The sequence below is a fragment of the Phyllostomus hastatus genome, unplaced genomic scaffold (genome assembly GCF_019186645.2).
Source record: "Phyllostomus hastatus isolate PE091 unplaced genomic scaffold, TTU_PhHast_1.1 phas_contig_159, whole genome shotgun sequence".
NCBI lineage: Eukaryota > Metazoa > Chordata > Mammalia > Chiroptera > Phyllostomidae > Phyllostomus > Phyllostomus hastatus.
The window spans coordinates 3,787,773-3,894,727 of NW_025333640.1; the positions used below are offsets into that span (position 1 = coordinate 3,787,773).

Sequence of the window (106,955 nt, forward strand, 5' to 3'; positions counted from 1 at the left end):
CAAACGTGCTGTGACTGAGGGATGGAACTCTCAATCTTGGTGCACTGGGTCAGCACTCTAACCAGCTCAGTTACCTGGCCAGGGCCAAAGCTGATAGAAATTTATTCTGCAAAAGAACTGGCTGGTGTGGCTCAGTAGATTGAGTGTCAGCCTGTGAACCTGAGGGTTGCTGGTTAGATTCCCAGTGCCTGGGTTGTGCCTGAGTTGCAGGCTGCGTCCCCAGTGGGGGTTGCATGAGAGGCAACCATACACTGATGTTTCTCTCCCTCTCTTTCTCCCTCCCTTCCCCTCTCTAAAAATAAATAAAATCTTTTTTTTTAAGAAATTTGCTCTGCAAAGTATGTCTAGTCCCTGCGCATCTCTGAATTCCTATGTGGAATGCAGTATATATTACTAGTACAATATTTATAAGTAATAAGTGTTTAATTTACATTAATATACATTATTAAAACTAAAAAAACTAACAATTATAGAGGTTGGACCAACCAAAGAATTTTCCCAGAGAAAGAACATTTAATCCGTGACATTGCCTAGGATCAGGGCTCGTAGGGAAAGCACAGAGCAAATGATTTTCGGTTAACTTTGTAATTGTTTTCAACTGTTCTACGGAGGCACACGTTTTTGTTGGAAGGGCTCACTTCCAACACCCTAGAGCACTTCTTAAGTATCCTTGTTATTTTTTTTTAAGATTTTATTTCTTTTTACAGAGAGGAAGGAAAGGAGAAAGACACTGATGTGCGAGAGAAACTTCAGTGGGTTTCCTCTCCTACAGCCCCAGCTGGGTACCTGGCCCACCACCCAGGTATGTGCCCTGACCGGGAGATTAAGCCGGTGACCTTTCAGTTCGCAGGCCGGTGCTCAGTCCACTGAGCCACACCAGCCAGGGCCATCATTATTTATTTGTAGGGTTAGTATCATTGTTATTATTTAGGCCTTGCATTGTTGAAGCTGGAAGAACCTCAGGGTTTCTAAATCTGTTTTCTTCTTCCTCTTGTAATTCTCCAGTATCTTACCCAGACACGCGATTCTGGGCCAAGAGTCCAGAATGGACCTGCCAATGGCTAGCCAGCGGTCACTGGGTCACACTGTGTTTACACCCCATGACTGAGGCCAGAAAGTGACCGAGATTACTGCTGACCCCCAGCACAGTGGACTGGTCCAGTGGGGTGTCTCCCAGATCACTTCACCTTCCAGGCCAGAATCTGGGAGATGAGATGCAGGCAAAACCAAGGCCTCTTCAGTTCTCTGGGAACGAGCAGAAACCTCAGAACCCAAGACTCAAGAGTTGGAGTGGGGAGGATTCTTTCTTCATTAGCAGGCCATGTGCTGTTTCTGGCCGAAGCAAGCTTTAATTTGCAATCATTGTGGGTGGAGAGGAGGAAAATATAGCCTCTTGGTTAAAAAAAAAAAGCAGGTTGCCAAAAAGCAAAGGTGGAAGGGAAAGGGGGCTTGTTTGGGGTCAGGGGAGGGCAGGTTGGGGAAAGTCACTGCGGGGATTTGGGGTGTCTGAGGGCTTCCAGCCTGGGCAGGGAGGTGAGGAGCAGTGTCATGTCACCCTTGTGGAGACAGTGGGCTCTGCTTCTGGGAGTATGGACTGACCAGGATAAAGGGTGCAATAGGTTGTCTGCTCTGCTCCCTGTGTGGCAGTGGTGGGGACACTGAGGTACCTGTCACCCCTAAGATTGTAAACACTGAAGCCAGACCAGACTCTCCTTCCAGATTTTGTCCAGCTCTGAAAGACTTGCCTGCTGTTGAGTCTGGGTTATTGAGCACGCAGCACTTAGTTGTTGAGGCAGAAATGAATTCCCACTATCCACATCGTGTCTGAATCACCCTCTGTGAAGACATCCTGGGCACAGTAGGGGTTAACAGCATCCCTGGCCCCACCCACTCAATAGCAGCAGCACAGCCACTTGTGACAGTCACAAATGTCCTCAGACATTACCCAGTGTCCCCACCCTAATGTCACTTTCTCTTTCTTCTGTCTGTGAGAGGGGGAACCACACTCAGCAGATGAGGGTGAATAAAGGGTCAAGGTCAGCACAGGTGCCTGGCCCTGGCTAACCTTGCTGGCAACTGAGAAAAATCAGACCACCTGTGGGGAATACTCTCCGCTAAGAGAGGAAAGTCTGTAATCAGGGACGGCTTCTTGGAGGTGGTGAGAGATGAGACGTTAGGAAGTGACAGCAGAGGTCCTGGGAAGGGCATGTCAAGGATGGAGGGTCCATGCCTGGGTCCAGCTGGTATCAGTGTGGCAAAGTTAGGCATCTGGACTTGTGAGTGGGTAGAGGAGGCCGGGGATCTCACTATGACTTTAACAAAATGATTCCCAGACTGTAGTAAACTGAATAATAGCCCCCAAAGATATCTCCCCCTAATTTGTGGGACTTGTGGACGTGTCACCTCATGTGGCAGAGGGACATTGCAGGTGGGATTAAGTCATGGCTCCTGAGATGGGGATGACCCTGGATTACCAGGGGCCCTGTGTCATCAGAGGTTCTCACAAGAGAGTGACAGGGGCTTCTGAGTCGGAGATGGAGCAGGCAGCTGTGTTGGTTGTGAAGATGGAGGGAGGGGCCATGAGCCAGGGATGTGGTGTCAGGAGAAGCTGGAAAAAACAGGAAATGGTTCTGCCCTGGAGCCTCTGGGAGGTCCAGCCCTGCCCACGTGTGGGTTAGCCCACGAGGCCCCCGTGTGGAATTCCTGACCCAGGACTTTGAAATGATAAATGGCCGTTATAAGCCACTAAATTCATGGTGATTTCTCACAGCAGCCACAGGACATTCATACATGGGGTGATGGAAGTATGTCCCTGGATGGGTGACATTTGGTGTGTGCATTTGACAAAACCCATCCGACAGTACAACTAAGACTTTATTTTTCATTCAATGTAAACTTCACACACAAAAAATAAATTTCACATAAACATGAAAGCCACAGGCATGTTCTGACTGATACCCAGCATACGGTGTGCGTGCCGAAGTGGTTCCATGCCTGCAACTGACTTCGAAATGTGACCGTGAAAGCGAGCTGGGCTGGTGAAGCCGTGGACAGGCAGAGGGGGCGGAACAGAACGAGCGAAGCAGAGGATGACCTGTGGCATCCAAGTGGTAGGCATGTGCGCCTTCGCTGTAAAACTCCCTCAGTCTTTCCGTACGCTTGAAAATTTTCATAATAAAATGCTAGAAAGTTAAAATAAAAAAGGATTAATTGGATCAACTTTCCCTGTGTTTATTGTTATTTTCAAGCCTTGCCTCTTCTCCTGACATTTTTCTCAGGAACAAAAACTCTTGAGCAAGCAGCAAGGAAAAAGGGAAGTAAACAGATATGACTAGTTTCAAGTTTTTGCCTATGTATTGATTTTTAGAGAGAGGGGAAGGGAGGTAGAATAAGAGGGAGAGAAACATCGATGTGAGAGGGAAACATCGACTGGTTGCCTCTCCCGTGCCCCGGTCCCAGGGAGAGCCCACAGCCCAAGCGTGCGCCCTGACTGGGAGTCCCAGCGGTGACCTTTCACTTTGCAGATGACACCCAACCAACCGAGCCACACTGGTCAGGGCCAGAACTGACTGGTTTAATATTCGTCGACAGACTGGAGAGAGGCAGGGCCGAGGAAGGCTTCAAACTGCCATGATTTGGCCACAAATCCACATACACACCCGCAGTAGGGGACAAGGTGTCTGCAGCGTTGCCACAGGTCGGCAAAAACACCCGCACCCTGCGGGCTACAGGACAGGCGCCAGGATTAGCAGGGCCTGTTTCAAACTGGTGCCTGGTTTTTTTTCTTCAATTCAATTTATGTATTTTTATGATCCTTAATACATTTTTCAACATTTTTCATTGCTATCTTCCAAATGCTTTTACAGAAGTTTCATTACAGAGAAAAGCGAAGCTCCGTAGGCTGAGCCCACGTACCTGCTCTGCCGCCGTCTGGTTCTTGCCCCACGTGGCCCAGGCCTTTCTTCTCACCTATCATCATTTCTGTGGAGCTTTAATTTCTTTTTTCACTTGAGGGAGAGTGAGAAACATCTATCGGTTGTTCCATGTACTCAGGCATGCATTCATTGCTTCTTATATGTGCCCCGACCAGGGATGGAGCCCGCAACCTCTGTGCATCAGGTGATGCTCTAACGAACGGAACTACCTGGACAGGGCCATTTCTAGAGAGTCTTTGTGTTTTTAAGATTTTATTTATTTATTTTTAGAGAGAGGGAACGGGAGGGAGAAAGGGAGAGAAACATCGATCGGTCGCCTCTTGTGTGTACACTGCATACGTGGTGTGTTGAGATGATGCTCTAACCAACGGAGCTGCCCAGCCAGAGCCAGATGCTGGCATACACTTTATTTCATTTTATTTATTTATTTTAGAGAGCTGGGAAGGGAGGGAGAAAGAGAGGGAGAGACATCAACCAGTTGCCTCTCTCATGCCCCTAACCGGGGACAGAGCCTGCAACCCAGTCATGTGGCCTGACTGGGCATCGAACCAGTGACTTTTTGGTTTGTAGGCCGGTGCTCAATCCACTGAGCCACACCAGCCAGAGCAGCTTGTATATTCTTAATATGAACACACTGCCCCTGAATGTTTAAACCGACAGATGTGATTCCAAATATTTCATATACTACATACTGCATAGGTCTCTTCATGTATAAATGCCAGCTATAATAGTTTCTGTTCTACTTGATTAAAAGTAGGTCTTAATCTAATTTTAACTGAACTAAAAAGTACAACAGTTCAAGAATCTACGATCATAAAGAAACCAAGAATGTACAAAGTACAACCATAAAAGCAAGGAACAATTACCACGATGCAAAATTTGTAATGGAAAACTACATAGAAGTGTAATTTAAAATTACAAACTCAAGCCCTGGCCAATGTGGCTCAGTTGGTTGGAGCCGTTATCCTGTAAACCGAAAGGTTTTGGGTTCAATTCCCATTCAGGGCACATGCCTAGGTTGTGGGTTTGGCATTTCTCTCTTATATCAATCTTTCTCTCTCCCCCTCCCTTTTCCTTTAAGCATGTCCTCTGGTGAGCATTAAAAAATAAAATGGCAAACCTAAATTTAGGTAACACTCAAGATGAAAAAGTCAGCAATAAATTCTACCAGCACAATGCCTGCAAGGATTTAGAAAAGGAAATACAATCTCTGCTGGTATAATGATATTAATCAGATCTTTGGGGTTTTTTTAAAGATTTTATTTATTTTGCCCTGGCTGGCGTAGCTCAGTGGATTGAGCGCAGGCTGCAAACCAAAGTGTCGCAGGTTCGATTCTCAGTCAGGGCACATGCCTGGGTTGCAGGCCACAGCCCCCCAGCAACCGCACACTGATGTTTCTCTCTCTCTCTCTTTCTCCCTCCCTTCCCTCTCTAAAAAATAAATAAATAAAATCTTTAAAAAAAGATTTTATTTATTTTTAGAGAGAGGGGAAGGGAGGGAGAAAGGGGGAGAGAAAGATTGATGTGTGAGAGAAACATCCATTCATTTTCTCTCGCACGCCTAAACTGGAGACCAGCCCACAGCCCAGGCATGTGCCCTGTCTGGGAATCGAACCAGTAACCTTTTGCTCCATGGGATGACACTCAACCGAGCCATGCCATTCAGGGCCATGAATCAGATCTTCAAATTCATGGAACAAGTCATCTGTCTCTGTCTTCCAGCTCAAGAAATTAGCATTGTAACAGTTGCTTTATGAAACCTTTTCTTTCAGTTAAATCATATGCAGGATAATTTTCAAATACCTTTTTGCAAATATGCTTCATTGTAATTTCCTCCAAGCTTGTACTGGCCAATAGTCTCTTTACTATTTCCTTAATTCTGTATATATATTTTAATATCTGTGCTTATACTTTACGTGTGTGTATAGCCAGACACAAAAGGCCACATGGTGTGTGATTCCATGTGTATGGAATGTCCAGAACAGGCAAGTCCACAGAGACAGGAAGGGGGTTAGTGGTTACCAGGGACTGGGGGAGATGGGGGTTTGTAAAGCTAATGCCAATGGGGACAGGGTTTCTTTCTGGGATGATGGAATGTTCTGGAATTATTGTAAATAGAGCTGATGGTGGCAGGACTGTACCAATGTACTAAACACCACTGAGTTTATACACATTCAAAGAGTGAACTGTATAGTGTGTGAATTCTATCTCAATAAAGCTGTTACTTTTTAAAAATGGCAAAATAACTTCCCATGTGGCTGGGCCAGGTGGGGTGGCAGCACGTTTGACGTGTGCACCGGAGACCAGGTGGCACGGTGCAGCCTACAGTTATCCAGTGGTTATTTCATGTGGAGTCATTCAGTTGCCCTCACTGCCCCCCCCTGGAATAAGTGACCCCACTTTCCACATGAGGAAACCGAGGCTTCTGAGCTGGTGCCTCGCCCGGGGCCAGCCAGCAGAGCCAGCCTCTGAGAAGCGCCCCCCCCCATGTCCCTGGGCTCTGTGGGGTGGCACACAGTTGGTACTTCATAAAGGCTTGCTGGCAGAATCCATGACAGAAGGCGAGGGGAACACCCTTTGTGGCACTCTCTCCCCTAGAACCCCTTGTCCTGATGCTCAGAGAGAAGAAGCTACATTCCCAGGGTCAACATGGCCAACCTGATGGTGACTGTATGCTGAAGTGGGGGTGGGTCACTCCCCGGCCAATGCCTCGCCCTCCTGTAAAGAGGTGGGGGAAGGCCCAGCTGGGCCCGGCCTTCCTACCCCTCCTGCTCTGGCCACAGAGCTGATTGGCCCATCCTGCTGCCTCTGGCCACCTGTTGCTGTCTTTCTTGGGGCCACCCTACACCCAGTCCACCAGTCCACCAGGCCCAGCGTGGCGGCTGTGGAGTAAGTGGGGAAGGGGGAGGCCTGTACAGAGATGAGGGTTTCCAGGGGCCTGGGGAGGGCATCTCTGAAGTCCATGGGGGTCCCCAACTTTTGTGGCTGTCCCCTACACACCTAGAGGTGCATACCCTGGCCCACTGGGCTCCCCAACTGCCTTGCTCCAGCCCCTGAGAAGGGTCACCTTTGTGCCCAGGGGTGGGACACATTAACTAACACAGGCAGCCAGAGGCATGGGGGACCCCCAAAAGCAGGGCTTCAGGAAGCCAGCAGACTTGGGTTGGACCTCGAGCTCTGTACCCGCTCTGGCCAATGCCTCTGTCCCCAGCCTCGGTTTCTTCCTCTGTCCTGTGGGAGCAGAGGCGGTGAGAACAGACAGGGACCCCAGTGTTGGGATGGAGAGGCCCCAGGGCCCCCTCACCCTTCCCCTGCCTGTTGTGACTGAAGTGAGGCTGGTCCTGGCAGCTGGAACTTGAGGTCCTAGATTTAGGGGACCAAGGGGGGGGCTGGGTGGCAGGTATGGCAGGTGAGGGTGGTCTAGAGGGGGAACTCATCGGCACGAATGCCTGAAAAGGGGATGGGCCTCATGCTGGTCCCATGGGCCTTGGGCACCGGATAAAAATAGGCCCTGGTCTCAGAGAACACGAGTCAACCCTGGGGCCCAGGGTTCTGGTCTGGGCTTCCTGTCATCTCTCTGTGACTTTGGGTGGGTCCCAGCCCTTTCTGGGCCTCGGCAGCCTCCGCTGTGTGCTCAGGGATGCTGGGTGATGGGGAGGGGCCCAAGGCAGGCCCGGGGAGCTCGGGGAGGGTGCCTAGGACACGCCCTGAGTGAATCTGAATTCTCCATGTGAAGCGGGCTCAAGCGCTGGGGGGAGGCTGAGGCTGGATGATACTTGTACTAAGAGCCCTACCCCCCAGGTCAGGCCCAGGCCCACAGCAGGGGCTCAGTAAATGCAAGATGTCTCTTCCCCATTCCCCCTGCCCCCACAGCTCAAGTCTGGACCTGCTGCTTCTCAGACATCTCCATGACAACCATGGCCTTGGAGGAGCCAGATGGAGGCCTGGGCAGTTGCCAAGCGGGTGAGGACCTCCCTGCACTGGCTGATGCCTGCCCAGGCAGGCCCTGGGAGAACAGGGCTGAGATACCCAAGACACCCTGGGGGGCGGTGCTGGCAGGATGAAGCCTAAGCCCCCATTCTCCGGGAGAGCAAGGGAGCTCACCTGCCGAGACCAGGACTTGGACTCTGACATTGGCTTAAACGGTGCTCCTGTTTCCCACCTCTGGCCCACTGGTTCCCCAGGTGTCTGTAGGGATTGTCCCCAAAAAGGGGCTGAACCACACAGGTCAGTGTTCCGATCTCAGCCTGCCAGGGAAGTGCTATATGCCTTTGAGTGAGGCTGCTTCTGATCCTGTCTGCTTTCCAGTCTGTAAAGTGGGAGCGACCTCCTGCCCCTTGCCTAGCAGAGCCCAGAGGAGGGTGGGATTAGCCTGGGGATCCCCATGACCTGAGTCTTTCTCTTTTCCCACTTAACAGTGCCACCCAGGCTGGCTGACTCCAGCAGCTGGCCCCATGTGAGTAGCCGGTACCCTTGAGTTTCAGCCCAAAACCTCCCTGGAGTCAGGGATACACTGGCCAAGAAGGGTGGTAAGGACTTGGGCTCCCTCAGAGGAAAGACAGGAAGGAAACACCCCGGTGACTGTGACTCCCCACAGAATTCTCAGGAGCCAGAGACTGAGGGGAGCCCTGCAGGCGGAGTGGATATCCAGCCCAAGAAGACAGAAAAGGAGCCTGTGGCCAAAGTGGCCCCAGGACTCAGCAAGGAGAGGCTGAAAGCAGGAGCAAGTCGGTTTGCAAGAGGCAGGAGTGAAGTGGGGGGGGGGGGTATGGACTGACACAGGGAGTAGGTCCTGGGCTGGGTCCTTGGATCTGGGGGTGGGGGGTGGGAGGGAGAGACAGGGTGTTGCAATGTGGGCTTCTGGCTAACTGGTGTCCAGGTGTCACAGGCATAACTAAAAGGTCTGGGAGCCTCTGCTAATTCATGATAACATCAGCTAAGGTGCTATTGCTACTAAGTTTCAGCTAATTATCTAGAATATTCTCAGGATCCCAGTGAAGCTGCCAAACTTAGTTCCCCTGCCCAGGGCCACACAGCCAGGCAGTAGTTTAGGGTGCAGCTCCATCCCTTGGAGCCACACCCAGCCCCACACTTGCTCCCAAAGCCCCGAGGAGCCCAGCACGAAAGAAGGCGCAGGCTGCGCCACCCCCGAAGCCGCTGCCACCTCCACCGGCTCTAAGCGAGGAGCTGCCGTGGGGAGACCTGACGCTCAACAAGTGCCTGGTGCTTGCCTCGCTGGTGGCGTTGCTGGGCTCAGCCTTCCAGCTGTGTCGCGGTGAGCCTGCATCCCCAGGGCAGGGGTCTTATACACCCCTCATGGACAGGCCCATGTCACTCCCCACTCCTGCCTTGCACACCCCTTTACCCCTAGCATGGATCTTGTGTGGGGTCCTCCTCTTCCTCCCCACCTTGTGCACATCCTGTTTAGGTACCACCCTGCACCTCCATGGTCCAGTCTGTGCCCCTCTCTCCAGAATGGCTTTTTAGTGCCCCCTTCCCGTCCTCCCACCCCACGGTGGACCTTGGTGCCCCTCCCTCCCCCGTGATCATACCATCCACCCGCTGTGCACCGGACCTGACACCCTTACAGGCCCAGGATGGGCGGCAGGCTCGCTCTCCCTGCCCAGCCCCACCCCCCTCCCCGCCATTCTGTGGTGCCAGCCTTCCTCCTGCACCAGGGCGCTCCTGCAGCCCGAGGAGAAACATGACCTGTCCCTTTTGTAAGCAGAATGAAGATTTTGAGGGAAGCGACACCCGCAGCAGCAGGGACCCCAAACGCTTTCCAAGAGTTCAGAGGGGTCCAGTCCAGCCTCCCAGTACCCAACAGAGTTGCTCATTCCCTTTGTCTTTCCCTGGGGAGAGGGAGTTTTAGCGGTGAGGGCTGGAGTGGACTGCGTGGTCCGGCTCCTGTCCAGGCTGACTCGCACCCCTCCCGTCCCCTCCAAGACGTCGTGGTTGGGGAGACGGCCGCCCCCGCACCTGTCCCTGAGCCATGGGTCCCGCCAAGCTCGCCACCAAAGAAGCCAGCGTCGCCCCCGGTAAGCGCTTCCTTCAACAACTGTGGGCGGTTGAACACTCATCCAGAGAAAGGGGCCTGGGCCTGTGGGTTTGCGCTGACCCTCTCACCCCGCACTCTGCCCTATGCCCGTTGCAGCTGAAGCCCGTGGCCTCGGCCCCGTCATTGGGACCCTCTGCACCCCAGGTGGAGGCAGAGGAGAAGACTGAGGTTCCCAGGAGAACGGAAGCTGCAGAAAAGGGAGAAGGGGAGTCTGGGGAGGCATCTGGGGAGGAGTGCGCACACCTCGCCCACGGAGGTCCCAAGGAGAGGCTGTGGAAAGAAAGACCACGAAAGGAGAGGCCACGGAAGGAGGAGAGGCCGCGGAAGGAGAGGCCGCGAAAGGAGAGGCCGCGAAAGCCGGAGAAGCCACGAGCCTCAGGGCATGCCCGGGAAGCCCTACCCCGAAGCTGGAAGACACGCGAAGGGGGCCATCGACGCTGGGTGTGGGACTCTGGAGACCCTGAGCACAGAAAAAGTCGGGCCTCGGCCTCCCCGCGGCGCCCCGACGCAGAGGACTGGCCTCTGGGCCGCCAGAAGCACCGCACCGGCAAGGGGCGAGACTGAGCCGGGCCTGGGTCCTGCAGCAGAATCCTGGGACCCCTTCTCTGAAGCCCTCGGTTCTAGCAAAATAAAGCGAGTGCTGCGGCCCCCACATTGCCTGCTTCTTTGCACCTCGACCACCAACAGCCCCAGGGCCTGAATGATGGGGATGGGAGCTTTAGATGGGGGTGGGGTAGTGAAAGGGGCAGGCAGCGGCAACCCGGATGACCCAGTCCTGTGCGCCAGAGAACTGGCGGAAGGAGGTCTCTCCTGCCACCAAACACGCACGGACACCCCAGCCATGTGCTTGTGGTCTTTATTGGGGTGATGCTTGGGGTCTGAATAAATATGGATAGAGGCGCCACTCAGGACGCGGCGCGGGGTTATCGGCAGCCGCACTCGGTTGCCACCATGTTGGGCACGTGGTGCGCGCTAATGCGCTCCTCCGACAGGGTGATGAGCAGCTTGCCCGCGTACGCTGTGGGCACGCAGCAGGGCGGGCGTGCCAGGGTAGCCCCACGGGCTTGCATCTTGAGCAGCAGGACCACGTGGTTACCGTAGTGCGGGTTGCGGTCTGACTGCGGCCAGCCGCAGGAGCCCTGGCAGTTGTTGGCTTGGTATGTCTCCGGGATGAGAACGGAACGCTCAGCACGAAGGTCCACACTCAGCTCTCGAAGTGCGCACGCCCCGTCTGCGGCCCGGGCCCCAGCGCTGCGCTGTGCCCTCGCCGGTCCACTCCACTCCCGCCCACGCCACTCTGTGCGCAGGCCCTGCAGCGCTTTTAGCAGTAGCAGCGCGCGCAGCGGGCCACCGGGACCGCCTGAGTCCCCCGGGTCCCCAGGGCACAGCTCGAGCAGTCGCGCCAACAGCGGTGGGGCGGTGGGCGGCAGCCCTGGGAGGCCGCGCAGCTCAGCGGCAGCTGCCTGCAGTTCTGAGGTCACACGGTGCGCCAGGTCCGCTGCCCAGGGCGAGGACACCGGGCCCTGCGGCGACATGGGGTCCCCGGCAGTGGCAGAGGCAGGCGATAGCAGCAACAGGGGCTCCTCGCCGTCAAGCAGGCGCTCCAGTGCCACGGGGTCCGACAGGTTGACCAGGCTCTGTGGGAAGCCTACCAGCGCGGCAGGGTCTAGGGCCAGGCTCCGCAGCGAGGCTCGGGCTGGGGGACCCCGCAGAGCACGTACCAGGCGCGTGAGGGTCTCCAGGAAGGGGTCGGCGCTGGGCTGTGGCTCCTTAAGCTCCAGGGTTGGACTGGAAGGCAAGGGGTCTGGGTGTGGGCTCAAGGTTAAGCGGTCCCCACCTCCCAGCGTCCCTGGCTGGGCCAGCACACACCTGGGTGAGGGGAAGGGCACAGTATCCTGACGACCCTGCGCAGGCATGGGCGTAGGTTCCGACCGAGGCAACAGGAGCAGGGCTGGGGTCATCCTCGTGAAGCAGCGCGGGTCGGTGCCAAATAGCAGCGCCTGCAGCTGGGCGGTGCTCAGGGAGGTACCTGAGGGGAAAGGCCCAGGCTGAGTCAGGGGCTGAGGCCCAGGGCACCCGGCCCTGCCCACTCCCTCTGGGTCCGGCCTACCGTTTCCACGGTGCTGCAGGGTTAGGACGAGTCCCCGGCCCTGCCAAGCCCCCTCGGGATGGTCCATAGCCAGCGCCAGGTAACTGGTGTCCCCGGATAGGCAGAGACTCTGAGGGAATAGGGGCTCAGCCTGGTTGGGCAGGGGCGTAGGTTGCCATGCCACCCCTGCTCTGCCCACTGCCCCTACCACCCCTTCCAGGTTCTACCAGGACACCTGGAGCCTTTCCCTGGAGCTAGATGGTAAAACAAACAGACAGACAGACCAACAAACAAACAAAAAACCCTCCTCCCTCTCCTGCAATGAGTGAAGGCTCCTGGGGCTGGGGAAGTACCCTATACAATCCTAGTACCTGGGTGCCCAGCAGCCCAGCCCCTGTTACAGTGACTTCTGGGCCAGGCCCCGGGTACAGCACCAGCAGCGCCAGCTCTGGGGGGCTTTCTCCAGGTGGAGGCTCCTGGAACCTCAGCGAGGGCATTGGCTCCCACGTCACTGCCAGCAGGACAACAGGAAAGGGAGACAGCTGAGCCCTGAGGCCTGAACCCTTTGCCCAAGCCTGTTCTGCAGGGAGGGAGAGCTCCATGCCACCTGGGAGCCATTGGCCATGGGTAGGAGTGGTTTGACACCCTTGAACACCAGGCGCAGGACCTTGCCAGGGCAGAGGTGGGACTGACAGGGTGGGTGGGTGGAGCTGCTGCCTGTCATCCCTGAAATCTTGAGGTCTCTGGTTTTGGGGATCTCCTGGCTGGAGGTTCACGTGTCACCTGGGCAGCCCCGCAGTTTATCTCAGGTCAGTGGCCCTTGGAACAGGCCCCTTTTACTTCAGGCTTCATGCTATGTGGGAGGGGCACTTCTCCCCTGGACATTTGGGATTGCTGGCCCCACCCCCACTGGCTCCTTCTTGGAGGGGGAACCTTCCCAGGCACTGCAGGAGGGGTGGTCTGGGAGTGGGGCATTTACTAGGGACTTCTAGGCCCAGACACGGCAAAAACAAGGGCACACACCTCCCAGGCTGTAGGGTCCCCAGCCCAAGGGAGCAGGAACATAGGTCTCAACTTCCCCAGGAGGCTGGGGAGGGGCCTGGGATCTTACTTGGGAGCACGGTCATCATATAATGGGAATGATGACTGGGGACCACAGCAGGGGGCCCTGCCCAGTCTCAGCCATGGGCCCCCACATACCTTCCTCCAGGTGTAGGACCACCAGCAGCTGCCCATGTGGCTCCCCCAGCCACGCTTGAAGCGACTGAAGAGGGGTCAAGGCAGTGTGCTCATGGCTGGGGGTGCAGACCCCAAAGGTGGCCAGGTCACGGGGCCCCCAGTGGGCCTGATGCAGGGCCTCCAGGAAGGCCTGCTCATAGCCCCTTAGGGCTCCCACCACCCGCAGGGGGGCGCTGCTGCCGTTGCCACTTCCACCCAGCGTCACCAGGCACAGGGAGTCTTGCTGGCTGCTTGGAGGCCAGACCCGGGGAGCTGGCCAGTCCCAGTCTTGGTTGAAGATGAGACCCCTAGTGCCTGCAGGGGACTCCCCAGGTAAAGCCTCTTCTCTGGGGGTCCCAGCCCTCAGCAGGGTCCCCCACAGCAGGAGGACCAGCCGAGAAAGAGGTGCAGCCCACATCCTGGGAACTGTGAAGGGCTGGGCCACCCTGCTTATATGGGCAGGCCCAGGGTGTTTGTGCTGGAAAACAGCCCCTATCGTCTCCCAGGACATGACCTTGGGGGCATGCGCCTGAGTGCCACTGCAATCCTGGGCCTTCTCAAAGCCCCTTCTGTCCCAGCCCGGCTGCCTATCTCCTTCCCACCAGTGATAGGAAGTACAGCCTGCGACCAATGTGTCCAACTGTCCTTGAGTTTTTCCCTCTGGAGATGGGAGTGGGAATGTGAGCAGGGAGTGACCAGCACAGATGGGCCAAACATCCACAGCTGTGGAGTTGGGCCTGGAGGAGGGCAGAGGGGTAGAACCCCTCCCTAAGGACGCCTGGGATCCGAATGGCACCAGGAGGGTGGTCTCCAGACGCAGCTGGGGCTCCCTAGTCTTCTGCTCACTCACTCTGCCCCTGGGGATCCGAGAGGCCACAGGAGCACAGGTATCTTGGCCTGGAGACACCAAGGACAGGGCATCCTCTGCTTTGTTCTCCTCCCACAAGACGAACCCCAGGCCCACGGCTCCAGGGCACAGCTGACACATTTGGCCACCTACCAGTGTTCTGGTGGGCCACAACGTCTTCAAGCCTGACCCGAACCACTCCCAAACATGGTGGAGGGGCTGCCAGAGTGCTCTGCCCACCCACAGACACAACAGTGCAACCAGATGCCTGGGGCAGCCGTTTAATGAGCTCCAGGGACATGGCACAGTCCCATACAAAAACACCCAACTTTGACAGGGAAAATACAGGAAAGCATGGGAGGAAACTTGTAGAGACAGGGGGCAGCTTTTCAGTTGGTTGGGGGAGGGGGTGGAATGTTCCCAGGGCCCTCCGAAGGCAGCGGGGGCCTCAGCATTGGGGGCATGGGAGCTGGGGGGTGGACCCCAGGATTGGAAGGGTGAACCCCAGGAGGCTGGGGGTGGACCCCAGGAGCTGGAGGATGAACTCCAGGAGGAGGGGGGTGGACCCCAGGAGGCTGGGGGTGGATCCCAGGGGCTTGGGGATGGACCCCTGGGGCCTGTGGGTGGACCGAAGCAGCTGGTGGGTGCACCCCTGGGGCCTGGGGGTGGACTCCAGCAGATGGAGGAGGGTGGACGCCTGGGGCTGCAGGATGGACTCCTGGAGCTGGAGGGTGAACCCCAGGAGCAGGGGGATGGACCCCAGATGATGGTGGGTGGACTACCGGTGCTGGGGGATGGACCCCAGGAGCTGGAGGGTGGACCCCAGATGTTGGAGGGTGGACCACTGGTGCTGGCGGGTGGACACCAGGAGCTGGGGGGGGCAGCTGGGGAGGGCCTGGGGGCCCTGAGGGCGCAGGCCCACTAGGCGGCATGGGGGGCAGAGGCAGGCCTCCTGGTGGAGGTGGAGGCAAAGACTCAGGCAGCGGTGGTCGTGGAGGCAAACCGTTCATCAGTGGGGGTGGTGGTCTTTTCACTCCAGGAGGCCCAGCGGGCAGGCTTGGTGGGGCAGGAGGCTTTTCCATCTTAAAGTGGAACTGAAGGAAGAACTGGAAAGAAACAGAAAATCTGAGTGGAGCCCCTTGGAGCTTTGGGTGAAGAGATAGGGCAGCCGACAAAAGGTCCTGGAATTGCCCAGGCCTAGAGTGACCTACCTGCTTAGTTTCCCGGTTCCAGTGAGTCCAAAACTTGCCCTCGGCTTTGTCAATCTCCCTGCTCGGCACCTGTGAAGGGGAGAGGGAGGGAACAAAGATGGACTTTAGGGACTCTCAGGGCCCAGGTTACGGCAGGGACTGCCCCTCGGTGTAAGAGCAAGCCCAGTGGGGGAGGATTTCGTGAGGGGATAGGGCTTGGTGTGGGGGCACCAGACATGGCTTACGGCACTCCTAGGATGGGCTGTGCAAGCTACCTTGAAGGCAATGGTCTCATAGGGCTCGGCGGCCATCAGCAGGTACTGCCAGCGGCGGTCCGGGGGCTCAATCCTCTGTTCATAGGCAGACATGAAGCGGTGGCGTGGCATGATGCCATCAGCAATCTCAGGATAGTCGATCTGGGGGGACACAGCTAAGTGGCAGCACTGCTTTCTAGGAGCCCCTCCCGTCATGACTGGGCCCCAGACCTCATCTCACCTGAAAGAGGAGGCTCTGCTGGCCCATCTCTGTGTCCCTCTGCTTGGTCACTGCAACACAGGAGGGTCTCAGGTCCAGCTCGTCACCCTCCCAAACCTCAAGACCCCAGGGAGGCCACCTGGCTGTAGGGCACCACAGGCCTAGGAGGGCTCTGTGCTGTAGGTACCACCTGCCTGAGACCATACAGGTGGTGGCAGGAGAATGGCTCTGTGTTACCCTCACCCAGGGCCTGGGACATCACTGAACAGGAACTGAGAAGAAGAGGCAACAGGTGTGGGGGGCAAGCGAGGCCTATACCCCTGCCTCCAGGAGAGGGCGCCCTCCGCATTAGAGCCCTGTGGCTTCCACGCTGTTCTCTCTGCACAGCTCTCAGGCACATCAAACTCCCCCATACGCCTTCCAGTTTCTCCCTCTACACTCATGACAGAGATCGACGGCCAATCACAGCCAAAAAGCCTTTGGTGGCCCCACGTACCATTGCAGCCCTGCACACTGTTCATAAGTAGGCCTGCCCAAGGGCCCCTGCACACTATGTCCTATCTGCAATGCCAGTTGCACACAGGACACCGCCACGTTTTGTTAGAACACAGTAACATGTAATTGGCTTTCTGAGCCAGGGAACGCAGAGCCCTCTTCCCCACTGACACACGCCCGTATCCTCCCACCCCGCTTTCCCTTTGGGTTAAGAGGAGCCAGGACCCAGTTCCAAGCTCACAGGAGAGGGGCATACCAGGCTTGCTGCCCTTCCCACACATCACTCATCTTCACTAGGAATGCAAAGAATCATTAGCTCCCACGACACACTGACAGGCGCACAGGGGACCCCGTGTCCACATGGTCACATCTGAGAAAGTTCATATTGGGAAGGTGGGGCCCAGGTGGGGTGAGTGGTCCCTGAGAACAGCGAGAGGCATGGGCAGGTGAAGGCCAGTGTGCGTCTGGCTCAGGGATGGGTCTGGGGTCCTGGCCAAAAGGTTCACTCCTGCCTGTGCCAGTTTTGGCCAGCCTACCTCCAGACAGACTTACCTTTGTAGCCTGGGCGGCCAATCTTCACAAACTTCTTCACTTCTACCTTGACCTTCTCTGGCGCCGGCTGGGCAGGGGCCTCCTTGGCCTCCTTGGCTGCTCGCCGGGCCCTGCAGGCAGGATGGACATAGCACTGCAGCCCCTTCACTCACTTGCGGGAGTGCGCGCGCGCACACACACATACACAGCCAAGGCCACAGCCCAGGTGCTAGGAGTCATCCTGCCCCCGCACTGACCTTGAAGAGCCTCTGCTAAGTGAGGGAGTTGGGGAGTAGGGTCAGATGAGGGGCCCGGGGTTGAATGGAAATGGATGGGACAGGCACGGGCACCTTTCTCTTTTTGTTACATTCCCCCCATGCCATCCCCTATTAGGGAGCCCTCCAAGAACTCCCACCTCTCTCTACTCACAGAATCCTCACTCTTCCCAGGTGAGGAGCATGTCCTGCTCCTCCCCTCACACCTGAACAGCCACACCCATCTACCCACCCACCACACTGGGCAGGGCTCAATGCCCTGACCCCAGGCCAGGCTGGCCCCAGACCACCTCTGCATCATCATCTGGCACAGCTCACAGAGGTGTCAGAGAAGTGCCAGCTCCTGACCTGGGACCTGAGGCTTTGAGCTGAGTGTGGGGGTGACATACTCACAAGTTGGTCTGGTGCTTTTTCCCCTGGGTGTGTGCGAGGTAGCTCCCCTAGAGTGGGAAGGGACACAGTTTAAGACAAAGTGAGCAGGGATGGGGGCTGGACGCCCCTTGACCAGACCTGCTCTCCTTTCTTCCTGCTGGGAGCAGGACCCATTGTCTAGAGTGCAGAAGGGAGAGACCCTGACATGCGGACTGTTCAAAGGCACACCGTCCGTGGCTGTGTGCGTGACACCACGGGGAAAGGACGAACAGGGCCTGTTTGGTGCTGCACAGTGAGCCCGATGTGAGCACCTGTCAGGAATGATCTCACGTTGTTAAAGGAAATGACCTGGAGCCACACCACTGGGCCTCAAAACCCAACGTCGAATGCTCTGTGGTGTGCCCCATGCTTACAGATGTGTATCTGCACAACAACGGTATTAAAGAAAAACGGACAAGCAGCAAATTACAGCACTGGTGGCCTCTGGGGGGGGGGGGGGGAGGCTGGGCATGCAGGATGAAGGCTGGGGACAGAGGGGACTCAGCCTTCATTTGGAGTGACCTCCTAGAGAGACGCATTTGAAGTTGCGCTCAGTGAAGAAGTTCAGGAGTGAGTGGCAGGCCCCTATCAGAGCACCTTCGCCCCTGGCCACGTTCTGAATGACAGGTCAGATTAACAAGACAAGATCCTGGAGGACAGGTGGGAGCAGTGCATCTTGCCAGAGAGGTTGTCCGTAGGGACAGGGAGGGGACGCGTAAAAATCAGACACTGAGAACTCACCTCATTATTGTGAAGCGTCAGGCACAGCTTGCATTCATATGAGCCCAAATGATTCTTCATGAAGTAAGGGTCCTGGGAAAGAGGCAGTCCATTAGAGCAAGGAAGACAGAACCATGTGGCCCTGCCCGATGGGAACAGTGTTTGAGAAGCAGGGCTGCTCCCTGGCTGTTGAGGGGTGGCTGCTCTCCTCTGGGGCAGGGGTTCTGGGACAGAGGATTAGAAGCAGCCTGGGGCTGGCTCAGCAAGAGCCTGTTAGGGCAGTACTGCGGGACCACCTGACTCCACTCCGCAGAGGTAGGGGCTGACTTTGTACCTGTAACAGCTCCTAGGATGGGGGGTGACACTGCTGGTCCCTGGACCACATTCTGGGCAGCAGGGACTCTGGGGAGTCCCTGGTCCTACACTGGTAGCAGTTTTGGATCTGGAAGGACACAGGGCCCAACGAGCACTGCTGGTCATCCATCTCCTGGGCCAGGCAGGGATCTGGCCACAAATCCCACCAGCCTTCCAAGTGTCACAGAGCAAGGCAGAGCACCAGAAAGTGGGTTAAGGGAAAGGCCACGAAGACCCAGGTCTCCACAAGTCCTGTGCACTGGACAGGTGACTACATACACTGGGGCATCAGGGCAGCGCTGCTGACTGCAGTCACAGAGCAGACTTTCGGGGTTCAAATCCTAAACTGACCGCCCAGGGACTGTCATCTTTGACAATGACCCCCGCCCCGCATCACCAACTGTTTCTTCATCTGGATAATGGGGACAGTAACCAGTATCACAGGAACTAGTATCACAAGTGAGGCCTGAGGAGTTTTGGGGGTGCCAGGCACATGCAAGGGCCCCACACACCTCAGGGGTTTCAAAGTCTATGGTGAACTGCACATTGACTGCTCGGCTCTCACACGGGCCATTCTGCCCCAGGGGCCACTGGGAGAAATCTGGGGACATCTGTGGTCATAATTGGGGGTAATTCTGGAATTGGGGGACAGGGATGCTGCTCGACACTCCACAGTGACCAGGATGGTCCCCCGCAGACTGCTGCTGACCAACGTCGGCAGTGCCCAAGGGGAGAACTGGTCTACTAATAGCCCTGTGTGGCTGTGGCTGAACTGAAACGTGGCCCTTCTCTGCCTATGGCTGGAATGGTATCAATTCATGTGATACCATCATGGCCCCTCCACTGGAGATTGCCATGGCGCTAGCAGATTAAACGAACAAAACCAAAATGTCTTACACAGTACAAAAACTGAAAAACCTTCAAAGGTAGGGTCACTAACAGCAGACAGTCTTGGGTGAGCAGTGGAGACCTGCTGCTTTAGGTTAGGCTCCCTGTTTACAGATGAGGAGAAGCCCGAGGCCCAGAGAGCCAGGCAGCGCTCCAGAGCACAGGTGCAAGCATCTGGAACGTGGCTCCAGGGTGAGAAGTAGGCTGTGGGGGACCCCGCCTGGCCCCACCTCACCTTGTTGATGTCGATGGTCTCCAGGGCCAATTGCCGGAGGCGCTCCCTGCGGTCACGGTTGCTCTCCGAAGAGGAGGCCACGCCCCCACTCCCAGTCTTGCCCCCTGGACGATGCTGGAAGTCCATGGTGAGGGCCTTGGGACTCTACCAATCTAGGGAAAAACCTGCAGCCAAGGAAGAGGCAGTGAGCCGAGAAAGTGGCAGCTGTCACTGGGACTCCCCTGGGCCCAGGGTATTCAGGCCTGGGAGAAGGAGTAGGCAAGGGAGAAGACAGCATGCTCACCCTCCTTTCTCACTCCTCACTCCTGCCATCCCACCCCTATTCCCAAGCCTCATCTAAAAACCCCCAAGAGACCAATCTCCGTTCTTCCTGGGACTGGAACAAGCCCAGTTCCTTCTGAAATGGCCAGAATAAGCTCCTAAATCGCTAGTGGCCAGCTGGTGCTAAGAAAAGTACCTGCTGCAAGAAACCTGAATGACTTAGGAAAATCCAAACCCAAGCAAATACCCATATTTTGCTGTGTACAATGTGCACTGTTTTGCCCAAATTTTTGAGGGAAAAATAAGGATATGCATTATATACGGGTAGTACTAATTCCATATCTATGTAAACATTTTTAATTCTTTTACCTATGCTTATGCATTAAAAGTGCAACTCTAGAAAGCAATAACAATAGCCATATGCAAAATAATACCCTGGAATACAATAATTGGTTTTGTTACTGAATATAAATAAATTAAAAATTGAGGTAAAACATTTAAATGAACGATTTTTTCCCTGAAAGTTAGGGCAAAAAACATGGATGTGCATTATACATAGCAAAACATGATACTTAATTGCTCACCAAATTAAGAGTGAAAATAAGTTAACTATCAGAAACCAAGCTGCTGGTTACTCATAGCTTACGTCATCCCACCCCTGGCAGAACCCCACTCTGAACAACACCCTGCGAATAAGGTCCCTGCCCTGGTACCCTCAGCTCCGCCGGGGAAATCAGTTTTGGATTCAGAAGAACTAGAATGAGGGGCCTCTCAGGTGAGAGATGCAGGCACAAGAGAGGCTGTGGGCAAGGGCCAGGTTGGAGAGAGGGGAGAGTCCACCAAAACCTGCCTACTGACCCAGCCAGGAGGCCCCCAGACTGGGGGAACTTCAGGAGACATTCTGGGGAAAGAGAGCCAGGGAAAAGTATTCTCAGACACTATGAGTTGAAGGATCCTCCATGCCCCGAAGAAAATACCAGCTCCTTGCCAGGCCCACTGAGCAGTGAGACCCACAAGATAAGAAGGATGGCTCTCACACAAAGAGCTGGTAACTTCACGTAATAGACAGAAAAGTCCCAATGCACCCAAGGAGAAAGAAAGCCAATGGAAACCTCAATAGAAGATAACATCCTCCTTAATTATGAGAGAAGGCACTGTACCATAAAACTAGAATAGGAACCCTGACTGGTGTGGCTCACACCCTGACTTGGTTGCATGTTGTCCCGCAAAGCAAAAAATATCCCAGGCTCTATTGTCTGGACACCTGCCTGGGCTGTGGGTTCAGTCCCCAGTCAAGGCGCATGTGAGAGACAACCGACTTGATGCTTCCCTCCCTCCCTTCCCTTCTCTCTGATGAGTTAATTAATTATATTAAAAATAAGTACATAAAATCCTTTTTTAAAAAAAACAAAACTAGAACAGTATGCCAAAGGGCAGCCTGGCAAATGAACCCTTGGAAAGTAGAGACAGGATGATCCAGACAACTGAATACAAATGCTTAGAGGTAAGAGTCAAAGAAATCTGCTTTGGCCAGGTACTCAGTTGGTAGAGCACTGTTGCCATATGCCAAGGTCATGGTTTCAATCACTGGTCAGGGCACATACAATAATCAACCAATGAATGCATCAATAAGTGGAACAACAAAGCGATGTTTCTCTCCCTTTAAAAAGATTTTATTTATTTATTTATTTTTAGAGAGGGGGGAAGGGAGGGAGAAAGAAAGGGAGAGAAACATCAATTGGTTGCCTCTCATTCACCCCCAACAGGGACCTGGCCAGGTATGTGCCCTGACCAGGAATCGAACTGTCAACCTTTTGGTTTGCAGGATGATACCCAACCCACTGAACTATACCAGTCAAGGCTCTCACTCTCTTTAAAAATCAGTCAAGAGCCCTGGCTGGTATGGCTCAGTGGATTGAGTGCCAGCCTGCAAACTGATGGACTGAATGGACTTCCAGTCAGGACACATGCCTGGGTTGCCAGCCAGGTTTCCAGTACGGGACATGTGAGAGGCAACCACAAACTGATGTTTCTCTCCTTCTCTTCCTCCCTCCCTTCCTTTCTCTCTAAAAATAAATATATACAATCTTAAAAAAAAAAGCCATCAATAAAACCTTTTTTTTTTTTTTTTTGGTATCTCAAAGAGTCCTGGCTATTCAGTGGATTGACTGCTGGCCTGAAAGCCTGGCCTGGTTTGATTCCTGGTCAGGGCATATGCCTGGGTTACAGGCCAGGTCCCCATTTGGGGACGTTTGAGAGGAAACCAATGTATCTCTCCCTGTCTCTCTCCCTCCCTTCCTCTCTCTCTAAAAATAAATAAATTGAGCCCTAGCTGGTGTGGCTCAGTGGACTGAGTGCCAGCTTGAAAACCAAAGGGCCACCAGTTTGATTCCCAGTCAGTGCACATGCCTGGGTTGTGGGCCAGATTCCCAGTGGGGAGTGTGTTAGAGGCAACCACACACTGATGATTCCCTCTCTCCCTCCCTTCCCCTCTCTCTAAAGATAAATAAAATCTTAAAAAGTAATAAATTTTAAAAAATCTTTAAAGTAAATAAAAGTCAAAGCAATCTCTTATAAAAGAGAACAAAATATAAACAAGTACAAGCAGAGCAAGAACCTAGATGAAATTCCAGAGTGAGAACAGAAAAAACAGAGATAAACATTACCAAAGAATAGGAAATGTCCCAGGATTGAAAGGACCTAATTCTTCCTACAGAAACAAAAAGACCTTCCATAAATGGCTCATGAAACTTTACAGCATTGAGGAAAACCTTGTTTCTACCAGACAGAAGGAAGGAAAAGGTCAGAAAGCAGAACAGGGCCAGGCCTTTCAGAACAGCACTGAACCGGTAAGAGGAGCAACACTCTCACATCTCAATGTAGATTTTCAACCCCGAATTTTAATTTTATACCCAAACTGTGAGGGCAAATAGAGCCATTTTCAAATAACCAAGCACTCAAAAATCAATTATGAATCAAAAATGAATTAATCAATTTCTTTGAAAACTACTAGGATATGAGCTTACAGAAGGAAGAGGAGGATATCATTAGATTGAAAACAGAAGCCAGCCCTGGCTGGTGCGACTCAGTGGATTGATTGAATGCCGGCCTGCCAACCAAAGGGTTGCAGGTCAGGTCCCCAGTAGGGGGTGCACAAGAGGCAACCACACACTGATGTTTCCCTCTCTAAAAATAAATAAATAAATAAAATCTTACCCCCCGCCCCCCCCCAAAAAACAAACCAGAGGCCAACTTAGGAGAGAACTAACATAAAGTTCTAGGACAACTGCTTCGCTGTAAGCAAGCAGAACAAAGCAGAGCAAGAGAATGCCAGCGTCTGGGAGAAATGTTTCCATGGGAAAAGAAAAAAAAAGTACTGGTTCGTTTAAGCCTGTGGAAAAATACAACCCATCGCTGTGTGAGGTGCTGGAGTTTTGAGGAAAACATTAACAGCTAGCAAAGAAAATCAGCTTTGAGGAGAAAAAAAGGACAGTACAGGAAAAGCAGCACAGGTGAACATGCTACTTGCCTTAACAGGGAATCTTATTTTCAGTCTCAGAAAACAGAACTAATGATTTGACTAATGCTCACGACAGAAGCATATCTAGTGTGGAGGATGAAGTTGGAGTGGATGGGTGGGAGGCAGAAATAAGACCTCATCAATCACAGCAGGAACTCAGAAAGTCGCGTCTAAAAGCGGCACATCCAGAAAGAGTCGCTATTTACAAAGAGCCGGCTTTAATCATTGAGCAGAAGCGGCCTCTGGGACCAAGGAGCAGGGATGCGCGACAGCTTTTTATGCGGGGCGGGGGGGGACGACGACTTGTCTTTTTATCACCTTAAACCTGGAAAACAAATTATTATCGGTAGCTTCTGTCGCTCGTTCTGCGTTACCAAAGGGTATATAGGAAAGAGCGGTGGGGCATCCAAGTGACCCATGGGCAAGTCGTTTAACAACCTCTGAGCTTTGCTGGCGAAATGTGGCCAGCTAACGGGCTCTGGTGGCCTTCGGCGCGGTGTTGGGATCTCTTTCCCCAGGACCGTAATTTTTATTCAGTTGGCCTGGAACCGGTAACTACTGTTGCTCTCATTCCGGATATAGAAACGGAGGCTCAGCGGAATCGTGGGACTTCCGGACCACAGAGCCAGTCAACGGACGCAAATTTGTGCTCACAGAGGTCCTCGGTTAACCGGAAGGCGCCATGTGAGCTGCGACGCCGACTCGATCTCAGCGGGTCATTGAAAAGTTTCACACGAGCGGGGCTTGGGTGGACGCCCAGGAGACAGGCCCGACATTCCTCAGTAGTGGGCGACGCAGCCGTCCGTCCTCAGCCCGCGCCGCAGACGCCCCTCACCCATCTTTGCTTCCTTCCAGGGAACTCCCGGATCTGCGCTTGCCGCTCTCGCTTCTCTCCTTACCTGCAAACAAGGCCGCCGTTCCGTCGACTTTTCAGCCTTCACCAACACTACGACTACGCCCCAGCGCGCATGCGCCGCGGGCTAAGGAAGCACTTCCGGGGGTAAACGGGCCGGGACTTCCCATGTGCGCATGTTCGGCCCACTCAGAGGCGGGAGCAAGACACTGGAGGCGCGAGGGAGAGGGTGCGCCTGAAAAAATGCAGGCAGGATGACGAAGTACACATGTCCACCAGGCTCTCCAAACAATTCTCAGTCGGTTTAACGCGCCCGAGGACAGCGTTTCCGGGCCTCCCCTCCTCCTCCTGGTCTTGTCTATTTCAGTAACGGGCGCCATCAGTCGTAGGGGCGCTTTGTTTGCACCCCGGGTCCAACTTATTGCATGTAATGACTATCAGTCTCGCCCACTATCCCGTACGCCCCACGAATCCTTGCTCTACTAAGTTCCCGTGGCCCCTGGCCGGTGATTGACAGGACGAGGGGTCAGGGACCGCGCAAGCGCAATAGCTTCGGGAGCGCTTCCGGGAAAGCGCTGTGGAAATTTTTTGGTGTAAGTGGGGACGGTGGCCGGGAGGTTGCTGTCCGCCCTCCGCGTTCTGGGCTTGGGGCACCATGCGCTACAACGAGAAGGAACTGCAGGCGTTGTCCCGGCAGCCGGCCGACTTGGCGGCCGAGCTAGGCATGCGGGGCCCCAAGAAGGGCAGCGGTAAGCGGGGCAGAGGCTGTGGGCTGGGGACTGGGCGGGTGGGGCAGTGGGTCGGAGGGGCATTGGCGGTCTCCGAGCCTGCGCGAGCCCGCCCTGTGTCCGCAGTGGTGAAGCGCAGGCTGGTGAAGCTGGTGGTCAATTTCCTCTTCTACTTCCGGACTGATGAGGCCGAGGTAGGGCGGCAGGGAGGCGGGCCCCGGGCTGCGATCGGGGGGCTATGGTCGTGGGGAGGCTCGCCCATTCGACCCGTCTGCCCCGCAGCCTGTCGGAGCCCTGCTATTGGAGCACTGCAGAGTCACCCACGAAGAGCCCAACGGCTTCTCCATCAGTGAGTGCGGGATTCGGGGACTAGACAGGTGACCCCAGCTCTGCTCTGCCCCTCCCCAGAAACAAAGTCCGCCGTCCCTGGCCGATTTGGGTTTCTTTTTTGTGGGGCAGGCTGTGCGCACCCGTCCCAGCCACCTCCTAACTACCACCGCCAAGGCCACCAGGATTTTCACTCCAGGTTGGCGAGCATTGCCCTTTTGGGTTGCTTCCACTTGAGAGGGTCGAGTCTGCAGAGGAAGGCGGAGCTTCTGGTTTCCTGTAATGGCATTAACTAGGTGTCACACACCGCGGGGCTTCAACAACAAAAATTTATTTCTCCTAGTGCTAGAGTGCAGAAGTTCAAGGTTGGGGAGTCAGCAGGACTGATTCCTTCTGAGGGAGAATCTGTGCTATGCTCTCCCAGTTTCTGGAGATCTTTGGCAATCTTTAGCGTTTCTCGGCTTATACAAGCATCTCCTTCATCTCTGCCCCCATAGTCTTGTGGCCTTTCTCCTGCTTGTCTGTGATCAAGTTTTTCCTTTTTATAAGTACACCAATTTTATTGTATTAGGAATCCACCCCACTCCAGTGTGACCTTATCTTTACACCTGTACTACCTGTGTCCATATAGGCGCTATTCTTAGGTTTCAGAAGCTAGATTTTGAACACACCCTTTTGGGGGATACAATTTAGTCCATAGTTAGTGAGAAGCAACAACCCCAAGCTGGGACTGGAGGAGGGAACAGTTGTGGACAGTGGCAATAGGAAGCTAACACCTATGGCCAGCATGGGTGGAGGTGAGAGTGAGCAGGGAGAAACTGGGGCCCCTTCCTCTGCAGGCTTCATCGAGGATCCGGAGAGGAAGTATCACTTTGAGTGCTGCAGCGAGGAGCAGTGTCAGGAGTGGATGGGGGCTCTGCGTCGAGCCAGGTGGGGTGTGGGGTGTGGGCTGGCCTGGGGGCCTGGGGCAGGGGCAGAGCCAGGCCCTATGAGCACAGGCTACTTCCTTCCCCAGCTACGAGTTCATGCGCAGGAGCGTCATCTTCTACAGGAATGAAATCCAGAAGATGACTGGCAAGGTGTGCACAGGGCATGGGAAGTGGGGGGTTGCTCCTGGACCAGGGCTCATGCTACCCATCTACCACACAGGACCCCCTGGAACAGTTCGGCATATCGGAGGAGGCCCGGTTCCAGCTGAGTGGCTTGAAGGCATGAGTCTAGGGTTGGGCCTGGGCTCCTCAGCTTGACTCACTGGGGCCTGAAGGAGCCCTCCCCACCCTCGCCGAGCCCTGGGTTTCCTGGCCAAACCTGGATTTTCGGAGTGAGGTGTTTTGGCTTAAAGACTTCAATAACCCAAGGCTTGTGAGGGCGGGCAGAGGCTGTCCTGCCTTGGGACCTATCAGACTAGTCCAGCACCTCTCAGTGCCACATGCTGCTGCTAGGGGACGAGTGTCTACTCTCAGGAGCTGTGCCTGGCTTCTGGGGCTCGTCCATCTAGGGCCCGGTGGGTGCCTGAGGCCGGCGCAGCTCTCTCGCCCTGTGCAGGCTGAATGTATGAAGCTCGATAAAGCTGTGAAGGGCGCGGGAGCCGCGCCTCCTGGACTGCTGTGAATTCTGCTGAGGGCCAGGACCCAGCCAACACCTCTGGACAGAGCTGGAAGTTTCTGCTCTCAAGCTGGCATGCTTGTTCTGTTCAAATAAAGGTACCTCTTTTCCACGTGGGGTCAGTGGTGCAATGAATGCAAAGAGGGCTGTATGTCCACTACAGGCTGGCAGAGCTGGTTCCTGAGGGAAGTGAGGTTCCTGGGGATCAGAGGTCCTCTCCAGGCTGAGGTTTAAGTGTCTGGGAGGAAGAGGCTGGGCTGCCCAAATTGAAGGGAGGAGACCCACAACCTAGAGCCTAGAAAGGCAGGAAATGCTGGGAGCCCTGCTCACAGGCCTTAAGGGAAAATGAGGGTGGTGGTGAAGGGATCCTCAGATGGCCCATGATCCCACCTCCAGTCCCAGGCCTCCCCCTTAAGTGCAGGTGGGGGAATCATGGGAGGGGCTTGGTTTTAGTTCATCAGAAGGACTATTCGGGCGGGGGGGGGGGGGCTGACTTAGTCAGATGTAATCCTTAAGAGGGGCCAGGCTTCCCAGAGGTGGGCACTCCCTGTCTGCCAGTCACAGCAGCTGCTTCAGGAGCAGGCTGGGCTTCTGCTGTGTATGACCATCCCATCCTCCCCAGGTGGGACCCTCAAGTCCCTAAGGTCTCAGCATGTGGTAACCAGGGACAAATGCCAGCAGACCAGGTTCAAGTGAAAACAAACATTTTATTACAGTCTAGAGATGGAAATCAGAGTGCAGTGGGGTTTCCTTAGGAAAAGAGGGTCAAGCCAGCAACCCAAAGGGATGGGCCACACCAGCGACCCCAACTGAAACATGGTCTACCAGAATGACAAAGCAGGGCCAGTCTGAATAACAGTCAAGGTCATTGACACACGAGACACAAGCCACACAAGCTGGCGTGGATGGACCATGTAAATGGGAATGACAGGGTGGTGGGGAAATGAAGTCTCCTGCGACGGTGCCGATAAATAAAGGGGCAAGTGTGTCTTAAATAATCACAAGTCAGAAATGGAAGGGAAGGCTGGCTCCTCCTGACTGGGAGGGTGTTCTGAATTAGATTTTCCTGAGCAAAGTGCCCTCACAGCCCTGGGCTTCTCGGAAGTTGCCCGCAGTCAGAGCAGCACCGGATCTCTGCCCAGAGACTAGAACTCGTTCCCCACAGTGGCAGCGGGGTCGTTCATTTGGCCTTCCCCCCTGCAGCTGCCTTTGCTGCCAACAGCGGCCATTCGATCTTACAGTCAGGAGGGCTGGGGGATGGGCCCAGAAAGGAGACCACAGTGTTAACCAGAAGAACCCAGCTCTGCCTATTGGGCAGACTTGGTTTGGTGGGGAGCACAGACATGGCACATCAGTAGTAAGTCCTACACAGTGGTGTACAGTCACCATGAAGTGATGCAGTGTTGAGTACAGGACTGTTGGTTCCAGACTGGGGACTTGCCACCTGCTGACTTTTCCTACTGTTAGCCCTGCAGCTTTTTAGGGATTCCTGTGTTCCCAACATGGAGAAGGGTGCTGCCCTGTGCTGGGGATGGGGTTGTGGGATACGGGGTGAGCACAGCACCTTCGTGTGCCAAAAGCACACACCTGGAGGTAAGGGAGCCAGGGCAGCAGTTACAGGACAGCCAGTTATGAAAACCTGTCCAAGCACCATCTTCAGCCTCAACTATTATTCTGGGCCAGGCACCACCCCAGGGCAAGCAAGAGGCAGGGCTCTACCAGGACCCACCTGAGGAAATGAGGTCAACAGCCAAGCCTGCTCTGCACCCTTTTGGGCCTGTGTTCCACAAAATGCCCACCCCCCAGAAAGGCCAGCTCCAGCCCTGACCCCAATCAAGAGGGGGAGGGGCCAGGTGAGGCCTGCCATAGCAACCCTCCCAGGCAGGCAGAGGCCCCTGGCAACCACATCTGGAGGAATGGGCTGCACTGGCCAGGGTAGGGAAAGTGGGAACTTGAGGCTTTGAGTTTCCATGTTCCTTGGTGGTGCCACATCATGGGGGACAAGCACCAGAGCAGCCAGGGCTCTGACTGAGCTCACCCAGGCTGGAGCACCCCACTCTCAGGGTCCAGGTCCCCCTGCCAGCCAGGACCTTTGGCTGACTGCCCTTCAAGAGGACTGAAGGCTTCTGGAAACGCCCTTTCAGGGACAACACACAAACATTGCTCAACTGAGAGACCCAGGACTGGTTGAGACTTCAGCGCTGGAGGAACCCAAGAACCTTTTGGCAACCTCTGGAAGCATCCAAACAGCTCTCCTACCTTCCTGCAAAGCCAGCCTTTGCCCTCGATCACCCGAGGTGCATTTTTTCCTAAGCACCATGGACACTGCTCCAGTGTGAGGGCAGTTGTCACCCCAGTCATGGGACTGAAGGGCCATGGAGCAGCAGCATGGACTGACCAGGGGGATGCGGAGCGTTCTGGCCCTAGGCCAATGCCACTTGTGTACACTTGAATAAATAAAAAGGTTTCCCCCCTCAATTTTCTTTTTTCTTAAAGTTTACTGTGCATTAATACCATCTAAAAATAAATGAAGTCAAGTCTATGAAATTTATAAATTTTCATCACATCTATATAAAATACTGTCACTTGTCAGCGTGACTCTTTTCTGTACAGACACACCAGGCACCCACGGCTAACCTGCCCCACGACCCGGCCAGCACACCCGGACTGCACAAGCCCAAGACAGTACAGACATACAGATAAAGCACTTGCTCCCCAGAGCCCCACATTGGAGTCAAGTACCAGACCTGCCCCACGAGCACCACTCACAGCAGCCCTCCTTTGAGCAGCATCTGGAGGCTACCCACTGGCCCTTCCTATGCCAAAGGTGCCATCCCGGGGACCAGGGCTGACGATCTGGCTGGAGCATTCACAGTGACGGGGTGGGGGAGGGGGCCTTTTCCAAGGGGCATTAAAAACCAAGGGAACCACCCTCGACCAGGAGACAGGCGTGCCTTTGGTATGGGAAAGTGTGGGGATGACAGGGCAGGCGCGTCAAGGACTGGTTTTGGCGTTGGTCAACCTCGAGTCAGCACCAAGAGAACATGGAGACGGCGAGGCCTGGCGATGAGATAGCACCGGGCCCGGCTATTGGCATCTCCGCTGGCGGGCCAGTCCGTTGGGTCGATGTCTTTATATAGATCCTCTCATATATAGTATTTACATTTCTTAATAGGTTGCCTTTATGACTTCCATGGAATAAGTCAAAATTGTTTATACTTTTTAAAAAACGATAAATACTTTATCTAAAACTATCGACAGTAAGCTGGAGACAGGCCCAGCATCTCCCGCAGGTCTGCGCAGCGTGGACTCACAGCAGAGCCTTGTCCTCGGTCTGTCCAGCCATCTGGTTGGCCACCAGCCTCATGGCCCACCTGTCCTTGCACAGGTCTCGAGGTTGAGGTAGAAATCCTAGTTACCTGCAGAGACCAGCGCAGGAGGAAATGCAGTACAGCATTAGTGTCTTCACTCAGAGAAGCCCACACATCCCCAGGCTGGGAACCAAAGCCTACAGACGGATGGAAGGAACTTGGTCATTGCAGACACCATTATGCCATACCCCTGGTATAGTCAAAGGCAGGAGGTCACCACCCCAAGGCCCTTCATGGGGCACTGGGTCCCAGCCTCCCCTCCTCCCTGGCAGCCTTGGAACCGAGACCCTCCCTGGTCACCACATGCCAGCTCATGGAAAGAGGGGTGCTGCACCTATGGTCAGCCCCACTGACAGGCCCTGGAAGTGAGGTCATCACTGTCCAGTCTGGGGAGACCATCTATGATGGGCCCAGGATAGGATGGAAAGCAGCTGTCCACTGTGGGTCAGGACAGGGAGGCTGACACCCAGATCCTTCCATTTACACACCTCTGACCTCTTCAAGCCAGTACCAGGCACAGTCCCCACTCTGACAACATGAGGACACTATGAACTGGAGCCACCCTACCTTCCGGCTTTTCCACCAGGACCAAGGCACTGTCCATCCCCAGACTTGAGCTCCCATTAGAGGGCTGTTGGACTCTCTGCGGCCTTGTCTGTTTCCACTTAAACACAGGCAGACAGCCAAGTACAGTAGGTAGACCTACCTCACTCCCAGCACCCAGTTAGCCCCCAACTTTTACCTGGAGTACTCATCTCATCAGCTGCGGACTCGCCCAGGAGGGCGCTTTGCCCTACCAGCAGTGGCTGGGTCAGCTGCTCCAGAGGCCCAGCTGTCTAATGCCCTCACAGCAAGCAGAGGAGCAGATGGCTTCCTTGAAGGCCTCACAACCACCTTCCTTACCCATTGCAAAAGTCCGGTCCCTCCTACACTACTCTCTTCTGCCACCACCAAAATGCATGCCAAAATGCATGGGCCCAGTTCCTTGGAGGCCAGTGGAGTACTGACCTCCTGCCCAGGAAGCCCTTCCTGTGGCCACTGGTTCATGTGGGTTGGGGCCTGCAGGCAGGGACCTTTAGTTAAGTAGCTCAACGCACAACCACCATCTTCTGAAAGCCTGCTAAATACCAAGGGCCTCGAGCACAGGGCATTTTCCTAAAACCACATACATTAAATGAAGCAAGCTGGACAGAGGCCCAAGAGTGGACAAAGGGCAATGCTGAGATTCAGAGCTGCCCCCACGGCCCCACAGCGGGGCTGCCTGTCTCTGACCGCACAGACACACAACTGGAGTGTGGCAGCAAGATGGAGCTGGGCAGTATGGGCCAGGCCGATGGCCCCATCCCTGTAGGACTTAATGCACAGTCCCTGTCCGCCTAGCCTGTAGGGCCTCCCTGAACTGCTGCCCCCTTGGGCTGGAGCACCATGGGACCTGGTGGGAAGGTCTGATATGCACGAGGTCATGCCCTCCCAAGCCTGGGTGGTGCTCAGGCTGCACTCAGAGGCTGACATGCATGGCTGCCATGCTCTCCCTTCCCGCCCTGTGCTCATTTTTTCTTGAGACCTCTCAGAACCGACAGTCCCAGGCCCCTCTGCAGAGCCCTGCGGGCTCGTCCACTCTCTGTGGAAAAAAGGACAGGTGAGTTTCTTGTACGGGCCACCTGATTGGGCTCTAGCCTTACCTTACAGAACAGAACGGCTAGCTAACCAAGGTCTTTATCGCGGCTTAACCCCCGCAAGGCGCGCGGCATAAGGAGGCGGCATGCCAAGGGAAACCCACATGGCGGATGGCCCCGTGGAGCTGGCCTGCGGGATCATGGGCGAGGCCTGGGCCAGGGCCAGCCCTGGCAGGGACTGGTGGTGCACCATGAAAGAGGGGCGGGAGACCTTGTGTGGGAGGGAGGCGAGCTTGATGGACAGAGAGGCGTTAGCAGAAGGCAGAGAGGCAGCAGAGGAAGCAGGTAAGAAAGCTTGGTTAGACGGGAGGGGCGCAAGTTTCTGTAGGACCACGGGCTCAGAGTTAGCAGGGAGCATCACGGGAGTAGGAGGCAAGGCGACGTTAGGAGGGGGGGGCTCGTGGAGTGCTGGTGGCCCCGCAGGGGGACGACTCATGGGCAGAGGAGGCTGGGGTGGGGGCTGCCTCGTCTCCACAGAGGACAGGGCCTGAAAGGAAGAGGCGGGGGTACTGGCCACCGCCTGCATGGGGGTTAAGCTCAGCGTGGTGCTGCGACAAGCAGCCCCGCTGCCGAAACTGGTTCCAAACGGATGAGTGGAGGAGGAAGGCACCGCGTGGTTAAAGATACCTGCAAACAGGAGAGAAAAACTCAGCTTCAACAGGCGGGCATTCTCCAGGCAAGCGAAGAGACACACGCAAAAAAGGGGAAGCAGACAGTAGCCGCAGCTCTGAGTGCACGCAGGTGCAGGGACAAAGCAGCAGGCAGCAGGAGTGCAGGTGGCCAGGTGAGACTTACCTGCAGGATGGCCCTGGGCCACACCCCCCTCAGCATGCCCTCCTGGGCTTCCCACTGTGAGCATCTCGCCCACCTATGCCCAACAAGGAGCCACCTGTGGAGGTCTGGGACCACAGAGGGCCCAACCTCGTGGCTCCAGTCCACCCTACACACAGTGCAGTAGGTGCTGTGGCTACTCTCTTCCCAATACCAGTCCCCAGAGCTGCCCAGAGCCCACAGGCTGTTTCAGATCTGACAGTGACCTCCATGGGGAGGCAGAAAAACCCTAGTCACGGCGCCAGCTCTCTTGAAGGTATGAGACACTGTCACAACTGGAGAGCCTGACAGGCCAACTCACGCATGAGTGCTCTGCCCATGTGACAGTCACATCTGTGTTTCATGAAAAGGAACAAGGTGGCAGGTGCAAAGTGGACACAAAGAGACACACGAGGACAGCCTCTCATCCCTTAGAGGGTTCTGGAAGGGAACCTGTAAAGCAGTTGTGATTAAACCCAGTAGTACAGGACACCTTGGCAATGGCTTGGCATCTCAGACCCCACAGCAGGTCCCGTGGGACCAGAGTCAGACAGGAGAGACGCGCTTCTGCCTACCTCCAACTGCACCGCCTGCCACACCAGAGGAAAAGCTGCCCATGGCATGCGAGTTGGTCAGTCTTGTTGCAGCTGATGAGACGTGCACTAGGCCAGCGGCAGCCGGCACAGAGCTGAACAAGGACTGCAGCACAGACGAGCCTAGGTTGGCCTGCAGGGACATGGGGCCCAAGGCAAACTGTGGGCCAGGTGCGAAAGTGCCCAGGAAGGGCCGGTGTGTCTGGGAGGAGGGGGCTGTGCCGCCTGCTGAGGACACTGCTGTGGTGAGGCCTGGACCGCTGAGGAGGCCCCCAGTAGGCACGGCAGCGGCGGAAATGAAGAGATTGTGGCCATTCTTGAAGTCGGGCTCACGGTCCCGGCCCTTGCCCACCTTGCCATGCGACAAGGCCTTGTCTGAGGGTGTGCACATGGGCAGGCCCCCCTCTGCCTCCCTGCCCTTGACCCCCTCGCCTTTTGGGCCACCCAATACATCCAGCTGCCTCTTGTTCACAAAGGGGCCAGGCTCTGTGCTGCCCTCCTTGCCCCTAGGGGCGGAAAAGCTCAGGGGGGCACCCAGGCTGGTCGCCTCAGGGGCCTTGTGGGAGAGAGAAGCACCATCACTGAAGCTGTGTAAACTGAGGTCGGCAGCCAGGCCCCCGCTGAAGGCAAAGCCGTTGGGAGGGTTGCTGACGGGACTCAGCCCGCCAGCCCCTGACAGTGCACCCGGGAAGCTCTTCCTGGGGTGGGCGGCCAGCTTGGCATCAACCGAGCCAAGCTCCTCTAGGGCGGGCCGGAAAGCGAACAGGGAGTTCTGGCTCAGAGCGGAGCTGGCCTGTAGTGGGCTGTCGGCAGCCTTGGCCAGGCTGAGGTCGGCGATGGGCGAGAAGGTGGACTTCCACTTGCTGCTGTTGATGGGCTCGCTGGAGGGCACCGGCTTCCTTCCTATCAGACTGCCACCTGACGAGGAGAGGCAGGGGCTGAGGCCTGGGTGCGTCTGAGGGGCTGCATGGGGCAGGAGCAAAGTCTCCGAGGGGGTCTGGGAGGGAGCTGCATGGGCTCAGACCACCATAGCTCAGAATGATGCCCTTCCACCCAGAAAAGGTTGGCCTTGTGTGTGGTTAGGGTAGGACTATAGGAGAAGGTGAAGACAAAAGGAGAGCTTCTGCGGGAGGGAGGGCCAGTGGGTGGGCGAGTCAACGTAAATCAGACTCTGCCATTTAACCAGGAAGGAAACAGGTCCGCTACCCATGCAACCGCGGATGTGGCACCTGGCAGCACCGAGACTGGCCTTCCTGGCACACTGTGCTCAGGAACGCCTGTGCAAAACTGATGGGCATGTGACCTAGCCCTGGGGACTCATGCAATGGAGCACTGTTACTCACCATTTTCTAAGGTTTTCGGAGGAGATTTGCTTTCTAAGGAGATAGTTGCAATTTTTCTCTCAATTCTATCAAGAAAAAAAAAAAAGATGACTGTTTGAAATCCCTGTGCATGCTAAGAGCTATATGTGTACTCAGTTGCCCAGGGGGGGTGGGCAGCAGTAGACGCACAGCCTGCCTGCCCGCAGACCTCCTTTGAGGAGAACCCATGACTGCCAGGCAGACCCTAGTGCCCCTCACACCCGTGCTGTGGCCCCACTGCTGGCACAATGCTGTCCTGGTATGGGGACAGAGCTGAAGGCTCAGCTGCTACAGAGGAACAGGGACTTTGTTTCCCCAAATACAGAGACACACAGAGGTCCCAAATGGGACCGTCTCTCAAGCTGTTTAAAACCCCAGTGCTTGCTGTGGTATACTGTGTCGTGTATACTGTGCCGGCATGGAACATGTAGGACGTCTGTGCTGCAGCGATGTGGAATTTGTAGCAGCACCAAATTATAAATGGTGTGCATTCTATGTGTCACTGTATTATGGTCTTAAGGTCAGTGTGGCCTCCTGAGACAGAACTTCCGAAAGGATTTGGGAACCAGTAAGTTGAAAGTGCCTGAGACAAAGAACACCGAGTGCAATTTCCGAGAACACAATGTATGCACATGGGAGAGGAGCAAAATGAAATAACTCTGACGAGACACCAAGAGTACAGGCAATGAAAGAAAACAGGTAAATGGGACTGTCAAAATTTAGCACTTTCATGCTTCAAAGGACACCAGCAAGCAAGTAAAGAGACGACTCAGGGAGAGAGGGGACATTGTCACACCAGGTACCTGATAAGGGATCATTATCCAAAATAAAGAACTCTCATCACTCAACAAAGGACACTTAATTAAAGGTGGAGCCAAGGACCCTGAACAGACAACCAACCAGCACATGAGAAGATGCTCAACATCACTAGTTCTCAGGGAGATGAAAGGACCAGGACAAGACATGACTTTACACCCATAAGAATGACTATTATTATCAAGAATGAAATAAGACAGTAACAAATGCTGGTGAGCACGTGGGGAAATTGGAACCTGAGGGAGTGGTTGGTGGAAACAGACAATGGACCAGCCACTGCGGAAAACAGGATGGTGGTTCCTCACACAATTAAACACAGAAGAATGACCATGTGACCCAGCAATTCCACTTCATATGAGGTAAATTGCGACAAATGAGAAACATGCGTATGACTGTTCAAGTAGCACCATTCACAATAGCTAAAATCTGGAAGAAATCCCATTGTTCATGGACAGATAAATGGACAAACAAAATGTGGTCCATCCACACTAGATCACTGAGGCTGAAAGAGGAAGGACAGTCTGACATCTGCTACGACGTGGATGAACCTTGAGGACAGTGTGCTCAGTGTCGTGAGAGTCCTAGAGCAGTCAGAGTTATGGAGACAGAAAGTGAATGGTAGGTGGCAGGGGCTGAGGGAGGGGGAGCAGATGGGGGGTGATTGTTAAGAACCCCTGCACTGCCCCCAACTAATGGCACGTGGAAGCTGCCTGTCCCTAGGAGGTCACACATGACCACAGGGGGCTTTGTCCTTCAGAGCCCTGCCAGTGGACGTCCTTCTCCCAAGGATGGAGTGCCCGCCCAGCCCAGCCCTGTACCTCACCTGGTGCTGCCTTGCTCGTCCTCAGAGCCCGGCTCCTCGTCGGAGGTCAGTGGGGAGTAGTGGGCCCCATTGGTTTGGCTCAGGGGCTTCTCTTTCTTGAGCACGGGCGGCTGGTCATTGTCCTGGTAAGGAACAGGGGAGCTCTTCAGGGAGCTCTCAGGGGACGAGATGGCTGTGATTTCCAAAGGCTGGTTAATGTTGTTGACCTGAGGGACCAGCACAGACACAGCACAATGCTGTCAGTGGGATCCCCTGCAGAACCCACCCCAAGGGGTTCTGATCCCTCCTGCCTGAGCTTCCCCAGGGTACAGAGGGCTGGGGAATCGAGAAGTCTGCTAGCCTCCCCCTTCCAGCATGTGGCTGAGCTCCTGACTGTGCCCCCGACCCAGTCCATCTCAGCCAGCCCTGAAAACAAGAGACCTAATGTCTACATGCCTGCCTGCCTGTGCTGAGTGGCTCCCCCACCCCTTTCCCCAGCCATTCATTCCTGGCCTCACCATGGAGTTCAGGTTGAGGGGGGACCCTGAAGACTGCGTGAAGAGACCGGCGACAGATGGCAAGGCCCGGCGCTTGGGGGACACACCCGAGCTCAGGCTGGGAGTCCCCGCTGATGCCCGCTTCCTCCTGCCCCGCTTTCGGCTGTCCTGTCCATGGCTCTGGTTGCTATCTCCGCGGGCGCCCCCTGGCAGAGGGCTGTGCTTGTTAGAAGGCGACTGCTTGGCGCTGCCAGCACCAGCTGAGATGGTGAAGATGATCCTCCTCTTGGCCTCGTTCTCTGGATCTGAGAAGCCAGCCTCAGGGGGAAGGTCTCCTTTGCTGGAATCAGGGAGTGGGCCCTGGGCAGCACTCAGCCGGGGGCTAACACAGAGCTGGTGAGTCGGTGAGGCCGGACCAGAGTTCCGGGGCTGCACTAGCAGTTGATGGTGCTGTGGGGTGGAGCTGCGGGAGCTCATGGTAGTGAAGAGGCTCCCCGAACTGGAGGACTCATCGAAGGCAGAAGGCTCAGCTCCAGCAGCGAGCGGGGCTGGGCTGCCTGCCAGGGCTCCACTGATGGCCACTGAGCCAGTGTAGGAGAAACCTGCTGGGAAGGGACACAGTTTCTCAGGGAAGCCCATCCCCGGAGAGGACGGCACTGCCCTAAGGTGGGGCTGGTGAGGACAGTCAGCTCAAGAACTCTCCGTGTCGTGGCTGCCCCCAGAGATGGCACCAAGGAATCAGGCAAGTACCCTCAGGCTGGTGCAAGTGCAGGTGAGAACACCCAGGCATGGTGAGCTGCTTCTCATGTCTGGATGTGGCACCACTGGAGGCCCTGGAGCCTATGTACAACTCCCCACTCCTAGCCCTCTCTCTGGGCCTCTCATAAAGGCTCAGGAACCCTTGTGATATCCGGCTAAGACAGAATTTGTCATGCTGCCAGCCACACAGTACCTCCTGCACTGGAGTGGTGTGACGCATGAAGACTAGGGAAGGACTGGTGTCCGTAGTGGGCTCTGCATTGTACTCTTTATGCCTGGAAAAATAACTTCCAAACGGCTTGTGTTCACACAGGTTGGCAAACTGCAGCCTGGCCTGTAGGGTCGGTGACTTTGCTGCCAGGCATTGGTACAGCAATTTCAGTGGCATATATCCACCGGCTGTCCGTGGACAGTCATACTAGGGGTGAATAGCTCTGACAGAGTCCCTCTAGGCCAGGGGTCCCCAGCCACTGGATGGTGGAACGGTACTGGTCCAGGCCTGGAGGGGGTCATGTTAGGAACCAGGCCACACAGTAGGAGGTGAGCTTGAATGTATGATAATGCACTTGAACCATTCTGAAACCAGTGCTCCCCACCCCATCCATGGAAAAAACTGTCTTTCACAAAACTGCTCCCTGGTGCCGAAAGGGTTGGGGACCACTGCCCAGGCTACAGAGCCAAAGTTCACCTCCCCAACAATCAATACACAGATGTGTCAAGAACTGGAGTTCTCTGAAGGAGACCAGACCCAGCTATTAGATTGACCAAAAAGCTCATTCAGTTTTTAAGTAAAGATAGAAGACACATTTTTTATTTTCACCAGTAACTTTATTGAAAAATGTATTCATTGTTTTGTTCCACCTACCTTCTGCCATGTTTCAGACAAATTCATAATTCCATCTTCCCTAAACTTTTTATCTTTTTGAGCAAAGAACTATTTCAGGTACCTTTTGCAGTCTTCCAGGGAATCAAATTTTTTTCCATTAAAAGAATAAATGGAAACCCGAAGGTGCAAGGTCTGGTGAATATGGCTGATGAATGAGAACTCCCCAGCCAAGCTGTGACAGTTGTTGCTTGGCCATCAGAGAAGCAAGCAGGCTTCTGTTATCCTGATGGGAGACTGTGCGTTTTCTCTTGACTAAATCTGGACGCTTTTTGTCAAGTGCTGCTTTCCGTTCACCTAACTGGGAGCAGCCGTATTTGTGGGAATTAACCGTTTGGTTTTCCGAAAGGAGCTCATGAAAAAGGACTCCCTTCCGTTCCCATCACATGCACAACAGCACCTTCTTTGGTTGAAGACAGGCCTTTGGTGTGGTTGGTAGTGGTTCATTTCACTTGCCCCACGATCTCTTCCAATTCCACATTATTGTAAAGTACCCACTTTTCATCGACCATCACAATTTGCTTTAAAAATGGAATGTTTTCATTATATTTAAGTAGAAAATTGCATGTGGAAGTAAGGTCAGGAACCTTTTCTTTTGCTTACGTGGAACCCAAACATTAAAGTGATCAACATAACCAAGCTGGTGCACATGATTTTCACCACTTGACCTGAGTGTTTTGAGTGTGTGGGCTCTCCCCCGAGTGGTGGAACACTTACTGCTGTCAAGTAGTGTCTCAATCTGATCACTATCAACTTCAGCTGGTCTACCTGACCTTGGAGCATCTTTCAGCGAGAAATCTCCAGCATGAAACTTCACAAACTACTTCTGACATGCTCGATCAGTCACAGCACCTTCTCCATTCGCTGCACTTTTTTTCCATTTTCATTTGCATGTTTACTTTTCTTGAAATAACAGCATAATATTCCAAAAATTTTGCTTATTTCCTTCTATCTTCAATATTAAAGTAGCCGGCTACACAAAAATTCACCAGTTTTTAAGTTTTTTTAAATGCATGCTGCTTTGAGAGCTTTCACAATACAATCTAATAAAATTGTTTTGAATGAAGTTAAAGACAACTAAGTGCCACTAGAGGCATCTTACAGGAAAAAAACCAAACGAACTTTTTGGTCAACCCAATAGAAACTGGGCATGCCGAGCACCCACAGTGGTTTCACAAGGACAATGCCACCACGCTACTGAGGCTCTGATACAGCCAGATCAAGCACGACCACATCAGGGTGCCAGCCAGAGGTTCAGGCAATGCACTGAGGATGCAGCCTGGAGCCCCTGACCCCCAGGGCTTGCTGCGCTGCTGCTCCTGCTAAGGGAGATAACAGGCCTGCTTGGTGCACAGCTAGGCTCTGAGCATGGCATCTCTAGGGCCACATTATAAGACATCGTTCACACCTTACACTGCTGGCCCAGCCCCTGGGGAGGTGGCACAGGCATAGGTAGAAGCTGACCTCCAGAAATGGGGCAGGGACAGGAGTACCCTCACCTGTGGGGGCCAGGGCGAGGCCTTTGCTCCCAGCAACGTTGCTCCCAGCACCATGGCCATTAGCACCCATCTGCTTTTCAAGTGTGGATGAGGACTCTCGGGTCTGAGGCACAGGGCTGGGGGTGCTTCTCTGTGGAGTGAGAATACACACTGTCAGCTCAGCTGGGCGCATACGCCAAGGGCCTGAAGCGGGGAAAGTGGCAGGTGTGGGAGAAGCAGCTCGAAGAAAGGGAAGCAATCTGCTCAGGATGTGAGCACAGCAGGCAGCCACTGGAAGGATATGACTGGGGTAGGACAGATGTCTGATGTTGGCCCTAAAGGATCACTCTGGCTAATGCACTCAGGGTGAGGAAGAAAGGTACAGGGAGAGCAGCGAGGGCTGTAGCTGCAGTTATGATTGGACCCAGCAGTTCCTCTCCTATGTGAAACAAGATGAACACACTGTCCACACAAAACTTGTACACATATGCTCATACTGGCCAAAATGGGGAACAAAAAATGCCCAGTGACAGATGAAATCATGTATGAATGTGTCCCTACACACTGGAATATCACTCTGTCATGAAGAGGAGTGAAGCTCTGGCACTCACTACAACGTGCACGAACCTTGTAAACATGATGCTCAGTGAGAGAAGCCAACACAAAAAGCCATAGAGTGTGTGATTCCATTCGTGTGAAATGCCCAGAACAGGCACATCCACAGAGACAGGGTGTGGGTTTCTGGTTGTCAAGAGTAAGGCGGGGGATGAGGGTGACTGTGGGTGGGGATGGGACTTCCTTTGGGGATGACAAAACACTCTGGAACTAGACAGAGGTGATGGTTGCACAACCCTGTGAACACACTGTGCCACTGAAATGTACACTTTAAATACTGAATTAGATGTGGACTCTATCGTGATAGAAACAAACAAACAAAAAGCCTGCATTATGTGAGGTTCTGTAATTGAGAGTCCACAAGCATGAGGCAGAAGAATGCAGGTATAAACTGAAGAAAGTGGATGGGCTTCAGGCTTCTGCCACATCAGGCATTTCTATTTACTCCCCACCCACACAGCCCACTGTGTACAAAAAACCCTCAGATAAAAATGGCAAGATGTTAATGTAATTAAACCTGGATTTTGAATACTGTTTTTCTTGAGATTCAACAGCATGCAATTTGACAAAAAGAAACCAGGTCTTGCGGGGCAAAAACCAGACGAAAGTCCCCTAAGTCCGTGCTGACACTCTTGGAGCAGCACGACAGCACTGGACTGCCCCCACCCCCGCAGTGTCCACTCACCACCTTCTCGGCGCGGCTGGGCAATACCACGCTGGCCAGGGGGATGCTGACAGGCAGCTTGCTGGGCTGCACAGTGCTGAGCGGGATGCTGACAGGTAGGCTGGTGATGGCCTCACCACTGCTGGCGTAGGTGCGCTCCTTCAGACCCTACAGACACAGCAGACCACCTACTGCTGCTGACCAGTGAACCCCAGGGCACAAGTACCACCCAAAGAACACAGCAACCGTCCAGCCACAGACAAGGGACCTCTGTAATGGAAGGTTCCCTCATCCCAGTAATACCCACCCCTCCAACTGTTCCTTCTGACCTTCCAGGCACCTATACATCACCCCAATCGCCACCAATCACCAGTTCCTTACACTTTGACCTCAAATTTGCCACCTGAACAGAGACAGAGCTGCCCTCTCCTTCCTGTCCCCATAGGCAATACCTCCCCTATGGGAACTCTACTATTTGGCCACTCTCTTAGTCTTGTTCCTGAGGATGGTAAGGCAACCGAGGGTGGGGACCTGACCGACGAAGCCCTAAAGCTCCATCCCCGCCCCACCTTCTCCTGGCTCCATCGCTCTCATCTGGACACCCTCTCTTAACAGACCCACTCAGCTATAGGATCCCACAGCCCTGGATCAGATACAGGTGAGACAACCCCAACACTCCTGCCCCAAGGGCCCCTTCTGGTGGCTGCCTGCACCTTCTCACTGCCCTTTTCTCCTGTCATCTGTAAGGCCATGGGGGATGAGGGCTGTGGGTCCTGAGGGCTCAGCTTGATGCCGTTGGTGAGGCCTGGACTCTGGTACGGAAGGCCATTCTCCTTGGTGTGCTCAGCTCTGGAATGAGATGCATACCTCAGTCATTCTCTGGGGAGACCCTGGGGCTGTGGCTTTGCATTTAGAGCTGACAGCCTGGGCCAAGCAAACCCTCCCAAAGTTATGAGCAACCCCACAACAGCCTAAGGATACCAGGGCAGACCCATTGGCCATACTCACCGTGGATGCAGCTCGCCAGCAGATGCCTTGACACTGGCTGTGTGGTCCTGACTCAGGTGGCGTCTCAGCACCAGCTTGGCTGGGGAGAGCCTGGTGTAGTCTGGCAAGGCCAAGCCAGACAGCTTCTCAAGCCGGGGCCGGCTGCTATGGCTGGGGGTACAGGGCACAACCTCCTGGTCCAGTGGGGAGGCCAAGTACTGGGGGGTGTTCTGTTTGGATGAGGGCCGGCTCAGCGTGTTGCAGAGCTCATAGCCAGCCACATGGCCATTCATGGAGAGCTCTGGGCTCATGCTACTGAAATGGGGCAGTGAGAACTTAGAGCAGTCTAGCTCAAGGTGCAGCCGACCAGGCTCCGCCTCCAGTTCCCGGCCCAGGCCACCTTTCCCTCGCAGGTGCAAAGATGCGGAGTCGTCTGGTGGCACGCAGGACTTGAGCTGCAGGAGTTCCTGCTGCCGCTGGCTCTTTTCCAGCTCCACAATGCTTATCTGGAAAACCAAGGGTGTCAGACCTGCAGCTTGCTTGGGATAAGGCTCTTGCACAGCTGCCAAAGGCCCCAGAACAGAGGCCAGCCCAGCCCCTCTCAGCAGCCCACTGGAGGGGACCGACCCAGGAGAGCAAGAATGCCCACTTAGAGCGACTGTAGGTGGACTGGCTTGTGTGTGACAGGAGCCAGAGCAGCCAACCAGCCAACCTGGTCGGGGTGCCCTGGATAGATGGACTAGATAGCACTAGAGTGTCCAGGGCGGTTCTGCAGATGCACATCTGCTGACAGGGAAAGCACTGCCCCAGGAAAGCAAGAACAGAGGGCACAGTGCTCGGTGAGGATGTAACGCTGGGAAAAACCTGAAATAGCATTTTCTTCAAGGGGCCAGGACACAGGGCATTTTTTTCTTACACTTTGTCCCCCAGCCCCCTTTAAGAACATGTATCGTTTCTTTATTACACAGAAGAGCCAGAAACCAAATACTGGGTTAGCCAAAAAGTTCATTTAGTTTTTTCCTGCACGATAGGTCCAGTAGTGCTCAGCTGTCTTTAACTTCATTCGAAATATTTTTGTTAGACTATATTGTGACAGATGTCATATGAGTGTGCATTTAAAAAAACTTATAAAAATTAGTGAATTTTTGTGCAGCCATTTTAATATTGAAAGTGAAAAAAGATATGCAACATTTTCAGTGTATTATGTTTTATTATTTCAAGCAAGGTAAGAATGCAACTGAAATGGAAAAGAAGATTTGTGCAGTGTCTGGAGAAGGTCCTGTGACTAGATGGAACGTGTCAAAAGTGGTTTGTGAAGTTTCTTGGTATATTGACATTTCAGCCAAATACTTCTTTGCTGTGGGGCTGCCTTATGCATTGGAAGACATTTAACAGCTCCCCTGGCCTCTGCCCACTAGAAGCCAAGAGCGGGAGATAGTTGACATACTCAAAATATCCAAATCAATAAAGCTATTGGTGAAAATAAAAAATGTGTCTTTTATTTTACGGAAAAATCTAAAGACTTTTTGGCCAACCCAATATATTTTCTGTGGAGACTTTCCTTGTGGGTACATCTATGTAAATAAGGCCAAGATCAGCAAACCTCTTTCTATGGCAAGGTTTACTGGCTTGGTAGGCAAAAGACACCCCCTGGGCCCATAAATCATAGGACCTTAAACTGCTCCCAAATCTACTTTGGAGATTATGTCTTTTAAAGAAATATCCTTAAAATGAACCGTGGGTACAGAGAAATTCATTGTAGTTTCACTTTATAATAAACCACTTGAAAGAGCCCCCAGGGTTTGGCAGCTGGCAATGTGCTGTATGTTATGAAGCTGGGCTGAGATGCAGGGGAGGCTGCATCTCATTCTGTACACATGGAGCTTCTGTAACAACCGATGCTCACGTCGCACGTCTCCCTTTCCTTTCCTTATTGTTACTTGAAAGTTCCATACTCAGGAACTCAGCCATGGCCTCTGTTGTTATTCTTTCTCTTTCTCCACACTGTTTTCTAGCTGACGTTGATGAACGAATTACACCATCAGGAAAAGCACAACCTGTTTTGTTTTAACCCACAGGCACAGGCCTGCTCAGTGACCATGTCAGAAGCGCTTCGCCAGGAGGAGCCCAGGCACCCTTTAGGTCTAGGACCATACGAGATGCCCTGACATAGAGTAGGGTGTCCACTTGCCTTGCTTCTTGCTGACTGTGGACATTAGGCGGGTTTTTAAAAAGATTTTACTGATTTATTTTTAGAGGGGAAGGGAGAAAGAAAGGGAGTGAAACATCAGTGAGTGGTTGCCTTTTGAGCACCCCAAACTGGGGACCTGGCATGCAACCCAGGAATGTGCCCTGACCGGGAACCGACTATACCAGCAACCCTTCGGCTCACAGTCCAGCACCCATTCCACTGAGCCACACCATCCAGGGCAGGCGGTTTAATGTGACACGAGGAACTAGTGCCCTGTCCTCAGGAGAAGGATGGCTTTGCTGGGTCTGCCAATAGCACTGACCATGTTTCTAACACCATGACTAAAGCCCAGACAGGCTGATGCCCCTATTCCTGGACCCTACCTGCAGCTCTAGACAGTGCCTCTGTTTTTCAGAGATCTGGCTCTTCAGGGCCTGCTTCTCCTTCAGCAGGTTCTCCAGCGACAGTGTGGACCAGTCCAGCTTCAGTTCCTCACACCGAGCCTTCAGCTGTGGGGACAGGGCAGTAGTGGTCATGAGCACGTGCATGGCTATGAGGAGGTGGGATGGCCCCCTGAGCCTGCCTCCCGACCTGACAATGAGCTCTGAGGGGAGACAGAACAGGTATCTAGGCAGGTTTCCCTGGGGGCTGGTTCCTCTCTCCCTCCTGATTCTGGAAGGCAAGACTGCAGAGGCGGCCCAAGGAGACCAGGGTCCCCATAGGAAATGCCCCAGGAGCATGGTTAGAGGTCCCACAGAATGGAACAGGGGGCCTATTAGAAGGGAGGCCCCTGTATATCCAGCAGTCCCAAGAGTGAGTACCAGGAAACTCTGAGCCCCCTTAAAAGGCCCATTTAGTCACATCATGAGCCTCCGGGACACCCCTAATGGGAAGTGAAGCAGCTACATTCTGGCCCCAGGCTCAGTTTGCACTCATGTGCTCTGAGAGCAGAGGAAAGCAGCTCCAGCACTCCTAGAATGAACTAGGATGGAGAGACGGGAAAGGGCCCTGTCTTCCCCCTGCAGATTAAAGGGATCATAGGAAATCCATCCTTTAGAGAACCTGCTGGGCCCTGCAGGCACCCTTGGGTTATTTCTGTCTCAGGACACTGGCCTCCAGGTCTGTCAACTGAGCAACACCTGGTCCTCTGCATAGTCTAGGGTCTAAGGCTCCAGCTCCCTCTGGAATGTGCTGGAACTGCTGCCCTCCCTGGGCACGCACCAGCTGCAGGCTCTGGCTCCTTAGCTCCCTGTTGTCCTTCTCCAGCTGCTCTGTCTGCTCTCGGAGCTGCTGGTTGTGAGCTGAGATCTCCTTCTGTGCTTGGATCAGGTCACTGTAGGTCAGAGCCTTCACTCCCAACTGTGGACAGACGACAGTAAGGCTGGGCTTGCAGGGAGGTGCAGCCGTGGTGGGGAGGGGAGGGACTAGCTTACTCATGCCCAGACAAGACTGAGGTAGCACCATGAGGGTCACAGACAAGAGAGGAGGTATATTTCCTCACAGAGGGGAACAAGGGGGTCCCAGGACACAAGCCTGTGCAGGACCTATGAGGGCCAGACTGGGAGCAACCCTCTGGCCACAGCCCAGGTCCTGGACTAACAGAAAGCACAAGAAAGGAAGAGTCCTCCCGGATCTCAGCTGTCCCAGGCTGCACCCCTGTCCAGTCCCCATCCACCCCTTAATGCTGTTCTTGTGTCATCCTGGCCTTGGGCGGCTCTACCTCATCCAGTTTCTGCTGGAAGAGTCTCTTTATTTCTTCTTTCTGGGCCTGGCAGTGGCCAAATAGCTGCTGTGCGGCCCCCAGCAACCGAGCATTCTTCTCCTGCAGGGGACAGAGGGTTGGCGAGTATAAGCCCTGTCCCCACCATCCCTCCCCTTAAACAGGCTCAAAGGAGAAGCACCAATGTAACACATCTCAGCGCATCTCAGTGATAAAGAGCACTGCCGTTCCGTGAAGGGCGAGAGCTGCCCCCTCCCCACTATGCTCACACATGGCAATGCGTGCACATACTGGGGATGCTGGCCAGTCCTCCGTCTAGGCATTTATTGGAAGGCTGCACCAGGCACACTGAGCAGGGACAAGGGCACGTGACAGGAAGCAGGGCATGTTATGGGTGGGCTGGGGACTACGAGAGGACTCGAAGTGGGGGGCTCGCTTAGTTCACCTGGCTCACCCTCTATAGAGAGCTAGAAATACAGAAGTGGCACTCCTCACCTTCTCCTGGTCCAGCAGCTGCTGCAGGCTGGCCTTGTACTGAGGGGTCTTCGTGTATGCTAGGAACTGCAGGTACTGGATCTTGAAGGACTCTAGGAGAGCCGGGGGTAAGGTCTCAGTGCACAAGCCAACTGGCTAAGACTGAAGGCTACGGTGGTGGTTGTGCAGGGGGGCAAGGGGGCACTTGAATGTCTCTGGGAGCTCCCCCCACTTTGTCAGATGTTGCTGAAAATTGCTTGTTACCATCAGTACCTTTGGTCCCCACGCTGCCTTGGCATCACCCCTCGACCTGCACCTACGGTTAGTCCCCCTACTGGGGCCCTTTGCAGCTCCTGTCATTACCACCCACGTTTTCTTTCTTCGCAAGACTGTGGGTTTCCATGACCCAATCTGCCAATTTTCCCAGTAGGCACATGCTGTTGACGTGGACTCAGGAAACCAAAGGCTCCCACGATTCCAAGGGGTTTCCCTCACTCAGTTTCTAAAGAGACCTCTGGGTTGAGCCCTACAAAGTGAGCAGGTGCTCACCTCAGACAGGGCTTGCTCTCTCACAGCCCCAGCTCATCCGAGACAGGCCCTTTCCCTACCCTCAGAACGCTGGGGCTACGTCACCCTCTGTAGGGCTGTCCCGGTGGCTGTGGGAGACTGAGCAGTGTCCCTGCCCCATCCTATATAGGAGCACCCCAGTGTGACAACCAGAGATGTCCCAGACATGGCCCAGTGTTCCCTGAGGGAGAGAACCTCAGCCTAAGATAACTACGCAGGCCCTCCTGGCCTGAAAGCCTGGCAGGACTGACCCCAAGCCCTCAGGACTTCAGTGTCCTCAGCCTGCTTACAGCTGTCACAGGAGACTCGCCAGGGGCAGAACCTCGGACCCTGCCCCCTCCTTGGAAGACAGAGTGTTAAGTCGGAATCCACACATGGAACCCACAGCGTCCGTGGTGCTGGCTCACCTAGCAGCTTCTGCAGTGCGGGTGGGGTGGGTGCCAGCAGCAGTTGGTCAGGGGGCTGCCGCTGCACGCTGGGAGGTAGCTGATAAAACGGACTTTGAGGTGACTTGTACGCATCTGCAGGAGACAGCAGCATTCATGTGTCAACAACTGACTAGCACATTCTCCCAGGGAATTCCAGATTGTTCTACAGAAAATTTTCCAGCCTTTTTAAAGTTAAGACTCAGCGCAGCTCCTCAAGCCCAAAGGCATGACCAGACACTTATGTCGGCAGTACTAGAAGCCCAGATGAACGCTTTCATAATCTAAGACATTTCTGCGAGCATTGTTGTTTCTGCCACAGCTGCTGATATCGAAGCTCTGACTGGCAGGATGTGACAGGAAAACCCACCAGGACTCACTCTTGGCAGACCACTGGGGTAAAGCGAGGCCTGGGCAAACCCCGAAGACAGCCCAAGGCATCCTCCAGAGCAGGACCCAAGCCTGAGCAGCACAGGAGAGGGCCCTGGGGAGGGCTCTGAGGCCCTGCTCACCCTGCGGTGAGGGTGCGGCCGTCTGGGACACAGTCTGGGCGTGCAGCAGGTCCAGTGCAGTAGGGTTCTTCTTGGGCTTACGCTCGGGGTTCGCAGTGCTCATCTTCTTCGGACGTCCACGCTTCCGGCCAGCCAGCTTCCGTCCCTTCTTGTTCAGTTTCTTCTTCCGTGCTTTGGAGGGGGACGGCTTCTTGATAGCGGTTGTCGCTGCTTTCTCTTCCTCAGCACCAGAATCCTAGTGAACAGAGGCCAGTGACAAACCAACTGCTGTGCCTCCTTATGAGCCCACAACACAGGACCCAGGATAGCGACTGAACAGAAGAAGCCCGCACCTCAGCAAGGCCCTCCCTCCGCCAGCCTAGGGAGCAGTGCCCACCAGCTCCACCTCCCTGTCTGAAAGAGTCCCTCCCTCTATGATGAGGGCAGGTGACCAGTGACTGTGCCCATGGACAGTTGTGCAGAGCCCCAACCAGGGTAGGGGTACTCACCACAGAGGTGTCTGCAGGCACAGCTGCCTTGCTCTCAGGCACCTTCGTGGGGGTGGTTGTATTACTCTTGTTTTCTCGCTGCTGCCGGCGCCGAGCTGCCTCTTGTTCCTCCTGGAAAGCGTCAGATGTGTCCACCAAAGTGCCAACATGTCCCCCAAAGTGTGGGCATGACCCCCAAGTGCCAAAATGTCCCCAAAAGTACTGGCATTGTGGCCCAGCTCTGTTCATGTCAACTCCTCTGCCCGCTGTACAGAGGAGGAAACTGAAGCACCGAGAGGCCAATGAGCTGCCCCTGGCCCCTTAACCAGCCCTGGGCCATGTATATATCTGCTGGGTGCATGCAGACATACCTAGATCTCTGGGTCAGAAACCTGGGGCTTTCTGAACTGTGTGTGACATGTGAGGGGAAATTAAATCAAGGACAAAAAGGCTCTGGGTGCAGACAAGAAGCTGCCCAACAGTCCTCTCTCCTTTCCAGGAGTACGGGCCTCCTACACTGAGGTACATCTGTACTGCGGGAGGGTTACTGGAAAGGCTGAGGGAAGAGGGGTATGGATGGTGCTGGCTGGCTCAGCTTGCTCTCTGTGCTAGGAGCTGGGGTGGGGAACGTCAAGCATGGCAGGAATGACATGGGACTCCAGGCAGCGGGGGCTTCTTCCCACTCAGATGCTTGTCTGAGTCTCCAGAAACACAGACATTTGGACAGACGTCCTCTGAGGTCTGAAAGAGGTGGTTGGAGGATGGGGCACTGCAGGGACACTGGGCACAGCAGTGGGTGGTGGCAGTATCAGGACCACCATGTCAGAACCTAGGCCGCTCCCCTCGAGCTAGCACAGCACACTGCTCAGGGACAGCTGCCTGTGTAGCGAAAGGCATGTCTCAAGTTCCGCACATGGAGAAATGTCTTGAGTTCCGCAAGGGGGGGTCCTCAATCCTGCATTCTGCATACTTAGCCAGGTTACCACAACACTGTTCAAAGGCTGAAAGTCACTCAACCTCGTTCCCGAAAGACTGCTGTCAGGAAGAGTGGCCCCAGGGCACCCAGACCTCCGTCCCCAAACTGGCACTCCCCATCTATCACCTGGAGTTCCATCAAGCTCATCAATGAGGAAAACACATGCTTACCCTGAGTTTTGGATTTTTCAGACTAGAGAAGTAGTTTTCAAGCTAAAAACAGAGAAAAAAGGGGAAAAAATTTAATTAGATGTCATTCTCAAACCCTGTCAAGATGAGAGCAACACCCGAGACACACCAACATGAGATGTCCTTGGAGCTGTCACGGGGTCGTGCCTCTGCCCAGAGCCCCGCCCTGAATGTAGGTGTCCCTCTCAGGGGCCATGCAGACCTGCAGGGCCATCTCACATGAAGAGAGCTATGTGGGAACCAGGCTGGCCTGCTCCGGGGCTCCCCACTGCCTTGGCCTCTGACACTGAGGCCAAGTCCACTATGGCCACATCATTTGAGACAATGTCTACCTTACACAGGGACTGGGAGCAAAGAGGGAAGACAGACAAAGAGCCCCTGGCTCCCACTCATGCTGTGGGACCACAGTGTTACAGATCCTCCAGGTTGAGCGCTGTGGGCGTGGACAGGAGGGAAGGGGGAGGAGGCTTTCCGGGAGGGTCCGGGCCTCACCCGCGGGAACACTCACTATGGTGCGGTCAATGGTGTGCAGGTAGTAGGAGACGGGCTTCCCCGTCCACGACACTGAGCCCTTCAGGGGCGAGAGCTCCACGACGCGCATGATGGTGCCGATGTCTGCAACGACGGGCACAGGTTAGGGCCTTGTGCACCTGGGGGAATGACTCAGGCGAGGCAGGAAGGGAGCAGAACCGCGTGCCCTCATCGCGTGGGGCCGTCCCACTCGCCAGGCGGGCAGGTCAGGGAGGCGCACGGTGTGCACAATGGTCCCCGCTAACCCAGGTGCTTGTCCAAGGAAAACGGCAACGAGCCTGACTGGGTGGGATGGAAAAGCACTTGAGGACCATTTGGAAAGAACACAACTACTAAGACGCCCAGCACCCGAGAAACTGTGACCCCGAAGCTGGGCGCCACAGAGTGACTCGGCTCTTCCCCAGGCCAGGGGTCCAGCTCCTCCTGCTGAAGGCGTCTACACCCGGAGCCCATCGCACACACCAGTCGTTTGCCCCTTAGGCCAACTGGATATGAACGCAAAGCAGCTTGTAAACCACCTAGTCAAACGTGTGGGTCTCAACCTGGGTGGTTCTGTCCCCACGGGACTCTGGACAATGTCTAGGGACCTCTGTGGCGGTCACTATGGGGGTGCTCCTGGCAACAAGAAGGCTCCCAGAAGCCCCCACAGACATGACTTGACCTTGAAGTCAGAAGTTCCGAGGAGGGACCCTGCACTAACACGTGTCAGATACTTAAGGTCATATATATTAAAAATTTAACAACACGAGAGTTTCTTACCACTCAAGTTTCTACTGTTTATTCTGAAGTTCAGAGGAGCAAAGGGCTTCGAGGACACAATTCTGCCACCTGAAACACAAAAGCTGATTACTGCTGTTTATGGGAAAACTGGCACACCAACGGAAGGATGCTGAAAGCTGGAGCAGGGGATGGGGAAGCTACGAAGAAAGAAACCAGCACACTGGGCACACAAACAGCCAGTGGTTGTGAGTCCTATCCGTTTCCTACAAGTGAAAGCAAAATAAGGTATGATTCGGCCCGACCTGCTAACAGCTTTCCCACAGAAACTTGACCAGGGCCCCCTGAAGTCCCACAGGTGCTGACCTGACCCAGGGACCCCACCTGTGTAGACGCATCCCATGTCCCACACTGAATCTAGAAGGCACCGGCAGTCCTAATGCCCGGACGGAAATAGCCTAACTGTGTATGAGGTCAGGAACCGCTGCACAGAGAACAGCTGTTATGCTGATACCCCATGTCAGAGTGGTCCTTCCAGAGAGGAGCAGGCTGTCACACCTGCCATAGCAAGCCTATGTGAGTGGTGCTGCTCATGTTATGATTACAAAAACACTCCACGTGGACCGAAGAAAACACCAAAGTAAACATGCTAATGCTAAACTTAGCAGTGTCAGAAAAAAGAGCCAAATACAAAAGAAAATAATATCTCATTGAAATAGGAAAAGTCAGGATGAATCTATTGATGGCACATATGCACATGCACACTCATACACACGAAGACAGCCCCGTGATACCCCAGTCAGAGGAGCTCCCCAGCACCCGGCCTCGGCCTGAGCACCCCCCTCATTAAGAGTATGTGATGGCTCCTTGGGTCAGCCAGATGCACAGTCAGGTGGGAACCTTGTTGCGCCAGGGAATGAACAGGAGCTGGAGACCACAAGGAATATTCAAAGTCATGGGAACATTTAAGAGTGTGGGATATGGTAAAACAAAACCTAGGGGTCCTAAGACTATTCTCATTAGGAACCTGCCATCTCGCAATGCCTACAAGATAACGGGTGCATGAGGGGACTTCTGAGAGCAAGTCACTGTGGGACAACACATCACTGGGGACCAGAGGTACTGGCAAGCAGTCCTGCCCTTGAGGCAGTCCTGCCTTTGAGGCAGCCCATGTGTTACAATTGGGCACGAAGACCTAAGAAAATGAGCTCAGAGGGGCAAGGTCAAGCTCACCACGAGGACAATGAACCCAAACAGCCCATGGGTGTCATTGAAAAAGATGGAGGGGCCGTTTTCTAATAAAACTAAACAATGGCCCAAGACGGTTGGCTGGAGAGATAGGACTAAACAAGAGGCACACTCTCCAGACCACAGGCTGGAGTTCAAGGTGAGGCAGGACCCGAAGGCCATAGGAATCCCAGTCCTCTCCTTGGGAGATGCATGCACCAAGGGAAGAGCCTGAAGGCTCAGGAGACGAGATGTGTACGGGGCACCGTGGACAGTAGCCACTCTTACAAATACGCACATATTCAGAACATTCACACACTCATGCTCACCTGCACACAGACACAGACACACACATGCTCAAACACACACATGAAGCTGGAGGTGCTGAAGACAGATGAAAGCTCTCTTGGTCTATGACCTTCCCCTCTCGCACCCCAGTCTGGACTGGGCTGCTATCTGACCTGGGATAAAGGAAAGGGAGGCAGAGGAAAGCAGTAGGGTAGCTCTGGCCTGGTGGTGGCAATTCCAAACAAGAAAGGCCCAAGAAATGCAGAAGGGCTCTGGCTAGATGTCCCTGTGCCCCTAGGTTAGTGCTGCCAGACAAACGATGCCAATCGAGTCTGAATTTCAGATACACATGATATTCCTTTTTAGTAAAAGCTAGAACATCCTTGTACTAAGAAGCTATTTGTTGTCTATGGGAAATTCACATTTAAACAAACAGCCTGTATCTTGCTTGCTAATCTGACCACCCATCCCAAGTCCCTCAGGCCAGCTGGGCAGTGGTGGGGAGGTGAGGTCTCTTCTACTCCTACACCAAGCTGGAAGACACCCGGCCTAGCACCTCAGGTGACAGTGAGAACCACAGTCAAGGCATCTTCATTGCCTGAGGCCTTTTGTATGGGCCTGAAATGAATGGATATGAAAACTGAGAAGAATTCCCACACCTGTGATTCTTGTCAAATCTAGCCAGCATGAGTGGGTGGTGGCTCAAGAACGACGGTGAGCATGGAGCAGCCACCAGGATGGGGTTAAGGGGGAAGAGTACGTTACCTTCCTTCATATTTGCAAATCGCTCCTTCAGCTGGTGATCCACCTCAGGACCAAAGGCAAAGTTATTCACAAATATAACACTGCAAAATAATATTCCAGTTGAGTAAAATGAAAGTTCCACATTCACACATGTATAGAGCGCCAGTGCATATGACACCTACTGCCTCCACTATCAGCTCCGTTGTAAGGCCTCCCAAGGCTCTGCCCACACAACCTCCGCCCAGCCCAGGGAATGGGCTCTGGGGCCCATGGTGTTCAACAGCTGCCTAGTTTGTTGCTAATGTACAACAATTCAGAAATTTTTGTGACTACCACATCATTGGCTTCTCTGGAAAAGCCAAGATGGACGTGTGCGGGCTGAGGTGGCCCCCGGTCAACCTGCACCAAATGGCTGGTGGCCCCTGCTTGCCCCCTGACAATTCTGGGCTGGAATGCAGACACCAAGACTGCCACCTGGGGACAGAGACATGATAAACAAATACCCAGGCAAGAAGGTAGCATGACTGAGTCAGGATGCATCTGAACGTGATCCCCAAGAGCCCTTGGGACCAGAAGCAAAGCTCTTCCAAGGGAGGGTGTGGCTCAGCCTCACTTTTTCTAATGTTTTCTGTCACCAGATGGCCAGAGACATCTTGGTCTGTAGACTCCTGCTGGGATGGTTGGGGAGGTGCTGCCTGCAAAGGGAAGGTGGAGGTATTCCCCTGCCTGCTCCCTTACCTACCCAGTATGGCCCCTGCCCACTTAAAGGAATTCTCTGAATGGCTAAACTCTAGAAACATCTGGTTTCACATGAAGACCCAAAGGTAAGACAGAAAGTTTCATACTTTAGAGTCACATGGCTCTCTTCTCTGCTTCAAGTGCAAGATTAAAACCATGTCATGGCAGAAACTGGGCCACGGAGAGAACTGCAGATGGGGGTCACCTCTTTTGACTATGATAGAAGACGGAGTGAGCTGACTGTCATCCACACACTGCTTGTAAAGTGAGGTGCAAGGACAGGCAAGGACAGAGCGGCAGGAAGGACACTGAAGGTGTAAATAAAGGCCAGCGCTCTCTCCCTGCTTGATCACGTGGACAGAAACAGAGAAGACAATAAGGGCTAGGATGGGGCACCCCAGGTGCCAATGGGCAGAGCAGGATGCGGGCAGGCCAGCGGAGCCATGCTGTGGCCCCGCCTGAGGCTAAGATTGGGAAGGCTGAAGTGCCAGAGTCTCCAAGTGACCAAGGTGGTGAAAGGGCAGAACAGAAAGGGGGTGGCTGACTGGAAAAGAAGGCTCCAGAAACTCTTTCTCATCCTCTCACATTCAGGTCTGAGGAAGCCAGGAGGCTAACTGAAGCAGTAGTCACCCCTAACAACAAAAAGTGCTGCAGGCAGGGGACAACTAGATAGGAAGCAGAGTGTCTGGGGGACATCAGGAGACATCCAGAGCACATGAGCCCAGCCTGGTCGTGGGCCCTGCCACTCTCTCCATCCACCAGGGTCTATTCATAGGAAGAAGAGGTCGAACTCCTGTGCAAAGCCTGAGGGAGTGTCCCAGGCCAGACAGGTGATGGGCAGAAGAGGCCGGGACTACAGTATGCTCTCAGATCCCCGGGATGCCCAGAAGACAGGACACTGCAGCCTGGAGGCTGCTAGGCAGTGCTGGGTGAGTGTGGGGCTCTCCCCACGGGAGAGGTCCCTCACTGTATTCTGACCCCACTCGGCTCACTACAAGAGCAGTATAGCCCCACACCCCGTTCGATGGAGATGTCCATGGAGCCAGCATGACTCTCTCAAGCAGATACAAAGAATCTGGCCACTGGGGAACAATGGGCTCAAAAGAAGGATGGGGGACACTTCTATGAAAGAGCAATACTTAGTTCCTATATGCCTTGAGAACTGCACGGTGAGGGGTAGGGAGCAACCCGCAGTCAGTGCGCCCAGAAGGAAAGGGAGCGAAGGACAAGACAGACCAGACTGAGAGTCTGTAAGCTGTCCTAGCAAGGCCAGCCCCACAGCTTCCGAGGAAGAGTGTTCCAGAGAGTGCAACGTGGCACTGTGGAGTCACCAATGTCCTGGCTACCTCTGGCTGCTCCACAGGACCCTCGCACTCTGACCTTCCCTCCTGCTGACCCAGAGAGGCCCATCGAATCTGCAGCTATACCAGACACCAGGGGCAGAGCACAGTGATCCAGCCTTGCATGCCTGAGCCCCGGCCTGAGTTCAGCAGAAAGACAAAGGGAAAATGACAAGAGGGAAGGACTGCAGACACAGCTTCAGGAGGACATGGAGGTCACACGTCAAGCCCAAGCCCTTAGGTTGGTGAGCCTACTGGAGCCTGGGAGCTTTGAAATGGCCTCTCATCCAAGGACTGTGCAGGCAGACACGCCAGCAAGTTTAGGATATGTGTGGGTTTCCGGCTGGAACAGGCTGCTCACACTGGTACTACACTCACCCCACAGGGAGTGTAGAGAAATAGCCTCCCCACACCAAGCTAGGGAGGAGGCACAGAGCACAATGTCCATGTACAGACACAGAGAGCGCTGAGCTCAGAGCTGAGATCTCTGGATGGCTTTCCCTCCCTGGCTGCAAAAGCAGAGAAGGGCCCTTCCCGACAGGCTGCAAGGGGCCAGCCATAGGGGCCCTTAGGCTGGTCACTGGCCACCTGCCCTGCTGACAGTCCTGAGAGTGAACCTTGGCTGCCTGAACCGGAAGGGAAGGGAAGAGAAGGGAAGCTCTGACTGCCTCTGTCATCCAGCTCCGCCTTGTGAAAGGCAGCCACACGTGGCAGCCAGGCCTACCACATGGGACTTGCAAAAGTGGGACCCTCCCTAGGGGTGCCCTGCCTAGCCAGGACCCAGTGCTGTCCTCAAGGTGCCATGAGTGGCAACTCCTAAAACCGCCATACCTTGTATTGGCGATCCGCTCTCTCCACTCCTCCGAGAGGAAATCACCTCTTTCCAGCTGAAAGGAAGAAAACAGGAACAAGTGCTCGTCACAGGTCTTGCTTGGCCCCTGAGCCAGCTCCCTACCTGGCGAGGAACAGATGAAATGAGCACAAAGTCGCTAAAGTGGGAAGGACTCAAGGTAAGATTTAGGTGGCTGCTGGCAGCTCTGCAGGGAGGAGAGGACAGTTGGGGATAAGCCAAAACCACATGCCTCAGTGTGGGCCACCATGAGCCACAGGAGTGGTTACCCAGACTAGTGCTGCAGTGCCCACCCCAGGAGGCCAAGGCACAGAGCAATGATGACTTAGAGAATGTGTCTGAGAGTCATGATGTCATGTCCACTTAGGGCCAGCAGGGGGCGCCCCCAACACACAGCCTGCAGAACTGTGGAAGGTCATTACCCCACCAGCTGGGCCGTTCTGGACAGAGGGTGGGTTGGCAAGGGCTCCGAGAAACCTGTATCAGGCCCTCAGGTGAGTGCCTGGAACACACACCCCTGACCATGAGAGAGGCCTGCACACCGAGTTCGAGTGGGCTAGGCTTCCTTCTGTGACACGGGATGCACCTGTACTGTGGCTCTCTGGTCTGCTTTACTTGAGAACAGTGCCATCTGCACCTTCAAAACCTCTCAGCACTACTTTTATTAGCAGACTGATGTCATTCTGCCTCGAGGACAAAGTCTATCCAAACGGACACAGTTTTAATAGCTGAACTGTCAGAGCTTTCACATTTACCAAACCAAGAAAATTGATTTTATAATTCTTCAAAAAGGATAGCACCACCATTCCCTGGTGTCTATTCAAAGCAAATGAAAACAATGTCCACATAAAAACCTGTACATGGATGTCCAAAACAGCAAAATTCATAGCAGCCCAAAGGTAGGGCAACCCTAATGCCCGTCCACATACTGAAATATTACTCAGCCATGAAAAAAAAAAAAAAAGCGAGGCACCGACACTCACTACAATGCAGATGGATGTACCTTGAAAACATGATGTTCAGTGAGAGGAGCCAGACCCAAAATGCCATAGAGCGTGTGGTTCCATTTATGTGAAATGTCCAGAACAGGCATATCCACAGAGACAGAAAGTAGATTAGTGATTGCCTGGGGTGGGGGGTGACTACTGATGGGTATCTACATCCCTCAAAGTGCCGTGAGGTGACTAGGAACCTCCCTCCTCAAGAAGACAGCAGGAGTCTGATAGGCACTGCATTTCTCTAAGGACAGGACAGAGGAAGACCCTGAGCAAAGTGTCCTATGGTGCTGCTGCCACAATGCAGTGGGACCATGTGCCAGGGACAGGAGCAGCTGCCAATCTTACAACCTCCAGTGCAGAGTGGAAAACCACCTAGGGTGTCTTGTGTCGTGACATGATGTGATGTGATAACACAGAACATGGGGAAGTGACTTGTTCTAAACCACTCAGGTGCTACAAGAGGGTCCACCTACATTCTGCTTGTATCCCATCTCTGATCCTCTCCCGACCTGAGGAAACTTCTGAATCTGCCATTGCTCCCCAAGAACAGCCCAGTCAGGACATGGGGAAATGACTCACTTGAGTCTGAAGTCCTCACTAGTCCTGTGCAAGACAAAGCTCCCAGAACAGACTTATTATCTTCTGTACTATCTCTGTATAAATCACATCTGTGAGGATGACTATCTTAATCCTGGGATCTTTCCCAGTAAATTCCTGTACCTATGGGTGGTCCTAAGGGCCCTGACACAGGTGACTTTAGGCTGCTCCTGATGTGATCTCTCTCTCCTGGCAGCCCCCTACCTAGGCCGCACAGTTTCAAGCCACAGCACCACTGCTCATTTTGGCTTCCCATTCGAGGCAAGAAAACAGCCACAGCCTAGCGTCTGTCTGCCAGGCCCCACCATTCTTGGGCTGTGACCACCTGAGGATGACTGGCTGAGTGGGCTCTGTCACTGGGGCCAATGTGCCAGAGTTAACTTTGACCAAAAAGATGTGAACAATCCCCACCTAAGTCCCTGTAACTAGCTCCAACATCACTGAACTCTCCTGTTTCTCCCATCTGTGGAGAAATGCCTGAGGGGAAAGACAGATGGGAGGGGCCCCAGCACACACAGCATGCACACTGTGCTTTCCACAGGGAAACCAGATTTGCTCATGGTCCGGGTCAGCTGACAGGTCCAGGATCAGACTCAGGCAGGGCAATTGCACCCCTGCCCACCCATCTCTGCCTCGCCACAGACACCACCCACCCTGAGCAGAACTCACATGCTCTCCAAGTCCGGAAAAAAAGAGCATGGTCTGCATAAAGCATCCATTCCAACAGGGAGACCAAAGCAGGCCCCACCCAAAGCCAAGTGAGCAAAAGTCACTGATGGGAGGCCCTAGGCTTTGTCATTCTGCCAACCTGCCCAGGAGTAGTCACAGATCTACAGACAATACCAGCTCAACTATCTGACTCCCAAGGACTCAACTCAGAGCAGGACCAGAGTAAAGGTGCGCTGATGTCTCCAGAATACATGCAGCTCCAGCTAGCTTTCCTAAGGAGAAAGCAGCCATCATTCCAGTGCCCGGCAGCTCTGCACCTTCTGGGCCTGCCTATTAGCAGCACCAGGCCGTCCTAATGTGGACAAGCCTGAAGGGAGCAGCTCTTACCCAGGTGGAGGCCCCAAGACACTTCCTGGAGAGGCACCTGTCCCCAAGAGCACAGGCAGGTCCACAGCTACTGGGCACCTTTCCCACGCAGCACTTCCATGAGGCCACAGCTGCCCAAGGTGCCACACACTGGACGAGTGAAACCTGTGTGCCAGGCCCATCACTGTCAGCCAAGAGCACATGGTCAGGCTGTGAGCAGACGACTGAGGTGCTGTGGGAGTTCCGACATCAGCCTGGGCAGAAAGCTGGACGAAGCATTTCCCAGGTAGAAGGGGTGCCCTGAGGTATGACAGATAAGCAGACAGAAGCCAAATAGAAGGAAAGGATAGGCTCCAATGGAAGAAGGGATGTGAGCGGGAAGGAAGGGCCTGGCAGGCTATAGGACAGGGAGGGGCAGGGGCAGGGGCTGGCCTTGCCTGGCTGGGTGGTACCGCTGCTGGTGGAGAGGGAAAAAGAGGAGGCAGCAGGCCATGGGGGATCCTTGGCCTAGAGAAGCAGGCTCTGGGGCTTAGAAAAGCACACTGGGCTATTTTTAGGCTCCTGTTGGCTTTGTTTCCTCTCCAGTTCTTAAGTAACAGGAGGCAGGACTGCACTTGCCAACACAGTGCCTGGTCAAAGCCACAGAAAGCTGCTGGGAGGTCTCTCAAGACCCAGGATATACGTTCCTGCCAAATCCAGACGTTCAGCAATCAGGCAGCCTCACTACACCCTCTTGGTGCAGGACTGAGCCCAAGACGAGCTCTGGATGTAGGCAACAGTATACCAGAAGCACAGATGGTTCCGCAGCCTGTGGTCAGCTTGTTCCAGACCCTGCCAAGGCTGGTACTAAGTGTCCTTTTAGCCAAATTCTGCTCCTGCCACATCGCAGAGGCCACGTGGGACTAATGACCCCCTAAGCCACACAAGGCCCAGAGAATGACATAGTTTACTCTCAGGGAGCCTCTCCTGTGTGCCCAACAACACAGCACAATGTGCAGATGTGTCAGTGACCACTAAACACCCACAGAGCTAGGCACTGCTACTTGATGGTGACAAGAGGAGGAAGAAAGAAGGAGAAATGATGTGCCCAGGGCACCCCCCACCCCCGGGCTCCTCCAAACTATGCTCCCCACAGAGTGCTGAAGGCCACAGGTAGATCAATCGGGGCTGTTCTGAGAACTGGAGTAAAAACTCTTCCACTGAGTGTTTGGAATTGCTGGGCTCACTCACCAGAACCAGGAAGTATTTTCTGAACTTAAAAAGCTGTGTTGTTTTAAGGAAGTCATTAAGTCTTAGAAAATGGTTAGCTACCTGGAATTCCTAACTAGTGGATATAGCAACTAGGCGGGAAGAAGTTTCCTGGGAACAGAAAGCAGCTGGACTTACTGCCCAGTCACCTTGAAGGACAAATGCCAGAGAATTTTAGATGTGGGCAGAACGGGAGAGGTCAAAGGATGTAACTCCTCACCTTTCACTGTACAGAGAAAATTCTGGAAAGACATTCCACCAAGGAAAATGGTAGGAGAGCTGAGCACATGCCCGAATGTACAAATCCTAGTCCAGGAAAAGTGGAACAGCAGCAGAGGGAAGTACTTCCAAACTCACTGTACAAAGCCAGCATAATCCAACACCAAGACCAAAGACGGTATAAGAAAGAGAAATCACCAACCAGGACACAAATGCAAAAATCCTCAACAAGATAGGAACAACCCCAAAACCCAACAATGTGTGAAAAAATACACCATGAACCAGTGGCATTTACCCTGGGTGTAGATGGTCAGCTCAACAAACCTCCATCACATCAACAGGCCACAAAGAGAAAAACCATGTGACTGTATCATCAGGTGTAGAAAATCCAACACCCTTTCACGATAATGATTCTCATCAAAATAAGAATAAAGGGGAACTCTGCCAACTTGAGAAAGAACATCCACAAAATACCTACAGCGAGCATCATACTCCATGGCAAGAAGCTTGAAGCTTTCCCGCTAAGGTCAGGAGCCAGGCAGGATGTCCCCTTACCCCTGCTTTTCAACATCGTACTGGAAGTCCTAGCCTGTGCAACGGGACAAGAGAAGTAAATGCAAGGTGTGCGTGTCAGCAAGGAAGGGACAGAACTGTTTACAGATGACAAAATCATCTATGCAGAAAACCTGAAAAAATTTAACAAAAAAGCTAGAACTAATACACAAGTATAGCAAGATTATAGTGTAAAGGTATTATTAATATATAACATCCAAAGGTCAGTTGCTTTCCTATAAACCAGCAGTGAACAAATAGAATTTAAAACTGAAAGGACAATATCATTTATTATTAGCATCACAAAAGGGAGAAGTACTTAGGTATACATCTAAAAAATATGTACAAGATCTATACAAGGAAAATGACAAAACTCTGATGAAAGAAGACAAAGAACTAAATGAATGGAGAGAGAGTCGATGTTCATGGATGGGAAGAATCAATATTGTCAAGATGTCCGTTCTTCCCAACTTGACCTACAGATTCAATGCAACTATAATCAGAATCCCAGCAAATTATTATGTGAATATGGACATATTGATTCTAATGTTTATAGGGAGGCCGAAGGTCCAAAATAGGCAACAGTATCAAAGGAGAACAAAGTCGGAGGACTGACATTACCAACTTCAAAACTTAGTCTAAAGCTGCAGTAATCCAGACAGCGTGTGCGGATGACAGAACAGACACACATCAATGGGACAGAACAGGGGGCCCAGAAACTGCCCCTCAAACATAGCCAGCTGACCTTTGACAAAGGAGCAAAGCCGGTCTCTGCCAACGAATGGTGCTGGAATGACTTGGCCTCCACATACAAAGAAATGAATCAAGACACAGACCTTACTTACATTCTTCACAAAAACTAACATAAATAGATCATAGACTTAAATGTAAAACACAAAACTATGAAACTCACATAAGATATTGTGAGGGTAAATCTAAGTGACTTAGATTTGGTGAGGACTCTTACATACACCAGAAGCATGATCCGTGAAAGAAGCTGTTATATTGTTTCTAAGAAACAGGAAACTTCCTCTTTCCCCATCTCGTGTATCCCCAATCAATTCCTAAACAATGATTATGTGATGTACTCTATTTTCCTAATGTGATCAGGAACATTGAATCCAGCTCAAGAGTCAATAGCCCATGGGCCATCCTGCTCTATGCTGGTGACAATGGGGATGGATGAGGCTAAGGAGTCATGAGAGTTCTTAGGGAGAGAACAGTCACAGGACCAGTCAGTGGAACCTAAGTGGTTTTGGCCTCAACAACTGGGTATGTGGCAGATAATGAACTAAGATGGAAAGAGGAGGACCTATTAAGGATCTGGTTTTGGACCCATGCCAAGTAAGTGGAGGCTCCAGCAGAAGAAACCCCAGTAGTAAGGTGAACAAGGGAGGCTTGAACAAGGAAACTCACATCAAGCTGTGAACACAGACACCCTGGGCAGGAGCAGTGAGACCAGAAGATCCAGGCCAGAGCCCAAGAAACCTTGATGTTGAAAGGCAGGGCTCAGTGATGGAGACTGAGGTGCAGCCCAAAGAGCCATGGAGAGTGCTGCTCATAATCCCAGCCTTGCCAAGAAAAGGGGCTTGGAGGCTGGGTCGCATGCTGCCAGGAAGGCAGCAAGAGAAAGACGCCCCTCAGTCAGCCGGTGGGTGGGGGTAAAGGACGTTTCCGCCACACCCTATTGCCCATCTCGCACCAGCTCCACTACACACACACAGCATGACACAGGAGGAGGAGCTCCCTCAGAAGGAGCCCCATGTGCTCCCTGAGAGCTCCTCAGGTGCCCAGGCACATGCAGAGGACAGGCAATTTACCTCTGTGCAGTCAGGGGCTGAGAAAGACAGATACTGCAACCTCTGTTCTCTGAGAGCATGAGGCAGGAGTTAGAAATGCTCCCTGAAAATGGCCCCTGAGGAAGGAGGGCAAGCACAGCCAAGAAATGGTGGGAAAGAGGTAAGAGAACAGAGGGAGGAGAACTCTCGGGTAATGCCAGCTGCCCCATCTGAAGGGCTCCTGGAGAGAGCTGGGCGGGCCTTCTTCCAGTGACACCACACACCCGGCTCAGGCCAGGCCAGTGCAAGAATGGATGAGTAGGGATAGCCCCAGTGGGGATAAGCTGGATCCCACGGGAAGAGACGAACGGCGGGTCCAACAGGAGAAGGAAGCATAGGAGACTCATTAGCCACAGGGGCATGGAGCGATGGCACTCACTGTGTATTCTGCATGCTTTTTTCCATACCATTTCATCCACTTCCTGAACTCTCGGTCCATGGTCTGCAAGAAAACCAGAGAGCCCGTCAGAAGCCCAGGACAGTCAGTGAGGCAGGGGAGGCCCCCTCCACACACTCAGGCAGGCAACCTGTGGCTCTGAGAGGGCTGTCCAACCCTTGGTCCCCCTCCTCCCCATCAAGCTGAGACTGCCAGTCTGTACCTCCTCCACCCAGACAACCCATGAACAGCAGCCTCAGGAGGAGTCTAGGGGTCCCATGGATAGGAGACTAAGGGGTCTATAGAAGGTTCTGGCCTCCAAGGAACCTGAGGTCACCAGAGTCCAAACCACTAATGCTTCTGTGAGACAAAATGATGTTCAGACACACCCACTCGCCAGACAGTGTCACCAGCTGACCCCACCCTACGGGGCACGGAGGATGTAGCATCCAGAGGAACTGAAACACACTGATCGGGGCCCAAACTCACGTTGGAGACCAAGAGGGTCCCCAGAGTCCCTGCCTGGATGCCCCTCCCTCCCCATGTCTCAGCACACACCTCCCCCACCCATGGGTGGAGGAAAAGAGACTCGACCATGAGTCCCCAGAACAGCTCACCTCCGCGTACTTGGCTGGGATGTCAGCTTTCTCGACTCCGTAGTGATGTTTGCAGTTGGTGGCTGCCGCGACCTGCAGCACGACCTGGCCCACTCCTTCAGAGAGGGGAGAGGGTGCCGTCACAGATGCAGCACCATGATGGGGAGGGGGCAGGGTGTGAGAGGCCAGGTGGGCAGTGGCCACAAGGGTAATAAGCAGAGCCCCCAGACTCTCTATGGAGGTGCAAGCTCTGCCTGCAGTGCTGATGAGACTTAATGACCCAGACTGAGCTGAGCACCCAGTAGGGAATGGCTGTCCCACTTTGGCTCCCGTACTGGAATCATTCTTGGTCTATAGACAGATGTGGCATGAACTCTCCCGACAGAGACAGAGCCCTGCAAGACCGATGCCTCAGTGAGGCTCCCATCCACCTTGCACCCACACCACATTGCCACCACAGCGTAGCAGGGCTCACCAGACCTGACATCACCTTGACAACACCATCGATGCTTGTCATCAACTGGGTTTAAAGAGAGACTGGAGGAGCAGGAGAGCCCCCCCACCGAACAGAAACGGGGTCTCCAAACCACTGTCACTGGTGGCATCGCTGTGCAGCCCGACAAGCAGGCCAAGCAGCTGACAAATGGGCTGCCCGAGTCCAGGCAAGGGGCAGGGCCTGCCAGTAAACAGCACCATGGGCCTTAGCCAGCAATCTCTCCTCCCACAAGAGGCCAGCTCTGCATTTCAAATAATGTGTTAGGATCCCCTCAATTTTCCATTTTGAATAGAACATATTGAAATAATAAAAATAAGCACACTGTTTAGAAACATGGGTAAATGAAGGCCCACAGGTAGAGGTCATGAGGGTCCCTGGTTCAGTGGAGATGGTAAGAGCCAGACATAAGAAGGCAGGTGGTTTTCAAAAATCATCAGCCTTTCCATGTGAGATAACTTAAACAGCCTTCTAGATAACTGGCCTCTGAGCCACATGCTTGCAAATTAAAATGTGAATTGTGTGCTTAAAAAGGGTTTAAACTAAAGATGATGCTACCAAAGAAGTCGTCTTGTCCCAGACTGCCAAGGACACGTGTACCTGTTTGAGAAAGGACTTTCAAGTCGCTAAGTACAACTTATACAGAAACAAGGTCATATGAGCACAGCAAAGACACACCAGAGGAAGGCCATACACAGGGTTCCTAGTAGAGCAGTCTGATGTTTGACACAGTCATAATGTTTGACAGCCGTCACCCTGATCAGAACATCCTACCCAGGAATCAATCAGCCCAATATTTATTTATTCTATAAAGCACATCTGTGCATACCAGCCAGGCATCCATGGATCTCCTGCTAAGATAGGCCCATCTCCCAGGAGCCTTCACTGGTACTGAGGATGTTCCATAACAAAGAAGTAAGAGGCTGGCCCTGACTGGTGTTTTTCAGTGGGCTGGGTGTTGTCCTGCAGACCAAGAGGTTGCCAGTTCAATTCCCAGTTGGGGCACAAGCCTGGGTTGTGGGCCTGGTCCCCAGTAGGGGGCTTCTAAGAGGCAACTGATTGATGTTTCCCTGGCATATCAATGTTTCTCTCTCTCTCTTTCTCCCTTCCTTTCCCTCTTTCTAAAAACATGTAGGGGGCTGTTGGGGTTGTTGGAGCTGAAGAGTGTTGGGACCACCCCAGGCCTTGAGAAGCAGGAGAAAGAGGGCTTGGTTGGAGCCCATTGGGATGGAGCCATTTTCTCTACCTCTGGGGGAACCAGGGGCTCTACAGGAAGGTCAGCTGGGACAGTGGGTCTGAGGGAGCACTTGTCCCCTCCAGCAACCCCACACTCTGGACTTTTCATGAAGTACAAGGACTTGGAGAGCATGGCCCTAGGCCACCTGCCCCACACTCACCACTTCCCAGGTCCACGAACAGGTCATCCTCTGTCATCTTGATTTCGTCAATCATCTGCGCGACCAGGTCGAAGGAGGTCTCCCCATACACCTCTGGGGAGAAGGGCTCGTAGTTGTTGAGCTTCTCAGGGTCCGTCACTGAGTGGTTGTAAACCTGCTGCAGGATGTGCCGCAGGAGCCCGTTGGATGGCCGCGTGTTGAGCTTCATAGGTTGTGTGGTTCCCTTCCACTACAGACATCAAAGACAGTGCCAGAACACGTCACACAGGGGACAATCCACCCTACAACCTTCACAGCTCAGCACCAGGTTACTACTCTTTATTGAAAAAAGTGTGCATATGTGTATACATGAATGTGTTTGTGTATGAGCCTGTGCATGTATAAGAATATGTGTATAGGTTTGTGCGTGTGTGTACAAGCTTGTGGCTGAGTACTAGTGAGCAGCAAGACCCACAGTGTGCAAAATGCTCACTGCCTGGGCCCTGTACTGCTGTGCCACCTCATCAGACAACAGGGCTGTCAGCCTGTCAACTCCAGAACCCTGGCCTCAAAATGTCCATCTTCCTAAAAATCTACCTGGAAGAAGAAATGGGCCCAAAGCTATAGAGAACTGGCACCCCTAGGCCTCGGCCTTGGCCTCCCCAACTTGCAATCAGGTAATATGAAGGGCAATGGGGTCAAGAACCACAGCTGGGGCCTAGATGAGGAGAAAGGCCTGAGGGGGGCGCAGGCTACCTACCAACTGGTGGATGCTGTCGATGGCCCGGTTGTACTTGTCACAGAGCCTCTGCATGCTTTCAAAGCTGAAAAAGGCAAAAGGAAGGTGCTGGTCACTGCCAAGCTCAGAACAGGCCACCAGGAGGGGAAGGCATGTGGACAGGTGATGCAGGGTCGGGCAGAGCCTGGCTCCTACACAGAGGTCACAGGACACCAAGGAGTCAAGGAGTACTGCACATGGGCAACCAGGCTGGGCCGAGTATTTCAGGCTGAGGCGGTCAGAGTTAAGAGGCTGTATCATGTGCTCATAGGTGAAACCAGATGTCAACAATGTGCTGACCGGGCCTTAGATCAGAAAAGGGGTTCACAAAGCCATTCCTAGAGCCCCACAGGGAGTGAGACCCAGACCAGACTCTTTATCCCTACCCAGTCAGGTGGGCTTCCAGGGCCTTTCCTTCCCTGGCTGGATTCCACGGGTTTCCCACCCTTGGCCCTGACTCAGATGGGCCCTGAGAGCATCCATCCACAGGATCTGCTGAACCACGCCCAACACCCTTCTCTCTGCAAAAAAAATGGCAGCACCACTTCTGTTTGCTAAAACTTTTTAAAAGTTTCTGACACTTTCAAAGATATAAGCAGCATGTGTTAGATACAAAACGAGAGTTTGGGGAGTTTTTAAATAAAACTAAATTCTCCCAAACACGGTCAATTTTATTTCAGGTGTTAATTTGCAACAGAACCCCTAACCCAGGGGTTCTCACCTGGGGCAGTCATGCCCCCAGGGAACACTGGGCAATGCCTGGGGACATCTATGGTTGTAATGGGCCTGGGGTGCTCCTGGCATTGGGTAGGTGAGGGCCGAGGATGCTGCTCAGCACCCCACAGTGCCCAGGACGGCCCCAGAGTGCCCCAGCCCTTATGTCCATAGTGCTATACAGAAGGGAGGCTCTCTATGTCTGGAATGCTTGGTGACATCAGCCAAGTAATGAGGTCCTCAGCATACAGGACATAGAGCCACCACTTCCCACATGCATCTTTGATACCCACCCATCCCTCATCCTCAGCCCTAGATTTACTGGATTCTGCCATGCATAATGCTTTCCTGCGTATAATGTGCACCCACGTTTTTGGCTCAAACTTTCAGGAAAAAAATCTTTCATTTTAATTTTCTTTTTTTTGTTTTAATTTTTTAATTCAATTATTTATTTATTTGTATTTAGAAACAAAACTGATTATCATAATCCAGGGTATTATTTTGCATACGGATATCGTTATTGCTTTCTAGAGTTATACTTTTTTAATGCATAAGCACAAATAAAGTAATTAAAAACATTTATAAAGATATGGAATTAGTACTATCCATGTGTAATGTGCATCCTTACTTTTCCTTAAGAAATTTGGGCAAAAAAGTGCACATTATACACAGCAAAATATGGTACTGAGTTTACGGGCACTTTCCCTCCCAACAGGTAATGGATTCAGCTAAGACCAGAGGCCACAGAACAGGTGTCCAACTTCCTTGGATGGCAGCTGCCATTGAAAAAGCCAGAGAGGTCAAGGGCAGGACAGAGCAGCAACCACAAAAACCTGAAGAGTTGTCAGAAAGAGCAGTGACGATAACTAGAAACATCAGAAAGGGCTGATCTGATGCATCAGTAACCCAGGAGAGATGAGCTCCTGCACACTGCAGAGGACTAACTGCGCACACAGGACGGCGGAGGTAACAAGGAGTACGAGGTGGGCAGTAGGCTCATAGACAGGAGACAGAGGCTCTCCAGGCCCTCTGGCCCCAGTCCACCTTGCAGATGGGAGGATGACTCAGCAGCAGGTCCAGGGCTCTGTCTCCCACTTTCTGAGGCCACAGAGGGAGAACACAGCACTATTAACTACCCTGCACTTCAGTTCCTGTGCTCCAACTTTCATATCACCCCTTCAGTCCAACCGCAGTGACCACTCATAGCCTCCCACCACCCCCAGGAGACATTCTCGTGCAGGAATGTGAGGATAGCCCTGGCTGGTGTGGCTCAGTGGATTGAGCACTGGCCTGCAAACCAAAAAGTTGCCAGTTCCATTCTCAGTCAGGGCACGTGCCTGGGTTATAGGCCAGATCCCCCGCTGGGGATATGTGAGAGGCAACCGATAGATGTTTCTCTCTCGCACATCAGTGTTTCTCTCCTTCTACCTCCCTTCCTCTCTCTCTAAAATTAAATAAATCTTTAAAAAAAAAAGGAATGAGTGGATGCTGCGAATGAGGGAGCTCAGAACCCCTAGGCTATCTCTGCACCTGGCCCCAGAGAGGAACCCACCCTGACAGAGTTCAGTGCCACAGGATGGCCTTGCTGTTCCTTGCTTAGAAAAAAAGTCCCACTGCTCGCCTGACCCCAAGGTCACATTGGTCCTTCGATGGACAACATTGGACTGGCCCCACTGCCCTTTGCCAGACTCTGACATCCTTCCAGTGTTTTCTAAGCAGACTGAACATGAAGGGAAGAACATCAAAATACACACCATTAAGTGTCTTGTAGCAAAAGCATCTCTAAAACCTCTGCTGCCGTAGACCCTGCACACAGTGGTTAACCTCTTTTTAAAGGTGTGCTTCACTGACTCTGCGACCAACATGCAGGGGCCAGAGGCCCTATAAACCCTCACCCCGGGGTCAGAGAGGACTTTGTCACAGGGTCCTCAGCTTGGTGCCCTGGGTGAGGAGAGTGCAATGCCCTTCTTTTTACAATACCAGGTAATAATTATTAGATTGGGAGGAGGGCGAGAGTGAGAACACAGAATCTGGGACTAAAGAGGTGGGGAACGCTGACCCGTGGACCAAGAAGGCCTCCAAACAGAAAAGTGAGACTAAGTCAGGAATGCCTGGGTGCCGAACCCTCTGTGGGGGCTCCCAGCCTCCTCTGAGCCATGTTCTTCATCAAGAGCGAGATACCTAAGCCCACAGAGGGCACCACCCTTTGGTGGTGCCAATTTTGAGCCTGCCAAGATCTAAAACAGCCATGAGCCTGGAATGTCATCTTTCTTTCTCAAAGGAAAACAAAAAAATTCCAAGCGGGCATTCCAGAGCTGGCCTCACCCTTCTCCACCCACAGGACTCTCCTCTGAGATCAGGATGTGCCTGCAGGAAACTGCTGGAGGAGGCCAAAAGGCCGGGCACACAGTTACCGAGTTGGACGGGGGCTACTCAGGGCCCGGAGCTCCACAGGCCAGTTCAGCAGGGGCTCTGGGTAGGAAGGCTGGCTGCTGGAGTCACCTGCCATACAAACAGTGACTCCGAACTTGGGGTGACTTCACATAGACCAAGTGCTGTTGCCATAATGTGGCATTCTCAATTATGTCCTCACTGTGAGAGCCTCTGCCAGTATGATAAAAATTTCCTACCAAAATAGCTCCACAGAGACTACAGCCAGCTCCGAAAGGAAATTTCAGATCAGCTTGCACCATCGAAGAAGAACTAATTATAGGCTATGTCCCCACCATGTGCTCAGCCAGTGGAGAAGCAGCTCCCACGGAAGTCCGCTTACCTTTTGGTGTCGTAGTCAATTAGGACATAATTCTCCATAGCAAGCTTGAGGTCTGGGATTTCCTCACAGACCCATCTGAAATCCAAAAGCAGAAACAACAATGAAGATGATTATTAAGGCTTGACATTTCATTCTCAACTTTGTTAACACTGTTTACTACCAACTATAAAAAGAAAACATCCCCATTACTCAACTTAACAGTGTGAAAGAAAAAGGAGGCACCGCTTCAAAATAAATGCTGTCAAGTTTATAATGAGGTTCCAAATTATGCAAATTTTATGTAGCTTCAAGTTCAAGCAATGTTGGCTTGGGTGCTATGTGGATTTACATATTACAGGGTAGAGGACACCAGTCAGCTCAAACCAGACAGTTTGGAAAGCAGTGTACTAACTAGAAACGAAAGAGACTATTACTGAAGAACTAACTATCCCGTGACAATGGGGCTTCTTCAGACACACTGCCAGAAAAAAGGGAACAAAGGGAAACCTACAGATTAAAAGAGAAAAATATATCAGCCAATCCCAAGGTACAAATAATAACCCTTATTGGATCCTAACACAAATCTTTAAAAACATCATAAAAGCAGAATCATCACTACAGATTATACAGAGAACAAAAGAAAATTCAGGTATATGATAAAAAATGGCACACCAATAAATTCAACAATTTAGATGAACAAATTCCTTGAAAACAAATTATCAAAACTGTGAACACAAAAATCCTTCAAAAATATTAGTCAAACGAACTCAGCAACACACCTTGATGAAGTAGGGTTTATCCCAGGAACAACGAGTTATTTAACATTAAAATTAATCACTGCAATCCATTTCATTAATAGGATAAAGGAGAAAAATAGTACAGTCATCTCAACAGACGCAGAAAGCGCACATGACAAAACTGAATCCCTACTCATGATGCAAGTCTCAGGAAACTAGAAATGGAGAAAACTGTCCTCAACCCAATAAAGGGCAGAGGGCCAGGTATGAAGCTGGTGTCTGTGGGCAAGAAACCCACCTTTGGCTCCACCTTGCCTGCTGGCTTCATTCCAGGCTCTGCCTGGGATGGGGGCCGTGGGGGGAGGGGGGAGGAGGAGCACAAGGAGAGCAGAGAAGAAAGAAGGAACAGCTCTCTCTGTCCCTGGGTCCCTGTGTCATCCATCTAGTGAGACTTCCTCACCCAGCATGAAGCATTACTTCTCCTACCAGCTGCTGAACCCAGCTAGCAGATTTCTTCGTCGTGACCCCTACTCCAGTCCCCCGAAACACACACACATAACACACTCCCACCTTGGAGGTCTGGGTACCCGCCCTTTGAGACCCATTACAAGCTCATAGTCACCAGGGCCAGCTGGGCCATTCACATGTCACCTCCCAAGTGATCCCCATACCCGAGGGTCCCTAAGTCACTGTCTCTGGGCTGCACTAGCACTCTCTCCTCCTTTGCATAGAGCAAGTCCCTTTTCTCCCAGTAAGCACCTCCTGCTGAGAAATCCTTGGGTCAGCAGCACACGTGGTTTTTGGGTAGGAGACCATGAGCCCTGCAGTGACCACCAAACTAGGTACAAGGCTCAGACTCCCAGAGAGTGGGGACAGGTGAGGATGCCTGTGAGCCCCACTTCCCTTCAACACTGAACTAGACAGACAGAGGTCCTGGTGAGTGACACATGGCAGGGGAAACAAATGGACAGTCTTTACTGGAAACGAAGGAGCAAAACTGTCTCTATTCACAGACACATGATTCAGTGTGTAGTCTAGCCTAGGGAATCTACAAAGAAGCTTCTAGAATTCTAAATGTGAATTCAGCTAGGGTGCTGAATATAAGGTCAACATGCAAAAATGAGCTATATTTATATATACCAGCATCAAAAAATTAAAAAAAACTTTAAAAGTACTTAAAATAGCATTAAAACATAAATATTTATGGATCATTTTACTGAAAGATTTGCGAGAACACTATTGAAAAGCACAAAACAGTACTGAGAAAAGTTAAAGACAACATAAACAAACAATGTCCATGGATCCAAGACTCAATATTGTTAACCCTCCTCCTCAAACTAAACTCCACCTCAAAGTAATCCCCACAAAAACCCAGAAGGCCTTTTTGGAGAAAGATATAAGTGATTAATTGTAGTGTCTGATTCTAAAATTGACATACAAAGGCAGAGAATCTGGAACAGCCAAATAATCTTTAAAAATAACAGCACTGTAGCAAGACTCACACCACCGTCGTCTGGACTCACTACAAGTGTGCTGTAACCAGCAGTGCGTGGGACTGGCCAGGGGCAAACAAACAGCAGGGACGCTGAACGCAGAATCCAGAGAGACAAACACATAAACAACACAATTTTGACAAAGGCACCAAGGCAACTTGATGGGGAAAAGAGAATCTTTTCAACAAATGAGGCTGGAACCACCAAGTATCAGATGGAAAAAAAGATGAATCTTCACCCCCGTAATCATAAACCCCATTTGACATAAACCAAAATTAATTCACAACTGATTTTAAGCCTGAACGTAAAAGCTAAAACCACAGAGCTTCTTGAAGAAAATGAAAGACAGTATCTTTGCGACTCAGGAGGCAAAGATTTCCTGGATGCGACCCAGACAACTAACCATCAAAGAATGAACTTAGTTAAAAGCTCCCACTCACCGAGGTGCCATTAAAACCGCAGTCAACTACACTACACATCATGCAGCAACCAGGCACTTGCTGCCAGAATATGTCAAGAATTCTTACAATTTAGTCGGTGGAGAGACAAACAGCTCACTCTCAAGAAACAACAAAACCTGTTCTACAAGGGAAGAGAGCAGAGCTCCCTGGAGAAGTGGCTGATTCTAAGGGTGCAACGTGGAAAACTCAGGACGACTCTGGAGAATCCTGTGGTTCCAGAAAGTGAGGCTGTGCTCAGAATGTGCTGGGACAAGTTGGAGGGACATGGGACAAACTGGAAGAGCCCCTGGAGGGTGGCCAAAATTGAAAACAACCTACACGCATCCACCATGCGATGGATGGATGAATAGGTTGAAGGAACTGGGGTCCTTCCTACAACAGCACACTCCTTAGTAATAAAATGGAGAACCTACTATACATACAACGGAGAACCTCAAAACTGTGTGCTCAGTACGTGCTGTATGATTCCATGTGGGTACAATTTTAGAAAATGCAAAGTAACCCACAGTGCCAGGAAGCAGATCGGGGTTGCCAAGGATGGGTGTGAAGCAGGAGACGGGCTGCACAGGACACAAGGAAATGTGCGGGACAGAGAGGTCTGCTGCCGTTACTGCTCTGCACGGACGTGCGTACAGCCACCCCATGCAGACCACACACTTCACGTGTGCGCAGTTCTGTGCCTCAGCTATGTCTCAGCAGCATTTCTAAAAGTAGAGATAGGGGAAAGAGCACCCTTGACTACTGTGTATGTTGGAAATTCTCCATTATAAAAAGCAAAGAGATACAGAACAAATTGAGGCAACCACAGTGAACAGAACTCATCTGTAGGGACAAAGAGGGAAGAAGCTGTTCTGAGACCCAGGACATGAGGCTCAGGACTGGAGGTCAGTAGCCACTGCCAGCCTGGGAGAAGACCAGGCCAACTGCAGATTCAAAAAAAAAAGCTGGCTCGACAGCTTCCAACTGGCCTGACACCCCACCCTGCAGGATGAGGAGGCACCCTACCTAGCAGAGAAAAGCCCAATGGAGAGGCTGACTGCCATGGAGCACCCTTGGGGAGTGGATGAGAAGCAGGCTGCCTTCTCAGAGCCCTCCCTCTCTCAACCACAACACTCCCACCTCTTAACCAATAGCCTCTTTAAAAATAAATAAATCAAATTAAACAACCAGTAACACCAACTGAGTGGCTGATGGATTATACCAGGAAAAAAAGTAGATCCCAAATCTCAACAATGACACCTGGTCAGGCCCACCACGCTAGATCCACATAAATCATTTCACTCAGTTCTCAAAACAACCTGGCAAGGTGGCTCTACTCAGTCTCAAGAGCACACCAAACCAGCTGAGGAAGCTGCAGGGCCTATTAGGCCACCAGCTCCCAGGCGGCAGTGTGAGGACGCCCATCCTGACTCCTCCACACACCCCACAGGCTGGCCCTACCATGAGCTGCTGCAGGCTCATGTGGACATCATGGCATGTGGCCAAGCTGGTGGCTACATGGCTAAGGATGTTAAGGAACAACACAGTGCAGTGCCAGGAAACACACATGTGGGTGCCCGTTTACTGAGGGAACTGATGAAGAATAGGGGTTTCTAAGCATGGCTTATACAAAGTAGGAAGTGTCATTCCTCAAGTTTGTGCCAGACTCTCAAAGAAGCATGGGGAAAAGGCCCATTAGAGACAGAGCGTAGGGTACTGTCCTCCTGGTTCTGTCAAAGTTGTCACAGACATACCCTGTGCTCTTCCCTGCACTCTCATGGACTAGGCTCTTGGAGGGCTGCCAAGGATACTGAGGGAAAATCAGCCCATCAAGGAGCCATGGCTGAATCAGCACCAAATCCAACAGGGAGCAAACAGAGATAGATAGAAGAGAGGGTAAAATAAGGGGAAGAGGGACGGGAACTTTCCTTGTCCATCAACCTTCCACAGGAAGGTGAAGCTCACAGAGGTGCCGGGACCTGTCCAGGCCACACCCAGGTGAGCTGGGCTCCTCTGACCAAGCTCTAACACCCACTTCTCAAGATGCTGATATGAACCACAAGAGGGACTGGGCTGGTGGAAGGGAGGGGACGCTTGAAAAATAGGGATGGGCCCTGGCCCCAGGCCAGACCCACACCTGTTGGGAACTGCCCTGCCTGGTTTCAGAAGCTGTACCCCCCACCAAGGTTAAGGCTGAGGGAGCGAACTTGGACCGTAAGCCACCAAGGAAACAAAAGCTTATCTCCCTGGCAGTAGCACTGCTTCTGCTCCTTTTACTTCATCCATAACTGGCTCCCAATGCTTGGTCAGTTAGCCAATAATGGGTAAGATTCTCTGAGGGGGGAACGACCTAAGACAGGCACAATCACGTGGGAGGCCCCCAAGGAAGGACTTTGGGGGTTACAGCAAAAGGGGGTGATGGACCCTTGCCCAACAGCTTTGACAAAGCCGGAGTCCTCATTGTCTGTGAGAAATCTCCTAATCTCTTGGCTGCCTTACTTCCCTTGCTCCACCTAAGCCTGAAACAATGACAGAAGGTGGTGCAGCCCTGTGCTGGAAAGGGCTGGTTCCCTGGGCGATCAGGCCTAAGAAAGAATATGTAAAATCCTGTGAAACCTGCTTTGTTTAGAATGCTCTCAATTAAATGATAAAGGCCCAAACAAGAAGTAAGTTTGTTCCTCAAAGTTTTACAGCTCTTTAGCTACCTGACCCTGACTCAAAATAGGCCCTCAGAGTTCTTTGTTATCTACTGTTTGATCCTTACTTCCTGGCAATGATTAATGAGCTTTACCTGAATTCTTGTGTCAATGAACCCAATAAAAGCCCATTGAGGAACAGGCTCTTGGCCCTTCTCTGAGAGATCGGCCACCTTTCCTCCCCAAGCATATCATGTCTTGGTAGACTTATTCTCATCCCCAGAGGCTGGGGCGGGGGAGGGGGGCAGCCCTGTGGGTGGAGCCCCACCACACACCCCTGCAGGTGCCACACTCACCGGATGGTCTCAATGATTTCATGAGCAGCATCATGGTGTTTGTCCTGAAAGATAAAATGACAGGGTTAAGAGCTGACTGAGAAGTCCTTCTACCCTCCACAGACAGTGGGTTGGTCATCTCAGGGCTCAGGGACAACAGTCAGGGGGACACTGCAGCCCTTGAGCTTTCCCATCTCTGCATTTCCAAACCAAGCTCCCAAGTCCCCCCAACAAGAAAGGACCTCCCAGAAAGTCCTGGGGCACTGAGGTGCTATCCTGGGACCCCTGCCCACTTGGGACATGATGGCCTAGGAGAGGGACTGTTCTTACAGTGCTCTTTCCCCAGCAGACAGGGGAGAAGAGACAGAGTCTGTGTCTCCCACCTGCCAGTGCACACTGGCACCTCTCCTGGGTGCTCCTATGGCTTGGATGCCACAGACCTGTCTTTGAGTTACTAAACCTCCCGGGCCTCAAGTTCTCCATCTGTAAAATGGAGAATGCTAGTAACAGCCAGCATGAGAGCACATGTGGCCGTCCTCGTGCCTGGATAAAGACACCTCCCACCACTTGCACCGCCGGCCAGGACTGTGCCAGCTGTGGGGGGTTCCTCATGGCTTCTTCCTCAGGGGTCACTCCAGGCCTTTCACTAGGGCGTAGACAGCGAGCTAACCCCAAACCTCGCTGAAACCAGGATCAGGAAGCACCAAGTGGCACCCCGCCCCTCCGCCGTCTCTGTCCTTCTCTCACATAAGCACTATGCCTTCCATATCGTGGTGGTGAGGGTTAGCAGAGTGGTGAATGCAAGTGGGTCAGCAAAGAGGATGGGCTCAAGAAAATGGGTTTGGAGATAGAGGCCTGCCAATAGCTGCTCTGACAGTAATGATGCCTCTTAGCCCAGACCACCATCTCTACCACTTTATAATAGGAGGACAGTGACCACAGATAGAGTACGTCACATGTTTCAGCATTCAATAATACAATCAAAACAGCTTTTTATACACACGGGAGTCCTAAGCATTATTTTTTAATAGCTCCACTGAGATATAATTTAGATAGAATAGACCTGACCTGTTCAAGTATACAGTTCAGTGGTTCTTGGTACGTTCAGTGTTGTGCAACCACTGCACTAATTCCAGAATATTCCATCCCCCCAAAAGGGAAGCTCCATCCCCATCAGCATTCATTCTCCAGGCCCCTCCCAGCCCCTGACAAACACTAATCCACTTCCTATCTCCATGGATTTGCCTTTTACATTTCATGTAAATGGGACCATATACTATGTGGCCTTTTGTGCAATGCCTTATTTTTAAAGGTCAAGGAAAAACCATCCTTCTAGTGTTCAAAATAATGTCCTCCCACTTACTAAGAATCAAATAACAAATACTACTTAACTGTTATCATTTAGAGAAGGTGGGGGCAATATGAGAATATATGAGATCTGCCTGAAAAGAAGTCCAGCCATTGTTAATATAATGAGAATGGTTTGCACATCAATGTAACCTGGCAGCCAAGAAGAGTGGTCTAGGATATGCATGCGTGAATAGTACTTCATGGCACTAGTCAGTGGGGGCAATAGATGCTGTTGAGTGAGCATGTGCCCTGTGTGGCGTCACATTCAAAATGACTGAGCAAGTAGAGCAACAAATCTGCATCAAATTTTGCATTAAGTTTGAACATGCCCCTGCAGAAACTATTTGGATAATTCAGAAGGACGCAGCTATGAGCAACTGGTGATTGGCAGCTGCGTCACAACAATGTGCCCACACATGCATCACGTCTTGTGCGCTTTTCTGACAAAACATCAAATCACCCAGGTGACTCAGCCCCTCTACAGTCCAGATTTGGTGTCCTGAGACTTCTGCCTCTTCCCAAAATTAAAATCACCTTTGAAAGGGAAGAGATTTTAGATCATCGATGAGATTCAGGAAAATACAACAGGACAGCTGATGGTGACTGGGAGAACTGTGAGGTCCCAAGGTGCCTACTTTGAAGGGGACTGAGGCATCATTGTCCTATGTACAATGTTTCAATGTTTCCTGTATCTTCTTCAATAAATGTCTGTTTTTCATATTACATGGCTAGATACCTTCTGGATATATCATGTATATCTACAGAGAAACACACACATGTGCAACACAGCAGCATGATTCACAATTGTCAACAGTGCAATACAGCTGGCAGCCATCACCAGGCCATGGCCCTCGCTGAATTAACTATCTTGATCCAAACACACACACCAGCCTGCAAAGGCACAAGGGTCTGGAATTTGGTCTCTGTGATGGAATGAACTGGTGCCTCCTCAGCTTTAAAACCAAAACAAAGGGAGAGAAAATTGACAGCTGCACCCTCTGAGGTCTCAGAGTGATCCTTTTAGGGCCAGGCCAGTTTCCACCCACAATACTGAGAGGTGTAACTTTAGAAGCCCTGGTTACTATCAATGATTTAGAAACTCTCATGACCTCTTGGCCATGGCCTCTTCTTACTTCTCCACAGGCCTTGGGAGGAGAAAGATGTCAGATGCCAACCAGTAAAGGTCAGACTGACAACAACCTGAAGGAATCCCTGAACCAACAGCTTGGCCCTCATCTTGGTATGCAGGGACACTCTCCCAGCTCTCTCCCGCAGCACAGGAGCCCTGGACCCTGGCTGATGGCCCAGCCATTGTGTCTCATTATGCAAGCACACCTCCTCATACTGCCCTCTGCGTTTCAGGAGGCCCAAACATTGATTTGACAGCCCAGCCCTCCCTCATTACACAGGGATACCCCCACACTGCCTCCTTCACTGCCCATATCCCCAGCCCAGCATGGCCCACGGCAGGAAGTTACGTTTGACTGACCCACGCTCTTCTCACTTCTTGTACCAGAGCACCCAAGTAGCTAAGAGAGGTTCTGCCCGTAAAAATCAGGCTGGCAGAACACTGACAGCTGGGAAAGCTGAGTGGTGAGTACCTAGGGTTCACCAAGTCCCCACTTTGGGGAACATGTGGAAAGGTTCACAGTAAGTACAACTGTTCCATCTTAAGCTACATACTGCATGAGAGGCAGTCACCACGCCCTGACATGACACCAAACTGTCCCTTATGGTACCACTCACCTCCCCAACTCATGTGTGAGGCCTGTGGCTTATTCTCCCAGACACTAACCCTTGTGTGCTCAGGGACTGTATGGAGGGGGTGCACACAGAGGGAGGGGAGGTGAGTGCAGGGAACCCAGCTGTCACTTTTGGCAGGTGCCCAGCTTCTCCCTTCACCAGGATAAATTTGAGAACAGCACCCACAATAAGAACTCAAGGTCCAGCTGCAGGTGGGGATGTGGCTCCAGCTCTGTCACCAGCTGTTACCCCAGCTCCCTCTGAGAAGTTTGGCCAGAAGGATCTCTCAGACCCCCCTGCAAGGGCATGAGTCCACCATTCTAAGCACTTACCCCCTGTTCATTCCAAGTCTACACTACTTCTAGAGTCTGTGTGCCCAGAGTGTACAAGGCATGAGGCAGAGACAGATCAATGAAGGGGCATGTATACCAGAGGCTCACAGTGGGCACAACAGATGCACTGCTGCACTGGATCCATCGCCACCTCCACTCTCCTCACTCCCGTTAGCAACATGAAAATGATATGTGGGGAGTACCTTCGGCCCCACAGATCACCTACAGAGGAGGGCAGGACCCCACGGTCCTCTAAAGCAGGGCTCTCACATAGTAACTAGAATCAAAAACCTGTGTAGGGCTCATGAGAGAGATGCCTGTGACCCACACCACCAAGTGTCAGATTCAGTAGGTCTGGGGGCCTGGAACATACATTCCTAACAAGTTCCCAGGGACCCCCTCTGACGAAACAAGTGCTTACGCTGGTGGGTAGGAAGCGTTCTCCCTTCTCTCCTTGGGGAAGTAAGAATAATTGACTGGAAATACTGCCAAGACAATCACACAGACTACTCTTGCAGGCAAAAGGGAGTGTCCTGCAGAGAGGGCACCCGCTTCCTGATCTCTCAGAATAATGCCTTCTTTTCCAGTGGCTCCACACAACTCTGGAGCCCCAGGGTAGGAGTGCCAGGCCACTTGCATCACACACAGTCCCTGAAGTCAAAGCAAGACAAACAAAATGGTTTCTGGTGCAGGCCATGTGGACTCAGGACAGGCTATGGCTGGCTGGCCCACGAGCAGCCGCTGCATAAGAGGTCCCACTGTGGGTACTACATGGACACAGCAGGATCAGCTGGGTGGGCAGAGGGATGCTGTGGATGGACACAGGGGTCACAGTGCACAGGAAATATGATGTATGAACAGAGTTTTAAAACATGAAGGATGAAGGGAAGAGATGAGATGTTTTAATGGCAAGGTTGTGATGATCAGACATCCAGCTGGAAGAGGAGGAATGAGGTAGGATGTGGTACACTCACACCCTGCCAACAGGTGTCCTGAAAACTCTCAGTCAGTCCCAGAGGAAAACCAGAGGGCATGGCCAAGGCAGAGGAGGGGGTTGTCAGGTCCTGCAGGTACCTGTCCCATACCAGCTCCTTCCTGTCTTCACTACCCCACTCCATGCTTCTGAGTGTTTGGGTACCACCCCAAGCAGGGTAGCAGGCTCACAGATTAGGCTAAGTGCCTTAGTTGGGCCGGAAGCCCTCTGCTGTTCAGGTGGGAGCAACAGTAATTAGTTTATGGTTTATTATTATTTTTAAAAAGATTTCCTTTCTTTTATTCTTAGAGGAGAAGAGAGGGAGAAAGGAGAGAAACATCAATGTGTGGCTCCCCTCTCATGCACCCCCTACTGAGGACCTGGCCTGCAACCCAGGCATGTGCCCTGACTGGGAATCGAATCAGTGACCCTGTGGTTTGCAGGCTGGTGTTCAATCCACTGAGCCACACCAGCCAGGGCTTATGGTTTATTCTTCATATGGTTGATTCAAGTATTGATCGTGATAGCACCTTAACTAGTTCAAAATAAGCAGGACCCCAAAAAGAGATCACATGTCCAAACAAATTAAGAGCAAAAAACTAGCAAATCACCAGGGCAGAGGAGGGGTGGGCAGAGAGCAGGTACTGATGGGACTTAGTGTGGGGAGTTAGAGATCAGGTCTCTGTGATGAGAAACCTGGCTGCTATGGTACCAGGGCACAGATGGAGGGTCAGATGGACCAAGGGCGGCCAGATTTGTGGGATGCAAGATAAGAGGAAAATGTGGGTGCCTCATTCAAAAATGTTTAGCAAATTCAAGTGGAAACCACAGAGCATCAACCAAGTCAGGCCCTTCTGCAGGGAGGTTTGCAGGCAGGACAGGCTGGAGTTTGAATCCAACAGTGCTGCTCCTAGAAATAGCATCTTGGGTGGGTCACATAGCCCCTGCACATAGCTCTCTCATCTGTACACTAGACCCTGTGAGGACATGTCTGTGCTGGAAAGCCCTCTTGTTTGTCCTGGTCCTGCTGCCAGACCTTTGCTTTCACGTACCCACCCAGGGAGAGATCTACCCTGTGGAGATGATCTCCTGGGTTCACAGCACCCATGTCTACAGAGCAATGAATACTAGGACTCTGGGCCTGCTGTCTGGGGCAGGGGGCAGAACAAGGAAAAAAGGAACAGCAAGTCAAGATGTCTCAATCAATTGCAGTGAACACATTCCCCGAGCTGCAGAAAAAGTTGAGTTCACCCACTAATTGCTTTTGAGCTCACCAGTTTTAAGAACTATGCTTATATGGACCCCCAAGTAATGTCACGTTACAAAAGGGGGCAGAAAGAGGAGGCTGATGCTGCTTTGTGGAGACGAGGGTACTGAGTCAGTGCTGTCACACATTGATTCAGCCCTGACCTATGCTTACTCCTGCTGTCAGGGAATGTCTTCTGCTCAGACAGAAGACAGAACTGAGTCAACGGCCAGTAGTGACTCACCGGGACAGAGGACTCATCTCCCACAGCCACCCCTGTGGCATGTCTGCTTGCAAGGCCACACTGCCCCAGTCACTGATGCTCCATGCCAGCTCTGGCCTGCACAAGCCAGGCAATAAACAAGGCTGGCCAGAGGACAGAGCTGTATCTACACACACCCTGCCCAGCACATCAACAGCCCTACAACCCCCAACTCCATGGGACAAGGAAGCCCCACCAAATGTCATCCCAGCACCACTAGTTTTCACTACCCCACTCCCCGCTGAGCAAGCAAGCAGCTAGGCCCCTGGATCTTGCTTGAGCCGTGACACCCACTGTGTAAACACAGTACCACAGCCCTGTGTGCTAAGTTCTGTGGTCAGGAGGAAGAAGTCTCTGTGTGGAAGAGGGATCCAGAAGCATGCTATCCCCACGGCAGATACAGGCCACCAATGAGGCACTTGATATCAGCTGGCCTGGATCAAGCTGTGCTCTAAGTGCAAAACACAGTCATCTCAAGATTTAGAATACACACCAAAAAAAGTTGTTCGTAACGTTTTAATCACATAATGAAATGACAGGATTTTGGCCAAACTCAGTTAAATAAAATATATTAAAAACTTTTCTCATATGCTTTTCACTTTTTTAACATGGCTCCCAGATATGACGTGTGGCTCATGTGCTAGTCCCACCAAACAGTACCTCATTCTACCTCTGTAACTGACAGAGCACTTTCAGGTTTCACCCTGAACAGGAGATCCACAGTGGGCCTGGGTCCCTGCAGAGCTGGAACCAGGCCTCAGGTGCCCTGAGCTCTGGGCAGTGTCTTTCGCAGGTGGGGAGAGGTGTGGAAAGGGAACTTAGATCTCCACAGGAGGGCAAGGGCCACCTAGAGCCCCAGGGAGCAGAGTTAAGACCAAAGGCAGTTTGATGAGAAAACTTCAGTTGCTTTAATAAAAACTAGCCTATCCGTAACAGGCCAAGGTGCCCGGCCTCCAAAGAAGCCCTCAACTGGATGATGGAGGTCTTCGTGAAGTGGCTGTCGTGATGTGACACCAATGGGACATGATAACCAAAATTTCACCCCCAGAACTTTTCTTGTCTTCATCAGAAAAAATGCTTTATTGCCATAGACTGCTCCAGCCTGATGCCAAGAGTATGAGGAGAAGAGAGACAGCACAGGAACTGATGCCCCTCTGACTGGGAGAACTCACCCAGGAGGCCCTGCCACCAAGTGGCAGGCAGAGACTTGACTCTGAGATCTGGAAAGCCAAGACACATTATGCTCCTTAGGACTCCAAATTTCTACCACCAGCAAGCACTCACTATTAGTGCCACACCAGTTCACCTGGGGTCACCCCCACCCCCAGGATGAGGGCAAAATGAATGCCACCCAGGGCCTAAGGCCCCACAACTTGGCCTGTCCTTATGGGGGTATATTACTCAGCCATGGAAAGGAACGAAGCACTGACACTCATTACGTGGATAAAACTGGAACAGTATGCTCATTGAGAGAAGCCAGATTCCATTTATGTAAAACGTCCAGAATAGGTAAGTCCACAGAGACAGGAACTGGGTTAGTGGTTGATGGGGGCAGGGCAGGTGAGTGGGAGTGGCTGCTGATAGGGACAGGATTTCTAGAATTAGATAAGTATAATTACGTGTTCTTCTCTAGTTCTATGAGATTGGGGGAAACTGGGTAGAGAGAACATGGGGTATCTATTATTTCTTATGGCTGAATGAGAATCTATGATTATCTCAAATAAAAAGTTTAATCATAAAAAAGATGGAACTCCCAAAGAGAGACTGGGGAGTGGAGGGTCTCCTGTAGCTCCATTTTTCCCTCCCAAGGGAATGTTCACATTTCCTGAGTGCACAGTAGGCATTTGTATCTTAGGGACCAGAGTACAAAAACTGTCACATGTAGAACACCAAACTTTTTGATCATCCCCTCCCCTTTGAAATCAGCTACTTCACCACATAAAACCATGGGAGGGTTAATGTGCCTTTAACCTGAACTCAGTTTAGACAGGACTCACACAGGCAGAGGTCAGATCAGAAAATATCTTCTGAGTCACAGGATGGCTGGCTCACTTGGCCTGCCCACTCAGCTAGTACTCACTGCCAGCTCAGAGGACACTCATCAGAAAACTGTGGGCTCCCAGTAGGAAGCCGAGGGTGGAAACAGTCATGCTTAGGTTGCTCCCCTTGGCCCACAGCCTTACTAAGTCACGCTGGTAAAGGACTCTTGCATGCCTTCCTCTCGAAGATTCTCGCCCTGCCACTTGGCAACCTAAGATGCCATTTACTCCTTCTGAGTTGAGACCTGGTTTCCCACCCAAGGAGGGCCATCCTGCTTTAGAAATAATGCCACTGTGAACTGCAAGTGCAAATCAGAAACTCAGTCACTGAAGGAACAGAATGCACTGGGCCTCCCACTCATGTTTGTCAGTTGCTGACAAAAGTCAGTTTCCAAGGCTGGACATTTCTAAGTGTGGACCGTTGTAGCTATTTGCACTTCCACCTACAGATGCCCCTCCCAGAAGAAGTCACCCCCAGGGCAAAACTGGCAGCTCCTTACTCTGGAATTCTGCTAACTTTTGTGTTTATACATGACCGACCTTCCTTCACCTATAAGTTTCTTGAGAATAAGAACAGTGCCTACTGTCCTCTGTGCCCCCAGGAATGCTGCAAATTTTCAGGAGGTGCTAAAAAGGAATGAATCATTGAACAAGTAAGCTCAGTCATTTAAAATGTGTGGTCACATGAGTAATATGACCTTTCAAAAAGTGAAGCTTCTAAAGCAGTCCTTTTTCTTCATGAATTCATCATCAAGTCATCACAAAACATGAACTCTGTAAGTACTGCCCCCTCATTTCCTGTGAAAAGCAAAATTCCTCAGTGGGGAAACGGAAGGTTGACAGACATCACTGCAAAGCTATAGGGTTGTTTCGAGCCCTGGCAGCTGGCTGAGAATTTCACTGGGATGGCCTGGCAGTGGGACAGCCACACCACAATGGGGCCTGTTGACATCAGGTGGCAGCACACCTGGCCAGGGCAGCACATTCCCACCCCCAGCCAAGAGAGTCTGGGGCCAGCAAGGGAAAGATGCTCTATAGTTCAGAATCCCCTGCCACTAGAAAGCTAGGCCCCAACCCAGGAGGCCTTATATATAAGGGTTACAAATCCCCATGGCCTTGCTCCACCCTGAATAAAAGCAGGTGATGTAACAACATGAGTGTCTCTGGGTAAATTTTCACCTTAGTATGATATTCCTGGATGATGGGTCTTGGTGGGTTTAACTCTTCCCATGCTCAAAAAAATTTGTAAGGCACACAAATGTTGCTTAACATACATTTGGCACAGTATACCCACCCCAGTCCTGCTCCTGAGTGTTTCCCAAGAGAGGTGAAACTCAAGTTCACATAAAAATCTGAGCACAGATGGTTAGAATGGTTTTATTTGTAATCCCCCACCAGGCTGGAAATATCCCAAGTGTCCTGCCACTGGCAGCCTAATGAATCAATGGAAAATTGGGATAGGACAAGAAAAAGGAGTTGCTTTTTCTATCTGCTACAACACGGATGACTCTCAGGTATATTTTTGAGTGGAAGCAGCCAGAATCAAAACGCTGCGTGCTTTGATCAATATTGGGTCCACTGCTCTTTCTGGAAAAGGCAAAACTGTAGGGATAGAGAGGAGGTCAGTGATTGCCAGGAGGTGAGAGGGCAGTTGGTGGCAAAGGGCAGCAGAAGGGACACTGAGGAATGAGGTGATTGTTCTGCAGCCTGGTTGCCATGGATCTGTCAAAACCCCTAGGAATGTACCCTTAAAAAAGTGATCTGTGCCACTAAACATAAAAAAATAATAATTAAATTTTAAACAATTCACTGGGCAGCCACAGAGGCTGGTGGGAACGGTTGAGTTTTGAAGGTTCTCCTCACTGTTTCCTGTCTCCTTTGCTGTCTCCCTGCCCTGCCCACTGCTCAAGCCACCTGTGAGATGCACGCCAGAGCTGCCCAACCGGAAAAGCCAGAGCCGGGCTCAACCTCGCCTCTGAGTGCGGGATGAGCAAAACTCCAGAGCACCACAGCGAGGCAGGCTAGAAACCACGAAATCCTCCCACGACACCAGCTCCCGGGCTGTCCCTGCGTCCCGACCCCGCCCCGGGCGCGTCGTTTCCAAAAACTGACACAGTCAGAGGGTTCGCGGGCTTCCCCACCGGGTCCCCTGGAGGCTCCGCCCCCGCCCGCAAGACCAGCGCGCGAAAGGACGCCCCACAGACGCCAGCCCAGGGCGCCTGCTGAGCTTTCCCTCCCAACGGCACAGTGCCCGGCCCGAGGACGGACGCAGAGACACCGACACACACCACAAGGCACCCAAAGGCGAGAGACCGAGGCGCCCATCCTGCGCCCTGTGTTTCTAAAATCACCCAGGGGACGGCTTTGTAAATTTCCGCTCGGCCTGTCATTTTCCAAGGGTCACTGGGGATTGGGGGGCAAAAGGCCTCATTTGCAAGGGTCAGGCCAGCCCACTCATTTAAGATTACTGGACAGAATGCCTCATTTTGGTACGGCCAGTCCTGCCCCTTAAGATGAGGACAGTAAACTGCCTTAAAATACACACACACACACACACACACACACACACACACAAAACTACGAAGAGAAGAAAAGATGCCCTCAAAAATGAAAAATAAACCTCACTGACAGCTCAAAGAATAAACTACCAAAAGAAATAAAGAAACCCTGAATGTCAGAACATGAAACACGGGAAGGCAAGTTCGCCGACCGCCCTGACCGGGGTCGGGGGTGATGGGGGACCAGGATCCCAGCTCCGCACTGGCAACGGCAGCCTGGCTCGGGTGCCCCTCGGAGTCGCAGAGTCCCCACTGCCTATGCTCTGTGCAGGGGCTGGAAACGGCGGCAGAGACCTCCGCCAGGCAGGAAAGGGGGGTTCCCAGGAGTGTTTCTGGAATTGAGTCTTTCCGTTGCTCGGTGGGCCCCTAATGCGCGCCGCGCAGGGCGGGGGTCCAGGGAAAGGGGCGGAGGGAGGAGAGGAGAGGGCGGTACTCACGTAGACCGGCAGCGGCCACGGGTAGACGGCGGGCTCGGCCCCCACGGGCGACTTGAGCCTCAGCTCCAGCTTCTCCCCCATGTCGGCGCGCGCGGCAGTCGCACCATGCTAGTCGGGCGGTTGGGGGAGGGGCGGGGCGCCGCCGGCGGGGGCGGGGCAGGAGTGAAGGAGGGCGGGCGGGAGGCTGAGGGGAGGGGGCCTAGCCTGGGCCTCGGCCGCAGCCGCCGCCGCTGCCGCCGCGCTCCCGTCTGGGCCCCGGCTCCCTCTTTGTGGTCACAGGACCGGGGCCTCCAGCGCCGCCGCCATCTTGGGCCGGCGTGAGGCGAGCACAATGAGCCCAGGACCGGGCCGAACCACTCTACACACGCGTGTGGGGGGGGCCAGTGCGATGCGGTAGCGCGCGCCCGCTGCCCCGCCCGCCGCGCCGCTTGCGCCTCCCCTGCCGTCCCGCCCCTTGGACTCTCCGGCAGGAACGCACGCACGCGCGTCCTCGCCTGCCCTCGGCCACTCCAGCCAGCTGAAGCTGGGACCCGGGAAGACCCTCCGGGGTCTGAGGTGGGGGGTTCGAGCCCCGCTCTTGAAAGAAGGGGACCGTCCACCTCAAAAATTAAGCCATAATTCTTTATTACACATGATGGCCGGAGTCCAGGCCTTTGCTATAGCTCGAAGTACAGAACTCGCTTAACCGGAATGCCGCTTATTGAGCATCTACTAGGCCCAGACCCCAGGCACTCGATGCTGGCAAGAAAGAAGTCACCTATCCCAGGGCTGCTGGTTTAACTGACAGTAGTCATGAGGAAAGATATATGTCACAAATGCCAAGGGATAGTTAATCTTCATGTTCGCTGAGTTAGGATTCAAGCCCTCAAACTTTATCCCAGATGTGGCCCCTAGGTATTTTTCAAATGAGGTTAGCACTAAAATCAGCGGACTTTGTGTAAAGGAGATTGTGTCACTATAATGTGGGACTTAGGAAAATTAAGTTTCGTAGAAAGAGGGAACTCTGCCTCTAAGGGCTTGAGGACTCCAGCTGCAACATCAGCTCTTCCCTGAGTTTCCAGCTGCGCCCAGCGCAGGAGATTTCTGACATGATGGCAGCACCGCCAGGTGAGCCAAACCCTTGACGTAAAACTCTATAAATGTATGTGCTTAATAGTACACGTGTGTATACATAGCGAATATGCACACACATAACTATATGTGTGCGCATATATAGTGTATATGTAAATGTGTGTATATAGTATGTATGTGTGTATGTTATATATGTATTAGGTTGGCCCAAAAGTCCATTACGTTTTTTACATAAAAGACACGTTTTTCATTTTCACCAATAATTTTATTAATTTGGATATTCTGAGTGTGTCAGCTGTCTCCAGCTATTGGTTTCTAGTAGGTAGGGGCCAGAGATGCTGCTAAACAACGTCCAATGTATAAGCCCCACAGCAAAGAATTATTTGGCCAAAATGTCAATAGTACTAAGAAACTTGGTGAACCACTTTTTTTTTTTTAAGATTTTATTTATTTATTTTTACAGAGTAGGGAAGGGAAGGAGAAAGAGAGGGAGAGAAATATCAGTGTGTGGTTTCCTCTTGCACACCCCATGCTGGGGACCTGGCCTGCAACCCAGGCATGTGTCCTGACTGAGAATTGAACCTACAACACTGTGGTTCACAGACTGGCGCTCAATCCAATGAGCCACACCAGCCAGGGCACGAGCCACTTTTGACCCAGTTGATCAGTCACAGCACCTTCTCCATACACTGCACAAAACTTTTTTGTGTTTCATTTTCATTTTTACCTTTCTTGAAATAATAAAGCATAATACTCTGAAAATGTTGCATGTTTTCTTCCATCTTCAGTATTAAAATGGTTGCAAAAAATTCACCAATTTTGATAAGGTTATTTTATTTTATTTTTACTTATTTATTTTTAGAGAGTGGAAGGGAGGGAGACAGAGAGGGAAACATCAATGTGTGATTGCCTCTGGAGTGCCCCCTACTGGGGACCTAGCCTGCACCCCAGGCATGTGCCCCTACTGGGAATCTAACCAGTGACCCTTTGGTTCTCAGGCCAGTACTCAATCCATTGAGCCACACCAGCCAGGGCTTGATAAGTTTTCTTTAATGCACACTGATATGATAGCTGTCACAATGCAATCTACCAAAATTATTTTGAATAAAATTACGGACAACTAAGCAATGTTAGAGCCATTGTACGGAAAAAATGTAACAGACTTTTTGGCCAAGCCAATAAAATCACTGTATATACACACCTATACATGTGTTTATATGTGTGTGCATATATAATATATAGGGATGTGTGTGTTGTACATGTAAGTGTATATACACACACCCACGTGTTTATATGTATTTTATATATCCTATAGTATGTGTAAAGTATAGATATATACTGTATATACATATGCATAAACACTTTTATAAATATAGGTATATTCCTAGTATATATGTATGTGTATATATTGTATGTTTATTAAATATGTGTATACATGCTATATATTACACCCATTCTTGTATGTGTGTATGTGTATTGTATATATGTACATTTGTGTGTACACACACACATTCCATGAATTCTGTTTGGACATCTTCACTAACACAGCCACCTGACTGACAATTGAGCACAGCTCTGTGCCAGCTGTATATTTATATATCTGTGTATATACATTATATACATGTATGTGTGTGTGAATATATTGCATATGTATTATATATGTATGTCGGCTCTGTGCAGCTAGGGAGCCGACTGCTTGCCCTTTCAGTATCTCACTTAAGCGTCACGATTGCCCAGGAGGGCAGGCAATGCTGTTTTTCCCAGGGGAAGGTGCCTGAGGGCCAGAAACGTTCAGCAAAGTGCTCAAGTTCATACAAGCTTAAGGTGCAGTGGCTGTGGAGCCCTGTGGAGTTCTGACAGCAGCACACACACTCCTGTGGGTGATTCTCACAAGCAGTACTGAGAGAAAGGGACCATATCTGAAAGAGGAGATGTGGTTTCTTCCATTTGTGCAAAGCCGCAAGAAAGCCCGCTGTCTGAGGGGTTAGAAGTCTGGATGGTGGTTACCAAGGCAGGGGGGACACAGGGATGTTCACAGCCAGGAGTGGTTCATTTGTGAGTCAAGGATGGCCTGGGAGGTCCTAGAGAGAGGGACTCCTGCTCTGTCCCTTCTCAGTACCCCCTTTCCAGCCTCAGACACCCAAAGCTCAGAGCCACCCCTCCTCCTACCAGGGAGGAGAATCAGTCATTTGGGCTTCCGGGCTCTCAGGCTCCCTGCACTAGGAGCTATTTTAAGCTCTCATCCCATAAGACACAGCAGCAGCTGGAGCCAGTAGCTCAGGAAACTCCCTCTCTTCTTCCTTTACCTCTTCTCCTCTGTCCTTCTCTCTCCTCTCTCTCTCTCCCCACTTTCTTCCTCCCTTCTCCTGGATCTGTCTGTCCCCATCCATATCTCTTTCTCCCCCTGCGCTCCTTCATCTCTCCCCCATCCCTCCCTCCCCTTCTATGTCTCCTTTCCTCCACTTTCTGCAGAGAGACCCCTAGGGTCCTCTTAGACCCTGATTCAGGCAGCCAAACAGAGAGTGGCTCGTAGCAGCTGCTCCTGTCCAAATCCTCCCCATGTCCACTCCCACCTGCATTTTCGGGACATCAAAGCAAGCCCTGGCCCCATGGGACCTTGGGCCTAGGGCCATCTACATATGCTGGTCCCCTGCACAGAACATTCTTCCTTAGACTCCTTCCTCCGGTGTCACTCTCACTGTTCCCTAACTTTCTCTAGAACCTTCCTGTACCTCCTCCCAACAAGGCCAGCCCCCAGGATATGCCTTGTACCCCACTCTGCCACCAGAATTCCAGCCCTGGCCACCCTTCCTTGTCTGGGTCCTTGGGAAAATCACTTAAGCTCTGACAAACAGCCACTGCTAACAGTCCCGATGTCAGGATGTTTGTGAGGGTTGAGCGAGTTAACATAGAAAATGCTACAACAGTGCCTGGTCAACAGAAGTTATTTACTGTCACTCTTGCTGTTGCAGGTGTTATTGCTGTTAGGTAGGGTGACAACTATCCCAGTAATCCAGGGAACCCCTTGGTCCAGGCACACTGGGTGGTTGGTCACTCCATTTAAGATTAACCCTTTGCTTGATCTTCTCACACAACTGGAAAGGAAATCTCCCCCTCCTTCCTTCCTTCCTTCTTCCTAACCCTTTATTCATTCATCCTCTCACACTTTTGTTCAACTCTTTATTTAACTGGTGTTTATTAAGCACCTACAACACAGCAGACACTCATCCTGGTGCTGGAGCATAATGACCAAGAGAGCAGTTGAGGATCCCTGTCCTCACAAGAGTTCCCACTTTACCAGAGGGCAGTGAACAATGAACTGACAAGATGTAATTTATTATACAGAGGAGATGTTACAGGGAGCATTAAAGCAGGGGAAGGAGTGAAGGGAGGAACAGCTTTCAGCGCAGGCACTGACCCTAAAGGGACCGAGATCGCCCAGGGCCATGCTGGCAGCATCATCACAGCTGTTTTCACCAGGGCCACTCTGCCCCCTGGAGGACACTCTATGATGACCGGGAACATCTGTAGTTGTCATGACTGAGGGTACTCCTGGCATCTAGTGAGTGGGGTTCAGGGATTCTGCTTGACACCCTACAGTGCCCAGGACACCCCCACAGAGAAGGACCCAGCCCCAGTGTCAGCAGTGCCAAGGGAGACCCTGCTCTAATATTATTCTGACCTGTTGGTTCCTGCAGAATCCATGATGGCAGGGACTCTATCCCATTCTCCTCTGCATCCTGAGGTGACCTGAAGTGGGGCAGCCGGGCGGGGTTCAGACAAGTGGATGAAATGACAAACACCATGCACATCCCACCTACCACTCAGAGCTGGAGTAGTGGGACTAGACCCCAGCTATGATGGTCTCTATGGCCCCCTAGGCATCTCTTTCCCAAGTTTCCTTTCACCATGTCACTGTCCCATCACAAGTTGAGTTCCCCACAACCCTGAGAATGAGGGCTTAAGTGCAGGTTGTTGATTTGAGAGATGCAGACAACAGCATGGTGTGGCAGGCGGTGACACAAAGGAAGAGAAGGCACCAAAAAAGAGTGGTTCTCACACCAGCTGCCACAGGGGGCAATTGGATCATCATTAGCAGAGGGACTGGGTGCACATCCCTTGGAATTAGCCCACCCGAGAGGCAAGGGAACTAGGGTACCTCTACACCAAACCCATGTATTTGTGTGTGTCGGGGGGGGGGCGAGTTGAATGGAGGTATGAATTCCAGGCACTTCTGGCCTGCACAGTCCTGGGCATGTCCCCACATACAAGATACAGATGGTGGCTGTTGGACTCTCAAAACAGTCATGTTCAACAGAAAGCACCAGAGCACTGGCCATGTCAGAATCAATCCCTAAGTGACCTGGCTCATTGTGTACTATGGTTCTAAATACTTCCAGAGGCGTCACACTTCCATGATCTTGTTCTCCAGCTCCAGAGCAACCCCCCTGCTCACAACTCACACCTGCCCAGGGGCCGGGAACATTCCTTTGCTATTGCTCGTAAGACAGATACATCCAGGTATCAAAAATGTAAAGATGAAAAGAAGCCCAGGCATGTTCAAATCAAGGAAATACAGTATTATCTTTGTTAAATACACTTTATCAAAAAAGTAGTAAAGATGGGACAGGGTGTTCCTGTGCCTACAGCCCCTGTACCCAATTCCCCTTGTTTGTAACACGTCACATCAGTGTGATACATTTGTGGAAACTAGAAGACCAATCTTGATACGTTATTATCAACTAAAGTCCAGACTTTGTTTGAATTTTCTTAGTTTTCCCCTAACACCCTTTTCTGTCCCAGTCTCCTCTGAGCTATGACAATTTCTCCGACTTCCCTGGGTTTTAATACCTTGAAAGTTTTGAGTACTGGTCAGGTATTTTGTCCCTCAATTTATTTGTGATTTTTTCTGGCATCTTTCTTATGGGTAAACTAGGATTCTGGAGCATGAGGAGGAAGAGCCAAGCAGATGAAATGCTCTTCTCACCAGATTGCATGAAGGATACACACCATCCACAGGACTCATGACTGCTGGTGTTAACCTTGATCATCTGGCCACCATTATCTTTTTTTAAGGATTCAATTTATTTTTAGAGAAAGGGAAAGAGAGGGAGAAGGAGAGGGAAAGAAACATCAGCATGCCAGAGAAATATCAATTGGTTGCCTCTTGCGTGCCCCCAACTGGAAAATTGAACCAGCAACTCACTCAGTCCACTGAACCACACCAGCCAGGGCACCACTATTACCTTTGAAATTGTGGGGGACATTCATCTCCCTCGAAAAGCCAAAATTAAAGAGGCTGGCAGCGTCTAGGTCAGGATGGAAAGTCACTAGAACTCCTGTGCTTTGCTGGCGGGAGCGCAGATGGAGCAGCCATGTTGGACAACTGTTTGGCTGGACCCACAGAGCTAATTACGTGTACCCTGCATCTAAGCAATTTCCCCGGCGGGGGGGGCGGGGGGTACACCCAACAGAGATGAGCGTCTGAGTCACCATTGAAAGAGCCACCCGAGAATGTTCTCCTATGGCTTCATTCACAATAGCTGGCAGTCAGAAACCATCTATTTACATGTCCTTCCAGATCAGAATGAGTGAGTAAGTTGTACCTTCATACAAAGGGACACCACACAGCATTTGAGAAGGAGAGAACTACTGACAAACGCACCAGACTGGATGGAACTCAAACACAGTGGTTGGGCAGAGGCAGGAAACACAAAAAGACAAGACTTGCTTTCTAACTCCATTTATACGAGGTTCAAAAATGGGAAAAAACGAGCAGTGGTGTTAAGTCAGATTGGCATCGCTGGGGGTGTTGGCTGGGAAGGGGCATGGGACTTCTTGGGGGATGGGTATGTTCCACATTGTGGTCTGTGTGGTGGTTACTTGGAGAAAAAGGTAAAATTTATTAAGTGTTCACTTAACATCAGTGCATTTGTGTCCTTGTTTGTATGTCACCCCTCAAATAATTATTTTTTTATTTAAAGAATAACATAAAACTAGGTCTATATAGGTGGGAGTGCAAAATGGTCTTGCTGCTGTGGCAAACAGTCTGCAGTACCTGCAACAGTTAAGCTTAGTTAAACCACGTGACCTGCTGATTCTGCCCCGAGGCGTGCATCCACAAGGGTGGAAAATGGACTCAGACACTGTAAACCAATGTTCATGGAAGCATCACTCACAATACTCAAAAGGCAGGAGCACCCAAAATTTCCATCAACAGATGAATGGATAAACAAAATGTGGTCCATCCACACATTAGAATATTATTCAGCCATAAAAAGGAAGAAGGAAATGAACCTTGAGGATGTTAAGCTCAGTGGCATAGCCAGACACAAAGGACAAATGCGGTGTGATTCCACTCACAGGAGGTCCATAGAGGAGTCAAATCTATAGGCAGGGGATAGCCTGTGCCAGGAGCTCAGGAGGGAGTCAGTGTTTAATAGGGACAGAGAGTCAGTGTGGGAAGGTGAGAAAGTTCTGGAGACAGATGGTGGGGATGCCTGCACAACAGTGTGAGTGTGCTGAATGCCACTGAGCTGTGCACTGAAAAATGGTTAAGATGGTAAATTTTACTTACATTTTGTTGCAATTTTAAAAAGAAACACTTGGGATGGTGAACACATAATACGATATACAGATGATGTATTGCAGAATTGCACCCCTACCTGAAACCTATTTAAGAAAACAATAACAGTGGTAACACATAGAATCACACTGACCTGACCAGCTTTGCAGACCAGGGTAGGCTTGTGCCACAGAAATCTAGAACCCTGTGGGAGTCCCCTTGCTGCATTCCCGCTGCCTCATTTGCTTTGTCTTGGGGTCAGTGAGATCATTCTTGGCAGGACTGGAGGTGCAGATGCCTCTGTGTCAGCAGGGAAGAAGTATTGTAAATCTGTATGCCAAGCTTAAGCTCATCCAGCAGACATAACTTTGGGACGATGTCCGAAAGATGTCCACGTGGAGGAAGGCGTACGTGATATAATGACATGTTAGGTGAAAAAGCAAGGTGTTGAACGAGCTGATACTTGTATTTAAATGTATGTGTACACATACTTAAAACGTGCTTGCATGTGAGCAGGCTCTTCTTGACTTGTAAGAAACACAGGCCAGTGGTCCTCACTGGAAGGGAGGAAGTTGCTGCTCCCGACCACACAAGTCTCCCTTCGGAAGGACTGTGCACATCCACGCCCTTTGCCATGTGTGTTTGCAGGGTTCCCAGCAGAGCTGTCAGAGCATATGTCCCTGACCCCTGACTAGGATTAAAACAACCCTGGTTCAATTCACTCTTCGTTCTATATGTCGGGAGTTTGGACTGGGCCCAGCCAGGCAGTTCTGCTGGTCTTGCCACTCCCATATGTGGGGTCATTTAGTGGGTTAGTTGCAGGCCGACTGACCTAGAGGGCCCAAGCCTGCTGTTTGTGGTCTCATCCCACAGTAGGAGAGCCGGGTTTTTGTATACTGTGATGCTCTGATGGCTGTAAGGGGATAAGAATGGAAGCTTCCAGATCTTGAGGCTCCTTTGGAAGGCTTTAAGGGCCTGTTCCTTCTCCCCTAAGGAGGATTGGTTTCAGACAGGATCTAATCCAGCCTACCCCCTTGTTTTCCTAAATAAAGTTTTATTGGAACACAACCACACACGTTCCTTTACACATCGTCCTTGGCACTTTCTCCCTACAGCTGCACAGTTGACCGTTGTGACAGAGACCACCCGGGCTGCAAAGCCAAAGGTGTTTACTCCAAGGTCCTTTGCAGAGAGTGTGCCAGCCCCTGTTGTAAGGCAGCAGAACACTCACCTCTTGCAAATGCATCTTGCAAATGCCTCTTGTGTTTCCCCAAATGTAGCATGAACCTCACCAACATTCTCCTGCAAGATTTGTCCCTAAGTGTTGTGGTTTGTTGAGTCCTTGACTACTGCGGTTCAAAGCACAAGCAGCAGTGAATTATTTATTTACCCTCTTTCATGACACGCAGAATCCCAGACACTTCAACTCCCTACCATATAGCATTTTCTTCCAGTGGAAATTTAGCTTATGACCATTTCTACTATGCTGGTGGCCTTTATGATATCCAGGAACCCCCAGGACCACAAGCACGAAGCTTTTTCACAGGAAAGGCAGGCCTCCAGAGGATGCAGTATTGTCATCAGCTCCTTTTGGAAGTCTCAGTGATTTCACCAAATTTCCCTCAGAAGGGAAATGGCAGAGCTGACAGCTCTTCACAGCCCATGGTAAAGTCTCAGAAGTGACAGCATGACTGCACAGAACAGAAGAATTGCTGCCAGTTTCTCCTGCTCCAAGATGCAGCCCACTGATCTCTCCAGAGTCCCGGGCTTTTGAGTTCCCTGCATTGGGTGACTTTCGCAATGAAGTCACTTCCAATTATTAAGCACTGATTACATGCCTGAGCTGGGCCATGCACTTTGCATATAATCTCACTTGAATCTACAAGGACCCCGTGAAAGACGAATGGTGTTTTTGTATCCATTTCCTATGGCTGCTATAAAAAAAGAACTGCAAATTTAGTGGCTTAAAATAACATAAATTTACTATCACAATATTGTTTCCCTGGAGAACCCTGACCATTAAAATCAAGGTGTCTGCAGGGCTGTATTCTTTTCTGGGGGGCCTAGGGGAGGATCCATTCCATGACCTGTTCTAGCCTCTAGAGTCTGCCTGTGTTCCTTGGATTGTGGCTCCTTTCTCCATTTTTAAGGCCAGCAGCAGCAGGCCGACTCTTTCTCAAGATGTCATCTCTGTGACCTTCTTCCACTTTTAAGGAGCCTTGTGATTACCTTGGGTTTACCCAGGTAGTTCAGGATAAACTCAATTTAAGGTCAGCTAATTCACAACTTGAATTCCGTCTATAATCTTACCCACATTAACTAACAGATTCACAGGTCCCAGGGCTTAGGGTGTTGACATCTTTGAAATGGGGGGCATTTGTTTCCCACCCATAATTTATGAATATCCCAGTTTTCAGATGAAAAACTCGGAGGGGCTCAGTGACTTGCCTGAGTCACAAGTGGTTGTCAGTGGTTGAGCTGTGTTGGTCTAGCCCCAGAGCTCAAGCTGTCAGCCAATGCTGTGACAGGCAGGGCCCCAAGAGTCTGTGGACAGGAAGAAGGCAATAATAGAAGGCTAACTATAGGGGTTAGAAAATTGGGGACCTGCACTTTCATTAAATAGGCAGGGCTATTTTAGGGTATTTTATTTTATTTTTAAAACATTTATTTATTGCCCTGTCTAGTGTGGCTCAGTGGACTGAGTGCTGGCCTGCAAACTGAAAGGTCTCTGGTTCGACCCAGTCAGGGCACATGGCCGGGTTGCGAGCCTGGTCCCCAGTTGGGGGCATGCAAGAGGCAACCAATCAACGTATCTCTCACACATTAATGTTTCTCTCCCTCTCTTTCTCCATCCCTAAAATAAAATAAGGTAAATGAAGAAGGAAAATATTACAAAGAACAGAAGAGACAAATGGAAAATACCAAAAATTGGTAGATTTAAACCCAGCCATATTGATACTTATTAAATGTAAATGATCTAAGCACTAATTCAAGGGCAGAAAGTGTCCCTCAGTTGGGGTTTTTCTTGTAGTTACACTGGGGTGATGGGTTCTCGGAGGAAGACCTCAGAGGTAAAGGGCTCTTCTCATCACATCATATTAAGAGTCGTGGGTCACCATGATTCATCACCATTAATGTTGATCTTGATTCCCTGGCTGAGGTATGTCTGTCAGTTCTCCACCATAAATTTACACCCCCCTTTCCATCATGGACTCTTTGGAAGATAGTCACTATGCACAGCTCATATTTGTGGGGTGGAAGTTATACTTCTAGAAAGCTGAGTGTTCATGTAATTTATGATGAATCCTCCTGCCTGGGAGATGTCTGTTCTCCCATTTATTAACCACTTGTTTATATCAATATGGAGTCATAGACATTTATATTATATTTTGGGTTATGATCCAATTGTTTTATCTTGTCACAAAAGTGGTTTCAGCTTTGGGTATTGGGAGCTCTAAATTGGTCTCTCTGTCCCTTTGACATACCCCCATCATTGTGGTGGACTTTTTAACACTTACTTTTTGGTACTAGAAGCTGCTCCAGACTCATTTTGTATAGTTCCTGCCCCAGTCTAGAATCAGCCCTTTCTTCATGGAGCTCTGGTTCCTTTTACTGGAGAACGGTTAGAAACCAAGGTCCAAGTTCTGGATGTTGTGGTCTTTTTAGCATTCAGTGTGATGGGTCAGGGAGATGTCACGTGAGTTTTTACAATTGGCTTTTGTTAATCACATTAAGGATATTAATGTACTAAAGATACATTGTTCTCCAAAGTCATAGATTGTCAGAATCTTTGCTGTATTCAGTCCCGGTGATAAGCAGACAACTTCTTCCTCTTGCCTGAAAGGTCTGAACCCAACAGGTCACTTGGACCCAGAGAAGCAGCCTGAATTTCCAGCCCAGGTACAGAACTTCAAAATAAAGGATGTCTAGACACAACAAACACTCCACTTATTAGTTTCCAAGGAAACAGGACCCTGCATTGGCTTCTTAGCCTAAGCTTAGTGCCAACCTGTACAGAAAGCTCTGTTTAGCTTTGAGCCTATCAAACTATGTTTCATGTAAATATTACCTGAATTCTAACCCCTCCAATCCTATACTCAATCTCGCTCTCTCTCTCACGCACGCATGCACACTCTTTGATGAGGCACCCTAGACTTCTACATGTGGTCTCTCTTGCTTCAGAAAGTTCATAAATCTAACTTTCTGGGATCATACTTGTGTCCCTGGAGGTCTTTGTCAGATGTGCTTCACCAGTGAAGGGGGACGGTGGTGGGAAAAGGGCTGTTTCTGAAACACAGAGAACAAAGCTGGGATTAGCTGCTGTTAGTCCCGGGTCTTCAGACTCAGTTTTTCCATGCAATGTTGGATAAGCCAAAGTTCTTGCATTAGTATAACTGGGTCAGTAAATTTGTTCTGATGATATCCCAGTGGATGTTGTGAGCATCAGAAGAGAGAGAAATAGGCATGTTTCAACTGCCCTCTTCATAAGAGGAAAGAACAAAAGGTCTTGGAAGAGGCTGGGGCTGCAATATGAGTGAAGCAGGTGGCGCCAGGATCAAAAACAGATTTATTCCCCACACGGGGACAAATTTCCTCATTAGCGTCCTCCTTCTATCCCTTTTCCCTTTCTCCCTGTGTCTGCAGTGGAGAGTGCAAGTGAATATACAGGGTTCTGTTAGAATTGAATTTCAGGTAAACAGTGAACTTTTTAAAAAAATTTATTTTTAAAGAGGGGAAGGGAGGGTGAAAGAGAGGGAGAGAAACACCAATGTGTGGTTGCCTCTCAAGGGCCCCCTACTGGGGACCTGGCCCACAACCCAGGCATGTGCCCTGACGGGAAATGGAACCATCGACCTGGTGGTTCACAGGCCAGCACTCATTTCATTGAGCCACACCAGCCAGGGCAATTTTTTTTATTGTAAGTAAGTCCCAAAAGGAACATGCTTATACTGAACAAAAGTCATTGTTTATCTCTAATTCAAATTTAACTGAGCAGTACTGTATTTTAGGTGGCATTCCTAACCAGAAATCCAAGCACCTGCCAAGCCTATAGCAGCCTTTTGGAAAATTGGCCCCAGGCACTTCCTAGAGCCTGGGTAGCCATATTTGTTATAATGTGATACTGTCATGTGCATACAGTTCCTTGACAGAGATTGGTTGCCTGACCATAGCAGCTTGCCATAGGTTGGAAAACAGCCTACCAGGGGCCCACAGCTCTAGCCAGCTGAGGCCAAATTACAGCCTCCTGCTGAGTGCAGGTAGGGTTGTAACAGGGTGCAGCCTAGAGGGGGGGCCCAAATAGGGATTTGGAGTGGGGTCCAGAACTCAAGGTATCCAGGAAATATTAGGATGTCCTCACCACCCACACCACAAGTATGGGTTGGGGGAAGGGACAAATGGAACAGGGCCATTGAGAGCTGTTTTGCATAGCAACAGCTTTGCAGCTAACCTCTCTGTGGTCATTTAACATATCTATAACTTTTAACTGGTTACATAGATATGTTAAATGACTGTGGCCATGCACTGAACCAGGGCAATGGAAGTAACTTCCCCACCAAGATGTCACTGGGGGCAGGTCCCCCTAGTTATAGCGCCTGTGTGGGATCTTGGAGAAGATTGGATCCATGACATGGGGCCATGCCTGCCCAGACTCACGATGGCAGCCCAGTAAAGCTGGAAGGATATGGGAGTGCTGGCAAGTATAGCCAATTGTGGGAGGAGTTGGAAATGGGGCTGCAGAGGAAGATTGGCCAGGGATTTAAATGAAGACCTGACGGCCATTGGGGAGAGGACTACGCAGCTGGAACAGAGCAGGGGGAGAACCACACGGCTTTGCCAGAGTGGGGACCCCTGCAGCTTTAGTAGGGGGAACCACCACCCGGCTTTAGCAGAGATCCCAGCAACACAGCTGATGGTGCCGGGAACTGAGGGAGGCCTACCAGCCCAGATGGATTACTGGGAAGAACTGGGGGCTGCCTGAGCCATGGACTTGTATTTCTTTTCCTGAGATATGGTATCCCAGACTGGACAAAGGGGGGGAAGGAAGGACTGCATGTGTTTGTGGGTGTTTTAAGGGACTTTGGGATTTTGATGAAGACATTAGGTCACTACTTTAAGTTTGTATAGCATTAAATAAACATTTATTTTCCTTTTCACGAATCTCTGGCATTGAGAGATGTCTTTCCTATAAGGCGGTGGACATAACAAACCTGGGGGGTTCCTTTCAGTAATAGTATATCACCCCAGGCCCCCCCTTTGTTCTGTAACAGGGTGGGGGTGAATATCGAAAGTGAGACTCCCAGGTAGAAATACCAGTGGGTTCAAATTCCCACTCTGCCTTTTTGGTGATTGTGTTTTGGACAAAGATCCTAAGCCTGAGATTTTTATGTGAACCACATATGGGCATCAAGTGAGGCACCATAGACAAAGCTTATTTTATTTTATTTCATTTATTTTTAAAATTTTGGTTACTTTCAGACAGAGGGGAAGGGAGTAAGAAAGAGAGGGAGAGAAACATGAGAGAGAGACATCAATCTGTTGCCTCTCACATGCCCCAACTGGGGACCTGGCCCCAGCCCAGACATGTGCCCAGACTGGGAATCTAACTAGTGACCTTTCAACTTGCAGGCCTGTGCTCAATCCACTGAACCACACCAGCCAGGGCGACAAAACTTATTTTAAATGATTGATAAATATGCTCATTATTATCAATGTTAACATAATTAACACCTTTGCCCTTCCTTTCCCATGAGACTAGGCCAACAGGGAACATCAAAACCCCTCCTGACAAGTGGGGAAAGCAATGCCTGGGTTATGCCATCAGGTTAAGCTCCTGGTGGAGCAATGGCCCAGACCAGACCCCTCCAGCCTCCTTAGTCACCTCCCTGGTGGCCTGACTTGCACTGCTATCTTGACAGAAGTTCCTGTTCTCTCCATGTCCTCCCTGAAGACCTAGTGTTTGTGGTTACCAGGACCATAGGTGATGCAAGCTGATGGGTTAATTGCTGGGACCCCTTCCCCAGCCACCAGAGGCCTGCGGCAGCCTAATTGGTGTCTCTGGGGCAGGAGGTGCACAGTCACTCCCCAGTCACCAAGCACAGCCCTAAGCACTCCGCCCTTCAAAGGCAGAAGCAAAAAGTGTTTTCCGACTTTGAGCCAAATGGCTCTTGTCTCTGACCTTCTGGGTGACCAGGGCAAGCCACCTTCCTCTCTAAGACCCAGCTTCTTAATCTGCCAGCTGGGCATCTTAACAATCACCTTATGTGCATATATTCACTCAACAAACATTGTTGACAAAACCAAGTGTTGATGAGAACAAATAACACCAGAGCACCCACCCACTGCTGCTGGAATTGTGAATTCTTATAACCCTGTAGAAGACTGTTTGGTGTCAACTGTTAAAACTAACATGCTCATACCCATGACTCAGAGGTTCCAGTCCTGGATACCTAACCACAAAAAATGAGAGCACTTGTTCACCAAAAAATATTCAGAAGAACGTGCATAATATAAATAAATCATACATCATCAGATGAAAGCTGTTTGTGCTTCAAAGAACACCACTGAGAAAATGAGAAGACAACATACAGAATTGGGGAAAATCCTTGCATATCAGATATCTGATAAGAGACATGTGTCTAGAATATGTAAAGAACTCTTAGAACTTAATAATAAAACCCAATTTAATAAGAGGCAAAACATCTGAACAGACATTGCTCCAAAGAAGATGCACAAATGGTCGATGAACTCATGAAAAGATGCTCAACATCATGAGCCATCAGGGAAATGCAACTCAATACACAACGAGGTAGCACTTCATACTCACTAGTATAACTAGAATCAAAAATACAGATAAGTGTTAGAGAGGATGTGCAGAAACTGGAACACATACATCACTGATGGAAATATAAAATGGGGCCGCTACTGTGGAAAACAGTCTGAAAGTTCCTCATAAAGCTAAACATAGAGGCATCATGTGACCCAGCACCTCCACCACTAGGCATGGAGCAATAAAAGTGTACGTCCACCAAACACTTGTACATGAATGTTCACAGCAGCATCATTAATAATTGCCAAAAAGTGGAAATAACCCAAATATCCATGAACAGATCATGGATAAACACAATGTGGTTCATCCAAACACTGGAATACTATTCAGCCAAGAAAAAGAGAGAAAGCACTGACACTTGCTGCCATGTGGGTGGACCTTGAACACATGATGCTCAGTGAGAAAAGCCAGACACAAAAGGCCACATGGTATGTCTTTCCATTTATGTGAAATATCCAGAACAGGCAAATCCACAGAGACAGGAAGTGGGTCAATGATTGTCAGGGTCTGGGGGAGGGGATAGGAAGTGACTGCTAATGGTTATACAGATTTTTTGTTTTTATTTTTTGGAGATAAAACTGTCCTAGAATTAGAGAGTAGTGATGGTCACACAGCTTTTGAATATAACAAAAACTACTGAATTGGACATTGAAAAGGATGAATTTTATGTAAATTATACCTTGTGAGCTCCTAAAACCCTTGTGATTTTCTAAGTGATAAGAGCACTTAGGAGCATCTTTTGTTCTAATATTTTGTGCCTACCCATTTCCTGACACTGAGCTCCTAAATCCCTGGGAATTTCCTGGGTGAGAGGAGTGTCTTTTGTTGTAAGGTGACCCTTGGTGGCTCCAGGATGGGGCTGGTCACCAGAAAGAACAAGCCATGATTAGAAGCTTGAAACTTTCAGCTCCATCCCCATCCTCTGGGATGGGAGAGGAAGTATAGATTGAGTTAACAACTGATCATGCCTACCTAAAAATCCCAGAGATCTAGGGCCTTGGGAGCTTTGGGTTGGTGAACACGTGGAGGCTTGCGGAGAGCTGTGGGCTTGGAGAGGGCACGGAAGCCCTGCATCCCTTCCCACACTCCTTGTCTCATGCATCTCTTCCATCTGGCTGTTGATCTGTGTCCTTTATCATATCCTTTTAACACAGGTTTTGTGTTGCTTTTATTTTTGTTTTTGTTTTAGAGAGAGGGGAAGGGAGGGAAAGAGAGAGAGAGAGAGAGAGAGAGGAATATCAGTGTGAGAGAGGTACATCGGTTGCCTCTCGTATGCACCCTGACTGGGGACTGAACCTGCAACCCAGGCATGTGTCCTGACCAGGAATCGAACCAGCAGCCTTTTGCCATGCTGGCAATGCCCAACCAACTCAGTCACACCAGTCAGGGCTATCATATCCTTTTGTAATCAATACATAGTAGGTAAACTGTTTTCCTGAGTTCTGTGAGTTGCCCTAACAAATTAATCAAACCCAAGGAGGAAGCTGTGGTAACTTCCCATCTATAGCCTGTCAGTCAGAAGCACAGATGACAACCTGCACCTGTGCTTGGTGGCTGACGTGTAGACAGAAACTTAACCTGTGGGGTCTGGTGCCACCTCCAGGTAGATGGGGTCAGAAGTGAGTTGAATTGTAGGACTCCCAGGTGATGTCACAGAAAATCACTTTTGTGGGGGGGGAAAAACTACATATCTGGGTTTAGAAGGATTGTGAGCATGGCAATAGTGTGAGTGAAGGAAACACACATGGGAAGAAAAGTGAGTTTTTCCTAGACATATAGCTCACTAGTTTGTTTGTTTGTTTGTTTGTTTTAAGGGAAGGCCGCAGTGGCACATGCCATTCCTTGTTCTATTCCTTCAGATTCTTTATCCCTCCCTGTGTCAGCACACTTTGTTCAGGTGAGGTTGAATTCTTGCAGACTTAAGAGGAGCCTGTCCCTCACCCACAGGTGTGTGTGCATGTGTGAGCAGGGGTGTGTGTGTGTGTGTGTGTGTGGCCCTGACTTGCTCTGACCCATCAAATGATGGCAGGTGCTCAAAAGCCAGGTTGCACCTGGTATGAGGCTGGCCCAGGAAAAGGAGCACATGCAGACACGGGCAACCAGTGGTGTTCTGAAGCTGGCTCACACTGACTTGTTGTTAAATGTTTGAGAACTTCATGACCTGGTTTCTAAACACAGTCAGAATTAAAAATGAAATTATGCAAACATACAATTAAATAAATTATAACTAAAGCAAAAGTAATCAATACCCAAACTCACTGTTCCCATTTGTTTTACTATTGTACCATTCTTTTGATATTTACATGTATTGTCAATGTGGTGGAAATAGTATATGCTATGGACTGAACATGTCCCCCCAAATCATATCTTGAAGCCTAATGAGGTCATGATGGCAGAGCCCTCGTGAATAGTTTTAGTGCCCTTATAAGGGAGACCCCAGAGAGCTCCTCCCCTTATACCATGTAAGGACACAGGAAGAGGGTGCCTTCTGTGAACCAGGAAGTAGCTCTCACCAGACACTGAACCTACTGGCACCTTGAACTTGGACCTCCAGCTTCCAGAACAGTGAAAAATCAATGCCTGTGTTTATAAGCCACCAAATCTCTAATATCCACTGAATATCCATTTTTGTTACAGCAGCCTGAACACACTGAGACAGTCTATAATGACCCACTACTGCACATCTCTTCCCAACCCTCATTCAGTGATGTCACGGTAGCTTAAATCAGCCACAGTGGGAGTATTTACACCATAGAAATTGGCAAGATAACAAATGAATGCCCCCTTCCCACTATCCAGCTGTTAAACATTCTCGGGTGCACACTGCATGGAACACACATGGGCCAGCCCAAAGCTTGGAACCAATACCAGCTGAGCCAGGGTTAGATCTTCAGATGCCCAGCTGACCTGCAGCTGAGAATAAATAATGATAGTGTAAGCCCTAGCTTTGGTATACTTTGTTACACAGTGTTACCACAACATTTGCTGGCTAAAATACTAGGTGCCCCCTCACTGGACTGAGAGAGCTTCAAAGCAGTGAACCCAAGTGCAGGTGAGAGAACCTGTTAATGGTGTCCGAGTTATATCCGAAGGTACCTGGATAGGAGAAAAACTTGAGAACTGAGTGTGAACATGGCAACTTACCAGCTATGGGATTTCAGTTAATTGACCTTACTTCACTGAGCCTCTAGTGTCAAGAGCAAAAAGAGATGATCCTTGTCCATTGTCTCAAGTGTCAAAATACAACACATGTGGACTACATCATGAGCATTCAGTGAATGTTCCTGTATGGTGATGCCTGAGATGGCCACTGTGGAACTCACCAGTCTCACCTCCGTTCACTCCCCTCCTTGCTCACTGTACTCCAACCACACCAGCCTCCTCTGTTCTTCCACCATGCTGTTTATTCTAGCCTTTCACCTGATGTCTGCCGGGATGACTCCCCCCAAACCTTCTCTGGGCTAAAATTTGGTCCTCCATCTCTGCTTATTGCCAAAGCTGGCACACAGTGGACACTCAGTATGTTATTGAACGGATAGATGGACACATGATGGATGGATGGATGGATTAGTGGGTGGGTGGATGGGTCATGTGTAGATTCAGGGTGGAGCTGGAGCTGATCACAGAAGTCGGAGCCTCAGGGCTCCAGGCTAAGATCCTTTCAAAGATCAGCTCCTCTTTGAGCCTGGCCAGCACTGTCCTCTGCTGGCTGTCCTGGGAGTTGCAGGCAGCCCACTAGCTCTCTAATGTCTGTAAAAATCCACTCCTGTCAAAACTTTAGTCTTCATTAACCTAACATTTATAAGCACCTATAGCAAACAAAATGACAGAGATCCCTAGATCAGATGATTTGTGTTTGGGGTGGAGGAGGTGGTGAAGACTGATAATAAACAAAGTAACAAGGTAAAAAATATGGTTTGCTAGAAGGTTATACATTTTACAGGGAAATATTCAGCAGGAAAAGGAACAGAGTATTATGGGGGCCTTACTTAAAAAAAACAGCTTTATTCAGGTATAATTGACATGATAAAAGTGTACATATTTAAATTATAGAATTTGATAAGTTTGGACATGCACATACCCTGTGAAACTATCAGCATAATCAAGATAGAGAAGGTTTCTATTACCCTCAAAGTTCCCTTGTGCCAGGCTGTGACCATCCCCAACTCTTGCCCCAGGCAATCACTGATCTGCTTTCTGTCACTATAGTTTGCATTTTCTAGAGCAGAGTCTCCTTCCGCAGCATTGCTAACATTGGGTCGTGCACTCCCTCTGAGGGGGACACCATGGCCACTGAGGGGGGTTAAGCAATATCCCTGGTTCCCATTCACTAGGTGTCAGAAGCACCCTCAGTTGTGGCAACCACAGATGTCCCCAGACACATCCTAGTGTCCCCTGGGAGGAAGATCACCCACAGTTGAGAAATCCTGGATGAATCCTAGTGCTGCTCCATGAACTGAGACTTTTGTTTAATTTTGACCCCAGTACAGATGAGAACACTCAGGCTCCCATAATGGCTGGCCTGCGTCCCCAGCAGAACTGGGAGCATAATCAAGGTCTTTCTGACTGGAGATCCCCTTGCTGCACCTCATGCCTCCCCACATGACCATTGTCTAAACCTGTGCTAACACAGCCCTCACTAGCCACCATATTCAATGTTTTAGTGTAGTAAAATATACATAATGTTAAATTTACCATTTTATCTGCACAGCTCACTGGCAGTAAGCACATTCATTTTGTTGTGCAACCAATCACCAACCATCTCCAGAACTTTTTCATCTTTCCAAACTGAAACTCCCAAAGCGCTGCGGCCGCCGTTCTGTCCCCATTAAACACTAAGCCCCCAACGCTTCTTCCCCAGCCCTGGGCACCCACCATCTGCTTTCTGTCTCTATAATCTGGCTCCTCTGGGGACCTCATAAAGTAGAATCACACAGCACCTGTCCTTTGATGTCTGGCTTATTGCACTGTCTTCGAGGTTCATCCATGAACACTTGGGTTGCTTCCACCTTTCCACCAGTGTGAATCACGCTGTTGTGAACACACACATGTGCAAA

General features: G+C 51.5%; 5 protein-coding genes across 12 annotated transcripts; 2 read left to right on the forward strand and 3 right to left on the reverse strand.

Annotated features, from left to right (window-relative positions):
* The first annotated feature begins 6,736 nt into the window (after positions 1 to 6,736).
* JSRP1 (junctional sarcoplasmic reticulum protein 1) lies at positions 6,737 to 10,645 on the forward strand. The gene is made up of 7 exons (XM_045831513.1): positions 6,737 to 6,824; positions 7,809 to 7,898; positions 8,354 to 8,391; positions 8,533 to 8,662; positions 9,040 to 9,210; positions 9,882 to 9,973; positions 10,090 to 10,645. The coding sequence occupies exons 2-7, from the start codon at positions 7,844 to 7,846 to the stop codon at positions 10,555 to 10,557; spliced, it is 954 nt and encodes a 317-aa protein (XP_045687469.1). The 5' UTR covers positions 6,737 to 6,824; positions 7,809 to 7,843; the 3' UTR covers positions 10,558 to 10,645.
* A 271-nt stretch (positions 10,646 to 10,916) lies between these two features.
* On the reverse strand, positions 10,917 to 13,718 carry AMH (anti-Mullerian hormone). Its single transcript, XM_045831761.1, has 5 exons — positions 13,283 to 13,718; positions 12,454 to 12,593; positions 12,104 to 12,212; positions 11,863 to 12,022; positions 10,917 to 11,781 (listed from the first exon to the last, which is right to left on the reverse strand). The coding sequence occupies exons 1-5, from the start codon at positions 13,716 to 13,718 to the stop codon at positions 10,917 to 10,919; spliced, it is 1,710 nt and encodes a 569-aa protein (XP_045687717.1).
* A 694-nt stretch (positions 13,719 to 14,412) lies between these two features.
* On the reverse strand, positions 14,413 to 24,547 carry SF3A2 (splicing factor 3a subunit 2). Of its 3 annotated transcripts, none has more exons than XM_045831038.1 (9): positions 24,401 to 24,547; positions 19,721 to 19,884; positions 18,265 to 18,336; positions 17,506 to 17,552; positions 16,859 to 16,968; positions 15,833 to 15,882; positions 15,613 to 15,753; positions 15,359 to 15,427; positions 14,413 to 15,253 (listed from the first exon to the last, which is right to left on the reverse strand). In XM_045831038.1, the coding sequence occupies exons 2-9, from the start codon at positions 19,844 to 19,846 to the stop codon at positions 14,537 to 14,539; spliced, it is 1,332 nt and encodes a 443-aa protein (XP_045686994.1). In that variant the 5' UTR covers positions 19,847 to 19,884; positions 24,401 to 24,547; the 3' UTR covers positions 14,413 to 14,536. The 3 variants fall into 3 exon arrangements, with proteins under 3 accessions (XP_045686994.1, XP_045686997.1, XP_045686995.1); XM_045831041.1 differs by lacking the exon at positions 24,401 to 24,547 and adding an exon at positions 24,156 to 24,394; XM_045831039.1 differs by lacking the exon at positions 24,401 to 24,547 and adding an exon at positions 23,940 to 24,144.
* A 327-nt stretch (positions 24,548 to 24,874) lies between these two features.
* Positions 24,875 to 29,492, forward strand: PLEKHJ1 (pleckstrin homology domain containing J1). Its single transcript, XM_045831042.1, has 7 exons — positions 24,875 to 25,103; positions 25,209 to 25,276; positions 25,365 to 25,431; positions 26,249 to 26,339; positions 26,425 to 26,488; positions 26,559 to 27,112; positions 29,159 to 29,492. The coding sequence occupies exons 1-6, from the start codon at positions 25,010 to 25,012 to the stop codon at positions 26,622 to 26,624; spliced, it is 450 nt and encodes a 149-aa protein (XP_045686998.1). The 5' UTR covers positions 24,875 to 25,009; the 3' UTR covers positions 26,625 to 27,112; positions 29,159 to 29,492.
* On the reverse strand, positions 27,702 to 86,570 carry DOT1L (DOT1 like histone lysine methyltransferase). 6 transcript variants are annotated; one of them, XM_045831034.1, is made up of 29 exons: positions 86,435 to 86,570; positions 75,516 to 75,559; positions 69,875 to 69,949; positions 66,370 to 66,433; positions 65,631 to 65,859; positions 63,762 to 63,856; positions 63,148 to 63,210; positions 56,263 to 56,318; positions 53,375 to 53,454; positions 51,137 to 51,205; positions 50,355 to 50,461; positions 49,829 to 49,870; positions 48,704 to 48,814; positions 48,297 to 48,450; positions 47,686 to 47,799; positions 46,733 to 46,824; positions 46,238 to 46,339; positions 45,739 to 45,876; positions 44,901 to 45,026; positions 42,348 to 42,832; positions 42,053 to 42,188; positions 41,361 to 41,507; positions 40,082 to 40,211; positions 36,962 to 37,545; positions 36,465 to 36,670; positions 34,808 to 34,872; positions 33,447 to 34,382; positions 32,068 to 32,688; positions 27,702 to 30,433 (listed from the first exon to the last, which is right to left on the reverse strand). In XM_045831034.1, exons 1-28 carry the CDS (start codon positions 86,513 to 86,515, stop codon positions 32,102 to 32,104), a joined length of 5,118 nt encoding a protein of 1,705 aa, XP_045686990.1. In that variant the 5' UTR covers positions 86,516 to 86,570; the 3' UTR covers positions 27,702 to 30,433; positions 32,068 to 32,101. The 6 variants fall into 6 exon arrangements, with proteins under 6 accessions (XP_045686990.1, XP_045686989.1, XP_045686991.1 ...); XM_045831033.1 differs by having other exon boundaries at positions 36,962 to 37,542; positions 48,216 to 48,450; XM_045831035.1 differs by having other exon boundaries at positions 36,465 to 36,586; positions 48,216 to 48,450.
* Positions 86,571 to 106,955: the final 20,385 nt, after the last annotated feature.

What these genes read in the sequence shown, in the direction of transcription:
- PLEKHJ1 (XM_045831042.1), top strand. Translation starts at nt 25,010, where the DNA reads ATGCGCTACAACGAGAAGGAACTGCAGGCGTTGTCCCGGCAGCCGGCC. An exon ending in TCCGGACTGATGAGGCCGAG is followed by an intron (nt 25,277 to 25,364) that starts GTAGGGCGGCAG and finishes TCTGCCCCGCAG; the next exon opens with CCTGTCGGAGCCCTGCTATT. An exon ending in TCCAGAAGATGACTGGCAAG is followed by an intron (nt 26,489 to 26,558) that starts GTGTGCACAGGG and finishes TCTACCACACAG; the next exon opens with GACCCCCTGGAACAGTTCGG.
- SF3A2 (XM_045831038.1), bottom strand. Translation starts at nt 19,846, where the DNA reads ATGGACTTCCAGCATCGTCCAGGGGGCAAGACTGGGAGTGGGGGCGTG. An exon ending in TGGCCGCCCAGGCTACAAAG is followed by an intron (nt 15,883 to 16,858) that starts GTAAGTCTGTCT and finishes CCTGTGTTGCAG; the next exon opens with TGACCAAGCAGAGGGACACA. An exon ending in AGCAGAGCCTCCTCTTTCAG is followed by an intron (nt 15,754 to 15,832) that starts GTGAGATGAGGT and finishes GTGTCCCCCCAG; the next exon opens with ATCGACTATCCTGAGATTGC.
- AMH (XM_045831761.1), bottom strand. Translation starts at nt 13,718, where the DNA reads ATGTGGGCTGCACCTCTTTCTCGGCTGGTCCTCCTGCTGTGGGGGACC. An exon ending in CCTGCAGCACCGTGGAAACG is followed by an intron (nt 12,023 to 12,103) that starts GTAGGCCGGACC and finishes CTTTCCCCTCAG; the next exon opens with GTACCTCCCTGAGCACCGCC. An exon ending in GTGCCCTTCCCCTCACCCAG is followed by an intron (nt 11,782 to 11,862) that starts GTGTGTGCTGGC and finishes CTTGCCTTCCAG; the next exon opens with TCCAACCCTGGAGCTTAAGG.
- JSRP1 (XM_045831513.1), top strand. Translation starts at nt 7,844, where the DNA reads ATGACAACCATGGCCTTGGAGGAGCCAGATGGAGGCCTGGGCAGTTGC. An exon ending in ACTCCAGCAGCTGGCCCCAT is followed by an intron (nt 8,392 to 8,532) that starts GTGAGTAGCCGG and finishes GACTCCCCACAG; the next exon opens with AATTCTCAGGAGCCAGAGAC. An exon ending in GAGGCTGAAAGCAGGAGCAA is followed by an intron (nt 8,663 to 9,039) that starts GTCGGTTTGCAA and finishes TTGCTCCCAAAG; the next exon opens with CCCCGAGGAGCCCAGCACGA.
- DOT1L (XM_045831032.1), bottom strand. Translation starts at nt 86,515, where the DNA reads ATGGGGGAGAAGCTGGAGCTGAGGCTCAAGTCGCCCGTGGGGGCCGAG. An exon ending in TCCCAGCCAAGTACGCGGAG is followed by an intron (nt 63,211 to 63,761) that starts GTGAGCTGTTCT and finishes GTTTTCTTGCAG; the next exon opens with ACCATGGACCGAGAGTTCAG. An exon ending in TCCGAAAACCTTAGAAAATG is followed by an intron (nt 34,383 to 34,807) that starts GTGAGTAACAGT and finishes TCTCCTCGTCAG; the next exon opens with GTGGCAGTCTGATAGGAAGG.